General features: G+C 30.9%; 11 protein-coding genes and 2 long non-coding RNA genes across 20 annotated transcripts; 3 read left to right on the forward strand and 10 right to left on the reverse strand.

Moving 5' to 3' along the window:
- The first annotated feature begins 3,133 nt into the window (after positions 1-3,133).
- Positions 3,134-7,217, forward strand: LOC133680546 (leucine-rich repeat protein 1-like). The gene is made up of 6 exons (XM_062103554.1): positions 3,134-3,505; positions 4,768-4,839; positions 5,042-5,185; positions 5,457-5,528; positions 6,089-6,160; positions 6,846-7,217. Exons 1-6 carry the CDS (start codon positions 3,291-3,293, stop codon positions 6,916-6,918), a joined length of 648 nt encoding a protein of 215 aa, XP_061959538.1. The 5' UTR covers positions 3,134-3,290; the 3' UTR covers positions 6,919-7,217.
- A 3,853-nt stretch (positions 7,218-11,070) lies between these two features.
- LOC133679237 (vesicle-associated membrane protein 714-like) lies at positions 11,071-14,845 on the reverse strand. Its single transcript, XM_062101775.1, has 4 exons — positions 14,355-14,845; positions 13,967-14,157; positions 12,464-12,627; positions 11,071-11,523 (listed from the first exon to the last, which is right to left on the reverse strand). The coding sequence occupies exons 1-4, from the start codon at positions 14,569-14,571 to the stop codon at positions 11,433-11,435; spliced, it is 663 nt and encodes a 220-aa protein (XP_061957759.1). The 5' UTR covers positions 14,572-14,845; the 3' UTR covers positions 11,071-11,432.
- Positions 14,846-23,981: 9,136 nt separating this feature from the next.
- LOC133680319 (NAC domain-containing protein 90-like) lies at positions 23,982-25,262 on the reverse strand. The gene is made up of 3 exons (XM_062103183.1): positions 25,109-25,262; positions 24,707-24,996; positions 23,982-24,594 (listed from the first exon to the last, which is right to left on the reverse strand). The coding sequence occupies exons 1-3, from the start codon at positions 25,260-25,262 to the stop codon at positions 24,286-24,288; spliced, it is 753 nt and encodes a 250-aa protein (XP_061959167.1). The 3' UTR covers positions 23,982-24,285.
- On the forward strand, positions 24,483-25,831 carry LOC133680320 (uncharacterized). The gene is made up of 2 exons (XR_009836293.1): positions 24,483-24,622; positions 24,787-25,831. It is a non-coding gene; the product is annotated as an uncharacterized LOC133680320 (long non-coding RNA).
- An 18,650-nt stretch (positions 25,832-44,481) lies between these two features.
- On the reverse strand, positions 44,482-45,369 carry LOC133679804 (uncharacterized). Its single transcript, XM_062102501.1, has 2 exons — positions 45,210-45,369; positions 44,482-45,131 (listed from the first exon to the last, which is right to left on the reverse strand). The coding sequence occupies exons 1-2, from the start codon at positions 45,337-45,339 to the stop codon at positions 44,740-44,742; spliced, it is 522 nt and encodes a 173-aa protein (XP_061958485.1). The 5' UTR covers positions 45,340-45,369; the 3' UTR covers positions 44,482-44,739.
- A 19,349-nt stretch (positions 45,370-64,718) lies between these two features.
- On the forward strand, positions 64,719-67,096 carry LOC133679415 (small ribosomal subunit protein uS11z). The gene is made up of 6 exons (XM_062102007.1): positions 64,719-64,878; positions 65,294-65,413; positions 65,516-65,561; positions 66,102-66,187; positions 66,298-66,427; positions 66,800-67,096. The coding sequence occupies exons 1-6, from the start codon at positions 64,876-64,878 to the stop codon at positions 66,865-66,867; spliced, it is 453 nt and encodes a 150-aa protein (XP_061957991.1). The 5' UTR covers positions 64,719-64,875; the 3' UTR covers positions 66,868-67,096.
- A 743-nt stretch (positions 67,097-67,839) lies between these two features.
- LOC133680102 (probable peroxidase 61) lies at positions 67,840-68,540 on the reverse strand. Its single transcript, XM_062102926.1, has 3 exons — positions 68,429-68,540; positions 68,148-68,291; positions 67,840-68,039 (listed from the first exon to the last, which is right to left on the reverse strand). The coding sequence occupies exons 1-3, from the start codon at positions 68,538-68,540 to the stop codon at positions 67,840-67,842; spliced, it is 456 nt and encodes a 151-aa protein (XP_061958910.1).
- Positions 68,541-72,990: 4,450 nt separating this feature from the next.
- On the reverse strand, positions 72,991-73,871 carry LOC133679861 (NDR1/HIN1-like protein 1). Its single transcript, XM_062102577.1, has one exon. The coding sequence runs from the start codon at positions 73,704-73,706 to the stop codon at positions 73,077-73,079; it is 630 nt and encodes a 209-aa protein (XP_061958561.1). The 5' UTR covers positions 73,707-73,871; the 3' UTR covers positions 72,991-73,076.
- An 11,224-nt stretch (positions 73,872-85,095) lies between these two features.
- LOC133680103 (malonyl-CoA:anthocyanidin 5-O-glucoside-6''-O-malonyltransferase-like) lies at positions 85,096-86,544 on the reverse strand. The gene has a single exon (XM_062102927.1). It carries the CDS (start codon positions 86,542-86,544, stop codon positions 85,096-85,098), a length of 1,449 nt encoding a protein of 482 aa, XP_061958911.1.
- Positions 86,545-88,618: 2,074 nt separating this feature from the next.
- LOC133679589 (NDR1/HIN1-like protein 26) lies at positions 88,619-89,800 on the reverse strand. The gene has a single exon (XM_062102232.1). It carries the CDS (start codon positions 89,666-89,668, stop codon positions 88,928-88,930), a length of 741 nt encoding a protein of 246 aa, XP_061958216.1. The 5' UTR covers positions 89,669-89,800; the 3' UTR covers positions 88,619-88,927.
- Positions 89,801-100,250: 10,450 nt separating this feature from the next.
- Positions 100,251-110,003, reverse strand: LOC133679965 (serine/threonine-protein kinase Nek5-like). 8 transcript variants are annotated; one of them, XR_009836249.1, is made up of 16 exons: positions 109,445-110,003; positions 109,273-109,339; positions 109,123-109,188; positions 109,003-109,049; positions 108,860-108,905; positions 108,685-108,765; positions 108,546-108,588; positions 108,397-108,446; positions 107,295-107,376; positions 107,170-107,219; positions 106,266-106,339; positions 105,039-105,090; positions 104,297-104,953; positions 102,702-104,213; positions 100,693-101,370; positions 100,251-100,539 (listed from the first exon to the last, which is right to left on the reverse strand). XR_009836249.1 is itself a non-coding variant. In XM_062102711.1 (16 exons), the coding sequence occupies exons 2-15, from the start codon at positions 109,540-109,542 to the stop codon at positions 102,717-102,719; spliced, it is 2,910 nt and encodes a 969-aa protein (XP_061958695.1). In that variant the 5' UTR covers positions 109,543-109,682; positions 109,864-110,003; the 3' UTR covers positions 100,251-101,370; positions 102,702-102,716. The 8 variants fall into 8 exon arrangements, 7 of the variants coding, with proteins under 7 accessions (XP_061958695.1, XP_061958694.1, XP_061958696.1 ...); XM_062102711.1 differs by having other exon boundaries at positions 100,251-101,370; positions 109,445-109,682; positions 109,864-110,003; XM_062102710.1 differs by having other exon boundaries at positions 100,251-101,370; positions 109,445-109,771; positions 109,864-110,003.
- Positions 100,403-101,107, reverse strand: LOC133680104 (uncharacterized). Its single transcript, XM_062102928.1, has one exon. The coding sequence runs from the start codon at positions 101,105-101,107 to the stop codon at positions 100,403-100,405; it is 705 nt and encodes a 234-aa protein (XP_061958912.1).
- Positions 110,004-124,002: 13,999 nt separating the features above from the next.
- Positions 124,003-125,059, reverse strand: LOC133679625 (uncharacterized). The gene is made up of 3 exons (XR_009836183.1): positions 124,950-125,059; positions 124,836-124,863; positions 124,003-124,277 (listed from the first exon to the last, which is right to left on the reverse strand). It is a non-coding gene; the product is annotated as an uncharacterized LOC133679625 (long non-coding RNA).
- Between the last annotated feature and the right edge of the window lie 19,120 nt (positions 125,060-144,179).

Genomic DNA, 144,179 nt, shown 5'->3' on the forward strand with positions numbered 1-144,179 from the left:
TACCAGTAGTTTTGTCCTTTTTGGCACTTATTTGGGTCTTGTAAGAGCTTGATTTTTTGCCTTGAACATATGATTTGTGATGCTTTAAGTCGCATTGTGCAAAATGTATACATGAACAACTGGGCATGCTTTAAAATACGTTGGAATAGTACAAGATCAATCTCGAGGATGTGAGAGCTTTACATGAACTAAAATCGCAGAATAAGCTGATATTTATTTGAAGTGATTATTTTTGGTTCAGTTTTTATTAAAAATAGTAATTTAATCAAATTTTTTTTTAAAATACCGAAATCGATTCAAACCGACCAGTTTCGGTTTGTTTTTTAGGACAAAAATCAGTTCAAACCCGTTTGGCTCGGTTTTTTCAGTTTTGGCTCGGTTTTTTTCTGTTTTTTTCGGTTTAGATTCGGTTTATTTTTTTCGATTTCAGACTTATAAAACCAAAACTGAACTGGTCGGTTTTTTCAAAATTTTACAGTTTAGTTTTTTTATTATTTTTTTTCAGTTTTATCGGTTTAATCAATTTTTCAATTTTTTTACTCACTCATAATCTTCATATTTCAATTGTGAGTAAGAGATATCTAATTTGGCCTTGACTCAATATGAAGAAATAATTTCTCCATCTTCACTTGTGTATCCAATGTAATAACTTAAAAGGTTTTTTTTTTTTGTTTATCAAGAAAGGATTTGAATTCAAGATTTTTTTAAGAAGATGGAACAGTTAATTACATTAGACACATTCGGGCTGCCGGACAAACAAGTGAAAGACTAATTGTCCGAGAGGAGACAAACAACTTTCAACAACAATAGAAAGTTGTTGAACAGATAGGTTGAGTGAATAGAAGTTGATGAATATTGAAAAAGACATTGATGATCCTAATCTATATCAACATGCATACTGTGATATGATAAGGATAGAGATACAATTTTACTCTACACCTAACATGAATGAGTAAGAAATTCGAAGATAAAAAGTTGCTGGGTTTGAATATTAGTTTAGCCGACTTGAAACTGATATAAAATAAATAAATAATCTTAAAGTTCGAAAATATTATATGTATATCAAATTATGTACTAAATAGATTTAAATTATAGCTTTCAAGTTTAAATTTGGGTTATGAATACTTGAAACTCAATCAGGTTGGTTGAGAGGTATAAAAAAATTCATACCTTATTAGATTCAAGTTAAATTTAAATAATTATTTTAGATTTATATTTAGATATATCAAGTACAAAATCTGATTTATGCAATATCCATGGCTCTCTCCTAATAGCAAGTTTTACTTGCAAATTACCAAGATCTTTTTAAGGTAAAATGAGGTAACAAAAAATATCTTGTCTTGTGAAAACCAATAAGTTGATTTCCTAACCGAAGAAAAAACCATTCAGCATATGATTTTTACAATTGAGTATCAAATCTTTTTTTAAAACATGCACTTCCTTCCAATATTATACTTGAAAGGAGAATTATTGGAGACTCATTTTTCTCCGTTATAGACATCACCCAATCACTAGAAAAGAGCTTAAGAGATGGTCCTAACCTCAATGCAAAAGGCTACACGACAACATTGAAAAAGGTCATATGAGCTATTAGAGTAAAGACTCGAAAAGCAAACTAAATAAAATATCATTAAGTAAGCATCTGATACTTATATTTAATCAATTAATTTAATTTAATTAAATAAAAAATAAGGTTTCTTTAGAAAAATAAATTCAACAAAGAACGATAAATAAAAAGACCCGAGATAACTCGAGTTATTTTCAAAATACATGTTAAAGGATAAAACTGAAAAAAACATGAGCTTTAAAAAGAAAGAAAGAAAAGAGCAAAACCAGATAAATATCATAAATTTGGATTATTCTTCCAAACTCGGAACCTGTTCAATTCTAGACCCATACTCAATCAAGAATCTCAATTTTCAACTAATTTAATGTTAAATGATGAAACTAGAAAGGAAATATCAATTTAAAAAATTTACTAAAGTAAAAAATTAGAAATAAAAAAATAATGATCAAATATGGTAGGAAAAAAAACTAAAGGAGGATGGAATCATAAAAAAAATAATCCAATTTAACAATTATCTCAAATAAAATAAATAGTAATCAAAGAATAGGGATCAAATTTAACATAAAAAATTGAAAGATGATGAAATTAAAAAATTTTAATTTTATAAATTATTTAATATAAAACAAAAAATAATAAAAATAAGAGACCATTTCTAAAGAAAAAAAATAAAGGGTTGTTTTGAAAATTTGAGAGGTAAAATGTGAAAATCAAGATGGAGAGAGAGAAAAAAAAAATCATTGACATCAAATCGGATATCCATTGATCACATACATTATTATGAAGGGTTCGCTAAAATGATTTGAACGTTGCCTTGAAAGTTGGAGTTTGGATGTAATGGGTTGTAACATGCACCACTCGAAGAGTACAGTTAATACCTATGTGTTGATACATGTAATGCACATGTCAGCGACTTGTTTTAATATTATTTATGTTTATTAAATTACTAAATAATCCTTAAATAAATATGATTATAAAAGTTTTAATTTCAAGGGTATTTAGTTATTTAACTATGTTTTAAAAAGCAAAAATTCAAAAATATCTTAACGCAAGCTTTAATTTTTTCTACTTTCAGAGATAATTTAATTATTTTACAGCACTAATAAAATGTTAAAAAATTAATTTATCTCTAATTAATTTAATAATAATAAATATATTTCATAATTTTTTTATTATCCTAATAAAAAAATTAACTGATTTTATTTGAAAATGAAGAATAATTAATAAACTGTTTTGATCTAAAATGAAATAATTATAGGTCTGTTTGTTTTTAGTTTTAAAATCGTTTTTGAAAAGAATTGATTTTTTTTATTTATTTTTTATTTTAAATTAATATTTTTTTTATTTTTAAATTATTTTAATATGTTGATATCAAAAATAATTTTTTAAAAAATATTATTTTAATATATTTTTAAGTAAACAATATTTAAAAAAACAATCGATATCACACTCTCAAATATTTCAAATTTTTATTTTTTTTAATTTTAATTTTGTAAAAATTAAAAACTCATTTTATATATTAAAAAAAAACAGTAAAAGGTGAATTGAAAAAAGAAGAAAAGAGTAAGAAGCCGATTCCCCATGTTTTGCTCTGTTATTCCCAAAGCCGATCCTCCCTTTTCCACTGACACACACTCTCTCTCTCCCCCAACCAAACCCTAAAAACTTGATTCCTCTCTCTCGAAGAGCAGAGGAGCTGAAATCAAAATCACCACTATCTCCTACCATGGCTGCACAGGCATGGCTATGGACAAGTCTAACTGTTGCGTTGACTTTTATTTTGACAGTGGTCAATGGTAACTCAGAAGGAGATGCCTTGTTCACACTAAGAAAGAGCTTATCGGATCCGGATAATGTCCTCCAGAGCTGGGATCCGACTCTTGTTAACCCGTGTACTTGGTTTCACATCACTTGCAACCAGGATAATCGCGTCACTCGCCTGTAAGATCTGTTGTGCTCTTTAAGGATTTGTGTTTTCTTTTTTTTTTCTTTTTAGTTTTACGGTTTGTATTTGTTTTTCTTTTTTGATTCCTGGGGTTTTTTTAGGGCTTTTTGTTTGACAGTTCTACGTTTTGGTTAAGTTTTTGTGGGATTTTTGGAGGGTTTTTTTAAAAAAAAAAAAATCAAGAAGAAGATGTGTCCAAGTTGTTGAGAGTATGTTTACTTCATAGCTTTATAAATTTGCGTGGAATCTTCAGTAGTGTTGAAAATTGAAGAAAGTATTCTGTTTTATCGGGTGTGAGGTTATAGTCATAGTTTCCTTTCTTTGCTCTATGATAATTTGATCTTAATTTATAGGATAATTTTGCATAATATGTAGGTAAGATGACTTAGTTCAGGTCTTCGAAGATTGGCTTTGTGAATTTCATTTATGCTTTGAGTGACTAACTGCTAAGATGAGGGGGAAAAAATGTTAAAAAATTACTGATAGTGGCATATGTAAGTTTGAGAGAAGTGTTGGATCCTTCACGCCATGTTTAAAAGCACATGTATCTAATATGCAGAGCATGGGATTCTCTTATTGTGTATTGTGAAATAATTTTTTTCTTATGCTGTTTTGGTGGAAGGGAGAAATGCAACATTTGGTGCCACTTCACTCAAATATACGTGCTTAAGCAGTCAGAAATTATGGGATTTTTGTGGCTTCTATGCTGCATTTTTTTTATTTTTTTTTGTGCTTGTCATGTTAGGCTATTAATTTTACTTTCTGGTCTCTTTAATTTCCTAGTTGATCAGCTTTCATTTCCATTTCTATTGTTTTATTAAAGCAGTCATTTTATCATTCATGTCGTTTAACAGTTATTGACTTATTGATTGTTTCCTTTATAAAAAGAGCAAGAAATATTTTACACTTGAGTAATTGTTTTATTAAAGCACCTCTCTTTTAATGGTTACAATTACAATAAAAATTATCTCATTGTCTATATAAAGCATCACTGTATTGGGAGAACACCTTGTTCTATCCTGTCATATGTTTGTCATGTGTCAAATTCTGATTAGGATGCCATGTTTTCTGATTTACAGCCTTTGATGTAATCTGTTCTTTTGCTTTTTAGTGTTTTTTGGGCAATGATTACTCCATTATATAGAATTTCCTTAATTAGCATAAAATATGCTGTCTTTTTTCCTCATGTTTATTAATTATTTCAACCAGTCTTTAGAATTATTATGTAACATTCCTTTCATATCTCATGTTGCTACAGGGACTTGGGAAACTCAAATCTATCTGGACATCTAGTACCTGAACTTGGAAAGCTAGAGCATTTGCAATACCTGTATGTTGTCCCTCCTTTATCTTCTCCTTGATAGTATTTGCAAGTTATCAGAATGGGTTCTACTTTTGGTTTCTCTTTAATTTGGGACCAGTGGCCTCTGTTGGTCTACATGTGCATATTGTTCAAGGATGTGGAGTCACTTGCATTTGTTGTATGGGTTTTGCCTACTTACGGGAAACCTCTCTCATCATTCCTGGTGTAGGGAACTTTATAAAAACAACATTCAAGGAACTATCCCCAGTGAGCTAGGTAGCTTGAAGAGCCTTATTAGCTTGGACTTGTATAACAACAACATTTCAGGAACCATTCCTCCTTCCCTGGGGAGGTTGAAGTCTCTTGTCTTTCTGTGAGTATAAGGAACTCTAACATTATTTATGATTGAAATGCTTCAAGGATTTTCTTTTTCTCTATCTCCCTCTTGGTTTGAAAGTTTGGTACATTTGCTTTCCAAATTCACTAGTTTGTCCTGGATACTCTCTCTCTCTCTCTCTCTCTCTCTCTCTCTACACACACACAAACACAGAGTTTCACACATGTATACTTGCTCTGGTTCATAGTTTGTGGAATTGTAAGATACATTGTCCCTCATTTCTCTCATCATGGTTTTTGTTTGGCAGACGACTTAATGACAACCGATTAACTGGATCAATCCCCAGGGAACTTTCCAATATTGCAAGCCTCAAAGTTGTGTAAGGACTTCCCTCTTGTTTTGTTTTGGATAAAAGAAGGATTTCTTAGCATGAAGAGAAGATTTACTTTGATAATCAGCTAAGGAAATTAATCTTGAAAGGACTCTGTCTACTATCGTTTATTCCCTTGAGGAAAAATGTTCTTAGAAAACCCTAGCATTCATCTTCGTGCAACCACACCCATTAGTTGAAAAGAAATGAATTGCTTTTGTTAATTTTCTCTACTTACAAAATCCTCAAAAGAAGCCAATATCAGGACTGTCCATGATTCACCATACACTTAAGTGGGAAAAAAAAATCCCTGAGCCACATGCTCTGAGCTGTTGAACAGAGTAAGAAAAGATGTAATGTGAAAGTCATTACTGTGGTGGAACATAACAAAAATGTTAGGTGAAAAAGCTGAGTGGCTTCCTTATATTGAACAAGACCCATCCTATGTTATTTCATGAAAAATAAATGCTAACTAATTCCTAGATTTTTCTAGGATTTGTTTGCTTCTGGTAGTTAGGTGAAATGGTCAGAAGCTTAAAAGCAGTTAACTATCTTTCCTGTATCTCCAGGGATGTCTCAAACAATGATTTATGTGGAACAATTCCTACCAGTGGGCCTTTTGAACACATCCCTTTGAACAAGTAGGCTTTCTTACTTTTATTTGCTGTATTGACACTTTCTTATTTGGTCATTATTGCCCTTCTCTAAAGATGTAAATCTTGCTTTTCGTTCTGGGTTCCTCAACTTCATGATGCTTGATGTGTGTACTGGATATTCACTTGCATTTTCTGTTGTTTTCTGCTTAGGCACCGCCTTTTCTTTTTTCTCCGAAATAATAGAGAGTTTGATTTAGTAGAAAGCCCTGTGTTAAAACCTTGTTGGGCATCTCATTCTCTCTTGGTTGTAATGGTCCCTATGTGGTACTTATGGACCTTAGTGTGATGCTAGGTTCGTTCGTTCCTTATCTTTTCCTCAGGGTTTTAGATCTTATGAAAATAGTGCTTGATATTAAAAATCCAACAACAAAAACCAAGCCTTAATCCCAAACTAGTTGTGGTCAGCCATATGGAAGCAAGATAAGCACGATTCTCATATTCTGTTTTCTGCCTATATCTGTATTAGCACATGTCAGTTATAAGATGGAAGGGTGACTTGCATAAATTAACTGCTTTTAGCCTTGGATGTAATATTTATGTGAACAAGTGTGCATGCATTTGAACCCTGTATATTATATATGTCTGAACAAGTGAAGAAGCATGTATAAAGGAAGGAATTACAATTATTTTTCCTGTGGGTAAACGAAGTTATCCTTAATTTTGCTCGTAGCTTTGAGAATAATCCTCGACTGGAAGGTCCCGAGTTGCTTGGACTTGCGAGTTATGACACAAATTGCTCATGAAGAGAGAGACCAATGCTGCAGAATGCCAACTGTCTTGAATCAAAACTTCACAAAAATTGTAAGCGCATTATCTCACGCTCTCACAGTGTAAAGGGATTGGCAAAATGCAATCCCTCGTATAATTATCTGTAAATCTTATGTTACTGCTTAATATCGTAGCATTTGTAACTGCATTGTTGTGTGTTTTAAGGTCTTCAAAACAGGAATTTGTACTAATATAGTGGTAGTAAAGAGTACCTAATCTGTGTTAACTTATTTTTTATTTTGTTATAAAGGGGGTACTAATATTAGTTGGAGTATACACTCTTCATTTTTCAGCATGTGTGACTGCTTTATTTCGCCCCTTCTAAGATCCAATCCAAGCATGCAAATACTTAATTTAAGCATATAGCTAAGGCTTCTGGGTTTTTATTTTCTTTCCTTTTCTGTTTACATATGTCTCGAATGCAAATTCATACTATTTTACATAGAATTTTTTTCTTAATAGATTTAAAGGGTTCAAATTATTATAGTATTAGCAATTTTGACTTGGTTTGGACCTCTTTTCTTCTTATTCTATTATACAGAAAGAATGAGAGAACCCACCATCCTATACTCAATTCACTCAAATCAAGTCATGTAATTATTGACCTTCATATTAATAAATTTATATGATAGTTTAAAATAATACACAAAAACAGCATTGAAAATCATATCAAATTTAATATATGATTATCATTTAATAATATAATGAGCTATATGCTTAAATTAAGTAATATAATGTAAGATGCGATTCACTCACGTGAATGAAATAATGAGCTCTAAAAAGTTTAATAAATATTAATATTAAAATCTTATTGATTATAAGTAGTTTTTTATTTAATAATAGCGTACTTGATAGATGTATAATATAAGAGTCTATTAAGAAAACTGAACTGATCATCGCTATCTTCCCTATAAATATATGTTTTATTTTATCAAAAATTCATGTTAAAGAATCGACGGTAGAAAAGAAACATAATTTCCCCCCATCAAATCACATTCAAGATTTCAATCGCTCATATGACTTGCTACGGATACAAGATATTGTCTAATAATAATAATAATAATTAATCACACGCTTTGTTTTAATTAATTCTCATACTCGTTTTCCTTTTCTTTTTCTTTCTGTGAACGATCAATCTTCAGACCCTTCTTATCAATGGAAGAGGGCAACATGGGTGTTCCCTGGCAATTTTATTACCATTCTTATTGATTTGAATTTTATTAAGAATGCTTTATTTTAAGTAGCGAAAATAATTTATTTTTTATTTGAACTCAATTTTAAAATGTTACTTTTTATTATATGTTTTTGCGGTATATATATTTTGTTTGGGTATTTACTTGTTTTATAGTTTTTTTTAATAGAAATCTATTGTATAAATGTACGATATGTACATGTTAGGGTTTATATGAGATTTTATAAAATTGTATTTGTTTGTAAATTAATGAAATTTAATTTGAATTTGTGACTTCAATGTTTTGTGATGAAATAAATAAATAATAACTTATTTAACAAGTCCATTTTATATTTCATCAATTTTATTGTTGAGTTGAAATTTTTGATAAATATATAGAAATTTAAATTTATATAAATAATTGATAATAAATTAGTTATATTATTAAAATAGTTTGAATAAGTTTGAGTTAAATTAATGTTTTGTTATTTATTTTATAAAAATTTTAGGGATCCAATTTAAAACTAAAACAATATATTTAATTTTTTTTAAAAAAATAATATCTTTATCTTAGCTTCTCATCTTAATCTTTGATTAAAATCAACATATTTATTATTATTTATTAGAACATATAATTTTTAATTTATTTGATACATAAATTTTTTAGTTTGCAGTTAAAATTTTTCTTGAAAATAAAAAAACCTCAACACCACCCATAATTTTTTTTTAATGTTGAAAACAAAATTAATAAGAACTCTAAAAAGCGTAGGTTTTTCACTGTAGTGTTTTTTTTTTTGCTTTTGTTTTTTTTTCTGTAGCATTTTTTTTGGTTTTTGTTTCTTTTTTTTTTACATGTTTTTTTTTCCTTTTTTTTACCCAAAATTGACTTCTTTTTTTTTTCTTTCAAAATGTTTTTAAATATTGAGCTGATTGAAAATTTAACTATGTTGTTTTTTCTTTAAAACATTGTAAATTGCTATAATATTCTCATACATTGTTTTTTTTTATGATTTTTTTATTCTTTTTTTTCTCAAAATGATCTTTGTAGATTTTATTTTTTTAGATTAAGTTGGTTGAGAATTTAGCTTTGTAGTTTTTTTTTTTAAAAAATATGAATTGCTACAGTGTTTCCCCTACATAGTTTTTGTTTTGTTGAAGTGTTTCCCCACATATTTTTTTTAAAAAATTATCTTTATCGAATTTATTTTTTCAATATTGAGCTGGTTGAGAATCTAACTTTAACTTTCCCCACATTTTTTTTGTTTTTCTTTTTTTTTCAAAATTGTCATTTTTTACATATTTTTTTTTCAGAATTTTTTTTGTTCATTTTATTTTTTTACTATTGAGCTGGTTGAAAATTTAGTTTTTTTCTTTAAAACACTATAGCTTTCCCCACGTGTTTTTTTTCGCTTTTTTTTACATGTTTTTTTTCATTTCTTTTACCCAAAATGGACTTCTTCTTTTTTTTTGAAAATAGTCTTTGTCGGCTTTTTTTTTTTATATTGAGCTGGTTGAAAACTTAGTTTTGTAGCTTTTTTTAAAAAAAAAAAACACTATAGATTACTATAGTGTTTCCCTTACATGGTTTTTGTTTAACTGCAATGTTTCCCCCACATATTTTTTTTTAAATTATCTTTGTCAAATTTATTTTTTCAATATTGAGTTGGTTGAGAATTTAAATTTAGTTTTAGCTTTAGCTTTCCCCATGTTTGTTTTTTCATTTTTTTAATTTTTTCCAAAATTATCTTTCTTCTTTATATTTTCTTTTTTTTTCATAATTATTTTTGTTGATTTTTTTTTTACTATTAAACTGATTAAGAATTTAATTTTTTTCTTTAAAACACTAGATTGCTACAGCCTAGTTTAAAGGGTTAACCCAATTAATTAAATTTTTTTTCTTTATTAGTTTTTTCCTTCGTGTTGATTTGTTTTTTTTTTAATTAATCTATTTAATTATCACATTTTTATGACATGACCTTATAGCCAAACCCACATCCAATATTCTTGAGTCCGATGTTGCAGCCAGACTCATTTAAACTTGGATGATACAAATTTAATTTTATTATTAATATTATTCTTAGATTAGGTGTTACAACCAAACCTAAAATTTTTTGGTATAGCTTTGCAGAAAAACCCAAAATTTTTAAATTTTTAATTTTTTTAAATATTTTTTATATAAAAAAATAACCCGCGGCATCGTGCGGGTCATATATATCCAGTACTCTATCATGCGGCGTTGCATAAAGAATCAAACTAATTTTTTTTATAAAATACTTCAAGCAAAAGAAACACATTCTTAAACCCAACTTGATACTGGATTTCACATTCTCCCATTGTGCACTTGCAGAAGATAAAAGGAACAACAGGAGCTACTGACGTCATCCTCCTATTGTTAATTATCATTATCCTTATTATTTTTATTATTATTATTATGGGCTATGGTTTTATGCTGCTTATATTTACCATATGAAATTAATAGTATCTACCATGAATTTTGCAACTCTTGCTTGTTGGACCATAAGACCGAGCAGCATTTACGTGAAAAGGTATATGAACAGCAAAAGCTTCAATGCACTGCTCTAGAAAAGTTTGAAAAGAGGATGCTTGAATAGAAACGACGGGTTCAAATTGCTTGCATGTATACACCAACTCGAATTTCTCCCAAAAGTTTTTAGAACAAGACAGCTACTTTGGCCCAGTTGAAGTATATAAGCAAAAGCTGCATCAGCTCGATTATGAAACTATGCATGAAAAATAATGTCAAAATGGAACGAGGAAGAAAATGAGTCAGACAAGGTTTACAGACTGAAAAATGAAGACTACATAAATATTACAGCTCTTTGTGTTTGTGGTGCAACCTTGGGTGATCTGTATTTTATCCTAATCATATATTTAGAAGTGTTTAGTTGATTAACACACAGCATGATTCTCACTAAAAACTCTCTTGAAACACTGGTTAAAAAAACCCACCACAACCATAAAAGCTATTAGAATAACGGATGATGTTTCAAAACATGAACATGAAACGCAGCTATAAATAACACAATAACAAGAATAAAGGAATTTACAATGTACACAAATGACTAGTAACAACAAGAAGCATGACATCGGGCCTTTCTGTAATAAATATAACATACACCACATGCAATAACAGCATGGGAATCTACAGTGCTATTTCTGGCACCCGAGGTGATTTCAATTCTGCATACATACCAAAATTTCATAGTCCATTGGGGTTCCCCTTGAATGAAAGACACGTGTATGGATGTTGCAGAACCATACCTCAGAGGGTAAATTCAGCACCAGCGAAACAGTGTCTCAAGATCTGCATGAAGGTAGAGTGATGCCGCCACAACAAGCAGCAATTATTATGTACAGCAACAAGACAATCACACATGTCAGCAGGGCCCTGTCATGCAAACATAAAATTTCTGTCACTTTATGTACCAGTCAATTGCTAGTAATTTAAGCCATTTCTACAGCGCCATAAGAATTGATACTTGAAGATTTGGGTTTTATGCCCAATTCTACTTAAAAAATGAAGAAATAGGAAGATCACCTGCTTAAAAATCCATGCCAACCTTTACAATACGTAGAATAAGCAAATATAGCAACCATCTATTACTATTGATATGTAAGATGTTACTAAATCTACTTTGCATCCACCAACCAAGTTCTGACATGGTTCCCAGAAAAACTCTATCCAAAGGTTTTTGTTGGATGCTCTTAACAGTTCTAATCAAGTTAATTTAGACATCATGGCAACATCATCGAGATTTAAGTATTTAAATGTCAGCATCTTTCTTAGTAGACAAGCATGGAGTGGCAAACAGACATTGTAAATGAAAAATATACGAGTGCCTTATTTGAGTTTCTAAAATCTTGCATACCCATTAAAAAAAGGTCCTTTTTTTTAAATCTTCATCTTTAAAAGCATATGGATTTTTTGCATCTGGTGATGGAAACGAGCTAATGTTATCCCCAACTGAGGGGTCCTTCTACCATTTTCTACTTCTCACTTTTTCTAGCCTAAAACTGCCCTTTTCCCTAGAAAACTCCAGCGTACTCCTATTTAGAAATTTAAATATGATCTATGCAATTTCGAATCAAAGAAAAATCTTTTAGCATATGGCATGAGCTAATGTTTTACCCCATTGAGAGGTCCTTCCTTTTTCTACTTCTCACATTTTCTAGCCTAAAACTGCCCTTTTCCCTCGCAAATTCCAGATTACTCCTATTTAGAAATTTAAATATGCTCTATGCATTTCAAATCAAAATAAGAAATAACTTTAGCATCAATGAACCAAAAATTAAAAATTAAGTGGTGATAGAAAATCATAGGGTCTTACAAGAGCTTGGCATTTTTCATCCAAAGAGCTCTTCGTAGGCGCTTGGACTGTTTCTTGAAATGAAATGCACCATCTTGCATTGTAGCAGTTCTGTCAACGAGAAGCTCAATTCGGTCACCTCTTTCGAGTATTTTTTCAATGTTTTCTACCATGATAGTACGGATCTGCACACTTTTCCAGCACTTGTGAGTATAAAATGAATGAGGAAAAAAATATCCAAACCACCACCACTTCCCACTCACCCCCAAGAAAAAAAGTAAAAAGCAATTCTAACATTGCACAAGCCCAAGAAGCAAATGACATGGTCATTACCTTCAAGAGCCCTAAATAACCTTCTTTAATTTTTTTTTTCCCGAACAATCTCTAGATAAACTAAAAGGCTACAATCATCTGGAACAAAATATTGTGTGATGCATGAGCAAATTAGGAAAACCAAATGACAGCAAGTTTGCAATTAAGGCTGTTCATTTAAATATTTTTAAAACTATAAAATTAACTTCTATTTCTTAGCACATTTATTTGAAAAGAGAATACAACTCATAATTTGAAAGGTCAAATAAATCAAGGATAAAGGATGTTAATGAGAAGCAGTCCTGTAAGCAAAGTGGTTCAGGAAAAAATAACATGCAGCAGTGGAAGAGAATTCTTTATGTCAATCTCTTCTGAGAAATCATATGTATGTGATTGTTTTCATTTCCTTTTTTTATTTATTAGGATTAAGATAAGTTTAGCATCGTTCCATAGAAAATAGACCATCCTATGCCAGAGGCACAAGGCTGGAGAAAAAAAAACTCTTCCTTTATTGTATTTGGTTTGGTTCTAACTCTACTTGACGAATCTTAGAATTTCTTTTTAGACAGCTGAAAGCCTTTGACCTGGATCAAGTGCTCAAAGGCACAAACTTTAGCTTAACTTAAGCACATTGACTAGTGATAACAGTGCAATATTAAGAAAAATTGATGTTTCCATGATTTCTAAATGTTTTATAGATGATTGAATTTATTGCAAAAACAAACTGACTGTTGTGACGCTATTAAGTAACTACCAGTCTTTCAAATGAGTGCCCACAAACAGTCATTCTTTATTAGCCCCTATAACAACTATCCATCATTTAGCACTAGAAACTTCATAAATAACCTGAGAAGGTGCTTGACTTCAAAGTGAAATAGGTGATCATTTTGGTGCACTTGAAGAGTCGGCAATAGGTAGAGGGATATAAAAAAAGGCCAGCTTAATCATGCTGCCTTGCTGAATACGAGTTAAAAAAGATAATGCTCAACAAATGAGCAAGGAACGACTGTATTCTCCTCCTCTTCTGGGTTCAAGCCAGTTTCTTGGAGGATTGTTGTGCTTGATGTATTATCTTTAGATGCAATCACGAGAATGACATACTCTTTGCGGCAGTATTTCGTTAAAATGAATTGTTTGCCATGATATTTGGTAAAGAAGTTGAACAAGAAAAATAATAAAAGGTGAATTTGCGAAAGAAGAGAAGATACTTGCCTCGCCAACTTCACCTCTTACACGACTGAGAGTATCAGCACTAGGGTTGCTGGAGAAAAACTCCATTTGCTGATGCAAAACCCTAGAAAACTCATCATTCACTGCATAAGCAGGTGCATGGTGGGCAACTCGTCCATAATTTTTCATGAACCTCATCTGAATGTCCTCCAAGTAGGAAAATGGAATTCTCCCTGTGTCAACACACAAACTAACACATTATAACATAGCAAGATAATAATAATTTTCAATCAATCAATCAAATTCCCGCCTAAAGATAAAATCGGATTGCTTTCTTTACAACTAAAGCCAGCACAAAATTATTTCGTCTCCCTTCGCGATCCAGTAATTGGAACTAATATCGCCAGTAAATAACAAATAAAATACGTACTGCCGAAGGTGTCGTTGGCCATACAGAGATAAGTGAGGCCGTCGGATCTAAGTATGTGGAACATGTAACGATCTTGCGAGAAGCAAAGTCTTGAATCAGCTTCCGAAGGAAGCTTCTCCAGGATCCGTCTCGCCACCGCCCCTGAGTTTCCGGTCACAGCGCTGAACTCTGACAGCACCACCGTCCCCCGCGCCACAACCGCATAAATAATCGCCATCTCTCCGTCTGGGTATTTTCAATTCGATGGTGGTGGCATGGAAATTAGGTTTTATGATTTTTGGGGGGCTCGACTTTTAGAAGGGAGTTGGAGGATCAAAGGGTTGAGCCGGCGAGGTATGTAGTTATCATCACCGGCAAGTCTACGCGGGGATTTCTTTTGATTGGTGGGGTTTTATTTGGTCACAGACACAGCATACAGTGCCTCTGCTACTCCTTATACTGGTTTGGCAACCAACAGCTTTTCATTCTCCGCACTTTATTTATTTATTTTTGGATTAAATGAAGAATAATTAGACTAAACATATTATTACTTTTTTAATCTCTTATTTTACTTTTGAGATCCGAACCCTTGATAGGCTGGTGGGCTTCCTTGATCATGCTGGGTGGCTCAATGGTTCATCCACCGATTGACCCAAGACAGGAGAGGAAAACTTAATGATAAAGGAGAGAAATGTATTTTTTTTTTTTTTTATTATCGTGGGTGTCCGGGTCAGCTTACGCGCACCTCGACTAATCCCACAGGCCCTGAAGTTAACGACCATGTAAGCCTCCAGTGGCCATCATATGAGCAACCACAAGGTTCGAACCTGAGACCTAAGAGGGAGCAAACCCCTTAGTCCCAAACTTTTACCATTGGACCACCACCTAGATGGTTAGAGAAATGTATTTTTCTTAGCATTAGTGATTGCTTAAAAGCTTATAAAGTGTATAATTTTACCACCAAGAAATTTGTTATTAACAGTGATGTTATTTTTATGAAGCTAAATTCCAGACATGGAGCAATGATGGTATTAAATAAAATATTTTAGTAGATTTAAATGGTGATAATGATGAGAAGATTAAAAATCCTATGAATAATGCGCTACAATTAGTAGATGGTCAAAGTACACTTAATAATTAATGATCACAACACGTTAAAAAAAAAAACTACATGGATGAGTGATTATGAGATAATTGAAATTGATCAATCTGCTGATTCACTTATTTATTTTATTTTATTCTCATATCTTGTTCATGTGACTTTTAAAGATGTCATTAAATAAATAAAGTAGTAGAAGGATACGGATGATAAAATTAATGTCATTAAAAAAAATAACACTTGAGAGTTAAAAAAGCTTCCAAAAAGACAAAAGATCATTGGTGTGAAATTAGTGTATAAGACAAAGTTGAAGGAACATGGTGAAATTGACAAGTATAAAACATGCCTAATAGCTATAGGTTGTAAACACGAGGATGACATCAATTACAAAGAAGTTTTTACTTCGTTTGTCGGTCATGATATAATTAGATTGATTATTATTTTAACAACTTAAAGTTCATGGCCTATCTTCTAATTGGATGTGAAGTTAGCTTTTCTACATAGAGACCTTTAAAAACAAGTATTTGTTGATCAACCTTCTAGTTATGTAAAATTTGGTAATGATCAGAAGGTATATAGTTGAGAAAAACTCTATATAGGCTAAAACAAGCTCCAAAAGATTGATATTGTAATATAGATACTTGTTTCTTAAAGAAATGATTTAAAAGATGTTCATCTACGCATACATTTTTTAGTAAAACTAAAGATAATAGAGGAAATATGCTTTTTATATGATTACATGTAAATGATTTGATTTTATGATGCAACCATATTATTTGATAGTTTTACATATATTTACCTAATATTTTATTTATGTTTTATATATAAAATGCCTTGATAATATTTGTTTTATGTTTTGAAGGTATTTTTAGATGTAAGATTTGAAAAGGAGTAATTTGAAGATAAAATTTAGATCATGTTCCAACCCGTGTTGAATATTACAGATTTGATCTCTGATCGATGTTTTATGTAGAACTTGAATTGTAAAGGTCGAAATGAAGTGATTTCAATGACATTAGAAATCTAACATCCATACCTTTCTATACATATATGGCAAGAAAAATAAAAAAGAAAGGCATGAAAATCACCGCCTTCAAAGACAAGTCTTGCATTCTGCCAATTTTAATATTCGACCATTCAAACTTGAATATCTTGAGTTATAGAAGTTCATTGGATACAAACTCAATTTTGTTGGATTTTGGACTAAAATACCTATCAACTTACCAAATTTTAGCTGAAAAAAAGCTCATATGAGATAAATATGAGTTTTCTAAGACAATATATAAATTCTACCAGCAAACAGGTCTTGTAAAGAAATAAGTCCAACTTACTTAAATGTAAATTCTCTACTTTGAAAAGGACTATTTTTATTTTTTTTGGGAGGATACAAATGGATTTGAGGGATGTGGGGATTAATTTTTCCTATTAAATAAAAAGAAAGAGAGAAAAAGAGAGAGAAGGCGATCAAAAAGAAGAAGACAACTCCATCATTTTCTCCTATACCCGAAATTATGTTCTCATTTGTTCTCTTCATTAGTTTTGTGATAGACATGCAAAACTAAGTTATTTTTCTTGGTTGAAAGGATACAGAAACCTTCGAATTTCAAAAACCATGAGATCTATTCTATCTTTTCCTTTTAGTTTATATGATGAATATGAATGTTTTTCTATGCTTATTTCCTATGCTTGTTTAGAGCTGACTCTAAATTATTATTCTTAACCAATCTAATGCTAAGTTTACTATTAAAACTAGAGTTGCGATATTTAAACTTGTGAAACGACTAAGTTTAATAATTATGATGGATTTATGTTGTTAATCGTAGGAAAAACATTCAACTAAATCAAACATAGATTGCAAACAGTTATATTGTCTAGATTTATCAACTTATCTAGTTCTTAAGGTTGCCATTGAATTAAATTACTAATGTGGATACTGTAGTTGTTTAATTGTTAGGGTTAGTTACACTGCAGATCAATTAACTAAATAATGTTAAGGAAATATAGATATTCAGAATATAAATTGATGTATCGTTTCAATGATCAGTTTTGATTTTTGTAGGTTGACGTTTACTTAAGACCAAGTTTTTCTCTTGATAAGTTTCAGATTTATTTAATTTAGCTTGATTATTTTATTCTATTTACCATAGCATAATATAGATAACCTTAAAACCCCCTAACTTTGAATCATCTAACATAAAGATCTGAACTAGATCTTTCTCGTGGGATTAACTCATTACGTGCTCTATACTATCTTGTTTGTTTAAGTTAGAGTAATTAATTTGTATGATCGTGACATCGCAATAATTTACATTGGTAATGATGAGGTCATGTTTGCAAAATTTAAAAGATTTATGATGATTGAGTTTGATAGGTTTGAACTAAAGTTACATGACTTTCTCAAATTTAAAGTGGTTCAATCAAATGCCAGAATATTTATTTCTTAAAATAAATATGTTTGAGAAACATTAATAAAGTCTTAAACGAAGAATTGCAATTTTTGGTGCATACACCAACTGAGTTTAGTTTGAAACTAAATAAAGATCATAAATGAAAGAAGATTGATGATATTCTTTGCAAGTAGAATATAGGAAGTTTGATGTATTTGACATCAACAAAGTTAGATATAATATATTTAGTAATTCTTGTTAGTAGATACATGGAGAATCCAACATAAATTTATCTTCTGATTGCTAAAATGATTACTTCGGTATTTGAAAGGTATTATAAAGTATGGATTGTTCTATAAGAAAGGAGAAAAGTCCAATTTGATTGGTTTTAGTGATAACATTTATACAGGAGATCAAGATGATAGAAGAAGCACTTATGTGTATGTTTTTATACTTGGTTTATGAGCTATTTCATGGTATTCAAATATGCAATCAATTGTAATTTTTTTTTTTGGATTCGAGGAAACCCCACCCCCCGGAAAGCGCACTTTGTGGGCCCAGGTGAGTGAGTAAAACCCCGGCTGTCCCAGGCTCTTACAAGAGGTGCACGCCCTGACTCGAACTCGAGACCTGCTGTTTTATCAACTATGAAAACTGAATTTATGGTCGTGACTTCATACGCATGTCAAGCAATATGGTTGAAGAAAAATCTTGAAAAACCTAATTTCAAGAGACAATGGCTAGGTAATTTTTTGTGACAATAATTTAACAATAAAACTATTCAAAAATCTAGTTTTACATGGTAGAAGCAAACATATTGTTGTAAAATCTCACTTCTTAATAGTTCTAATAAAGGATGAAACAATTAATATTATCTATAGCAACAATGAAGAAAAAATGCAAATATTTTCATCAAGTCTTTTAGATGGAGTCATTTGCGAAGCTAAAAGATTATTTGATGTTTGCATTCAAGAAAAGTTTGTTTAAAGTAGAGACTATTATTGCTAAATTGTGTGTTTAAGAACATCAGTTTAAAAAACAAGGATTGAGGTAGAAGAAAAATTACTAATTGAGTTTTTTTTTCTAGATAAAAAAAAGATTTGGATTTAAAATCTTTGTTTAACTAGTATTCCGAAACCTTGTTGGAATAAAATAATTTGAGTTTATTTTATTTTTATTCCATAATCTCTATGTAAAAAGTTTATGTATTTTGAATCTTGTGTGTTAAATATTAATGAACAAACTGTTTGAAGATTAAAAGTGTTTTGGAGTTTTCAACAATTTTATTCCCTCAAGATTTTTCAAGAGTTATTATTTTCAAAAGCTTTTATGATACCATACAATTTTATGTTTCATTTTTTGGTATCCAGACAGCGACAACGGTGGCCAAGCCAGAGCGCGAGCCAAAAAGAAAATGACTGGGGTGGACTCTTACCTGTCTTTGCATGACAGTGATCGAGCTCTCTTCTAATGGTGGCAAATCAAAACCCAATAGCCAGCCAGGCCACCAAGCCCGCCTATATATACTGAATAGTCAATCACAGAAAGGGCGCCTAACTCAGTCCTCTCTCTCGTGGTTGGTTTGATTTGGTTGCAAGTCTGGTGACTCTCTTCTTCTTTCTTTATTTTTTTCTTTTGCAAAAGAAATGGCAAAACAATCTGTAAGGTATGTCTTCTCTTGTTCGTGTTGATTTTGAATTGTCAATGCCTTTTGGATCCTCCTGCTCCCCTTTTGCTGGCAATAAAGAAAGGTTCGATTATCATGTTTGTGATTCAACATTTTATTGATGTACCAAATCAATCTTAAGAGTGTTAATGTAATGCATGTGAGGTTTGGTTTGGTTGCTAGTTATATTACATTGAAGAGTTTTTAGATATAATAAGTAGGTTCGTTACTCGTTATACTACATGATTGATTGTTTTTGTTTTTGTGAATTTTCGCTGGCTTTCTGGTTTAACTTTCTGTTTCCTTCTTGAATTTTGGAGGAAGGACAATGCTTATTTTTGGTGAAGAGAAGTTGTCACAGAGCACTTTTTTTTTTCTTTTAATTATTCTATATGGGCAACCAAAAAGTTGGGAAAAATCAGAGAAATCATTGACAATTTCAATTCTTTCATACCAAAATGGAAACAAAAAGGCAGTTCTTGAATTCTATTGGATTTTGTTTTAAAGTTGAAAGGGGTTAGAAAGTTGATCATGAGATTCTATAATATGGGGGTTGGTACTCAGTTATTGTCGATGGAAGTGGTGTATGAACAAAAGTCAGCGACGGGAATATTGGGCTGACATAAAATTCAAATCTGGTTGAGTTTTAGTTTTCGAAAAGTTGAGTTTTTAATGGGGTTGACATTAAATCCATATTCCTCTTGTGAGTTTCTAATTGGTGAATGTTTTTTTTTTTTTTTTTTTTTTTAACATTTTGATGTTACATGACTGGCTCACTAGGCAAACAGGTTGATTTGGGTGCAAATGCTAATCCTTGCTTATGATTTTAGAATGATGACTCCATTGTAAATTTTAGGAAAGTTATGGACTTGGTTGTTATGCCATATCTGATGCAGGAACGGGTTAGATGGTGGGATAAATTACCTTTAATATGATACAATTTTCATTAAAATTAATGCTCCCATTTGAGTGCTTCTAAATATGAAGTTAATTGGCAGAAAAATGTTTCCATTATACCTGGCCAATAAGCAACAAGGAGTAACCTAAAAAACTGCTAAGAGTGTTTGTGTTGTGGGATTTTTTCCAATGCGTGACTGTATCATTGACCTTTCTTCACTCACACGAATGGAATGCAACCTAGGAATTTCTGGAAGCTCTCTCAAATATCCATGGTTTTTCTTTTCCCTTGGGTTCGCCTTTAATTTCTGCCAATGTGTTTATTTCTAGTGGACTGGCATCAAATGTCCTAGAAAAGGCTTTGCCTTCACCAAGATTTCCACTTTCACCAAGCTGTTGTATTGTGTTAAGGATCAACTACAAGATCAAAGCAAGTCTATTGTTAGATGATACCTTTTGTTGCATGATAATCTATCCCTATATCTCTGCAGTCTTGGTAGAAAAATAATTAGATGGTACATTAAATGGTTTAATGCATAAATATAAGCATGAGTTTCAAAATGTTGGCAAATAGTTTTCCTGGTAGTGAGAATCCACATGATAGGTGTAAAGCAAGTTCGGAGGTGCAAATAGTCTTCAGGAGGAAGCTGACAGCATGCTTCTTTGTGCTCTGATCTAAGAAATCACAAATATCCAAAATAGTCAGATTTATAATTGTCATTTGCTCTGAACTAGCTAGAAGGTGTCGATTGTGCACAACTCAGATACGATGTAGAGGTGATTCAGTTTAGGAAAGAGTGTGCAGAAATTGAACTTATTGCAGGTCATTTGTTTGAGCTAGGAATTCATATGACGACAATATTATTAGCAGAGGTTAGTTGATTGTGAGTTTTGCAAATAGGAGGTCCTCAACATATCAATATGTTTCCAAGAAATTTTTAGAAGGCTTACATTGGGTGACTCGTATTTCCTTAGAAAGATGGGAATGATGATATGTTAAGAACACATGTAAATTCAGTTAGGTGCATCAAACAGCTATCATATAGTGCATAGGCACATCACAAATATAGCTTAAGATCATGGGGCTGAATCATGTGAGCTATTGTATTGAATGCCCTGAGCCTATTGGAAAGAAAATTGTGTAGCTCCTGTTGCTGGAAAGCTCCACCCAATCAGCTGCTCTGCTTTCCAATTGGTCATGGATGAGAATTTAGCACCTTCAGACATACAAGCTACTACTTCACAAGCATACACATTCAAGCTGTACAGGGTTCGAGGGAAGAATGAAATCATGATCAAATAGCTTGAGATTACACCACTGCCAAAGTTGCCCACAGCTATGCCAAACCAAATGTCCCGTGAAATACCATTAGCAGCTACTTTTGTGCAATTAAGATTACACACAATCGATGTTTATTTGAGGTTCTTTTGATAAACAACATAAGCCTTGTTTGATTGGTTGGAATTCTCTTTGTCAACCAAAAGCTTGTGGAGGCCTAGGATTTCGGAATGTTGGAGATAATAATGAGGTTTTTCTTCTAAAACTTGTCTGGACTTTTTTCCCCAATAGTTCAGCTCTATGGGTTCGAGTTTTGCATGGAAATATAATCAAAAGTTGACCTCTCTTCCTTACACTCTCAATGGGACGAACGATTCAGAAATATGGAGAGGTATTGCTAGAGTTTGGCCTCAATTATTGCATGGGTTCTCTTGGTTGATTGATAATGCTGGTCCTCTTTATCTTTACTTGTGTACTCCAATTCCAGGTGTGTTTCAGAGAATCTACTATTGACAGCTATGTTACTCCTTTAGGTCAATGGTGATGGGAGGATTCTCCTCTTTTCTTCCTCTATTTATTTAAAGATAGCTAGTATTCAACTACCTTGAAGAGATTTGGATTGGGATGTCATATTAGGGAGTGTCAAAAAACTATCTCAATCTAAAAATCTAAGCTTTTAGGTGAGGTTTTAACAACAGTTTTATATTACTCTGTAACATAATCCTAATCCCTCAAGTGAGCCTTTTGGACTTGAAACTTTTATAAGACCACCACTATCTTATACTTGATTTTTATAATTTAATTAGATAGAATAGGGTGATGAGATTCAAATTCTTGACTGTCTGGTCATTAAGAATCTGACACCATGTTAAATAACCATCTTTCAGTAAAAGCTTAAGTTATAAGATAAGGCTCCAAGAATAATTTTGTATTACTCTCTAATAGGGTGCTACTAGCAATGGAAAATTCACAACTAAATTAGCCTACTGTCTTCTTCAGGAAGGTACTTGGAATCCAGCTAGTAAGGTTTGGGATTTAGCTTGGAGTTGGAATGGTCCCCAACACATTCATAGTTTTCTTTGGCTGATTCTTTGTGGTAAAATTTTAACAACGAACAGCATGTTAGGCGTCATATGACAAATGATGCTTCCTGTTTTCACTGTGGTTTTTGTCTTGAATCTGTTATCCATGTTTTGAGGGATTGCACTCTTGCTGATTTTGTGTGGAATGGCTGCAATGCTCCTGATTTTGTGTCAGATTTCTTGATGTCAGATTACTGCTCAGCTGCATAGCACAGGGCTCCAACAGTGCATATGGTGAAGTTAGGAGATGTCTAAATGCAGGTCTCCAAACATCAATCATGGATGGTTAGTCAAACAAGAAAAGGGTTAACCCTGGAGAGTATAGGTTATTTCCTGATAGAATCTATATGATTAAAACACACACTTGTGTGGAATCTCATTGGAGTGCAATTTGTGGCAGGAAGTCATTTCTCTCACTTGTGCAACTCTATGCTTTAGACTTGGTGATATCTATTTCATGACTGCTAATTATTACACTTATTTCTGCAAGCCCTTTATCATGAATAATACAAAACAATGGAGATATTGAAGTTGGTCTATTAGGCTTGACTAATTCTATGCTAGCGACTTGAGTCTTCTGCTTCAATCATGCCCGCCTTGAAGGTAGAGCATTTTACAAACATTCAAGTAGCTAGATATCACAAACTTCTTGATTAATGACTTGTTATATGTAGGAAGATTTTTGTGACCAGAACTGATCACTGTATGAATGTAAAATAATGGAAGTGAATTTTCTACCATGTTGCATTAACTATTAGGAAGTAAATCATCCTTTTTGTTGAACTTTAAATGTGAACCTGCTTATGATTTTTCAATGTGGCAAGAACACTATCATTCTTGATAGTATCAATAAAATGTCTTAGATACTGGTCTATATGTAGTTATCATTATGTTATAACTATTTATACTTGGTCGTGATTCTCTTGAAGTCATATTGGTTGATAAGTCAGACTTGCCAATTGCCAAATGCCAATGCCTTGACTTCTTGGTTCTCTATTTCTTTTCCATTTTAGAATTTTCAAGTCACATATGTATGCCATTCCTTTTCTTATCTTTTTTTTCTCGTCAAACTCGCCAGCTGTATCATATTATACATTTCTCTTTCCTATTGCTGTAGTTTCCTTGATTCCCAGCCTCCAAGTTATGCTTTTGGATTTAAAAATGCGGGGAATATTGGAGGCAATTAAGATGGTAACATCTTCAAACTGTACAAAGATAAATGACGCTATCATTCTAGGTTGAAAGCTGAAACTGGTTAGAGCCAGTGAATGATATTTTCTCCTACACTTGGTAATTCTCTTGGTTACTTTGAACATTTACATGCCTCAACTTAATTGTCAGACTGAATGCTCTCCTATTTCACATATCATGAGCATTTCCCTCTTTCTTTTACACCCCCCCCCCCCCCCCCTTTTTTTTTTCATTCCTTTTAACTTTCCTCCTATTAAATGAACAAAAACGAATTTACTACTTTTAAAGGTAAGGCTGGCTCATGCATGCCTATTCTGTCTTGGGACAAGTACCTAGTCTTATCGGACCAGGTTACAAATCTATCTGTGCTGGGCCAATCCAGTTGTTCCGGTCATTCCCATGCAGGATCAGCCCCCAGTTGGCACTTGCTGCAGTCCCTGGGTAATCAACATGGTCTCCTCCCGAGAATGAAGTTTCAGGTGAGCTTGTCATCTCCACAGTTATAGGGTCCTGAGCAGGTGTAGTTGCTGCATCACCAAGATGTGTCCCCCCAAGAAGATGTTGTGTCCCTCTTGTTACAGCTTCTAGAGGCCGTCTATCAAATGCCCGAAAGCTTCCTGATACCACATAGACACGGCACAAACTGAATTCATGCCTCAACTGCATTCAAGTGGACAGCCAAATAATGGTTAGTAATGTAAAATGATTGCACGTTGCATTATTAGTACATCTTTTTTAATTGCAAAAGCTAAAAGATGATGAACATGCACACCTTTGAAGTAGCATTTCTAGACGATTCATGAACTTCAATGGCTCTATACTCATTCATCTTCCATTTGGTTTTTCTTCCAGTCGGAGCTTTTCCTATATAGAACACCATGGTTTTCTTCAATCCAATCACTCGATTATCCGATGAGTAAACATAACCAGGTGAGCCTGTGGCCTTCCAGTACCCGGTTGCTGTAGTCCGATTAGGTCGCCCTCCCCTAGCTTCTCTCGCTTGCCTGGGTGTAAAGAAGAACCACTGCTCCGCGTTGCCTCGACATAATTCTCCTGAAAGCTCTGCAACATATTGCAAGAGACAAACTAAAGTTACTTGAAGCATTTTTAACAGTCCTGTGCCATGCTTATCAGTAGTTAAAAAAGAAAAGAAGTGGATGAAAAAGATTTTTACGTGGAAGATCCCCCGGCTCGATGTCGTATATGCTGATCTCTGGAATCACACGTTGCAGTTCTTGTCTCGTCCCTTCCAGCTTATTATGCAAGTAGAAGGAGACTAGCTCTTCTTCCGTTGGGTAGAAGCGGTAACCTAGAGGGAGTTCTTCCATTCTTGCACTTGTTGTTCTTGTGTTTTGATACTCCTTTTGTTTGCCCGAGCTGTGTATGCTTATATACACACACACAGAGAGACACTTTGTCGATGGAAAAAAGAAGAAGATGGATTTGCCGAGTGAAATGAGAAAAAAATGCAAAGTCTGTGATTGGTGGAAACTTCCACGCGGTTGCAAGGAGATGAAGTTTTTATCCTATGATGCTGATACACTTGTCTAAACATTATCTCTCGTCCAATGAAATCTCTTTTGAACAAGTCAGTGCACCTTTCCGCTTCTCCATTGCCTCTCTGTCAGACAGTTTTCAAGGGGTGGTGGGGCTTGTTTTTGCTGTGAGGAGCAGACAAGCTGGTCCTTGTCCTTGAGGGCTGTATTCGCTGTATTTTTGCACCAATGCCCTTTTCCTTGTTCAGTAATCAATACACGTGTTAAGGGCACTCCTGTTTCAATTTGATCACTGTATTAACACAAGCTGCGGTCTCTTTCGCTCTTACCTTGAATGCCAGGTGAGGTGACGCTAACGTGAGCTTTGCTGCTAATTAAGTGCGTTTTGCTGATTTTTTGAAGTTCTTTGGAGGACCTGATCATGGTCTAGTTGTTGTTTTTCCCCCCCGAGAGGGTTCAGCTTTGAAGTGCGTTTATGATATTTGAGGGATAAAGTGCTTCTTTTTAAACAATCGTCTTTTGAAGTGCAGTAATAGTTGTTGTTTTTTCTTTTACATATATCGAAATAATATTTTTATTAATTTTTAAAAATAATTTTTGATATTAACACATTAAAAAACATAAAAAATAATTTAAAGCAAATAAAAAAATAAATTTTAATATTTACAAAATATTTTTGAAACACAAAAACAAATGGGGTCTAAATTAAAAAAAAAATAGTGTCAAAAGATCCAATCCAATAATAATTATTCTACAACAATAAGAAACAAACATATAGACTAAATTATTCTTTTAAAAAGGAAGGATACAGAGCTCATTAATTATCATTATTGTTGTTATTATGATGATGCTGATGATGATCATTATTATATTAAGCAATGATATAAACAAAAATTAAAGATTTGAAGCATTGCTTCCTCGAAAAACAGATAACGAACCTCTACTGCGTGCTGAAGGGAATCAAGTGAAAGAGACAAGGGGAAGAGTTCAAATGACTTTTTTGAGATTATCTAGTTATCTACTTTTTTGAAAGACAAATCAAGTTCGATTATTGCTAGTACCCATACAAATTAGGGCAAACATGCGCAAGATGGAAGGCAAGTGAGTAAAAAAAAATAATAGAAAAAACTGAACCGTGAAAAAAATCAATTAAAATTTTTAAAAATTATTCGGTCTGGTTTGGTTTCGGTTTTATAAGCCTTGAATAAAAAAAACTGAACCGAACCGAAACCAGTCAATTTGAACCGGTTTCTGTTTTTTTTTATAAAATTCAATTTAGTTATTTTTTTTCCTATAAAAATTAAACCGAACCGAAAATAATACTCCCTAACATAAATTATAAATCATAACTTTTTTGATATCCAAGTTTTCATCGACGTGGAGGAGTTGCTTATGATTAAGATGGGAGATATTTAATGTTTTACCTCTTCATACGCTCTCTTATGTCAATTTCCTGTTCTAGCCACGAGGTCACCTCACGTGTTAACTTCAAATTATAGACTTTCTAGCTAGCTTGCTTCGACAACATTAACAAAGGGCAACAAACATGGGTGTTAATGTGAAATATAAACATATTTGTTTATAATAGATTTAAAATTTCTATTAAATCTAAAATAACCAACGAAGTAAATTTATTATATGATTTGTAACAAAATTTAGAATTTTTTTGTTACTATTATTATTAGATAGGTTTGATTAATTTTCTAATTTGTTTTGGTTGGAAACAAATGTGTCATTTACTTGAAGCAAAGGAGGAACTACATGGATTTAAAAGTGTTGTGAGCCTTTTATACAAACTATTTAAAAATCAAATATGTACTTGCAAGATAATATAAAAATATGAATAATTTATTAAACTAAAGATAAATACAAATATACAAAGTACTTATATATATAGAATTAATTTTTCTATTTGTTTTCATCTTTTTCTCAGAATAAAGCCCCTTCACCCAGAGGCTATGAATGTAGAATTAATTTAAAATTAATTAGAATTTATTCATAGCTATCCATTAAATTTGTAAAATCAATGAATATGAGAATATTAATTGGAACTGAATTAATTCCTAATAATTCATTGAATTTGCAGGATCAATGAATCTAACAAGATATAAAGAAACTGATTAATTAATTTTACATTCACTCTTAATGGTTTTAGAAAATATATAAATACAATGAAAAAAACCTTTTTATCAATAACCCCTCCCACAAATGAAAATTGGCTTGACCAATATACGAGAATACAAGGAATCGTAGAGATAAAGGAATTAGAAGATCACTATATCAGAATAGGTAGCTTTTGACTTTGAAACTTTTCTAGTGAAGTACTATCAAATTTACTTGGTTAATTAGTGAATGTAATGTCTCAAACTATTTAATTTTTTGTGTAAACTAGGACAATAGTACACATATAGTTTCCTTTCTAGAGTTTTTTTTTAGTTATCATAGTTGTATTCATTTTGGCCCTAAATAATATTTGGTTTCATGAGTACTTTAGAGAATACAGTCTTTTGGATTTTTTTTTTAAATAATCACGTTTCTCACTCATATAAGTGATCTCTCATTTAAACTATTCTACCATTCTCCACATGATAACCCAATATATGAGAATCATTAGGAGTACAATTTACCCTTATCATATTGTATTTATTACCTTTTTTCATCTAGGAACAATAATAAATTATTATTTTTTAGTGCTATTGAGAGTGTTATATGACTTAATTTTTTCTTTGAACCAACATTATAGGATTTATTGTCAGCTAGGTAGGGTTATTATCGCAAAATTATTTCATCTTCAAAGGCTTTAAGTATATTCTTTTCAATGAAGTATATACAAGCTCTTTTGTAAAGCATTTAGTAAATGGATTCGTAATATTTTTCTATGACTTTACATTGTTAACAAAATGTTTTAACAATATTATATCTATAATAAATATTTCTAGATTTACCGTTATATATACTATATTGTGCCCTTTCAATTGCTAACTAGGAGGCACATTGGACACAAAATACTAGCACTAGCTTTGATTAACATGAAATATCATCTAAGAAATTTCAAAACCATTTGACTTCCTCTCTAACGTTATCAAAAGTAATAAACTCTAATTCCATCAAAGATTTTGCGATGCATATTTTTTTACAGGACTTTCAAGACATAATTGCCTCTCTAAGCTTGAAAATATATTCACTAGTGGATTTTGAATCCTTAGTGTCATATATCCAATTGGCATTATTATAACCCTCAAGTACCACCAAGTACCTAATATAGTGTAGCCTATAATTCAAGATGTATATTAAATATTTAAGTAACTTATTTATTGCTTTCCAATTATCCATACATAGATTATTGGTAAATATACTTAATTTGCTAATCGAGTATGCAATATATAATCTTGTGCAGTTCATAACAAATATTAAGATTTCCATCATTCAAGATTATTTATTGTATAATAAAACTCAAATATTGATAACCCACAAGACAGGACCAACCTATTGGTGGGAAACACAAAAAAGTCTAGAGAATGATGTGTTTCAAGTTTGTTAATAGTTGCAATGACTATTAATATTTGTATTGAAGTTATTCTCTACACATGTGAGTATGTGTCAAAATATTTCACACCTTCTTGTTATTTAAATCATATAATAATAAATCTTGCTTTATATTTTTTTTAATGGTTTCATCAGCTTTTATCTTCCTTTTATGACCTAATGATTTATTTTTAGGTAAAAGATCCACTAGTTCGCATGGATGATTTTGGATAATAGACTCAATCTCATTATTGATTATCTCTTTTCAATAGAAAGTTTGGGAGTAGGAAATTGTCTTGAAGTAACTTCAAGCTTATTTTTTTAACAAGTTAGAAAATAAGGATCATATTTTTTTATATATAATTTTCGCCCTCTTACTCCTTGACTTAATTTCATCATCTTCTATTTGATGATGACCATTTAATCTTGTTTAATTTTTCCTTTTAAGTAAAAGAGTTTCTTGTGTTTTATTCAAAGAAAACACATCTTTAAAGAATGTAAATCTCTCGATTCCACTATTGCGTTGGGATTAATATCCTTAATACTTGACTTGTGTACAAGAAACTGATATGCACTACTATGATAAGTATATCTAATGAAGATATAATTTATAGTTTTATGTCATATCTTGGTCTTTTTTGAAACAAGTATCATCATTTTTGCAATACACTCCCAAACTTTAAGGTATTTGTAAAAGGTCTCATTTAGTTTGACAATTTATATGGTATCCTTTCCAACTTATTGTGAGTTACCTTATTAAGTATATAATTGGTTGTTATAATTTTCTTTCTTTACAAGTTCTAAAGTTTTTCCAAACTTATTAATATGACATTCATTATTTTTTAGAGTTTGGATTTTATATTCAATAATATCATTTTATTGAGGTGAATAAAGAGCCATAGTCTTAAGGATAATAATATTTTAAAAATAAAAGTCACCAAAAGGTGCCTTTTATTCTCCACCTTTATCACTTCTTATTATCTTTATCTTTTTATTACGTGGATTTTCAACTCCATTCTTATAATGTTTAAATATTTCAAGAGCCTAATCTTAGTTTATTAGCAAATAAATATAACAAAACCTTATACAATTATTTATAAAAGTAATGTAATCTTTTTTCTCACCACTAGTTTGCATAAATTTGAAATCACTAATACCAAGTAAATTAAATTTAGAGGTTGACTACTTTTAATTGTTTTAAAATAAATTGTTATGAATTTTGATTCTACATAAACTTCATATATAATTTTTTTCCCTAAAAAACCATAGTTAATTACAATTTAAGATTCATTAATATCTGTATAGAATTATAATTCACATTTCTATCATCCCGCATGTTATAAGACTTAAGCAAGTAAGTTGAGGAGGTGTTTTTATTCTTATTGTTATCATATTTAATTACAAAGGTCATTACATTCATTTTGAAAAGGTTATCACATTGATTTTGAAAAGGTCATCATAGAGATACTCATTTTTCAACAAACATACCCCTCTTTATGGTTATAAACTTATCATTTTCAAAAACAATTTTGAACTTATTTTTTTCTTAATAATGAGCTATACACTAAGGTCTTCCTAATGTCTGCAGTAGGGAGCATATTATTAAGGGTGATAAGCTTTTTAGAATCCATCTTCAGAATGACATTTCTAATACCTAGTATTTTTAAGGTTAGCAAATTCCCCCTGTATAAATGTTCACCATCTACTTCTTTATAAGTGGTGAGCATTCTTTTTTTGGTGTAGACATGGGCTTGAGCAATCCTTCCTCTCTTAGGGTTGCCTTATTGAGACCTATTTATATATTCTTAGACTTTCTGTCCAATCTTGTTATAAATAAAGCATTTGATAATGAATTTCTTAAAAATGCATTTGTTATTCAAAACAAACATCTTTTTTTTTATTGTGGGATTTTACCACTTGTTTAATCATATTTTCTCTACAGAACATTGAAGAAAAGTTGACTCTTTTCTTAGACAACTTATTATCTTCTTATATCCTCAACCTCATAATAAGATCTTTAACACTCATCTCCTTTCACTTATGTTTAAAGTACTTCTTGAAGTATTTTCAAGATGATGGTACTTTTTAATATTAGTTGCTATTTGAAAAGATTCACTTAGAACCATTTATTTAACATGAATTTCATGCAAAATGAGTTTAAACTATTAAACTTGACTTATTATTGTTTTTTGAATTGATCACTTTGAAGTTAAGAAATTTGTCAAAAAAGAATTTGTTTTCATGTTGACATCTTTAGCCTTGTACTTTTGATCTAAAGTTTCTCATAATGCCTTTCTTGATGGAACTATACACATCATAGAGTATATTGTCCAATCTATTCAGAATATAGTTTTTACGTACAAAATCACCGTGCATCCATGACGGTCATAATAATTGGATCAAATTCTCGTTTGATAGCTGTGATGCATCTTTAGTTAAGAACTGTATCAAGTTCAAAGTGTTGATATAGAACATCATCTTTTAATGTTGCCTTTTAAAGCACAGACCAATAACTTTTCAAGCTTCTTACCATGCACCATAAAAGATGATGGTGGAATCCTCCTTACTAAATTAATGTTTGTTGTAGCAACTTTGCAAAATCAACACCAATATTCTCTTGAGTAGAGTTAATATTTTTCTATCACAATAATAAAATTTTTATTATTTTAAGCAATCTAATTATTCCATTAACACATCATGCAAGAAAATATATAAATAAATTAAAAAAATTAAGATAAAAGTGGTTTAGCTTTAAGAGCATTGACAATTATTCAAAAAAAATCAATTATATATTTGCATCATTATATAAAAATATAAAAAAAATATGAAAGAAAAGATAAGTGCAAATATATAAAGTAATTGTAAAATTATAGAATTTCGGATAAAAATAATACAAGAAGAAAAAAAGTTATTGTTGAGGATTGTACCCTTTTTCCTTATGATCTAATTGCCCATCAATAGATGCAAACGATCTCAATGCAACTTGCTTTCTAGAATTTCAACAACAATATATTGAAAGAACACATTTCTAATCAAAGCCAATGAAATAGAAAATTTATTAATTTTCTCTCTCAATAATTAGCAGAACCTAAAATTAGAGGAAGTAAATCACATGAGTAAAGTAGGTAAAGAGAGAAAAAATCTTCTATTTAATTTTTTTCTTTTATTGGTAAATAAATTCTTCATCATGTATGTATATCTTTTGTCCCTCTCCGAAGAAAATCCTTCGGCTTCACCACAGAAAGCTCGCCTTAAGGTTAGGTTTGAAAAGGTGAAGATGCATTAGAGATATAAGAAAAAATAAATTGAAGGATGGAGTATTAAAATATTTAATTGGTGTGAAAAAAAATTACATAATAGTTCCAACTAGATAAATGGCATGCTCTATGTTGTGTGCTGGGTTAAATGTATACCAACGTAAAAAAAATATTCATGAAATATCAATGTTTTTAAAGGAGTAAGAAAAATCTAAGAATTTAGTAACCGAAAGAGGTCGCATGTGCCGTCAGAGCAATGACTCAAAAAGCAAATAAAAAAAAACATCATGAATCGAGCATCCCATGCTTACTCTAACACAATTAATTTAATTTAATTAAAAAATAGAATTCCCTTTGAAAAAGCTAGATTTGAGTTTACCGTTGTAACTTTCAAAATCATAGAAAAAATCCCATAAAAAGTGAAAAACAAATAACAACAAAATGTTGGTGGATGAAACCAAAAAAAAAAAAAAAACTTAAAAAAAGAAGAGAAAAACCAAGTCCGAGTGAACCTTGTAAATTCGAATTAATCTCTTGAACATGTAACTTATTAAATTGTAGACTTGGGATAAACTAATAAGCTTAACATCCATTACATTAAATGTCAGATGATGAAATCAATAAATTTAATTTGATTAAAAAACAAATTCCTTTTAAAAAAAAACTAAATTTAACAAAAATGAAAGAAAAAAAAATCCAAGGCAATCCTTGTTATTTTAAAAAGAAAGATAAATCTTATAGACAATGAATAAAAATAATGTTGAAGGATGAAATCATAGAAACAAAAACTGAAAAAAAGGAAAAAAAAAGTTTGAGTGAACATTGTAAACCCGGGTTAAACTTTCATACTCGTAATCTATTAAATTCCCGACCCAAACTCAACTCAGAAGCTCAATACCTAAAAAATTAAATATTAGAGGATGAGATCAATTAATTTAATTTAAAAATAAAATCACTTTAGAACAACTAAATTTAACAAAGAAAAAAAACCAAAACAACTCGTGTTATTTTTAAAACAAATGAAAAATTCCATAAAAAATTAATAAAAAAACAAAACAAACACTAGAGGATAAAAAAAACTTAAAAAAAAGAAAAAAAAACCCAAAGAAGCAGTTGTCAGCCTCGTAGATTGTAGGATTAATAGTGCTGGCTCTAAACAGTATCAAACTTAGAGGTGATTATTTTTTGTTCGGTTTGGTTTTTATCTAAAAAAATAACTAAACCAAATTAAAAAAACCAAAACCGGTTCAAACCGACCAGTTTTGGTTCGGTTCGATTATTTTAGAACAAAAACCAAAACTCAACCGACTAGTTTCGATTCGATTATTTTATATTAAAAATAAAAAACTATATTTTTTTGGGTTTTTTTTTTTAATTTCTAACAGGTTTGGTTTCGGTTTGGTTAGGTTTTTCTCAGTTTGGCTCATTTTTTTCCGGTTCGGTTTTTCAGTTTCAGACTTATAAAACCGAAACCAAATCAAATCGGTCGATTTTTGTCAGGTAACTATTGATAAAAGAATTTGTTAAATATGGTATTAATTTCTGAGATAAATTGCTTTATTAATTATAGGATAACTTCATTTTACCTCTATAAGTTTGTTAGTTTTCCATTTTTATCTCTATGATTTATAATTTTTTAATATTAGCCCTATAGCGTTAAAAAAGCTTTAATGTTACCCCTAACAATCGAATAATATATTTATAATTTGTTTTTTGGTTTCAAAGTGTTTTTGGGAGATATTAACAGGATGAGATGATATACAAAATGAGAGAAATATTAGAAAAAAATAAAAATACGAGAAAAGTCATTTATATTAGTTATTTAGCAGTGAAGGGTAAAGCTGAATTTTTCAAAAAATTATGAGGATAACTTCAGAAAACCCTAAACTACGAGGGTAGAAGTGAAACATCAATGAACTTCTTAGTATCATTTTAATGTGGCAAGATTTGCACTTCCTTTAGGCAATTTGTTCAAGGCTTCGGGTGTGTGTGTAGAGATTGAAACACGAAAAGCAATCTTGAAAACGAGGATTCATGAGGACTGGTGAAACGGTAGAGCCAGCCAATGCTTGGGTGTCGTATTGACCAGAAGATTAAGCTTGTAACGATCTATACGACGAAAAGCAGTCGAAAAGCTGGTCAGATTGCGTGGCTGTTTGGGAACGTGGCTGCAGGCGAGGTTCACCCGCAACCACCTTAATTAATGTTTGGCAACCCAAAAAAAGTTGTTTTTGGTGGGTAGGACACATATGAAACCGGAGTTTCATGAGAAGCAACATTTTTCTGCTTCTCATCTAACAGTGGAGCCATGCTCCACTGTAGCTGTTCACTATAAAGTGAGAAGTAGTGTTTTTTTTTAAATTTTTTTTGAAAAACCAGTGTGCTACATTGTTAAAAGTTTAGGTTTTTTTTTTAAAAAAAAAAATCAGTCCAATTAATTGATTTCACTCACACTATTCATGTGAACATGAATAATATTTTTTTTGTTAAAAAAATAGTTTAAGATGAATTAAATTTACTCGTACTGTAATTCCAATTTTATTCATGATAATATTTTACCTAATTTTATTGCATGCTTAAAAAATCATGAAAACTATAGTTCTTGTTGAATGAATTTTGTACGTAATGAAATTGGAAAGTTTTACTCGAAAAACTAGTATTTAATATTATTTAATAACACTACATAAATTAGAAGGATATCGCATAATGACATAGCATTTGTGGAATTTGATCGCAATTCTAATTATGTTCTTGCCGGGTCCGACTCAGTTAAAAAAATTCAGTTTTTATTTTTATTTTAATTGTGTTTTATTCAAAAAATTAGAAGAATATCGCTTGATGACGTAACAGAAAATTCAGTTTTTGTTGTTGCATGCTTAAGAAACCATGAAAAATATAGTCATTGTTGGGTAGATTTCGTATGTGATGACATTGCATATAGTTTAGTTGAATAATAAAAAATATTTGATATCAATATTATTTATTTCATGATGTAATAATAGTAGTTAAATCTACAATATTTAAATTAAAAATATTTTTAAATTATTTTATAACCTCAATTTAAAAAGTATTTTTTTAACCAAACACATTAAACAACTTTTTATTCAACCTCAATTTCAACCACAGTTTTAACCAAACATATATTTTTCCAAACCAACCTCAACTAAAAGTACTTTTTATAAAACAACTTTTTTAAAACCACAACCACAATAGCAACCGCAATACCAAACACACCCTGCAAGTATCAAACTAACTCGCAAATTATGCTATAAAGACTAAGGAGATCATGATGCATTCTATGAACTTGGCTGACTTTTGTAAAGGGTGTTTGGGAGTATGACAGCGGATGTTTTTTAAAGTGTTTTTTACTCGGAAATACATCAAAATAATATAATTTTTTTATTTTTTAAAATTAGTTTTGATATCAACACATCAAAATTATCTAATATAAAAATACAAAATAATTAAAACAAAGAAATAAATAAGATTAATTAATTTTTTTAAAAAATATTTTTAAAACACAAAACTATTATGGAATATCCCACCAAAATGAATAAATTAAGTGGACATTGACAAGGTTGCGATGACTCTCAAAGGTCTAATACAAGTCTTTGAAGTTGGATAGACAATGACAAGTAGGCCAAGAAGCAACAATCAGACCAAAATAGAGATGATTTTTCTATGTTAACCAAAAAGAATCCGTCAAAATACTAGATGATAATAGGGACGTCACTGGTTATTATTACACAGACAATTGTCAAGGAGTATTTGGGAAAGATTCCATGCACGCGCTTGCTAGGATTTTACTAAAATGGATTAAAATTATGTACGTGTACTAAATTGATTTTATTATATATATGTATATGTATATGTATGTATGTATATGTATATGTATATGTATGTATAAGGATTCCTTTCTCATCATTAGCCATATAACCGCCTTTCCATCCATGTGTAAGTTTGCAAAACATCATTGGTTAACTTAACATGAACCAATGCATGGATTATATGTAGTGATGCAGAAGTCCACTAACTTGAAAAATCAAGAATTGTTTTTTTTTTTTGAAAATAGAAATAATAATTAAGCAAATATACTTTGAAAATATTATTTCAATAATAATCTTTGTTTAATTATTTTTCTATTTTATAAAAAAAAATATTTTAAGTTAGTGGACTTGGATGTCACGTGTGGTCATCCATTCTTTGATTCATGTCAGATCAACTAACAATATTTGGTTGAACTAAAAACCCAATAGAGATGCACGAATGGATCAATTAGGTGGCATCTTGCTAATTAATCATATATTTTTCTGATTAATGTACTACTAGTTAATTGTTTCTACCTATTAAAAAGAAAAAATTACTCAATAAAAACTTAAATCATAAGAAGAGGTAGTTTGCAACCTCGTAAAATCAAGCGTTGTGTGGGGATCTAAAACTTTGAACCCTAAAAAAAGATCACATTCTCCAAGTTATGCCATACAAGGAAAATGAAATGTTACAAATAAGGAGAGAAAGATTACAAGAATTAAAGTGTTGAAAAATAAAGAAAAGTTTTAAAGAAAACAGTAAGAACCCTACGAGGAAGAAAATAAATAAAATTGTATTGAAATTGCATGTGTGAGATTAACCATTGTTCACAATAACTATGGGACCCTTTATATGATGGTACAAAGTTTGAATTATATCAAAACATACAAATTGTAATCCTATATAGATATTGGTATCAAGTAAGAAGAATTCCAATACAAACTAAACTTCATGTGTATTAATACCACATGAATTATAAGTTAATCTTGTGACTTTTGATTAGTTATTATGTTGAGGAATCCAGCTTTAAATAGAATTAAGCTTTCTTCTTCTTTGTGCATGTTCAAACCCTTATATTCAATCGTCTTTTTTTGGTTGATTATGATTCTTGTTTGCTTGGTTAACTAGTTGATCGCTTCTTCAAAAATCTTAATTAAATAGGACTCTTTTAGCATGGTCAATTCCACTACTTGATTGATTTCATCTCTATTCCCCTGATTTTTATAAACAATCATTATTCTCCTACATTTGACATATGGATGCTTATTTTTTTATATATGTAAACAATGCCCTCGTATTCCTTTAGTTTCTAAATGAAAAAATATTTCCGCAACATATTTATACTTAAAATAGATTGATCAAATATGATGTGATAAGTGATATTGTTTAGCTAAAATCATTGATCACGTTTTAAAACATGTTTGACATGCCAAACATTTCAACCAATCAATTTAACTGAAAAATAACACATGCTCTGGCTTTTAGATGAAATGTTTAGGTTTCTCAAATTTCTCTTAATTCTTCATTCTCTACATGAAAAATCCTTAATCACTCTTTCATAGTTTTAGAAATTTCTTTTGTTGAGATTCAATCAAAAACCCAAAACACTCTTCTTCCTCTATAAGACTAAAATGACAGCTTTAGGCTTTATTCCACCTAAATCTATAATCATCTAACATTATCACAACTTCATATACTACTTGTCCTTTATAAACAAGACTACCATCAATGTTTATAAGAATAATAACTATTTTATAAAAAAGTTATCTAAAGATGAAAAAGGCCAATACTTTGCCTTGGACATCAAGAAAGAACTTCCTTTCATGATGATCATGTAAATTTGAATACCTAAAAGAAAACCATTCCTTAATGATATCCAATGGTATTATCATTGAACATCTTAACGCAACACTATTTTGGCAACTAATGGAGGGTTTAATAGATTTATAATGTAATCCATTTATCTAAACTCTTTTCCAAACCTAACAACGAGCTTCTAGCCACCCTTTCTCTATTTTGGTTAAAGTCCAGCAAAGCTTTTGTATTTTGGTATGGACTGCAAACCATTACCACATATGATTTAGCCATAATGAGTAGCATTTACCTAACTAGTAAGGAACTTTATGCCTCCACAAAGATTGATAACAGTTCATTCAAAGATTTGGTAATAGGCACATTTGAATTTAGCATGCTTATTAAAAGAATGAGAGAAAAAACCAAGCTTTTCACCTTTAAAGTGCATGTACCTTTATGATATATTAGGTATGTGATACAGATATAACGGATGGTGAGAATCAACAAGCATTACTACATGATCCTTTAGAGTTATCAATTGGGTCAATTATAAGGTCAAGGGTCAAGAAGATTAAAAAAACATTAATTGGGTTAATTCAAGATATTTGGGTCAAGACAAGTGTTCAGTCTTCAACAAATAATGAACATACTTTAATCAATGTAATTAAGGAGATGGTAATAGGGCTTAAATAAAATTCGAAGTAAAAATAGAGAGACAACAAACACTATATTTTCTTGAGTTGTGGAGTCTTTATAGAGCCAAACATAAGGCTGACAACTTTTTTTTCAATGACACTTTTGGTTGCATGCTTACATTGAGTTTTAGGCTTTGTTATTTTAATTGTTATAAAATTTAATTTAATTTAATTTTGGTCTTAAGTTTAGACCATTAAATTTTAAGTCATTGGCATTATAAATACCTTTTTGAAAGGGAGTGTAAGGGTTCCAGACTTTGATGAATGAAATTTATGTGTTTATGATAATATTTTCTTGCTTTGGCTCTTTAAAGAATTGAATCAAATTATCAAAGAACAACTGTCTTCGTGGTGTCATCCTATACTTCTCATTCACAAATTGCTATTTGTTGGGTGAGAGTTTTAGATTCCAATAGTTTTAGTGTTTAGATTCAATGTAATCTTTATGTCACACTTTCAAACTTGATTTCTTAGCTTTCTAGGAGTTGTATCATTTGCGTGTGGGTTACGTGATCGCGTGATCATGGGTGTAAACCCCAGGATAAATAAAATAAAAATGATAATGATAAATAAATAAATAAATAATAAAATCATTGGAATCATAGTATAATGGTATGAAAAAAATAATGAAAAGAATAAATTAGGAAAATAAGTGTTACGAAGAGTGAAGAAGAAAAGTTTTTTTAGCAAAAAATATCAAATTTTCAAATAGCAAAAACGATCTAGCCATTTTGAGAAATGGCTTGACCGATTTGTTGAATCATTCAAACCATTTTTCAAAATGTTCAAATTGTTTTGATTTTTATCTTTGTAAAACTGATGTGCTGCTGTTTTGGGAGAAGAGATTATTTTTTATTTTCTTATATTATTACACCTTTAAATGCTAAAGAGTGAAATTAGGATTGAAAAGAGAGTGTTTTAAAATATAAAAACACATCCACTCTTGGAATTAAGAAAGATCAAAGAGAAAAAAGATTGAGTTAGAGAGAGAAGGTGATGAAAAAAAGGGAAAAAAAAGGGGAAAACATGGAATATTTTAAATGGTTAGGGTTTGAAGACTTAACTATCATTTAGTAAAAAGTTCTAAACTCAAACTAGTAATTTCATATGAAATGGATAGCAAACGAGGTTAAAATCATGAAATTGATCCTAGGGTTTTGGAGAAAATATAAATTGACTATGAATTGATCAATTAGGTTAAATTAAGTTGTGTTGGGTATTAATTTAGGTAAAAATAATGAAGAAAATCATTGGGTATTTAAGTGCCCAATGGCTGGCTAATAAAGGGTTACATTGCATGAAGTAGAATTATATGTAGTTAAGTGATATTGTAGTAGATTAATATATATATTATATAAAAAATGATTTTAATGGAGTTTCAGTACGTTACATAGATTGACTTAAGCGTTTATGTTGTTGAAATTTAGGGAGAATTATTGAATCTAAAGATGAATGTTATTATGAATGTGTTTGACTTCTCATGCAAATAAAGGATACATCAAAAATTTGATGAAAATGCAATAATGTTTGTGTGATATAATACATATATGACTATGATCATACAAATACAAAACTATAGATATTGATAACATTGTTATTGAGTTTTGTTAGAACTTTTTATATTTGTTAGGAAGACTATGTTAAGGAATAAATGAATTTTATATGCCTAATTGGAAGAAATTTATGTGCCTGGTTGCTTGTTTAATTGTAGTTGTTCTATGTGAGATTTAAATCAGAAATGATTATAAAAAAATATAGTTTGAGAAGATATGTGTGTTTATGAGTTATAAGTTTTTTTTTTTTTTTAGATTACTAAGAAAATGAATTTAAGGAAAAATGAAAATTCAATGAGGATTGAATAGGAAATGAAGGTTAAGATGAAAGAAATTGATTTAGAATATTAATATAGGGAATGTATATAGAATGAAAAATAATATGATATATTTGTTGATACAGTAGAAGCCATAGGAGCTATGCAGACGCGGAGAGGTAACACTAGAGCTTCTGCAGCAGGCAGGTGTCATGTACCTCAACCTTTTTTTCTTTACTTAGTTTATTACAATAGTTTTGATGATGTAATGATATTCTGTGATAAAACTCTAACTGAAATTGGAAGGAATTAGTTTCTAGTAATGTAATTAATGCCCGGTAAGGGGCAACAAAATTAGATTCCTGGAAGTGAGAATAATGCTAAGTAAATGGGTGAAGGAATTAGTTTTTGGTAATGGGTAACAAAATTAGATTCCTATATGTGGGAATAATGTCTAGTAAGGTAGCAAAACAATTAGTTTCTGGTAATTGGATTAATGTCAGGTAATGAGCAACAAAATTAGATTCCTAGAACTAAGAATAATTTCTGGTAAAAGGGAAATGAATTAGTTTCCGGTAATGAGACTAATGCTTGGTAATGGGCAACAAAATTAGATTCCCGGAAGTGGGAATAATGCCCGGTAAGGGGCGGCAAAATTAGTTTTTGGTATTGAAACTAATGCCCGGTAATGGGCAATAAAACTTAGATTTTAGTAAATGAGAATAATGTCGGTAAAGGGCAAAAGAATGGATGAATTTTATAGGCTAACATATGAATTCTATTGATTATTGAAAAGAAATTATTGATAATGTTGAGTAACAATTTAAATATACTATTACATTTGTTTTTCCTTGCTTGATAATTTTCATGATGTAATCTTAACTAGTATTAACTACAGGTACTTTACAATCATGAGCGGAATGATAGTTATATAGGACATCTTAAGATGATTTGTTTAACTTATATTAGATCCCTTTTTTGTAGTGTATTGGGATTTATAATTAAATATTAAATTGTCCTGAAGTTTATATAATTTTGAATTTGATCTAAACATGTAAAATTTATGATGCTTTATTAGTTTTTTTTATTGTATCTGAAATAATTAATGCGTAATTAAGCTCTTTAATTTTTATTTTTTTTAAGATTTGCATATTTTATATTGATAATTTTATGTATGTAGTGAACCATAATAACATGTGACAAATATGATGTGTCTTAGTTATGGTGTGATAAGTCCAGGGTGATTGGACAATGAATGAGATGTAAATTGGTTGAATATTAATGTGCAATAAGCTCTAGTCGATAACTTGGGATCTCTCAATATAGAAAAGATTCTGCTGAAATTTCAATAGATTTTCTATTAATAGGAAAGAAGAAGGTGCATCTTAGGATTAAAAAAAGAAACAGAGAATAAGGGATCTTATGTAAACATATAGTATAACATGAATACACTTTTAAAAGGATTGTCAACATTTAAGATTGTCTTTATAGTTGTTAGTGATATTATGGTAAAGATTATGTATATATAAAATTTGTAATTTTATGTTTGTTTATACAACTGAGAAAATGTTATAAAGATAAACCAATACAGATATGCTTACTATGTATGCTATCTTCTGTGAACTTTTACTGGTATATTTTTTTGACACCTCAATCATGATACCAGATATTTATTTACTTAGTTTTTGTACTAGGTAGACCTTTGTACAAGTTTGTTAATGATGTAGATTTACCATTTTTTAGAATTGATAAATTAAAAAGAAAAGCAAAATAAAAAAAATCTTTTGTGAGATGGATATTTATGCAATGATAAGGTTGCATCATAAAAGAAAATGAAAATAATTTTAAAATAGGATGGTAAAAACAATTCCCCTTTTTCAACGTACATGACAATCTTAAAGAAGAAAATCATATTAAATTATGATGTGTTACAAATTCAACTTAATTATAATAAAAAAAATCAAAATGAAAACACGATAAATCCCAAAAATGCTAGTTAAAATTTTTTTCCTTTTTAAGTGCAATGTAGTTATTTTATTGTGCTTAAAGAATTAAAAAGACTAAAACGTCACTGGAAGGTAGTTTAATATTTTTTTTCCTTTATAGGGTAACTAAGTTCTTTTACCTTGCTAAAAATATAAGAAGATATATTTGTCTTTAATCAATATGATAACAGATAATGGATCATATGGAAAAGACTGTTTTACTAAATTAATTATTTTAGTCCATAGTAAATTGTATGTTGTATAAAGTGAAAGATTGAGCTCTTTTATTTATTTATTTTTATTATTATGTCGTTAGCAATTGAAACAATTATTTTTTTCCATATTCTTTATTTGATATAAAATATCATGAATCCTTTTTGTTTGAGGAATCCCTTCTTAATTTTATCATATCTTGAAAGGTGGTCTTAAAGTTTTCTATGTAAACCTTTTAGTTGAAAGAGAAATAAATGAGATAAGACAACAACTCAGGATTCATATTAATGATTTGAAGACTTTTGATATAATTCCTTTTTTAACCTTTGTTTTCTAGTTTATTTTTGGAATCAAGATTGTCGATTCCGTTCTGTTTCGTCTAGAATAGCCGAAACATTTCATACCAATTCAAAAAACCGAACAAAACGAAACAATTATCATCTTATTTAAAATCTCGGTTCGTTTTGGATTTTTTGGTTAAATTTTGGCTGGAATGTTCCGGTTTCTTTACACATGTTCCGTTCCGGTCTTGAAAAGCCATTGAATCAAATTAAAGTTGGTTCCATTTAATTAATTAAACCACCCAAATATAAAAAGCTCTTTTTCATTACTATTTTCAATAACAATGATATTAATAATAATATTGATAATTATTATTACTATTTTCATTAACAATGATATTAATTTTTTAAAATTAGATTTATCACTAATATATATGGTTTATATTCATGTTGTTTTTTTCAAGTTTATACTTTGTAGGAATTTGAGCAAAACAAAGGATGCTTTAGATCAACTAGCATTGATCATAACATTGACCTAGCTTTATATTTAAAAACTTTGTGTTAAAAAATTTTATTTTCATAATATTTTGATATTTTATTTAAGTTGAATTACTTTAAATTTAAATTAAAGATCTATTTAATCTTAACTATTTAAAAATATTTTAAATTTTAAAATTATATTTATTTAATATTGTGTTTGTTTTGCATAATTTATAATTAATTTATCTTGAATTTGAATTATATTTGTTGAATATATATATATATATATATATATATATAAACAGTACAATTCCAAAACAGTACGCTGAAACATTTCAAAACTAAAACATTCTATTCTAATTAAAAAAACAAAATATATACCAAAAACAGAATTCACAACTTTGGTTAGAATTTTGTCTCTGAAAATAAAGTGTTAACAAGGTAACAAGGAGGTTAGCTACAAGCCTATAATTTATGAAGTTTTAGGAGGCTATCTAACAGGTAATAGGGGATTAGCGAGGATTTTATTTCTAGAAGCCTAATCCATGCTTGGAACGGTGATTACTTTGAAGCATTTTTAGCAAAAAAAAAAAAAAAAAACATATTGAAAATCACTCGTAAATACCTGGTTAGGCAGAATAGATGAGCTTACTTGCATTTAAGAATGAACACTACCTCAAACCTAAAATTTTAGACAAATGAGTTGTAGATTCATCTTGTATCGTTTTCTATTCCTTTTTAATGTGGAATAGTTATGGCTTACATGTACACCTAATTCTCCCCCCATATATTAGAACATAACTCTCCATTCAGCAAAAATATTTAACAATATGAATGTGGTATCCAGAGCATTGATGCATGGGCCTCCAGTTTGGGCTTGAATGCATGAGGGCTACACACAAGAAACATCGTCGTTTTCAACAAATAGTTACTACTAACATAAGCACCTAAGATATATATATATATATATATATATATATATATATATATATATATATATATATATATATATATATGTTGGTAGAGAAGCATACAGATAATAATATCACCACAAGATGAGCAAGTGCATGCTCATGTTATTGAGAGGAATCAACGTCTCTAGCTTACGGCTGAAGACGTTGATCGAAGTTCAAGAAGGCCACTAGTGTGTGTCTCTCTGTGTTTGAGAGATCAAATCAATATATACTCTAATTAAAAACAATTAGGTAGAAATAACATATATATAGAGAGAAAATAAAATACAAAAGTGGCATAAATTTAAAATGCTCCAACATCGTCCGAAGCATCAGCTCATGATACACACCTCTAGGAGAAATAATAAAAGCACACCTACAGTAGAAATATATAATAAAAGCACACCTGCATAAATGATCGATCTCCACACTTGTAGCCATAGGTAGCACACCTATAATTCCTTGTACATCACATTAAAGACGGAACTAAACAGCTAGAACAACAATCAAGGGATGCCGATGATGGGAATGAAAGGAAAATAGTAACTTGATGGTGCAAGGCCCCATTCCCTTGGCAGAGGCAGGTCAACTGTTTTGGATAGGCCAAACTGGTTTGAGACTCCACATTTTCCACCTCCTGCAGAACATGTAGAGGAGAAGGCAAGAGGAGTGGAGATGGTGTACGAGTTAGAATCATGGGTTTGAACAATCTTGGACACCATGTTTTGTCTTGAGACATAGAGCTGACTTGGACCACCGAGAAGCTTAGCTAGGCAAATCAGAGGAGTTGCTGCCGTTGAGGTGCCTGGAGGAAGCTTAACTTCAAAGGAACCATCGCTTTGTGTGGTTGTTGTGGCCAACTTTCTTACTTTGTCACACTTCACTCCAACCTTAATCTCTGAAAATTAATACAAGTAGGAAATCAAATCAGAAACATGGACTTGAAGAACATGAAAATGTTAGGGTTGGGACAGACCTGAGTAGTCATAATGGCCACCGCAGTCGAGGCAAGACACTTTGCCTTTAAGAACTTGACATGTTGAAAGCTGAATCCCTGAGAGAGCCAATGCAAGAAGCAATACTATAGTGAATGGATGAAACGCCATTGAAGAAAAATTATATGAGAAGATAGTGTGAATATTGGAGCCTATAAATAAACCAAGGGACAGGCAGCGGAAACCATATTCAATGAAGGGCCCCCAGGTCACAGTAAGTAGTTGGTGTTGATAAATTGTGCAATTTATTTCACTTCCCTACTTCCCGTGAAAAACTTACCACGGAAGGTCAAAAGATTCTTTGTATCTTACAATATCTGGTGGAAACAAGTTCTGACATTAATTTAAAGAACCAAAGACTACATTGTTAGTTTAATAATTGATGATGTTATAAAGTTAAGATTTTTGTTGTTGAATTGTTACACCCGGACATCGCGGCAATCGATTAAAAAATAATCTTGAGTGAAAAAAAAACAGATATATGACATCTTGTTTTTTTGTGTGGAAAAGATCTTGTTCAAGGAGTCGTCACCTAATATTACGGTCACTAGAAACCCTAACTAGTCAATAGAAATTCTATGGTATGGAACTGGTTACGCAAAAGAAAAGATGTTATCACCCTTTAAGCGTCCTACCTAAGGCAAGCTGCATTGCTGGTTTTGTTTAAAATTGCTAAAAAAAAAATTTTCTTTTTCCTCTTCTATTATTCTTTACATGTTCCAGACTCTGGCATCAGTGAACAATTCCTACGAATATTTCTAACTTTGGCATTGGAAAATATTGTGCAAATCCAAAAAAACAATACTTCTAACTTCTGGCGTCATTGAATATTTTCGCAAAAAATGATTTTGAAGAAGAAATTTGCTATGTCATTTTTCTTATTTATCCTTTATTATTATTGGCCCTTTTTAGACGGAAATATATATAAAAAAAAACGTTGCATGATATATTTGCATTTAACAGTGATAGTCCACAGATTGAGCACATAGCTAAAAAATAAAAACAAAACTCAAAGAAAAAAATCAACGTGCGAGGGGCCCACAAATAAATCAACGAAGATCTCCAAATATTTTTGGAATTTTATGATATCAAAATAGGGATTGTTTGACCAAATATCAAATTAGAATGGGTATAAAAATTATGGTCAAGGCATAAGAGTGTGTTTTGCCAAATACACCCTTAGTAAACACAATTTGGGTCGGATGAGCCTAAAGCCCAGACCCGGCCCCTTTTTTTTTTTTACTTTTTTTGGGGGGGCTGGGTCTAGCAAAACGTATAGGTTGGACTAAACCCAACTACCGACCCGGTTACTGGTTCAAACCAGTAACCCAACCGGTTTCATACAATCCACACTATATATATATATATATATATATATATATATATATATATATATATATATATATATATATATATATATCCTACGAGTAAGTTCAATATGAACATAGCCCACATATCATATCATAAAATTTAAAAGAAAAAGGAATACTAACATGCAAAGAAAGCATTACAACATAATAAGTGTTCTTAAACATTTCAAAAGGGTTAATTACAGTATAACTAAAGTACTACATGTTAAGCTGAACTTTTATAAATACATCAAGGTTTAAACAAAAGCATACTACATAAACGCGTTAATTCCCTTTTGTTTAAGTTAAATATTTACATAAGCTTGATAAAATAGAGTCCTAAACTAATGATCTCCCTGGATATTTGATGGACCTGTTACATAAATAAACATATTATTATATTGATAAAAGAAATCTACATATGCTCATGTAATGTAGATGAAAGTAGTATTAATTTTCTATCGGATCCATAAGAATTCTAACAGACAACTTATATTTTGCTTGTAAATCTTTTAAACCTAATTAACACACATTTGTATATTCTTAATTTGAATACTCTTATTTACTTGCATGAATCGGGTGACCTTGCAAAGACAAATCTTGTGATTCATTTCCCAACAATCATATCACAGATGCCATTAGCCGAAGCTAATCTTGTAATCTATTTCCCGGCAATCCTATCATATATGCCATTAGCCGAAGCTAATCTTGTAATTCGTCTCCCGGCAATCCTTTCATGGATGCCATTAGTCGAAGCTAATCTTGTAATTCGTCTCCCGGCAATTCTTTCACGGATGCCATTAGCCGAAGCAAATCTTGTAATTCATTTCCCGACAATCCTATCATGAATGCCATTACCCGAAGCTAATCTTGTAATTCATCTCCCGACATTTCTATCATAGATGCCATTAGTCAAAGCTAATCTTGTAATTCATCTCCCGGCAATCCTTTCACGGATGCCATTAGCTGAAACTAATATTGTAAATACGCTAGATTTTATTTACATTGAACATGATATTTATTGTAATTGCATTCACCAAAAGAATTTTAAATTGTATGAGTGCAAAAAGAAGGGAAAATCACACACCTGCTCCGTCTGTCTCGTGACCTCCCCTAACAGAAGATCCAATCCTAGTTGCTCCTCCTGAATCATAAGAAAGTTTTTTGTTATTGTTCCTTCAAGCCAATATTATAGAGAATCCATAGTCATTAATTACTCATATGTTACTTTCTATGCATGTTCATTTCCTCAAAATAACAAGCATACATATACCATGTACATTTTCAAAGTTAGTATTTCAATGTGCAAGTGTTTGTATGACTCAATTATTCTTTTATATTCTTACATATAATATTCACGTAAAAGTCTATTGTTATTGTCTAACTTTGAATTGTTATTGTCTAACTGTCCAACTGTTGTTGTCCAACCGTTGTTGTCTAGACATTGAACTGTTACTGTCCAACTGTTACTATCCAATCGTTACCGTCCAACCGTTGTTGTTTAGCCATTGAACTGTTACTGTCCAACTGTTGCTGTCGAATTGTTATTGTCTGAACACTCATCAGATTGTTAACTATATCTAGAGTTTTAGAACTCCATTTTAAGTTAGATTAATCTCGTTGGAAAGCTAAGACACGAGGTTACAAGTTCTTTGAAGGAAGGAGAATCCAGTTCTGCCTTCAAGATAGTCAAAATTGCTCATCAATTAATCAGTCCTACTGCCCTACATAATCAGTCACGACTCAGTCTCGGTTGGTAACCCATAACTGGAGTTCTACTTCTCCAAATTGAGCAAAACCAGTTTTTTTGGTTAGCTAACATCCAAATCTACAATTTCTATAAAGGAACCCGACTCTAATTCCCTCATCCTCCTACCCGATATCTCACTGAAAGTCAGGAGACAAGTTTGTTCAGATTCATCACCCCCTTCCTTTCACACAATACTTTCATAAATGACATACCACACATGAATTAACTTAATTTTAACAATAAGTATTTTTCCCCCAATTCATGTCTAGGAACCATAACCTATAATTCAATATCAAGGCATTAATTCATTATTGAATTAAAAATGAATTTTTAAGATCATGTTAGAACACCTTACCCGGTACGAATTAAGATTTTGATCTTCAACCAGTTGAAGATTTTCAACTCCCTCCTTTCTTTTCTTCTTATTCAATTTCTTGTTAATCCCTTGCTCACAAGTGTTTATCTCATCTATAAACCCCTTAATCTTGGATGAGTTCTTGAAATTTTAGTGTTTCTCTCTTGATTTTGCAAGAATGGGTATAAAACTCCCTATTTTCTCTTCTTATGGTTCCTGCAGATTTTTGGTGAGGAGAGAGTATTTATACTCTTTATTTTCTCTTATTTGCATCCAGGCCCCATTTCCTATAAATTTATGAATTCCTGTATTTTATTTAACCATAAGCATGAATTTCTTCACTTTTATTTCTCATGTAGTTAGTTTTCAATTTAAGCAACCTTTATTTATTTTTATTTTTATTTTTATTTTTATTTTTATTTTTCTGGGGTTTACAAAAAATCTCGAGAGGGCCGCATGGGGTCTGATGTTCCCAAAATAGGCCCATAAAAGTTGCATGGGCCCATGGGCATTAGGCCCAGACACGTTGCATATGCTCATAATTTTTTAGATCTTCGGGGGTTTTTATCCTTAAATTAGGCTCAGAACAATAAAGAATTTTGTTTTGAAAACTACTGATAAATCTTGATCCATTACTAATCAAAGAAAATTTAACCCAATTTTTAAAAAAGAAATAAATAAAACTAAATTTATTTAATTAAAGTTTAATTGTTAAATCTAAGTTTTAGATCAAATAACAAATTATAAACTATAAAAAGTAAAATGAGCATTGATAAAAAGTAACATATAAAAAAACTAAACTAGTATGCCAACAAAAATCCTTTTTGTCAAAGTCACCATTTAAGAAAGCTCTTTTTACATCCATTTAATGCATTTCAAGCTTGTTAATAATTGAGATGACTATCTATATTTGTTTTGAAGTAATTCTAGAGAGAGATGAATATATGTCAAAATAATCCGCTTCTATTTATTGTTTGAATCCCTTAAGAATAAGTCTTGTTTTATTTAATAGTCCGATTAGCTTTTATCCTCTTCTTGAAGATCCATGTATGATATAATGGGTTACTTCTTGGTGAAAGATTCATTAGTTCTCATATATGATTATGTATAATGGATTTAATTTTACTATTGACTACCTCTTTCCAATATAAAGCTTCAAGATAGAATATTGTCTCGATTAGTTTTAAGGTTCATTTTCTAATAAGTATAATAGAAAATCGAGACCAAATATTTTATCACTTTCCCCTTCTTACTCATTCTTGGCTTAACTTTATCATCTTCTAATTGAAGATGGCTATTTGAGCTAACTTTATTTGTCCTCTTAAATGAATGAATTTCATGTGCTTTCTTAAATAAAAATATATTTTCAAATAATATAGCATTTCTTGATTCCATCATTATATTAAAATAAATATTTTCAATGCTTGATAAATAATCAATATCTTCAATGCTTAACATTGTATTCAAATCTATCAAATACACAATCTATAATTTTAGGTCCTATCTTGACCTTTTTTGGATTAGGTAATCTCATTTTTTACAGGACATCTTCACACTTTGAAGTATTTGTGAGAAGATCTTCTATCTTTTCAAAGCTTATATGGTATTTTTCTAACTTTTTATAAGGTACTTTATTAAGTATATAGTTGACATTTAAAATTTCCCCATACAAGCTCTAAGGTGCTCCTAAACTTACTAAAATAATATTCATAATTTATTTTAGAGTCCAGTTCTTAAGATCTGTAATGTTATTTTATTAAAGTGAGTTTGAAGCAGTAGTTTAATGGATAATACCATTTTGAGAGCCAAATTTATCAAAAAGTATCTTATATTCACCACCTATATCATTTTTTATTTCTTTTATATTTTTATTGAGTTGATTATTAACTTCATTTTTATAAAGCTTAAACATTTCAAAAGCCTCATCTTTACTTTTAGCAAATAGATATAACAATATCTGGTGCAATCATTTATATTTTCCCCTATCTTTAGTTTACACAAATTATAAATCATCAATATTAAAGTGAATTAAATCTAGAAACTCACTACTTCTTTTAATTATCTAAAATAAACCCTTTGTAATTTTTTATTCTATATAAATTTCAACTTATGATTTTTCTAAAAAACATATTTGGTAATAACTCAAGTTTTATATTTTTATTTAGTTAATTATTAATTTTCTTCTTATAATGCTTAAATATCTCAAGAGTCTTATCTTTGCTTCTTAGCAAAAAGATATAATAATATCTTGTGCAATCATCTAGACTATTTTCTATCTTTAGTTTAAACAAATTATAAATCATCAATGTTAAAGTGATTAAACCTAAAGATTCACTACTTGTTTTTAATTGTTTGAAACAAAGACTTTGTAATTTTTTTATTCTATATAAATTTCACATTTTTTATTTTTCTAAAAAACATAGTTGGTGATAACTCAAATTTTTACCAATCTTTACGTATAATTATAATTCACATGTTCTAATTTTTCATGCCACATGTTATTGACTCAAGCAAATAAAAAGAAGCAATAATTTTATTATAATTCTCACATCTAATTTATCATCACATTCATCTTAAAAAAAACCACCACACATATACCTCTTATCTATAAATATCTCACTCTTTATGAGTACAAATTTTATCAAAGATCATTTTTAAACCATGTTTGCTTAATAATAAGTCAAGCAATAAATTCTTTACAATGTCACAAGCATGAAATATATTGTTGAGGGCAAGAAATTTTCTAGAAGTCATCTTTAAAATGACCTTCTTAATGTTCATCACTTTTTAGGTTGATAAATTTCTTATGTACAAATATTCATCATCCAATTCTTTATAAGTTGATAAAATCCTTTTAATGACGCAAACATATCATGTAGCACCAATATCAGTCAACTACCACTAAAGATTATTGATCAGTTTGACTTTGAAGACAATAAGCTCATTTACAAAACTTTATTTGATATGTTTTGAACCTCCATGACATTGTATTGAGCAACCATTCCTCTCTCAAGGTTGTTTGTTGAGTTCTATTTCTATAATCATTGGCTTGATGTCTAGTTTTATTATAGATTAAACACTTACTATTGAATGTTTTTAGTAATACTCTGTACCTTCACAACTAGCTTTTTCTTTTGGTTTTTATTATGGTTTCTCACCACTTTTCAGCAATATTACTTTGAGGACCATAGAGGAAGTATTGGCTACTCTTTCAAACTTATTATTCTTTTTATATGAATGTTATGCAAGATGAATTGAAACTCTTGTATTAGCTTATTATTATCTTTGAATTTACCATTTTAAAATCCAAAACTTTATCGACTATGAGCTTTTTCATGACAACATCTTTAGTCTTGTATATGTTTGATCCACTCATAAGGCCTTTGCAATATTGATTGAACTATACATATCATGTAATATGTTTTCTAAACCATTTAAAATGTTGTTCTTACATGTGAAATTATTATGTATCCATGCATCCATAACTGCCACAATGGTGAGATTAGATTCATCATCTGACAGCTATGGTGCATCTTCAATAAAGATCTTCACTCAACTCAAGGTTGTGAGACAGAAGAACATCTTCTGTTTCCACCTTTTAGAATTCACATAATTGAACCTCTCAAGTTTCTCATCATGCACCACATAAAGTGAAGGACAAATCCTCCTTACCAACATGATATTCTCAAGTTTATGGTGCAGAATCCTTTATACCAAAGCAATGCTTTCTAAAACAACATTACAACATTTAATATTACTAAAGTGATATTTTTTAAAAAAAAACTAGAAGCTACTCAGGCCGATTGACTAGTCTTGCTTTTACCAATTTTTTAATTTCCCATTTTATTTTATTTTTTGAAGTGAGAAAGTAACATCTCACAAACTTTTTTTTCATTTGATTATAACAAAATAATAAAATCATCTTGTATAGTTTTATAACATATAACCAATAAATAATGTTAAACTAAATTAAAATCTTGGAGCAATATAAGCAATAAGTGTAGTAGTTTTTTTTCTTTTTCTCAATCAAATAATTTAAGAATTATTTGACTAATAAACAAACAATAATAAAAGCAATATATATAAAATAATAATTACACAAATAAAATATTCTTTAATTAATTTTTCATAAATTATTAACTTAACTAGCTTTTAAAATAATTAAATGTAAAATTTGTCTTAAGTTTGTTGGATTTAATAAATAAAAAGTTTAATCTATTTTCACAAAGATAAATAAAAGTAAATTTATTTAACTAAATTTGATCTATTATTAAATCTAAATTTTAGATAATATAACAAATTAAAAACTATAAAGAATAAAATGGGAAAGCATACAAAGCAATATAAAAAAAATATTAAACTAGAATGCCAACAAAAAAAAATAAAAACTTAAATTATTAACCAATTAAATCACACTTGTTTAAGCCCATATTATACGATACAACAAAAGAAGGTGATTGTTGCAAAAGTTATACCCTTTTGTCCTTAAGATAAATTTGGTTTGTCAATTAGTACAAGCAGTAGATGCAAATTGCCTACCACGATCCAAGAATCATATACTTAGTGTTGATGTGCATCAACATGAAGACTATGAAAACTAAAAAAAAAAAAAAAAGATCGATACGTCTTTTCATCTACATGAAAACTAGAAAAACCATAAAAGATATAAGTAAACAAAGATATTTAAAAAATAATATTTTTTTGTTAATTTTTCATATAAGATCAATTTCACTCACACACGAAAACTATAATAGCCATGGCTTTTTGGAAGAGAGGAAGAATTTTTAGTTTTAGTTTTATTTATCCAATTTGGAATAATGTTTTATGGTTAAGATCAATTTAAAATCAATTTCTTATTTATCTAAATATGATTTTAGGTTTTATAATATTTCATATTATAGTATGTTAATGTTTTCCAACAAAGTTTTAACAAAAGCAAATGCCTAAACACCATATATAAAAGCCATAAATAGAAGTTCTGAGAATTAATATAATGAATATTTTTTATTAAATGAACATGATTTATTATTAAAAATTAATCATAATGGATTTTGAGAATATAGTCTATCATATGTTAGTTTTTTTGTATTTAACTCAATAATTTTCAAAGATTTTAATTGATTAATCTAGTTGTTTGAATTTATAAACATGTTGGAATTCATGGAGAATTTTTTTCTTTTCAAAACCTTTCGACGGATATTTAGTCATTGTTCCTAGTTTATAGTTTAATTTAGATAATCATGCAATTTTTTGCAATCAAGTTAATCTAATAAAAGATATCAAAGTAAAAAACCTAACATGCATACTAAGCTTATAATTGAACACTTTAACCATAAAAAATTATAGCACATACATACCATCACATACAGAGTCAATATTATAATTAAGTTAAAAATAGTGTAATATACTTACTTGCTAGAGACCTTAGAATCAAAATCAGAAAGTAGTTTATTGTTGTCAATGATTAATCATTTGTTTTTAAAGTTTTATTATTCCTCACATTGTGCAAACAGGATGTATATAATTATTCTCTTATGATTCTAACAATTTCTTCATATTTATATATATACTTATAATTAAGATCCACAAACTCAAGGAAATATAAATCGGTATCTCTCTACAATAATAGAACATAAGCTCTAGAGTTTGAGAAAAACTCAAAGAAACAAAGCTTATAACAGAGGAAGATAATATGAAAATTGAGGTGGAAAGGTGTCTAGAATCTATGTAAAACAGTTTTTCTTTTCAACTTCTTTTTATAATGGATTTTAAAACAAAAAATGATGCAGAATTAATTTTGATAATTATCATAATTAACTCACATCTACCATAAAAAGAATAAAAACCTGATAGTTTTTTTTTCCCTTTAAAAACCAAATGTTTTTCTTTGAAAAGGTTGTTAAAAAAGAAGAAGAAAATTGTTTAGACTCTTTATTCATAAGCTAGATATAGAAATGGGTTGGTAAAAAAGTCTTTATTAGTCAAAAACACTCAAACATGAGTCTAAGGCTCGTGGCCAGTGACTCATGGCCTAAGCTCATGTTCATGCTGATGCTTGAGCCAAGTGAAGCATGTATATCTGAGTGAGACTCAAACTATTTTGTTAAGACTTATTTATGACTTTTTAATTTTTTAATATAAAAATTATAAGATAATCTTGTATTTTTTTAATATAGAATAAAAAATTAAATTTTATAAAAACATGCCTACCAATGATTTTTTAAAATAAGTTTTTTATTTATCAATTTATTTTAATCATACTAATGTCAGATATTAAAAATTTTTTTGTTAAATTTTAATTTTCAACACAATTTTAAATATAAAATAAGTGGATTCCACTTTAAATTTGACTGAATATATATCTATTAACTATGTTTTTTTACAACAAAGTCCATTGTCGGTAATATGTTTCTCATAACAAATGCAATTTCTTGGAGTAATGGAAGCTTATACGAAACTCTAGAGCTATCACTTCAAAAGGATGTGTTGCTTTATTTGGATACATGTGACGAAAAGGTGAAAGCAAATGTTCATATAAATGTAGTACAACATTTAATAAGACGTGAGGTGCGACATATGTAAATCATGAAAATATGCGTACATCACTTAAAGATACAATTTCTTTTCATGGCCTCAATTCTTGGTGCAGATTACAAGTATAAAACTTATCAGGAGTGAAAAAAAAAAGTAAAAAAACAATTAAATTGAGAAAACAAAAAAAAATAATTGAAAAAACCAAACCGTGAAAAAAAAACTGATTAAACAGATTAAAATTTTAAAAAAACCGACCGGTTCGGTTCTGGTTTGATAAGTTTGAAACCGAAAAAACCAAATCGAACCCAAACTGAAAAAAACCGGAAAAAAATCGAGCCAAACCAAAACAACAAGTTAAACCGGTTTTTGTCCTAAAAAACCAAACCAAACCGAAACCGGTCGGTTTGAACCGGTTTCGGTTCGATTTCGATTTTTTTAAAAAAAAATTCAGTTTGATTACTTATTTTTAATAAAAACCGAACCGAATAAAAAATAAGCGCCTGTAAAACTTATTATCATTACAATTAAAATATTTGAGATGAAATCACCCCTAAAACTTATTATCATTACAGTTAAAATATTTGAGATGAAAAACACTGTTTATATAAACAATCAACCACCTTCATGTTTTTTTTTATTCAAGCTCTTTTTTAGAGGATATTTTTTTCTTTTAAGTCTTTTTTGTTTTTTATCTTTTGCTTCCCAGTTAACAAACCGCAACCCTTTTTTTTTCATTCACTACTTTTATTTTATTAAGTCCTTTTATTTTTTATTTAACAAATATAATGCGGTTTAAATCATAAAATAATATTTAAAATCATGAACACACAAGACAATATAAGATAAAAAAATATTAAAAAAATAGTGAAGATGCTACACAAGAGAAAGACATGGTCCACTATAAGTTGCAGTTAATTTTTATTTTTTAATGATTTTTTGTTGCTTGATTTTTTTTTATTCTCAATTTAATCCTTTCACATAAAATTAATTTATGATTGGGTTTGATATTTTGTGTTGATTGATTTTATATAAGGCTCTCACAATGTTTAGAATAAATTTTGACGTTGCATTCATACTTAATTTGACAAAATAAAATTTAAGTTTATTTATTCAAACCAATTAAAACTTTTGGACCCAATTTCAAACTAAAATAAATATTCAATTATTTTCTCAACAAAATAATATCGTTATCTCAGCTTCCCAGTTTAATCTTTAATGATAATTAATAAATTTTTTATTAATTTTAGAACATATAATTCTTGATTTATTTTATTAAATAACATATAAATTTTTTTGTTTATAGTAAAATTTTTCATAATAATAAAAACATTTACCACAAAAAATGCTCAATCTCTCAGCGTAGCATGGGGGAATCGAACTAGTTCAATATTTAGAGTTTTTAGGTTTGTTTTTTTTAAGAAGATTATAATTTATCTATATTTAAGGATTTGATTCATATTATAAAGAAAATATTTATTACAACCATCTAGGTGGTGGCCTAATGATAAAAAGCTTGGGACTAAGGGGTTTGCTCCCTCTTAGATCTCAGGTTCAAACCCTATGGCTGCTCATATGATAGCCACTGGAGGCTTACATGGTCGTTAACTTCAGGGCCCGTGGGATTAGTCGAGGTGCGCGCAAGCTGGCCGGACACCCACAATAATAATAATAAAAAAATATTTATTACATAAAGAAAAATCGAAATATCTATATCCAACTTGCAAAAGCACTATAAACTTCATTCTCATGTGTAGGTGTCGTGACAACTAGTGCCTGCCATGCATTGATGCTGGACTGTGAGGCATTTGTGGTACTATTGCCGCAGGATACAAGATTTTCGAATAAGGAAATTTATCCACTTGCCACTGTGTTTGAAAATGTTTTTAAAAAAAATTAAATTTTTTATTTTATTTTAAATTAATATATTTTTATATTTTTATATCATAAATATTAAAAATAATTTTTGAAAAATAAAAAACTATTATTTTAAAGTGTTTTGAAATTAAAAACACTTTGAAAAGTAACCGCCAGTACACTTCCCAACACTACTAGATATGTTTGGAAACGTAGTTGAAACCACATTCCCTTAAAATTTTTTAAAAAATTATTAAAAATTAATTTTTTATGTTTTCAGATCGTTTTGATGTGTTGATCTGAAAAATACTTTTTAAAAAATAAAAACTTATTATTTAAATATATTTCTAAATAAAAAACATTTTAAACTATAACTACTACCGTAATTCTATTTATATCTTGCAGTAAACCGGTGAGATGTGGTCGGTAGAGATTCATTAGTTGGCTGAGCCCCAGCTTCCAACCATAAAGAAAGACTCATGGAAGCTTTTAAAGCACAGGGAGCCACGCCACGACCACGGCCAGTAGTCATGGATCCCTCTCTCCTTAGTGCACCAGTTCATCAACACACACACACAGACATGATTTCCTCTTGGTCTCAGAATGAGCTGACATGAATTACAGGAGGATTCGCTCCTCAATTATGAGCTGTATGTTTTCGTGCATGATTTCCTGGAAAAATTAACTGGTGAACCTCCAGCAATTTGAGCAAGATGATTCTTCAATGAGTGAGCAATATTGTAAGAGGTGCATTCCATTGACAATAATGTCATGTTCGTTGGCAAGTAATCAAGCGGTTAGTTAAAACAACGCTAATGTTTCGAGCAGTATTCTCCTTCGACATTACACTAACACAACTATCCTCAACTATGAGGGTGTTTGAGAATATGGATTTAAAGTGTTTTTTTACTTAGAAATATATCAAAATATATATTTTTTTATTTTTAGAAGTTATTTTTAACATCAGCACATCAAAACGAGCTAAAAATATATAAAAAATTAATTTTAAATAAAAAAAATACAATTTTAACTGTTTTTTCAAACACGGCCCAAGTGGTCAAGTAACTAAGAATTTAAGGGGAATATTTTTTTATTATTAACATGAATGTCCGTGTCAGCTTGCGTGCACCTCAACTAATCCCACGAGCCCTGAAGTTAACGACCATGTAAGCCTCCAATAGCCCTGAGATTAATGACTATATAAGTCTTCAATGGCCTTGAGGTTTGTGGGACTCGAATTGGTGACCTCTAGAGAACAAACCTAGAGTCTAACCAGTTGAACTAGGAGTCAGAAATTTTCCTCCCCTAGGCTATTAAATAAATATATAATTTTTTTAAAAGATTAATTATTAACTCATGTACATGAATTCTTGAAGTTAATAATAAAGTTTTAATTCAAATACACTATCCAAAATATTAAAAAATAAATTTGAAAGTACAAAAATTAAAGTGAAAGTAAAAATAAACTCACTATTGAAGTTATATCATTCGATGTTTTGTGGAATATAATTCATTTATAATCAAATCTGAATCGATATTGTGACAACTCATCAACTGGGATAAAATGGCAATCTCACATCAATTGAAAAACAAAGTAATTAATTTTTTTTTCTCTCTCTCAATTCCTCTTTCCTTCACTTGATTCTTTCTTAGATTAGTGTTTTATAAGTTGGACTTTGTAAGTTTACAAGGTTATTCTCTCACTTTTTTTTTATTTTTTTCCTTAGATTTTTTTTTTATGTTTTTCCCTTAATTTTCTCTCTTTCTCTCTTGACTTTTCTTTTCTTTCTTTTTCTATTCTGCTCAGTCGGTAACATATAAAAAGAAGGAAGAGCTTATTTGTTTAATTTTTTAATAGCAAATAATCATTTTACTCTTAATGAGTCGTTTTGTTTTTATTTGACGGTTTTTTTTATTAGCACTATCAAGTTCCGTTCATCCTAAAATTTTAACTAGATTTTATTCAATATATTTTAAGATCTCTCATAAAATTTCAGTTTAATCTGATAGTCAGATTGAAAATTATGTCCAATAACGTAAAACTGGTAAAATTATGATTTTTTATCAAATTTATGAATTTCTCCAAAAATTTTAAAATTTTAACCCAAGCTAAAGTATCATATTAGAAGGCTCCACATAAATTTTTAGAATTTTTTTAATATTTCAATCAAGAATTATAATTTTTTTTACATAAAACTAGTCAAAAATATTAATAAAATCTTGACTTGAGTTATAACACATCCAAACCTTTAACATGCCTATGCCCTTGACTACACCCCCTCATAATTAAAATTTAAGAGGAATATTGAACAGCTGAGTTATTACCCTATTTTATTGACAATTTTGAATTGATTTTTCTTCTCTAATTTAAACTCTTGACATCTATACATTGATAGATAACATGTGAGCTTTTCTTATCAAATGTCAAGAAATCTTCAAAATTGAAACATCATTAATAAACCCATCAACATTATATGTGTGTGTGTGTGTGTGTATATATATATATATATATATATATAGAGAGAGAGAGAGAGACACACACACACACACACACACACACAAAGTTTCAATCTTCATTCCATACGCCATACGATCCACCTGTGTGGTCTACCTATTTAATATTGGGATTCTAAAAACAGTAAGAGAAATACACTGCTTTTATTCAAGATTTCAATATATAGCTTATAAAATATAATTTAGGAAAAAGAGTAATATTGAGATTCTAAAAATAGTAAGAGAAATACACTGCTTTTATTCAAGATTTCAATATATAGCTTATAAAATATAATTTAGGAAAAAGAGGAGGTGCGGGACATGAACCTAACTTAGAGGCCCATAAACACACCCTTTGGCCACAGTCCTTGCCCCTTCGTCTTCAGCAGGGACACATGCCTGGAGTCCCCAGAAGACGAATTGATCATTAGAATCTGCTAGCTTTTGTTCTTGTTTACAGCAACACAATATATAGCAAGCGCTTTCTCGCATTCGGATCTTTAATGTCCTTGATAATTAGGTAATGTCTATTTGATGTCCTTGATAATTAGGTTATGGCCACCTTATCTAGTAATGCACAAACGAGTCCTCACCTGCATATACATGCTTTGCCAGTTTTGGAAAGATTAAAATCCTTGATTGAGGTGTTGATTTCATGCATGCAGCCTTTTCTTGTTGTAAGAGAGAATGAGTTATTTTTTAAAATATTTTTGAAACGTAAATATAATCGGGTTTTTAATTTATTCTTAGTTTAGTTCTATGATGGTGTTTTACAAGATTTAGGACTTGTTATTTAGCATCGCAATCTTGTTTTAAGTACGATTTTTCTGATCATTTATTTTGAGTTAATTAGATTGAATTTACTAGTACTTATACAAAAACATCTTGAAAAAAACACTAATAATGTTTTTGTGTACAAATTAGCTTCACAATCACTACGTGGATGGATGGTAGGTTAGTTTTTTTTTATATTTGGTGTTGTCAAATGCTCATTCATATCATGGTTGGAGTAGGCATTTAATTTTTGTTTGTACAAGGCATTTAGTTTTCTTTATGGTGGGTTCATTTACAGAGGAGGTATTAGGGATTTATTTTTATGGTTTGACCTTTAGCTACAAGATAGCACATTGAGATCAGAAGTAGCCGTGATACACATTATTGATTTAGATTTTAAAGTTTCAGATTTGTGGTATGGTGGAAAATAAAACTTTTGTGTACTAACTACACATATTCAAGATTTAGTAAAACAGAAAATTAAGACGATACCAATTCCATCTTGTCCAAGGCCACCGGATTGCATTGTGTGGTCTACCAACATGAATGGTATGTATACTTCTAATTCAGCTTATTCTTGGCTTCTATTCGAAGGTAGAAATCTTTTTTCAGATACGAGGTGGACTTGGATTTGGAAATTAAAGGCTAAAAAAAAATCAAAATGTTCATTTGGCAATTATTTTATAATAGTCTTCCCACTAATTTATTAAAGTTTAAACGTAATATTTTTTTCATCTCCAATCTGTGGTGGGTGTAACTAGAAGGACGAGGATATTTTACATTGTATTAGAGATTGTGTGTTTGCCAAGAGTATTTGGCTTAGACTAGGTCTCACAAACCAACAAAAGTTCTATTGTTATGATGTGGTAGACTGGGTTCAAAGATTCTCTAGGTTTTATTTGAGAGTTCTATTGTTCTGATGTGGTGGTTGTTATATGAGAGGTTCTATATAATCTAGTATCTTGGGGTATAATGTTTGTTATTCTTGAAATGATTATTTTTATTATATTACTCCCTTAATTATTAAGATTTTTTATGTTTTAGAAGTTTGAATTGAGTCCAACATTATCTCATAAAAATAAATATAAATTTTTTTATCAAATTAAACTAATATTTTGTCAAATCATTTTAAAAACCCAATTCTATAAATTAAACTCGGAAGCTATTGTCTCATAAATTTTTTATTTTCCTGGTTATTTTTGTTTTTTTTTCTATTTAGATTATAACCTATAATTTAATTAAAATTTTACTAATTAAAATTTTTTTCTTGTATTTAATTAATAGTCTTGTAAGCTATCTATTCAATAAATTAAAAAATTTTCTTATTCAAAAAAGAATTTATAAATTATAAACTTTTCAGAACATATCAAAGTTTTTTCTAAAACCTAAGCTAAGACCATGGAAATTTCTGTCTTTTTAATAGCCACATGAGCTCAAATTCGTGAAAAAATAGTTAATATCCTCATAGATTTCATAGTGATTTAAGAAAATGGGTGATAATGGTAGGGAGAATTCATATCCTTCAAGGGGAAAAGGTAAAATTCAAACTTGCTGGAAACAAAACTCTCTCATGGTGTCTGATACCTTTTCTTTCGACGAGGAAAAAGGCAACAGAACCTGACGACGGAGTTCTCAATGTGTTGATTATGGGCGGACAGTTTCAGGCGATTATAAAGTTCTTGGTCCCTCTCTACTCTCTAGTCTTTTGCTGGGAATACGATAATAAAATGCTGGTTATGCGCTGAAATTTCATGCATTTTTAATCATAAAAAGAAGCAAAGATGGATTTTAGACCCTAGATTTTAAAGTGACTGTTAAGTAACGTTTGGTTATTATTTTGGGACACAATAAATAAAAATACTAAGAATAAAAATATATTTAGATTAAAAAAATATAAAAATAAATCTTGCCTCTAAGATAATTTTAAAGTAAATTTATATATTTTTAAAATAGAAGGTATAGAAAGGTTATGTTTATAGAGACTATTTTTTATTTTTTATTCCTAAAATATAATTGAGAAAAACTCTCAATTTCAGAATTGTCCAACCAAGATATATTGGGATAAAAATTATTATTATCATAGTTTTAAAATTTAATTTGAGGGTCGATATGAGACAAAGCTCAGGTCATGGATCGGATTGATCCAAGTCAGTATAAGAATAAAAGTAGTTGTTATCATAGTTTTAAAATCTGATTGGGGTCGATTTGGTATAAGGCCTAGGTCACGAGTGGAGTTGACCGTTGACTCTCTTAATGTGTTGAAAATTTCATGTATTTTTTTTCAAAAAAAAAAAATCCTAAATGGATTTTAGACCCAGGCTAGTAAAGTCACAATCGACACATTTAAATAAAAAATCCAAGGTATTATATATCACTAGCTCCGAAAATTGCCAAATTATAAACAACTACAACCCTTATTTTAGCTAATTTACTGGTTACGTCAAATGGCTTGGGTCATGTGCAATGAGAGAGTCTTGGATTCAAATTCTCTTATTGATTATATATATATATATATATATATATATATATATATATATATATATATATGTGTGTGTGTGTGTGTGTGTGTGTGTGTGTGTGTGTGTGTGTGTGAATAGCCTCATTTACAGAAGTGTCTTAATTTTTTACTGTGATACATGTGTGGTGAAGTATTTGTACATAAATTTTTATGAATGTTAAGCACATGATTATTAAACTCGATTCCGCTTTTGAATTGGGTTAGGAATTACCCTGATCGAGCCTGAATGATATAATACATTAATTCATAACTTAGTTGACCCATCAAAATCTTAATGAAACACGATAATTTAATTTCAAATATTATTTTTTTACATCTAATTTAAAATGATATAATTTTTTTAGATAACTTTTTATTCTAATATAACTTTATTCCATTAAAAAAAACTTGAAACAATATTATTTTAAAAGTAGACTTACAATTTAACCCAACCAACACTGACCTAAGTCAAATCAGGTTCTATAACAATGGTTAAAGATATAATATTCTTTGTATATATAGCACATGTCTGGAAACACGGTGCAAACGACGTTTCCAAAAAAATTATAATTTTTTTTTGCTAAAATTTAATATGATTTGTACGTTTTGGATCATTTTAATGTGCTGATATCAAAAATAATTTTTAAAAAATAAAAAAACATCATTGTAATGCAATTTAACATAAAAAATTATTTAAAAAGTAACCATTATCACACTACCAAACACTAAATAATGTGCCAATTTATGTTTCCTTTGAAGTCCCACACATTGATTGTTCACCAACTCGATCTCAGATGTTCATCGTACTAAACATTTTAAAAGATTTTTACAGACCTTTTCTTCGCTCATGGACCAGAAAAGGAGAGGAGAGAGCGGTAGACTCGCTCTGGCATTATCGTTTTTAAGAAGGCAAGCACAATAATAATAGACCAACTCCAAATATTTATTAAAATTTCTTTTGGTAGGTTTTGTTGGTATATTATTTACATGGTATAATTTTCATTAAATTTATTAGAAAAACTTGAAAAACATTACAATTTTAATGTATTTTTGAAAAAAAAACCCTATACATAGAACTTTGGAAAATAATGAAATGGGAACAACGTCACCAATAATTTTTCAGTCAAAATGATATATTTTATTTTTTGATTTTTTAGGTTTAAATTTTAAGATCATCTTAAGGGGATTAGTGTGTGTTTTTAGAATTTTTAAAAACAAAATTTAATATTGATTGACATCCTAATTAACTCAATAATATTTTTTATCATCAAATAAAAAAATAAACTCCATTTTAATTTGAATACTTACTAAAATCAATATGTTTAGTTTGCCAATTTTAAAAATCAAACCAAATGAAACTGAATTCTCACTAAAATAACAAACCAAATATTGTTTAAAACAAATTATATCTCAAATCTATAAATTACTAATTCTTTAAGAAAATTGTTTATAATAAATTTTTTAAAAATTTGAATCAGCTCGGTCAAATTAAAAAAAAACTCAAATAATTTTGTGAAAAAATTTAATTGATCTGGACAAAACCCAACTATTAACTAGGTAATATTTTTTTTTAACAAAATATGATTTTTTTTCTAAATCAAGTTTAGTTTTTAAAATTATGTCTTAAAATAATTTAAAAATATTAAAAAATATTAATTTGAATAAAAAATAAATTTAAATTTTTTTTAAAACAATTTTAAAACAAAAAAATAATCTTCACCTTAAAATCACAAATCGCATTCAAGAAGTTCACAAAGCATGGTAAGACTCCATAGCCCATATAAATAAACCAAGACTACAAATCAGATTTGGAGCTAAGAGAAAAGCCCAGCTCAATATGCAGTCCCAATAAGAATAAAAGGAAAATCCAAGGACCTTCAAGCAAATACATATGATATTGCTCCGCTCCTAAAACCCTAGCCACTTTCCCTCATATAAATTCCCCTAGTTTAGCCCCTTTCCGTTGTCTGTTGCAACTTACAAGCTCGGCCATCAACCCTATTAGCATCCTTCGGCTTCTAGACCTACTCAGCTTTTAGCCATGGTAAGTGAAATCTCTATCACGTCCTTAAATCTCTTCGTTATACTCTTAGCCCCCACCTTTTTTTTTGCTGTTTTTGTTAATGTTGGTGTATCTGATTTGGAGGACTGAAGAAATGGAAATTTGTTTCTGTTGTCTGTTTTTTTTTCCAAGAAAATAAACAAGAAAGACAAAGGGAAGTGGGTTTTTGCTGTTGTTTCGGATTTTGAACTTGCATATGTTTTAGGCTGAGAATGTTTGGAAATCGTAGGAAAAATATATTGTGCTTTGTTTTGATCGTTCATCACTGTGCTAGGGTATCGAGTAGTGGGGTTTTATTTTAATCATGCCTCGGAGGCGGTATTTGTTTATCAGATTTAGATTTTGTTTCTTCTTAGTGAATTTTTGTTCTGATACAGTTTTGTTTATGATTTTATAGTCGAGGAGAAAGACAAGAGAGCCAAAGGAAGAGAATGTTACACTTGGCCCAACTGTAAGGGAGGGAGAGCATGTTTTCGGGGTGGCTCACATTTTTGCTTCATTTAATGATACCTTTATTGTGAGTATTCGTTCATATTAGCTAGAATGGAGTATAAATATTTTCATTATTGTCTGGTTTATTTCATCTGTAAGTGATTTTGCTTGATTGAAATAATTGCAGCATGTGACTGATTTGTCTGGGAGGGAAACCCTGGTCCGCATTACTGGTATGTTTTTTATAATGGCGTATTTTTCTTAATAATTGGTTTGAATCTGAGTAAGACATGAAAAATATATACGCTCTGCTTACTGCTCTATTTGCATTTTCCATTTCAATTCCCTGTTTTGACCAGCATGATTGAGTATTCTTCTTTGTCGCCCGGACTTCTGTCTGTATTATATATGCATGGGTGTGTTCGGGCTCAATTAGGTCATTACCCTGATTTCAGGGGTAGTGTTTACCTGTGTCTGTGTATTCGCATTTGACACGTGTACTTAGGTGTGCAGTGGAAATCTTTTAATTATCTGAAAACACGATTTCTTAGTGAATTCAGCATTTAGTTCCTATATTGTTCAAGTATTCACTGTAGTGCCACCTTTGATGGTTTCAATGTTGTGAGCTGTCATATAATTGCGTAGTTTGCTTTATTTTGGTTCTGCACTCATTCATGGCACTGTTGCTCTGGCATATGGCTTCAGGCCAGGCATCAGGCCATCGTCTCTGCAATTAATGTAACTTTATATCTCCTTGAACCTAACATGTACAGGTGGTATGAAGGTTAAAGCTGACAGGGATGAATCTTCACCATATGCTGCTATGCTTGCTGCACAGGATGTTTCACAGAGATGCAAGGTTTTTGTTCTCTACATAATACAATGATTTTAGAAAATTCTTTTTCTAATTTATAAGCTGTTTATTCGCTAGTCCTTTCATCAAGACTAACCTGGTTTCGAAACTAACAGGAACTTGGCATTACTGCTCTTCACATCAAGCTGCGTGCTACAGGAGGTAACAAAACTAAGACCCCTGGTCCAGGTGCTCAGTCTGCTCTGAGGGCATTGGCTCGTTCTGGAATGAAAATTGGTCGCATTGGTAAGATATTGATTAGAAATAAAGTTCTAAAACCATTGATTGAAATTAGGAGTTGAAGATGCGGGTGTTACTTGATTTGAACTGTTGTTGGGGATGATTGAGGATTAAGCTTCAAGCTTTGGTGCACTATTTTGTGTTTTCTGTCGAACACTGTAAGCACTTGGTTGCCCGTAGTTTCTTAAGGTTTCCGGAGCTTGACATTTTAAATTTGTTACATGACATTTAACAAATGTGAATTGTTTGTGTTCTGTGTTTTGAGTGATAAGTATTTAGCTCATTCAGTAATTGAACTAGAGAAGCATCTGTCTGAATCATCCACTGGCAGTAAATTTCATTTTTATTTTATTTTGTTGATGTCTTGTTTGTTTTCAGAGGACGTCACACCAATTCCTACTGACAGCACCCGCAGAAAGGGTGGAAGAAGGGGTAGAAGGCTGTAAGCTGTCTCTCATCATAGCAGTTCCATTATGGGTGGTGGTGCTTTGATTGCTTGGCGACCGTTCTTTTCAATCCGGGATGTTTTTGTAGTTTTTATTATCCTATCAGGAGTTGTTGACTTTGAATTTATATTTAAGCTTTGTAGAAACATAAAGATATGATGGAGTTTTGCTTGTGACTTTGATGTTCTAAATGAGGTCATTACTTGTATTGAAGTAATATTTTTTTTGATATGCCATTGCAAAGATAGTCATTTGCTCGAAATTATCTATAAGTTATCCCCTGTTACATTATTTTTGAATCTGGTGTTTCATTCTCAGACTGTAAGTAGCCTTCGCACCAAGCATTCCACCTGAATCTCACAGGCACTGGTTATTCCCTTTCGGTTAGCCATTCAGAAAGTGTCCTTTCATGATCGATCTTGGGGTGATGTTATTTTGTTCTCGCTCTAGCCGTCTGTACGTTTGTTTGTAGCAAATGGTAAAACCTAGGAAACATTAGACGGCCTCTTTCATGATTTCATCAGAGCTTCTAGCCCTCAGGTTATCTCACATTTTTCATGCAGTCTGACGAGATTACTAGAAAACAATGCAACTACATTCTTAGGTTCAGAAATAATCATCAACCTTTTAGAACTCTATTCCTTTCTTAATTTAGCACGAGTAACTTTAAATGCTCTGGATAATTTTGTGTATCATTATCTGCATCATGACATCTTTCGGTTGATTCGGAATATACATACATCAAACCTTTCCCTGAAGGTTCAATGATGGATTATGGAGAGAATAATTATTACCAATATAAAACAAGTTAAGATAAATGGTATACGATTAAGCAAGAATAAATATGCCCCCAAGAGGAGATTATTTAATAAAACTCAAAAAAAGGAAAAAAAAAAAAGGAGGAAAGTTAGAGATGGCAGAAGATCACCAAGGAACAAGAAGAAATGATGGTAACTATTAATGAATCTATCCTTATGGTGTGGGTGCAAGACCAGAACTTAGACCTAGAATGGTGGCAACACCAGCCTTGAAGTTCTTAGCCAGGATGTTATCATCAATGCCAGCGGCGAAAAGGGTGGTGGGAAGTGATACGGTCCCCGCACTAGTACTCACGAAGGCAGAAATTGCCAAAGCTGGCTCTTGAATGTGGTATTTGGGTCCAGTGCCAGTTGCTGATCAACTCTGAGAAGCCCATTACCTTACCGTATTTGCTCGTTAGTAAGATTTGTGAACTACAGAAGAACCACGGGGATTCTGGAGGAGGTTAGCGGAGTTGCTACCGCCAGAATTTCGTGGACAAAGAGTTTGTAGGGTTTTCAGTAATGTTGTATTCATGGTTGGGTCAGGTTTGCCAGTGTTCTGGAAATCATAAAGACGATTTTCGAATGCAACACAAGGTGGTATCCCAACACTGTGACCACCTCCTATACATCATCAAAAGATCCAAAGGATGAAATTAGAAATGGAAGGAGTTTGGAAATGTCATATCAGAAGTTGTTTTAACATGCTTGAAGAAAAGAAAGGAACCAAAATATAGGAAATGGAAGCATTGATCACATACCAGGAAGATAAACCATGTCTGTAGCATTCAGTCCTTTATTTTTAAATGCTTGAACAGCCTTATCAAGTGGGATATCTGGAGACGGAAGATATAATTTCTTCGTCACAATCATCTTCAGTCTTTATTAATATTAATGGTTTAATGGCGTGACTTAGCTAGATCAAGCCCGGTCAACTAGGTCTATAGTTATTAAACCCGATATAGGGGTTGATCTGACTAAGAAGCCGGATCCCGGATTTTATGGGTCAACCCGAAAAAATTTTAAAAATATATTTAAAATTTTAATATTTCATATGAAAAAATTAAGAAAAAATCCATGTAAATATAGACTATACATATTGTAAATAATAAAGTTTAAAAGAATATTTTTTAAAAAATTATCCCACATTAACTATATATACTAATGAGTTTTAAATCCCACATTGAAAAAACAAGTTTTTTCTTGGGAACATAGATTATATATACTAATGAGTTTTAAATCCTACATTGAAAAAACATAACTTTTTTTTTGTAAACATATATATACGAAAGGACTTCAAATCCTATATTGAAAAGATATTATGTTATCCTTTTAAATTGAAGTATTTAAATCAAAAGTTTTTTTTATCCCACATTGAAAAAACATGATTTTTTTCTTATGAACATAGAGTATATATACTAATAGGTTTCAAATCTTACATTGAAAAAACATAATTTTTTTCTTGTAAACATAGAGTATATATACAAAAAGGCTTCAAATCCGACATTGAAAAGATACTATGTTATCCTTTTAAGTTAAAGTATTTAAACCAAAAGATTTTTTATCCCATATTGAAAAAAGTATAACTTTTTTCTTGGGAATATAGAATAGATATACTAATAGATTTTAAATCTCACATTGAAAAAACATAATTTTTTTCTTAAAAACATATAGTATACGAAAGGGTTTCAAATCTCACATTGAAAAGACACTATGTTATCTTTTTAAGTTGAAATATTTAAATCAAAAAGTTTTTTATCCCACATTAAAAAAACTTAACTTTTTTTTTGGAACATAGTATATATACTAATGGGTTTCAAATCTCACATTGAAAAAACATAACTTTTTTCTTGGAAACATAGAGTATACAAATCCCATATTTGAAAAAAAAAAACGGGTCTCGCCTAGGTCTTACCCGGGTCACGGGCTGACCCGTCGGGTTGACCGGGTTTCGCTGGATCGTTGTACCAGCCGATCTTTTAGGAAACCTAGACTGGTCCAGCCTCTGAATCAATTGGATCCCGGGATGACCCGTTGGGTCGGTCTGAATTTAATAACTATAACTAAATTACTAGTTAATCAAAGTTTTACTTTTTTTTTCTTTTCAATTTTGTCTTTAGCATAAATTAATCTAGATCATTAGGGGCTCAATCCAAATATCTATAGAATTATAGATAGATTCCGCTCATTGTAAAGTACCCCCAAGCAAATATAAAATCCCAAATAATTATGTTACAAGTAAGCTTAATAAATATATAGTATTAACTATTTAGGTGGTGGCCAAATAGTAAGAGTTTGGAACCAAGAGGTTTGCTCTTTTTATGGTATTAGGTTCGAGCCGAGCCCTGTGGTTGCTCATATAATAGCCACTGGAGACTTACATGGTCGTTAACTTTAGGGTCTGTAGGATTAGTCAAGGTACGCGCAAGCTGGCCCGGATACCCACGTTAAATTAAAAAAAAATATAGCACTAGAATTACAAAAATGAAATTGTGCTAATTGAAAAGAATTAAGCTTAAAAGCAGACTAAAGGACTAAATAATTAAGTTACAAGCAATCTAAAATAAAAGGGGTGCATTAATATTTTTTTTGACACAAAAAATATTTTTAAATAGCTATAATTACAGTCCGATCATCACTAAAATAGATTATGATATACATGTATGTTAAAAAAAAACATATACATATATAGAAAAATCCTTCACGTAAAACATAGACCGATTTTTGTTAGTTTTCCTACAAATACTAATAATAATTGAACCTAAAATTAAAATCTACAATTATTAAAAGAAATTCTACATCTGAAATAAAACATTGTATTCTGTTTTTTTTGGGTCATTAAACGGGGCCCAAACTACAAAAGAGAACATTGTATTCTGATTCATAAACCTGGTTTTTTTTTTAACCATTGAAATTTTTTATTATCTCCCGTAAATAGTTGATCAAACTCTATCGGTAGTTGTCGCTGCAGCTAGCTTTTGGCAAAACCAACCTTTTGCATGTTTTTTTTTTTAATAAAAATAAATCAGCTAGAAAATAAAACTTGAGTTAATTACTTAATTATAATTAATTCTATAAAAATTCCACACATCACTTGCCTTCAATACAAAACAATAAAAATAAAAAGGTTATATGAAGTTTGCTATCAGAGATTACCAGTTTGAGTATTGTAAACATCAAGGTCACTGGAAGTTTACATAGTTACTAACTTCAGGATCTCGAGAGATTAGTCGAGATATACGTAAACTTATTCGAACACCATAGTTATATAAAAAAAAAGTTATGAAGTTGTTACATATTATTTAAGCAAGTAAAAGCTATTAATTGGAACTGCAGGAAATTAATGTGAAAAGATCCATCAATTGGGGTATAATGCAACACACAACAAATCTTGCCGACAAAAATGTTACCACTTGGAAAATGAAAGCATAGTTACAAATCCCTAGCCGGTAATTAATTTGAAGTAAGATCGGATTCATGGATCAGGAATGTTATTTTAAAAAATTAATAAATTGAGGATCGGTTTTTTACTGAGTTAAACGACACAAATTAACCAGATTTTTAACCCGGACTAGTCCATATAATAAATAACCCTGGTTTACTTGCTAAGGATTTTAGACAAGGAATGAAAGTAGGTGAAGAAGGTAACCACCCCAGTTCTGGAAATGTTAAGTAGCTCAACTTTTATAAAAGTAGAAGTAAAGATACATTAACGATTTCCCTTTTTGCAGACTCTTTTTTAATGTTTCATGACCTTACATCTTAACAAGATGAACTTTCATGATTTCATTCATGTTGTCATCAAGCTTTTCATTTTCACCTAACATGATAAATGACAAAAGCCAATTCTCTAGCTTTTTTATTTTTTATTTTATTTATTTATAGATTAACATGGGTGTTCAAATCAACTTGTACGCATCTCGACTAATCCCACCAACCCTGAAGTTAACAACAATGTAGACCCTCCAGTAATCCCGATATTTATAAGACTCGAACTAGTGACTTCTAGAGAGCAAATTTAGAACATAACCAGTTGAGTTACACATAGTTAATTTTATTTATTTATTTTTGGGATGAGGTGTTGAAATGAATGTATACATCTTGTATGTGATTCTATTGAGCAGAAATGAACCGACAGGATTCAAGATTGAGCTTGACCAAGTATGAAGAAGAAGAAGAAGAAGAAGCAATGCATTTATTATTACGATATCACAAATTACAACGAGGCAAAGCATGGAATTCTGATTGCAATATATTAATTAATATGGAAAAAATAATTAGCTTGACTGAGGCGCTGAATGTAATTCTAGAGAACGTAAATTAAGTGACATGGTGTTCTGTTTCTATGTAGCAAGATCCAAAAATTATGCTATTAAAGATATTCTTTTCGATAGCAGTGGCTAAAACTATATAATAAAAAACTACAATGTTTTATCTCCCAATGTACCCATTGACACCTTAATTAGCTAGAAAGAAACTTTAATGTGTATTAATTACGGCTGAAAAAAACTAAAATTATCCCAAATCATTATAACATTAGTTAATATTCTGAAATAAATAAAGGTAATGAAAATAAAAATATAATTGGTTTAAATAACAAAAATATAAAAATAAAAATAATTTATTTTTAACATAGTTTTAAAATAAATTTCTATACTTATAAAATAAAAGATAAAAAATAATTTATCTTTATATACATTTTTTATTTTTATCATCTCTGTTTTCTCGGTCTCGATAATCGTATATTATATAATGGCCGGCATTGTGCTTAATATATCAAAATAACAAGATTATTAAAGGATTATTTAATTTTACATTTCAAAAATGCTTTTAAAAAAGTTTAATTTTTTTTATTTTTTTCTTTGCTTCAATTAATATTTTTTTATTGTTTTTAGATCATTTTGATGCGCTGATTTTAAAATTAATTTTTTAAAAATAAAAAAATATTATTTTGATATATTTCTAACTAAAAAACACTTTAAAAAACAATCAAAACTACACTTCCAAGCATGCTGTTAAATAAGCAAGAATCATATTCACTTAACTTGGTTATACTTAAATCATTTATCAGTAATGGTAAGATATAAAACATGACTGGTTATATTAAAAAAAAAACATATGAAAAATAATTAAATTCATTTAAATTTAAACGGATAATCAATAAAAAAAAACTCACAATCAAGTACCCTCCCATATATAAAACACAAGTACTAATTAATAACATGTTTCATATTTGAAAAATATTTCTAACATTGACTAAACTCAAATATTAATACCAATAGAATCCATATATATATGCAACCATCAAAAAAAAGAGAAAAAGAAAAAAAAAAGCCCTTCATTGGAGGTGGAGAAAAATAAAAGAAATAACATATGGATAGTGCTAGCTAGAAGCGCACTCTCCTTCGCTTAAACATCCACATGACAATGCTGTACAATCTGATACTTGATCCCTGCTCCGACATTGATTCCATTACTCCGGCTGCCGAGAGTTATATAAGCTGGACAATTCACAAATATTCTGTACCTGCCAGACAACCAAGAGCCAACCTTCCATTTTAGCTTCCCGTTGATCTTGATATTAAAGAGCAGAACCCCAGCATTCACGTCTTGGTTAATTGAAACAGCAAGATATGGAGACACAGGCACCGCATCACCATACAGAAATGGAGACCATACTGAGACGTCATTGTGGCCTTGGTAGGTCGGAGGCAGTTCAGTTGCCAAGGTTATCTGTTGGTTATGGTAAGAAGCATAGATGTCAAGCTTTTCATAGTATATACCAATCTTGTCGTTGGGGTTTTTGGTGGATATGGTAACTTGCATGTTAGAAGAAAGGAAATTCGGGTCTGAAAGATTCAAGCCATAGATGGTAGTGTCTTGAAGGATGAACCTAGGCTTGTGGGGCTGTAAAACCATCCATACAAGGAAGATTACCACCAGAATGGTGATGATGACGGCAAGAATGCCTATGAATATGTGGCGGTGGTGCTTGTTCTCGGCGTCGTGGTGGCCACAGTCTTCCACTTCCTTGGACATGGTTGTCAAATCAAGTTTGGGGGCGTCTAAAGAGAAAGATATTGCAAAGAAGGATTAAATAATATTACAGACAAAGGAAACTCATAAAAATAATGCGAAGAAGGATTGATGGATGAAGAGACTAGAGAGTGTCCATTGTGTGCTATATATAGAGGAATTGAAGTGATTTATGTAATTAACTAGAAACTATATAGGGTCAAGTGATGCATCGTCAGTACTTCAATATATTATATGGCGTCCGTGACTTATAATGTATGATAATAGTGACTTTAAGCTAAAATCAAATGCAGAGTGGTGTTTTTTTTTTTTAATAAGTGTGTTTTATTAGAGTTAAACCCACAAATATGGGACTTGAATTTTAAATCATACATCATGAATATCAAAAAATTATAAATTCATTAGTTTCTTAGGTCAATTTTTATATTTAAAGATTGAAGTTTCATTTGTTTATACCATAGTTTTGAAACCCGGCCCAGCCCGGCGGGTCGAATCGGGGCTAGAACCGGGCCGGGTTGAAGAAAAAATATAAGAAGGAAAAACTTAGTGTGATCCGACAAGACCCGATAAAAAACCATGTTGCAACTCGTTGATTTTTTTTTTGTTTTTACTAAAACGATATCATTTTGATTTAAAAAAAAGAATTGACCCGGGCGACCTGGTCAAAACCCAGAACCCAGACCTTAGATCGAGCCGGGTCTGAAAACTATGGTTTATATAATTAAACGTATTTTAAATTACGGTTAATCATATAAAAAATATTAAAAATTAATGTTTTTTTTTTATAGATAAACACAGTTTAACACTTAGTATTGTTAATGTTAAAAGAAAAAAAAAGAGAATTCCAACATAAAACGAAAGGTCTTTTGCATGTTTAAAAAAAGTGTTACAATTTTATTACATCTATGATCAGTCTTTGAAAATGAAGATTAAGTCCATATATGTATTATTTTTTTCCAGTAAAATTTATTTGAGAATAGAGTCTTGATCAGCAAGATCTGGTGAATCATGAGGCCAACCACCAGCAAGTGTAGAAGGGGAGTGAAGCATAATACTTATCTCATGATACCATCATCCATATGTGCATCAATGGCGAAGAACGTACGGAGACAGTAGGAATTGTGGGTCTGTTAAGTTCTTCTATATATATATATATATATATATATATATATATATATATATATATATATATATATATGGAGACAAATTGAAACAGGCCACAAAAACGATCATATGTAGGACCAATCACGTAGGCTATCAAACTCCTTTTGTTTTTTTCTATGTGATTTGCAAATCTATATATATATATAAAAGGATAAATAATGTTAAAATGATTTCATTTCTAATCAATTTATAATTTTTCAAATTGGCCGGTAATTAATTGATATTACAAGCAGCATTTATAAGCTCTCATGTGCTGTCTTGTTGGAGTGGATTGATCATGTTGACCTAGCTAGTTTCTTGGAGTTGTGGACATTAATATGATCTTATTATGTACAGCCAGCATTTCTATGCACAGCTAAGTAATTAAATGGGAGAAACATTTATGGTTCTAGCTATAGGCCAATTCAACAAACATATAGTATTTCTTTTTTCTATTTTAAAAAAACAAACCATTAAGTCTCCATTTCTTGTAAGGTTTCAGTACCTGCTTCCCTAGGCTTAATTTGTTGTCTTCGTTGTTATTTTAATTAACTTGAAAAATCAAGTGTGGTGCTAGTTAATTTAGTTCATAAAATTAATCACATAATAGCTTTGATAATGTAGTTCTACGGTGCTAATGTTTTTGTAATTATACATTAATGATAACCATATAGATTATTGAATTCAATATGCAACCATAAAACTATCAAACCATAAAACGTATGAAGAAAATTGTATTTGTTTGTCATTTGATAAAATTGAATTTGATTTTATAACTTATGTGTTTTCTAATAAAATAAATAATGAGTTATTTAATGGGTACATTTTATATTTTATCAATTATATTGTTAAGTTCAAAATTTAATTAAATTTGGAGGAATTTGGATTTTTTTTGGGAGAAAATTGATAATCATTAAAGAATAATATTAAAATAGATTGAATAATTCTGACTTCACCAATGATAGCTAATTAACTAGGTACTAATAATTTATTTAGTTCACATTATCAATTAATATATGGTGTCATCAATATTCTATATAGGTTTCATATAAGTAATAGATAATTATTCTTGGATGTATCAAGTTTCACCTGCAGGGTTGCGCACGATGGATTACTATAATGGAGCTGAGGGTCTTATTAATTACGCACTAACTAATCCAAAAAAAATTAGTGGAGATGATATTAGATGTCCATGTAAGAGGTGTAAAAATAAAAAGTTTCTCAATTCAGATGTTGCAAAAATAGTTTATGAAAAAAATACTTGTGTTAGTTTGCATACGGAGAACCCTATGTTCCATACAAGATCATGTTAGAAAGGATGGTTAAGCCAACTTCTAGTTCTAGCAGCTTGAATGGAGTTGTAGATGATAACAATAATTGTTATCAGAATACGGTTATGGATATAATAAGAACGAATCATAGTTATGCAAGTGAATATTCAATTGTAGATGAAGAACCAAATGCAGTCGCAACTAGGTTTTTAAAACTTTTGAAAGATTCTGACGAACCATCATGAGATAGGTGCACAAATCATAGTAAATTATTGCTCGTTACATGGATGTTCACCATCAAGTCAAATCATGGGCTGAATGAAGCTAGTTACAATATAATTATTGAATGGACAAGAAGCATTCTACCTGAAAACAATATATTGAAAAATAACATCTATATTGCTAAATCTACTATGAAACCCCTTGGCCTAAGATGTTAGAAAATTGACATGTGTACAAACTTCAACATGTTGTACTATCGTGAAAATGTAGATTTGACTGGGTATAGAACCTATAAGCATGCTCAGTATATACCTAAAACTTGCAAGGAATGACTCTTTTCGTACATAGAAAATTAAGATATTTTTCAGTCACTCCTGGACTATAAAAGTTATTATGTCTTTAAAGATTGTTGAGCACATGACATGACATCATTCACATGATATGGTGGATGGAGTCATGGTGTACCCTTCCGATGGTGATACATGGAAGTAGTTTAACAGGATGCATTCTTATTTTTCAATGAAACCATGAAATGTACATGTTGGATTATATTGAAATGAATTTAATCCATTCGATTCATTTATTGTATTCTTTTCTTGTTGAACGATGATATTCACGATTTAAAACTATAAAAATGTTAAACCCAAACCATCGGAATCCAACGGATGCTTAAAATATAGGAATTTTATACTTTTTCCCTATAGTTTAAATTAAGATGAGTCAACTGTCGAGATCGAAAATAATGTTTGAAGAACATGGCCAGCAATTCTGATGTAGCATCTTCTTTTTCTAACAACTGGATTAAGAAAACAATATTAGTTAAACGACGACAACAGATTTAGACACATCTATCGCTCTCAACCCAGCTGAGATTAATTTAGGTCAAGATTGATTGGATCAGAAGTTTCCACACATCATTCCATGGGACCACATAAATCTATGTTTATTAATTAATCATACGGAGACAATTGCAGCAAACGGGTGGCCTCATAATTATTAAATCAAGAAATCGATTTCGAATGGTTGTTGCGAGGAGGTGATTGACGAGCATGCAAGTGATTGACGACAACTACAAATTAATATCATGTTTGCCTTGCTTTGAAGAGAAACATGTATGGAGGACATTAAGCTCCCTCTTATATTTGTAAGAGAATAATTAAAGGGCCCTCGCTATACTTTTCCTCCCTTGGTCCCTTCTAGCTATTATTAACAATTAACACCAAAAAAAAAAAAAAAAAAACAAAGGTTTTACTGTGCATGAAAACTTGTGCACAATATCATTGTTCATTAATTGTGTATTTTAGTTTTTACATTTTAGTACATGTGGTTTGCAGTTTGCACAGCTTATGATTCGATCATTAAACTTTATTTTTTTTTTTATTTAAAGTTATATTTTCATGGTTTTGTGTGTTGAAATCTATTTTAAGTTATTTTCTCTTACTTGCCTAATGAATTGATAAATGCTCCAATATTAAGTTAATGGTTAATTTTATGAAATAGAGTCTTAAGTTTTTGTTAAAAAATCGAGAGATTAAGAATTGAAATTAATATAAAGGAAGAAACATAGCCCTTTTCTACAAAAGGTATGTAAAAATTGCATTTGATCCCTTAAGTTTCCATTTTTGTATATTCCATTTCTTTTTTTTTTAGGTTATTACATATTGGTCCTAAATTTTATTTTTGTCGTGTTTTAGTTCTTAAAGATTGAAAGAAGATAGAGAAAGTTATCAGAAAACCTAAAAAGAAAGAAAGCTCTTGAGTGACCGAATTTCCACCAACGATAACTTTAATTTTGATGTATATAGATTCAACTATATAAGAAAACTTAATAAAGGGATTTTTATCTTCAATGATGTTGTAAAAAGTAGATTGAATCTAAAAAATAATTATTTGATATGATTTTAAGCTTTTACACCAATTAAAATATGTTTTATTGTTTTAAATGGATTATTAGAGGCGATGAGATGTTCATTTTGGTGAAAGAAAAACATTACAAGAGGGCGATGAGATGTTCATTTAAAAAAATAAAATAAGAGTAGACAACATGTAATCTGTTTGTTATATAAAGAAAAAAGGAAAACAAGCACTCTTTGGTTTGTATGTGTGATCATAGTCCTTCAAACTTGTTTTTTGTTTATTTTTCTTATATTTTATAATAATATTCTTTTTAAGTAAATTTAGTAAAATGATATTCAAGTAATTGTTTGATAATGACATTGTTTTAAAATAATATTAGGATGATATTAGCAATTGTGTTCAGAATAATTATATATGAACCTATTACGCATAATTTTTTAAAACATTTACTCATGAATTTTCAATACAAATAACATGTCTATTTTATTGTAATTATTTTATATATTGTTTCTCAAATTTTTCTTATCTTTTGTAATACATAGGCATCAAAATTATCAATATATATATAAGCATTAGCTTTTAAATACAATACTTCTAATACAAAAAAAAAAAAACATATTTTTATCAAAATTGAGAGAAAAGGAATGCTTAAATAAGGGAATGAGGTTTTGATTAAGAGATTTTTTTTCTCCTTATTTCAAAATATAAAAACAAAAATTTAGACATTTATTTTTAATGCCTTCAGTTTATATGCAATAAACCACATATCTAAAAATATTTTTTTTTGTTAAAAAAATTAATAGAAAAAAAAAGAGCATTAAGACTAAAAAATTACATTTTTTTTACAAAATTTAAATCATTACTTTTTCATAGATTTGTTTTATTGTTATATAATTAAATTAAGAATACCCCACGGCACGATCCAAATTATCTTTCCATCCCTACAATAAAAATCTGCATTCTACTTTAGACTTTAATTAATGTTACAATATTTTTATGATCTATTAATTTATATATTTTTAATATATTTTATTAAACATAACTTTCTAATTCTCAGTACACGATTACAATGTCTGCATATTATTCTATTATATTAAAAATTAACTTGAAATCACATTCCTTATCCATGCTACCAGGTGAATTGACTGTTTATTGACAGTAGCATTTTCTCATCTTATCGATACATCATATTGAACTAAATTATTTATGGTAATCTTTTTTTTTATAAAAACTAAAAAATAAAAATAAAATGCCTCATTGAAGATATAAGAATTATTTTTTATCCAATATCTTACAGAATAATAAATAAATAAATAATTTTTTATGATACATCAGATTGAACTCAATTATTTATCCCATTTGTAAGAATTTATTCTTTTTTAGAACACCACATCTCTCTATAGAGTGAACTAGTTTCGGTATCTGTGCCTGTACTCTGTTGTAAGCTGAATTAAAAGCCAACTCTAAGTGAAAAACAAACAAATCATATAGTAATTGTTTCTTGCTAAAAGTTTGAAATTAAAAAATTTATTTTTTTTATAGTTTTTATTACTAATATGATGAATACTGAAGATTTACATGGTCTTTAATTTTAAAGTCTATAAAATTAATCGAGGTATGTGTAAATTGATCCAGATATCTATATTAAAAAGAAGAAAGCTTGTGAGAGTCGTTATTTTTTCTTTAAATGTCAACATTGAAATGCGATTTGAAAAATTCACCTGTCAAATCAATAAAATTAATAAATTATTATGTGTGTTAATAAATACTCGAGAGTCTTTAAAGATAAACAAAAACTGAAATGGGAAAATTGACCAATCAAATTAATAAAATTAATAAATTATCATGTTTGTTAATAAATACGTGAGAGTCATTAAAGATAAACAAAAACTGAAATGGGATGATAAGCGATAGACATAAATAAAGAACTTCACTTTTTATTGATATGACTTTGATATAAAGAACTTTGTATATTCTAAATTTAAAATTAAACTGTGTTAAAATTAATTTGGTAGAGTTTATTTAATTTAGGGGGCTCATATACGACCGGTCACTATATTCAAAATCCGATGACTTAAATATTTTTAAATCATTGTCATTTTAAATTTTTTTTTAAAATTAGAAACAACATTTTTTAAAATCTAAATTAACCCATCAAAATTGTCACATAAATTATATACCCGAGCAATTCAACAACCTTTTTTTATATATAAATAAATTTTTTTTTTATCTAATATGATATCAAAAACAAACACGTAAAGGAAGAGCAACCCGTGTTTTTAAAAGTTTTAATTTTTTTATTAAAAATTAATTTTTTTATTAAAAATTAATTTTTTTAATATGTTTTAGATCGTTTTGATGCGCTGATTTTAAAAATAATTTTAAAAAAATAAAAAAATATATTATTTTAATATATTTGAACATGAAAAATAATTTAAAAAACAAACACAGCTATGTTTTAACTCATTAAAAGTGACATTCCAACCACATATTTACAAAAAGCAATTGTTGGATGCTATTTACTGAGGTGCAATATCAGTTTTGCCTCTTTGACAACTCAATCTAGAAAAAAGAATTGTTGTTTCTTATAGTTACCAAAATACCCCCTCATCTTCCCATCCCCTTTTTGTCACCTTCACCAGCTCTTGTCCTCCCTACCTCGTCATTTTGCTTTACACGTAAAGGATACACATTTCAACAACATTTCAGGTCTTGAAAATTCATAATGATAGGTTACATATTAAAATGTAGTGAAGCTGTTATTTTTGTGCTGAAACGTTAATGCTCAATGGGGTTTTATTAATGATAACAAACTAACTAAAATTCTATTAATGTTAAAAATAAAATAAAAATACTTTGTGTTTTCTTTGATCATTTAATTTACCATATCAATTTCAATCACAGTTTTAATTAATTATTTTTTAACATGTTCTTGGTTGAATAACAATTTCAACCACAATGGTAACCGAACTTCTATTTAAATCAAACCAACCACAACTAAAAGTTATTTTTCTAAACATACTTTTTTAAAATCTTAACTACAAAATCTACCATAAAAGCAAACACACTAGTTAGTTATATTAAGAACATCATGTTTTGGATTGAAACTAGCCAGCATAGCACATCTTCAAAACCTGTAATTCAAGTTATGACTTTACTCATGTTTAATATTTTTTTTAGAACAAACCTCTTATTTAATCATAAGAAAAAATAAGAATTCTAAGAAAATGACAAAGTAAAACTAAAAATTAAATAAATCTAAATCTAAAAAGATAAAAAAAAAAAAAAAAAAACCAAACACATATGCCTAGATGAGCTAGCATTCTTGGTCCAAGGAAATAAAAAGCCACACAAGCATAAACAAAAGCAGGTTCCTGCAAAAAGTTTTTTCAAGCAACAAAAACCTTCTTTTTTTTTTTTCATATAAAGAGCATAGACCAAATATTAGAGTGTGTTATCATCACCTCGAGCACCTCACAGTAAGCCAATTAAAATAATTTCTTAGACTAGACTCAAACATGAAAACATGAAATAACAAATTGTACTAGGATAAAATTATATAAAAAAAAAACACAAAGGCTTAAGGGAAAAAATATATTATTGTGGTCTATAATGTTTTGTGAGTATGTCTACAATAAAAATATGATGTCTTTTAGTTTTTTCTTAATATCTATCATTTCTTCATCCAATCTTTTTAATTTTAAATAATATAACATCACAATTTTGTTAGATAATTACAAAATATACTAAAAGGGTTAGGCAACAAACCACAATACCATAGTTTTTTAAAAATTTCATCCTCAGATTTATTTTCCTTTTAATTGTAGCTTTCTATGACCCAATTAATGGCCAATTTCTAAAAATATATTAAGGAAAGAAAAATTCCATCAAAAAAGAATCAAAGTGTAAAATAATAAGAAATCACATAGCCAGTTTCAAACACATGCAAAAATAAAAAGAAGAAAAGACCAAGTACTCAAGCTTAACCCGAGCTTGACCTAACAAGCTCGAACGCGTGGCCTTTTCTATTAAGATGAGAGGTGTTGGGTCATCTAGACTTAGCTAATTACTCTTTTTTTAGCTTTGATTTTTCTTTTTTTATTTAAATATAAATTAATTAAAGTATGGTGCTAAACCTAGTGCATATTCCGCTTCAATTGAAATTATTTAAAATAAATAAATTAATTAAAATTTTAGGATTTGTTTAATAGAATATAGTTTAGTTTTAATTAGTTTTTGGACAAGATTGCAATATTTGTTTTACATTATTAGTCCTAGCTCAATTTTTTATTTTTATTTTATTTACTTATTTTCTTGTGTATGTCTTTTTATCATCTTTTTATAAAATAATTTGTTTTTCAAGAAACAAAGTTATTAAATATAACCGGTTTTATAGCTCATGTTTCAATACCAAATATCTAGATCCATGAACTATCTTTTAGCTTTTCATTTTAATCCTTGATTAAATAGTGTTTAGTTTTTTCTTTGTTTTCATATAAGATAATAACAATTTGTTTTTAATATTAGTGGGTATTCTTTTTGTGCAACCTTCCATAATATTTATTTTTTGTTGGGTTTTATTAAATAACTTTTATTTAGATGTCTATTTTTATTATTGTTTGATTAAATAAAAAAATAAATTCTAAGAAATAAAGTTGTTAAACACAACCGAGTCTATAGTCTTTGTTGTGAAATTAAATATTTTAATTTATATCTATCTTTTAATTTTCTAGTTTAGTTTTTTTATTGATCTACATGCATTAACTTTTTAATTTACAATTAGAATTTTTTCATAGGGTAAGAAAATATGTTGGAAAAACCTGCAAATTCTTTTTTTCTTTTTTTTTCATTGAAAGAAGTTTCCATTTTTTATCTGCTGCGAGGCGCTGACTGTTATGCAGAGCCTTAATGCTTCTCTGGATCATTGTGTCAGAAAGTATTAGTAAAGCCTTATGCAACTTGTAGCTCACGGCTAAACCCAGGATCCAATTTTCTCATGGATCGGGCTCTGGATTCTTGCATATAGATTATCTCAACATTAAAAAAAAATAATAAAAAATGGATAAATATCTCAATATGTTTTTATACATTTAATTGGATATTTAATGTATTCTTGTATTTTTTAATTATATTTATTATATCGTTGTATTTCTTAATATGTCATTCCGTCAAAAGAAATTTATCGAGATTGACAAAATTATATTTGTAGAAATATTCTTCAGTTACTTAAATAATTAAAGTATTTTAAGAAATAAAAAATTCCTATATTACTCAACAAATAAGATTTTAAGAAATATTTTATTTTTCAAAACAATTAAAATCTAAAATTGGTTTAGTCTAGAATGATTATTCTTATTTAGTTAGAGTTTCATACATAACATTAATAAAATAAATGTAACCCTAGATTTGGGAGTATATATAGATAAACAAATTCAGAAAAAGAGTACACCTAATTAGATAAAAACACTTTGTGCTCACTTCACATATAATTTATCAGCTTGTTTTATTTACAATATATCGGTACAAGTTGTCTTTTTCCCTCGTGTAAAAAAGTTCAGATACCAATAATTTATATTTTTACTTAAATATGACTGAAAAATTTCAAATTCAAGCATCAAATCATAAATAAATAACTTAATAAATTCAAAACACACATTACTAGAAAATTGATAAATATAAACAGAAACATTGATAAAAATTTTCTATCAATATATTGCGATGACTTATATCGATAGAATTTTTCATTCTTGTATCCATTAATAAACACTGATAGAAAAATTATTTCGGTGTATACCAAGAAAATTGCAGTGAAAAAAAAAAAAAGTCAATCAGTAAGACGACATGTAATTTTTACAGACGGTATTACTGACAGAATTAACTTGACAGTAAACTATGTCTGTAAATTTACCGACTAAACAATTTCTTCGGTATATACTGAGGGAATTACGGATAGTATTATAGTGGGATTAAAAAAAAAACAAATCATATGATGACGTGATATTTTTACCAATAGAATGACTTACAAAGTTACCGATAAAAGAATTATGTCGGTAATATCATCAGTAATATTTAATTTATGACCTGACGATCGACTCTTATCTCCTCCTATCTCATTTCTCATTCTTCATTATGTATTTTTTTATGCAACAAACATCTCCCCCAATCTTAATACAATTCAACTTCCAATAACAAATCTAGTCACCACAACACTTAATTTATCAGCATTCGTATTCTGATTCCAATTATATTGAGGTTTCTCTATTTTAAGTAAGTGAATCTATTCTTTTTTTTATTTGAACTTTTTCTTTTGCAATTTTTTTTTGTATATGTATTTTATTTGGGTGTTTACTTGTTTTATAGTTTTTCCTTATACAAATTTGTTATATGGATTTATGATATGTATATATTAGGGTTTGTTTTAAATTTTGTAAAATTATATTTGTTTATAATTGATGAAACTTGAGTCGATTTTTTGACTTAGATATTTTATGATAAAATAAATAATAACTTATTTAACGAGTTCATTTTATATTTTATTAATTTTATTACTGAGTTGAAATTTTTAGTAAATATATAGAAATTTAAATTTATATAAATAATTGATAATAAATTAAGAGTACAATAAAATTTATTTAATTAAAATAGAAGTAATGGATGATATTTCATTATTTTATTTACATGTATATAAGAACACAAAAGGATGAAAAAAGAAAAAAGAAATTCAGATCAATTGTTATTGTTGTTACATGCATCTTCTTTCTGGGGAGAGAGATTTTGGATGAAACCCAGGATACTTTCTTCATGTTGCGAATCATTTAGTTTGAGTGCTTCAAAATTGGCATAACTTTCCCTCAACCAGAAAGTCGAGCAATTCTTTAGTTTTGCCTACCTTTGCAGCTCTAGTGTTCTCCACTAACAATCTGGCCTTGGTTTAAGACAAGACCATCGACAAATAGAGAATTGAAAATCTCCATTTCATGCTTTAATAAAACTAAGCCAATCTCAATTCCTCCCCTTCCATCTGCATTCTCCTGCATGGATATTGATCCTGTCTTGTCAATGGAAGGAGTCTCCACCTTCCTAGGCACACCCCAGCCAAAATCAGCTTTATAAACCTGGAATTGAGGCGACCCAGAAACCGTAACCATTAGCGTGCCAGGCCTGATAGTCATAAATTCTGCAAACTTTTCTTTGGCTCCATCAAGAACTCCTTTATTTATCCTGGCGATAATCTCACTCAGTCTTTCTATAACATTAAGGAAACCATTTTCTTGAACAACAGTTTCTGGACGTATGTGTACAAAAAAGGGCATCACACAACACCCAAAATAGTTCTCAGGTATGCCTAAACGGGCTCTACAATCTGCTGTGAGTCCAAGAACAACCTTGTCATCGCGTTCTAGCCCTTTTGCCTTGAATACACAAACGAATACGTATGCATAAGCTAGCACGAAACTGGATAAATGCATTGGTCTTGTTTCCGTATCTAGGTGGAGTTTCTCAATCTGACAGAGAACCCTTTCCCTCAGATTCTTTATGTCTTCGCGAGACAACCTGACCAAGGCCCGAACTTTGCTGTAAGGATCTGTTATAGCTTGCTTGAAAGGCTTCAAGCTTCTATGATTGGTGTCCAAACCTGGCAGGTTGAGTCCCAACCAGCTGTTCAAGTACAACATGTCAATCCCATCTGGATCTTCGATAATTGTTCGAGCAAGAAAAGGGGTTAGTTCGGGTGGCAAAGTGATCTGATTGGCATTTTCGTTTTCGCTAAATTGTTTGTGTACATGAGCCCATGCTCTAATAAACATGGCTACGTTTTTAGCGTCAAGAACTCCATGGTGTACAGTGGCACCAATGGAAACGCCTTGATTAGGAAATAATGTTATTTGCAGAGCTAAAACTGATGTTCTTGAGTCAGTTATTATAGGTAATTGGGGTACGTAAGGATGTGACCCAGTTATTTCACAGACATCAGTTCCCGAAAGATGATCAAAGTCAGCATTGGACTGTGCAATTGTGAGTGAGACACCATCATTAGGAGTGTAAAGGATGACGGGTTTGGTGCTTTGTGCAGGCCAGATGAGGTTGCCTGCAACAGGGAGGAAGCGGAGGAGAGTATGAGAAAGAGAGAGTTTGAGTTTTGGAAGGATCACTGAGTTAAAATAATCCGGTGTTGCCTCGGTGAGTTTGTAGAAGAACAAGCGTTCAGCTGGAGTGACTTTCAAGAACAGGATATCAAAAAAGGAGAGCGGAAAAGATAACTCGGTGGGTGGGTCAAGTGAGTTCAAGGACGGGGTGACTTGACACACCTCAAGTATCTTTACCTGTACTGGATGAGTTGAAGCCATGACAAAAAGCAGAGGAAGAAGAGAGAAGCTGTAATGGTTAGGTTTTATATGTTTGATTTAACGTTGAAAACAATATTTGCTTATAATTTTTGTTCCTCTTTTATTTCCTTCTGCATTAATCATAACTCATCACAAAATTTATATCTCTTTAATTATTTGCAAACGGTAAAGATAACTCATCCACTCTTTAATTAGTTTCTATAATTAATTTATTCGGTTTCATGTATCCTATTATTTTAGAAACATTTTTTTTTAATTTTTATTTATCATGTTAAAGGCACTATACAAAATTTGGAAAACAATTTTCACTAATAAGTTAGATGTCATTTATTTATTTTTAAATTTTCTGCACCCTCACTGTTCATAGATGTCGGCATGCGGTTTTTTTCTAGTTCCAACCTAATGTCTTACCATCTCAATAGTTTCTTTGATTTATTGGCAAATTCGACATGCAGAGGATTTTGTCTTTTTGACATGAATGATAACCATATTTAAACCTTGAAGGACACATAACAAAACAAGCTAGAAGACTTCCATGGCCTCTTGATTGCTTGGATTTTCTGGGTTTGCAGGTTATGATCCTAACTTACTTCTAGAGCTCCTCGCCTTGGAGTATGGCCTCTTGATTGCTTGGAACCAGGGTTATAAACACATCCTTTGTAATTCAGACTCTATAAAAACTTTTCGGCTGATTAAAAATTATGACATTAATTTTCATCATTATGGATATTTGTTCTCTCCTCTCTAGGGAATGAGAAGTTCAGCTTAGTTATACTCTAAAGAGAAGACAATTGTTGTGTGGATTTTCTTGCCAAATTAGGAGTTAAATATCGGAGGGAGCTTCGTATTTAGGTTAATCTCCTTAGGGTTATCCTCTCCTCTGACTTGATCCTCTCCTCTGCTTGCTGACTCCATGGACACTTGTTTATGCAAAGATTTTTAGTTTCTACTTTTTATTTCCTTTGTATATATAAAAAAAATAAGCTTTTTGATGAACAAAAGAACATGATTTCTTCATTTACATGCAAGAGAAATAGATTTAGATATTCACACGAGCAGTAATATAGTTCTATCACATTAGATTAGAATTAAAGAAAAAAAAAACCAAAGGTTTTGAAAAACAAATTCAATATACACAAGGTCTATGACCCATTTAATTAGTTTGGCAAATTAATCCATCTAAAACAATGTCGGCTCAATTTGTTTTTTTAAAAATCAAAGTTAAAACAACAATGTCTTTAAAAAAATATTAATCTAATCAGATTTTAACTTGGTTATATAATGAACTTATGCCTAATTTTCTTTAGAAAAATAATCAGCTCAAAAGGGTGTCACTAACACTTTGGAATCTGTCTGTACCGGCAGCAGAGCACGGCGACGGAGCTGGTGAGTTTGTAAATAGAAAAGCCTTCTTTACAGAAAAAAAAGAGGGTAGTTTTATAGGTATTCCAACTTTGATTTCTTGTAATGGAAGAAATCAAAGTTGGATACCAATCTTGCCACCATTGAGAGAAACAGACAAATTTTCGACAACGATTCATGAGCATCAAACCCTAAAACTGCCCAACTAGCCTCAACAAAGCCATAAAAAACGACATTCTTGTGATGGAAATGGCATAATACAAGCAATGCATGTGATCAAAGGAAGATGAAAGACAAAATAATTCTTTACTCAACCCTCCCAAAAAGAAAAAGGAAACTTAAAAACATCTGATTGCAAGAAAAAAATGCAGATTTTGAAAAAAACTCTGGTTTCATCAGAATTTAACCAATAATATGAGCTTTGAAAGTGACTATTCCAGCAAAACAAATACTTGTGAATTTGATCCAGGAAACAGACTACTTCAAGAGAACAAGCACTGATGGAACACTACCAAACATATACGACAGAGGAGCTAAAACAACGAATCGAAGGAAACAAAACCAAGAGCTGTGCATCCATGTCAGTTTTGCAGAATTATCTGATATATAATTTAAATCCACACCAACCTTACCTTCACCTATAGCAATTTAGCATGGCAAGAATCAATACGAAAGCAACGGATAAACCAGCACTTAGCAACCAAACAAAGACTTCACCAATAACATTCACCTCTACATTCCATTGATTTCAAGAATCATTTCCTTCCTCTACTTATATTTCAATTTCACAGCAAAAGAAAAGGAAAAAAAACTCTAAATCCTCGTATAAAAAAACTAAAAAAGAAATAGCAAAATTAACCGTGCATCAAATTAGCATGTATTTCAAAGCACTATACAAATCCACAAAAACCTACCTCAGTGTACCCTGCTAACGACACCATAAAAAAAAATACCATACTCTCCTTTCTCCGAATCTCAATACAAATTACTGCTCATCATCAAGAACCCACAATCCCTCCGCTCAGGAATAAACTTTACATCGCCTAGCACCACCAGTCAAGTTCCCAGATCCACCATTCCCGGAAAACCCAACAGCCAAATCATCACAAAAAACCCTAAGCAACCTCCTTCTTGCCCTAAACCCACCAACCCTATACACCGCATCAGCAACAATCTTCAAATTAAAACTCACCGATCCACGCCCTTTATCCCCATTAATCTGATTCACCGCCCGCCCCGCAATATAAGAACCCATCGCCCCATATTCCGCATTGATATCAGTAACATTCTTTTTGGCCTGTTTGAACGGAGGAATCCTCGTCTGGGACAAGAACTCAGATTTATAGTAAATCGAACTCTGTATATCACCGTACGAGATTTTCAACTTGTTCGGATTATAAACCTGAAACCTGGCGTTCCAGTTACCAGACACACTGGAGGAAGAAGAGGATACATTGAAGCTGGAGACAGAGAGGGAAGTGACGCGGAATTCGGGGAGGTGGGGTCGGATAACAAGCCAGACAATGAAGAGAATAGTGAAGAAAATGACTGTGACGATGATTAGAGCAGCGATTAAGCGGCGGAGGAGGGTGGCGCGTTGGTTAGGGTAGGGTTGGTTGGTGTTGTAGTAGTAAGGGTTAGCGGGTTGTGGTGGTGGGGCTTGGTAAGGATAGGCGGTGCCAGGTGGCGGTGGCGGGTAGTGGATGCCGTTTGGGACAAAAGGGTAGCCGGTCGCGGGTCTAGAAGGATCAGATGATGCCATCTCGTTTAGATTTTTTAGATTTTTGGAGTCTGAAGAGAGACTTTCTGTTTCTAAGCTAAGCTTGGAATCTCGACTCTTTGATCGAGAGGGAGAGAGATTTTTTGATGTATTTGTGTTTCGGGGGAAGATAGCGATGGGCTGGGCTGATATTTATATCAGGAGGATTAGAGGAGTAGTTTTAGGTGCTTAATAACTTCTTACAATAAACAAATTATTTGTTTAACATTATTTAAAAAAAATCACTTATGGCTTGCTTGTCCATCCTAACGTCTTCAATACTGCCTATCATCAACTACGACTTTCAACCCAATTCTATAAAATGATAAATTCAACATGTCAAATTGATTGTGTCATGAAATTTCAGAATATAAAATAAATAATTTGTAAATTTATAAGATTAATCATCTAATTCAAGCTTTTTATAGTTTCTAACATTATTCATCAAGGCTCAAGATCAATTGAAATTAGTGAAGATCACAATCAATTTTGATGATAAACTAGCACTTTGCATTATTGCTAGATATTGTTTTAAAGAAAAAACCTTCAAAATAGATTGGGTATATAAAAAGTAATTCGGAACCAACAATAAAGATAAAAATAACTAGTATGTGTCGTGTCACCTTGAAACAAACCTTATATTTTAATGCATTACACCTCAGCCAATCCAAAATATATAAACTATAATTATTAGGATCATCATAATCATTTATCAAATACCACTCAATCTTGTTTTTGCTCTCCATGCTATTTTTCTCTTGTAAATGTTTTTTTAAATTAGAAAGTCAAGATATTTGACATATCATCTACTGTTATGCCATAAACACTCATATTTTGTTGAGATCGACTAACACTAACATTGTGCAAATTTTCCTTATCTCATCAACTTTCAAATAATGTTCATACATCCTTGTCAAAGTATCTTTCACCTTTCTTATCAGCTTATTTATTTTGTCAACATCATACATATGATTAAAATAGAATTTCACATATTTTAGATCTAAGAAAATAGCTATATATAATAAAAAAAATTATGATTATCTTGATTTCTCTAATATTTGTAGCAGATGATATCTTGGCAAACTATATTTAAAAATGATAAAAAAATAAAAATAAATCGTCATCTAGTTTTAAGGTAACCAAGAAACATAATTGGTCTTCAAAAGTTCTAAATAAAGGGCTAATAATACTAGGAGAAGATTAAAATCATCATAAAACATCTTACCTAAAGTAAAATGGATTGTATTTGTTTTTAGTGATAAATATATCTATTGTGTATGCATGTTAAGATTTTGTTTAAACTGGTAAATAGATTTTGGTTATTGAAGGTTTGAGACTACTAAAGCTCAGGGTAATGATTTGGGACCTGAGTCTAGTAATAAGGTTCGATCCTCACTTTATGAATATAGGCTTTGGACCCGAGAGAATGTTTATAGTTTATTAGGCTTTGGTCTATTTTCTAGTGTCATGTTCAAAATTATTAATTAAGCTCTGGTATCTCCTTTAATTATGTTCAAAATGGACCCTTGGACAACCATTCACCCTTAGTGTGCCTATAAAGGATCATGTTGATCCAGCCTAAACTCACTAGACATGTCAAAAGAACAAGATCATAAAACAAGATTCACGCACATCAATTTGCTTACCCTTAATGCGACATTCGAGAAAAACACTTTATTAAGATTTACAATTACTTGGTTGCTTTTGAGTTAAAAAAATACAAAACAACGAAAGACGCATGAATACAAAAACAAAAATAGCGACAATGATATTTACATGCTGATGATAAATGAAAAAACTACATATATGCTTTATATAATGTACACACCTTCATAAATATCTTTATAAATATCCTAGATATTTATATTAAATATCTTATAACTTAGATATTTATATAAAATATCTTAGATATTTCTTAAAATATTTATCTTTAAAAAATCTATATAAATAGAGCTTCATCTTTATAGATAAAAGGTTTGTCAAAGCTCATATCTAGACTTTATCTCTCTAGACTACATATGTCTACAAAAACATAAGTTTGATACAAGATTTAAATAAGGTTTAAAGAACATTCAAGTCTAAAGAATATTTATTCTCCACAACATCTAAACAAACACTATACTAACTTAAGCTTCAGAGTGTTTTTCTTGTAGGTGTCGTCGAGCTCACCAAGTCCTCCGAGTCTAGTTTTATCAGCCCTTGGAAAGCGTCCCCAATCTTTCCACTAAGGATTTTTCCAGCCTTGCCAATTGGTGTCATCTATGGGAACTAATCGAAAAGTCAATTCATTCTTGTTTCTAAAAAGTTCTTTCCATGACTTACGAAACCCTGATGCAACGGTAGCTATGCTAGCTTCTATGTCTATTGTTATGCCAACGACACGCCAATGTGTAAGCCATCAGTTATGCCTAGGCTATGATAAAGGTTACGTCCAAGGCTATGCCAGCAGCTATACGCTGCTACACCCACGACTATGCTTATGATTATGCCCACAATACTTAGGTCACTTGTGTGGCTCACCCCAATCATCGTTGATGACATTTTTTGGTGTCGTTTGATTTGTCTTGTCAAGATTTTTTCAACAATACTTGTGATGTCAAGATCTGAGTTTCGATGTGTTTCCAGAGTGTTTCTTTTCTTTATTTTTCTCTCTCCTCTCTTTCTATTAAATCTTGTGTTTAGCAATTTTATAATTTGAAAGAATTCGCATATGACACTTGCAACTAGCGAATCATAAATATCATTAGTGATTTTTAAAATTGTGTTCCTTTTCTAAATATTTTTAAAATTATTCGAAATAACATGTTTAAAATTATTAATCAAAGTTGAACAATCACTAACATGTTTGAAATTATTCGAAATAAATGATTAAGCGCGTTAGGGGTTTGAAAAAACCTTCAAAAAGCTACTGGAAGTGACCAGAACACTATTGGAAACAGATTGGGCAGGGATGACGCGTGGCTATCACGCGGCTATGTGTCTAGTTGGATCGGAGAGTAGCAGCAACGCCTGTATCTCGCGCGCGGTAGATTGAACCTGCAAAAGAAGAAACAGAACCAATTGGTGAAGAAGGGTTGTGATTTCTGTGGATCTTATGAATGACAGAAAGTATCGCCCTACAAATTGTATTTGATGTTGGTTGGAGCACATGTCCAGTGCAATTTTTCTAGCTTGATTTGCAGATGCGATTCCGACCTACTATTGTGCAGGGGATTGATTTGGAGATGCGATTCCGGCCTACCATTGTGCAGGGATTGATTTGGTAAAAACCCTTCGTATAGCCCCAAAGAAAAACATGGAGCGATTGATGATGTAGCTTCGAGGATGAGGAGGTCATGAGATTGTACGAAGAGAAATTTATAGATTTGCTGTAATTTCAGAGTATGGTATTTAGGGGCGGAGCCAAAATGATTTAGTTAGGGGCCAAATTAAAAATATTTTCTTGGGGGGGCTAAAACTATAAATTGTTAGATGGCTGGAAAAAAACAAATTTCTTGGGGGTCTCCACCACTACTGGTATTTGACTTACGAGTTCGATAAAGCATATGCAAAACGCATGAAGAACATTGTAAGGGATGATGATAATTTACTATGAATTTGATAGATTCTCATCTCAATCAGCACGAATGGGTAGCTTTTTAGACCATCTTATTAGATAGATAATGAATATGAATGGAGTATTAGATAGTGTGAATCTCAATCTCAACATATATATATATATATATATATATATATATATATATATTTTCAAGTAATGAATATTTAAAAGATGATAAATATCTAAATATTTTATCTAATAAATAAAAGGTAAAATATGAAAATAATAAAAACTCGATCCGTGGTGAACCATTGTTATTCCTAAACTAAACATTATTAAGGATTGCATTTGTTTGCCATAATTGGGAAGATGTTTCCTTTGTAAATTAAGTATTATGATCAATATTATTAAACTTAATCTGACTTGACAAGTAAACTCATTGACTCTAGACATGATCTAGGCAAGGTTTCAAATTAAACTACGTGAAAATTAACATGATTAAATTTGATAGATTTAGCGGGTCAACCCGTAAACTATTCAACCCTATTAAAATTCTGTTTGACTTAAAAATATTATTTACAAAACAATGTTTTTATTTTTTTTCAAAAAATTCTTAAAACACATTATTCTAAACTTACTCAAGTTAACTCATCTATCCCATGAAACTAGTCGGATTAATAGAGTCCTTTTGGTTTCTAGCACAATAACAAAAAATAATAAAATAACATAACGCAAAAAATATTTAGAAAAATAACATAATTTAGATAGTCACAGATAACATCTACGATTCGTGAGTCGCAAGGTCATATGTGAACTCTCTCAAATTATAAAATTGCTAAACACAAGATTCGATAAAGAGAGAGAGGAGAGAGAAAAAGGAAAGAAAGAAAGAAAAAGATCTTGGAGGCACATCGAAACTCCAATAATGACACCACTAGTATCATTAAAAAGATCTCGATGGACAAATCCAACGACACCAAGGCAGGTCACCAACGACGACCGAAGTAGACCACACGAGCAGCTCGAAAGACAAATCATCATTGGAGTTTCATTGTGTCTTCGAGATCTATTTTTTTTTCTTTCTTTGTTCTCTCTCTCTCTCTCTCTCTCTCTCTCTCTCTCTCTCTCTCCCCTTGTAATTTGTGAAGAGAGAGGGGAGAGAAAAAAAAGAAAAAAGATAGTCTTAGAAGCACACCGAAACTTTGATGACGACACCACCAGTAATGTTGAAAAGATCTCGACAAAACAAGTTAAACGATACAAAATAAAGTTATAAACGTTGAATAGAGTGAACCACACAAGTCATCCAAAGGTGTTGGGGTTCAATTATCTTTGGGCAGCTTGTTGCCATTGTTTTGTTCATTTTTACATTGTGTTATTTTATAATTTTTTTTACTGTGCTAAAAACCAAAAAGACTGGGATTAATAACTTAATTTGATTATGATTAGCTTTGTACAATATGTAGCAGGCTGTCAGGCTCATGTAATACTCCTTCGAAGTCGGATGATGAGCTCACCAGACCAGATCTTTGGTACTATGCAACAGTGCAACTGGCTAGTGGTTAATTTGAAAGGCAATCTATCCCGAATTAACAAAAGAGGAAAGAAATGCTGGGGGAGCTCATGAGATTCAGAATGCTAGGAGTCTTGGATAATTAGAGAATGCAATTAATGATTGGATATATGTTTGAGAGGGAAATAATGAAGGCATATCAGCAGCTGCTGCTCATTGCTCAATTCATTAATTGCACTAATAAATAAGATTACCAATCGGCATGCATATCCTTGGAAGTGAAAATCACATTTCCATGTTAATTTCCCTTACCATATGCTTGTAATGATCAAACCCAGAAAATGGACTCTGGAGATTCTTCACAGAATTACTAGAATGGCTAAAAAGAGGAGAATATACAAGTAATTGCAGGAAATTAATAAGCATGCAATGGCTCTTCAAAAAACTAACGAAAAGATCAATCAGCGAAAGCCCTGTACACTATCAAGAACGCGTAGAAGCTTGCTATTGATGAAATCAAACGATAGAAAAGACTAATTACAGGGCTAATCTTGATCAAATGATCAGCAAATACAGACAGACCCTAAAGTGAAACAAACAAAATGAACAAAACAATGGCAACAACATAAATGTAATTCCAAAATAATCTGCTGCATTTAGTCACAATTCTTTTCCACTGCCCATTGACATCACATTCACTAGAACCAAACACCAACGTTGTCACCTTTGAAGGAAACTCTACCTTCGCATTCTCTTCACACGTTGCCTTCATCAAATCCTTGTTTGCAGGCCACGTCCACCTTCCATACTTTGCCATAGCATGCAACTTCATTGTCAAATTCACTCTACCACCACTAGAATAATTGTCATTAACCTGGAGAAAGAAGCTAGGAAACACAGTTAGTAATGTTTTTTGGGTTTTCCCAGGTTGGTGAAAGGGTGGAAGAGTAATGCTAGAGAGACTTTCATCCCCATCGAGCACCAACGCAGTGATTTTGTCATAGGACATGGTTTCGCTATTTGGGTTTTTCATGGAGAAGGTAACGTTAAGGTTTGCGGTTATGGTGTTAGAGGAGACATTAAGGACTGTTAGCGAGGATGAACTGACATTGAATTGAGGGATTTGAGGTTGAAGAGAGATTATGCAAAGAGTTATCACAGGAACAGAAACAATTAGTATGGTTGCTACTGTGATGAAGAGAAGGAACACGAAGCAGTCATGTGCTTTGGCTTTTGCAGCGTCAGATTTGGTGGTGGTGGTGGTGGGGAGATAGCTTGGTTGAGACATGGGAGGTTTTTGGTGGGGAGTGGGGGGTCGATTTTCTTGGAGTAGTGAATTTATCACGTTGTTGGGTTCCTTTTGTTTCGAGGAGAATTCACAACGTGATGCGGAGAAATTTTCTGCAAGCAAAAAAAAATAAAAATGAAGTTTTTATGAGCCCACATTATCAATGGAATGGGCCAAGTATGGGCTCATATTTGCTTCTTCTTTTTTTTCCATTTTTTTTGAAGAACAGAAAAAGAATTCATCAAATTATGCATTCCAATCCATTAGACCCCGGCCCTTTCCTGGTGGTATTGTTTCTATTATCCTAATACAAATTCAGCCAGCCCATTGCTCGACGACTACAGGAAACCTTCCTCTTGTTCTTCTTTTTCTTATTCAATGGCTTCTCATACTCAGATTCTCCTCACTTCGCTCATTATCATCCTCATGGCTTCAGGCATAAACTAATTAAACTTGCCTTTGCTTTGCTTATTATTATATTTTAGATTTTAAATGGTACAGGACAACGTTTATCGCGTTACTACTTTTGATAATTTTATTCCTATATAGGTGTCCTGTGCCAGTTCCATTCTCCTGGAACTCTCGTCCCCAAGACTGCCTGTTCATGCTCATCTACTGTACTGCCTGTTCATGCTCTGTTCAGTATATTATTATTGAAAAATAATATAACTCTCCATTCCAATCCATTAGATTGAATTTACGAACTGTTTTTCTTTAAAATAAATAAATTAAACCTCGAGATTAACCAAATAAAATCAAGATGATTCCTCTGGTTTGTCTTCTAGGTGGAGGAACCATCTGGGTAACGAGAAGGACCCTTCTCTACTTTGTCTTCTAGGCGGAGGAACCATCTGGGCATCACCGTCACTCATTTACAGGAAGGGAAAACAAGAGCACATTTTCCTTCCCTTGTCATCTGACCCGTCAACATTATTATTCATAAACGAATCTCGACAACCAAATTTCTTAAATCCCCCATTTTTTCTCCCTCAAAAGTAAGAGTCATCCTGGAAAGGGAGATAGGCCCCATGTAATCGTTTCAGACAACATTTTTGACCAACTCAAAAGATTTGAGTTTTTTCATTTGAATAATTGGTTTGTAATTTTATTTTGTTTTTTTTTAAAAGCCAGAGGTTTCTGATGTGCCATAATTTATTAGAATTTTTTTAAAATAATTTTTTGGATGGTCCAAAGTCTGTTTTAACGACAATCCAAGTCCTCAAGGATCTCCCAAAAAATAAATTCAGGCTTCGACAGTGAATCTGTACTTGAACTCCAATCATGCCTCAGCGTTCTTGATGCCTGGCATCTTTAAGACTAAGCATGTGCTTGATATTTCTTGGGTTCAAGCTATGCGTTTAGCTCAATACAAATCCTAGTACCTCATTGGATTAAGATTGGACTGAAAGAAAGAATAGGAAGGCAGGCATCGTGGATACCGCACTGAACCAAGCAATCCCTTTCCTTCACTCATGACCTTCCCTGTAAACTAGAAATTCAAAAGCTACCGTCGATTCTTTTTTTCTCCGAACTTAAGGAATCATCCTAGAAAGAGAGATAGGCCCCATGCAGTTGTTTCACACAAATTTCCGTAAGGAATCATCCTAGAAAGAGAGATAGGCCCCATGCAGTTGTTTCACACAAAGTTCCGTTGAGTATCTTCGTCGACGCAGGCAAAGCATGAGGCCGGCACCCATTCAAAAGATTTGACAGTCATCAATGTAAACAGTGAGTTATTAAGTCCCTGTGGTTTTATGATTTTACAATTCAGTCTTTTTGTTTTTTAAAATCATAATAAGTTAGTATTTTGACCAATGTTGACTTTGAACATTGTTCAAAATGTCCCAAGTATCCTCTTAAAAGGTCCTCTTGGTTTTCTTTTGGTAGGCAAGGTTGTAAATTTTGATTGAACAAAAAAAAAATGGAGAGAAATTTTATGAGAACAAATAATTAAATTGTAATGGATAATTTAATTTAATATTATTATTTATTATTATTAACAAAAACTAAATGGGGAAAACACTTTTATTTGGAACAATGCTTCTTTTTTTGTAATTTAGTTTTTTATCTTTTAATTTTATCATTTAATATTTGGTTTATTGGGGATTTAATTTCATAATTTGTTTTTTCTTTTCTTTTTATGTGATTATCTTGGTCTAATGAATTGCGAAATTTTATGTATTTTTTTTAAAATTGATTTTTTTTTTCAATTTCATCCTTTAACATTGGATTGGTTGGGAATCAAGATTCATAATTTATTTTGATTTTTTTCTATGGAGTTATCATCGTTTTTTGTTCTAAGTCGTGGATTTGACAAGTTAACCATCAATTGAATATATTGTTGTCTCATTGTATTTTAGAAAGCATCATCTTGAATTTTTTTTAGTCAAACTATGATTTTATCAATTATCCGAGTTGACTTTGAACTTGTCAAGTCAACCAATTCATATCAGATCAACCCCCACATTAACATTGCATGGATATTTTTTTTTACATTAAAAAAAATAAAATAATTCACCCTCCAACATAGCGTGAGTCAATGATCTATTACTATTAACTAAAAGAGATGACAATTTTACTATAGCGAGCATTGTTTATCAAGGCACAAAACATTATGGATTGCATTCTTCCCCTCCAATGCAATCTTTAAAAGCTCAATTTAATCCTTGATGTTTTCATAAAAGTATTTATATTTTTATATTTTTGGTCCCTATAATTTTATATGTTTAATTATGTTTTAGTACTAAAACTTTAATTTCCTCACATTTCAGTCCTCGAGTATTAAAGGATGAGAGAGAAAGTCACTAAAAAAAAGAAAGAGAACATAGAAAGACTTTGACTAACTATAAAAAAAAAGGGTGATTTTTTGTGTTAGTGAGTTCCTCTTGAATATGGGAGTTCAATGAAAGTGGTATTGCTTTTTAACCATGTTGAAAAAGTAGATAAGGGTTTATTAAAGTTTTTTATTTTAATTTATTTTTTATTTTTAGACTAAAAATGAGAGTATTTTAAAGTTCATAAAAATATTTCTATTTTTTTTTATATGAAAACAAGTTAAAATTTAAGTTTCACGAGTAAAAATTCTCAAATCTTTCGAGAGGTGATTGAAATATATTCTAGCAAACAAGTCATAAATTATATGTTTAATAAAACTTTCATGGATGACATGTCATTTAGTTATTTTAAAAAAGGCCCTTAATTTTTTTATATAAATTTTAAAATAAAATTCTCTTTAAATAAATAATTATAATAATATTTAAAATATCATATGACTATGCATAATTACTTTATGAATAGTTATACATAAATCTAATATGCATTTGTTTTATAAAAAATACACATGAATATTCAATGAGAATAACATATTTAGTTTGTTATTTCTTATTATTAATTTTTATATAGTTTTCATGAATTAATTATTTTTTTATTTTTTTATACAAGCATATAAATTTATGAAGACATGGTTTTTTTTTGTTGAAACTTTATTATGATAAGTTTTTATTTAAAAAAATGCTCCTAGAAAAAAAGATTTTTTGTCAAAATAAATAAATAAATAGGGAAAAGGGGAATTTGACTCAAGAAATCCATTTTTTTTCATGAATTTAAATTATTATAATTATTATGAATATTTATTTTAATAGCCTTAAGTTTTTGTTGAGAAAACCATGTTATTAATAAAAAAAAATGTTTTCTGAAAACAAGAAAAAAAACTATATTTTTTCCTTTAGGATTTAAATCCAATATTTATTTTAATTGTTATAGGATTTCATCATGATACCAGATAAACACATAACTTCGGTGTCTTTTTCTCTTCTTTAAAAACTAACTTAGAATCTTGTGTGCAACATTTGTTAAAAAATAATAAAAGATTAACTAATTATTTTTCCAAAAAAAAGGGAACAAAATATAGTTTACACTAATTTAACAATTCCATTGCTTCATAAATCTTTATTAGTTTTTTCTTAGAAAAAAAAAGATTAATAACTTGCACATCTATATATTGAACATTGGATTTCTCAATTATATACATAGTGAAAAATAAAAATAAAACAGCATGATTTGCCTCCAAGAAAAAATAAAATAAAAAGACTAATGACTCCGCCCGTCCTCATAATAAAATAATTATTTAATATGTTTTTATATGAGCTGATTTTATTTTTGAATATAAGGTATGTAAGTTAATTATTATAAGATTTTCCAGTCAAACCATCAAAAATAGTAATGTAAATCACGTGACTAATTTCAATGGTTTAATCTAAAAACCTTATCATAAAAATAAATTAAAATGTAACTTATATTCAAAGATAAATCAGCTCAATAATAAAGTGAAAAATCACATTATTATGTAAAGAACAGGCGGCGCTACTAATTGGATCGGAAGGAAGAGGTAGGAAGACATCAGGCATGACGCAAGCAATCCTTCCCTCCGCTCATGAGCTTCCCTGTCCCCTTTGTAGAGAAGAATTCAACAGTTAAATTCATGCACTGAAACTCCATGATTCTTTGCTTGGTTGGCAGAACACCAATTTCAAATCCTGCAGTCATAGACAATTTGACATTGAAATTTACCATCTTTTTGCTCCACTCATCACTTATATCCTTAAAAACCCTATCCTTCAACGAACAAACCGCGTCCCTTCCCAACTCAACCCTCAACCTTGCCTCACTCATCTTTCCAAGATACTCACCTTTTCCAAGAATCTGAGTACTGGAAAGGAGGCCCTTTCTATAATTCACGATGACTTCGACTTGGTCGACGAACAAGTTGACCTTCTTGTTAGTGTTATTCACAGTGAATTCGATGTCGTACTTTGCAGCAAATTGAGGATTAGAGACTGTGATGTTGGAGACAGATAGGGAATTGAGTCGAATAGCAGGATCAAGAGGGTGTATGACAAGCCATGCAATGAAGATGATCAAGCATAGTATGAAGAAAAACATCACCACCATCAACGTTAACCGGGGAACAAAGGAAGGACGTCTCTTCGTTGACCCAACAGGCCGAGTGGCATTGGAGGGGGAGGAGTACTGAATTTGAAAGGACTGCTGGGTTGGCAGCTGATCGGAAGTTGTACGATTGTTGTAGTTATTAGTATGCTCCATGAGGATATTCTGGCTTGGCTTTGTGTTTGGGAAGAGTCACAGAGAAGCTGTGGTTAGAGAGAAATATTCAACTGTTGGGTAAGTTTATTAGGAAAATAAAAAGACCAAGACGCGTGATTCTTTTTAAGGAAAATTCCTAGTAATATTATAGGAGTGTAGTATTTAGCCGTCCCTGTCCGAAGAGAGGAAACTTCATGAAGTCGACTTCAGATTCTTCCAAGCTGCTTCTTGCCTCCGCCGCGTCACTAAACGGAACAGAATTCCTAGTAATTCAAAAACATAATCATGATCAGTGTCTTGCAATGTAAAGTATGGAGATTCAAAATTAAAAGCATGACAACAGTAGTGAAAGTTTCTATCCATCCATAGAAATAAAGGAGCACCACTGCGAGACAACAATAGTGAAAGACTCATATTATATACTTTTTCTTTCTTTCTTTCTTTCTTTTACTTGTTTGTTTTGGAGTGCACAGCCATCATGAACCACACATGTGGAGAGGGAGTGTGATGATAGTTTGGTATATTTTCATGTTGAGTTGATCATTTTGGCACCCACCAACATATTTTTGCAATATATCCTACTACACCACAATACTGGCAGGTTTCTTCTCGGTATAATTCTCGTTCTGCAAGTGTTATGTGATGTTCACCAGGTGAGGAGGGCGTTTCTGTATCTTTGGATTGTTGAGCATGGAGGCCTCTCCCAATCGATATAAACTTGTGTTTGTTGCCATAATTTCTTGAAGGAAACTATTGAGGACGCTGTTGTTTTTGCCCATAAAATACTAGTTGTGGGGTGAAAGAGTTTTGAGCTATTCAAATGATTAGTAAACCAATTACATCTTTGATCAAGACTTTGTAGTTATGAGACTTGTATTGAGGGTCAAGACTAGTGAGGAAAGAAAAAAAAAAAAGAAACTCTTTCTTTGTCAAAGACAGGTTTCTCAATAGCTGCAAGATTGTCAAAGGTACAAATGTGTCCACCAATGGTTTTGTCATCTTCTTTGCGGAGATACGTAACCTGTTGTCTGAGAGTGAATTCATGCTCTTGTAAATCTTATGCATATTCATTATTGAGAGCATTCTTGACAGCATAGGTTATATCTAAATCCACATCAAGGAAGAGTGTTTCTTCTAAAAGCGTCGACGATCTGCCTTCCGCTAGACAACGTATTCTTCGGTTAGTTTTGGTGCAGAGATCTACATCTATAGTGTTGTTTGAGTATAGTATGATGTACTCAATGGGGGAAAAAGTTTGACATTTTTTTCAATCTATTCTGAAAATGAATTGTCACCGTTGACGGAAAAAACCAAGAGCAGCATAGCCAAATGGAAAAGCTTCAATGCCAAAACTTATATTTAACAATTACCACAGCATATCCATGCGTTTGTCTTGGAGACAAAGGTAATCAATTGTATGGTTACCACGTAAAATGACAAAGTGGATAGAAAGAATTAAAAATAAAATAAAAGACAAGACCATACCTGGCTGTTCTCTGTAAAAATCCAATTGAACTTGAATGTGTGGAAATCATAACAGAAGGCTAAAATCACTAGACAAATGTCAAACGCGCATTGACATAGAGCAACTTACAACGGATATCATGATTCATGAACTCCGTCCACTGTCCTCGGCCATCATTCCTTTCAGACTCTTAGCTAACCAGATAGCTGTCTCCCTTGGAGAGACTTTATCTTTCCCGAAAGGTTTTAAAACAACCGCAAGCTCTTCTAACCTGCTTTGCTGAAGCAAGTCAGCAGACAATTCTAGAAGTCCTTCAAGTGCCTCTGCCCTTTGCCTGAAAGATTTAACATCCAAAGTTTCCCTTGCTGCTGCTTCCTCTTCAGTGACGGGGGAGTTGGATTTTGGTAGCTCCGATAAATCAAATTGTGGAACCAGAGGGCTGATGTTTCTCAAATCAATTTCTTTAATGCTGAAATGATCTGAAAGACTTGATTTCAAACTCACAGCTTCAGAGCAATTTGATGATTTTAGAGCCATCGGCGTACTCACATTTCTCATTTCGAGTTCATCTCCTACTACATTTAATAGCTTTCCCACATCCACATTTTGAATCCCCATCTCCACAGTTTCCATAGCTGGCTGCTCAGTCCCAACACGGAAACTACTGTGCCGTATAACATGTATTACATCATCAAAAGCAGGAGACAGATGGGCAGCAGTGGGTTTTTCAACAGTTGAATTTTGTAAAATGGCAGCTTTTTCTGACTGCAAATTCTTTTGGCTCGTTGACATTGGTGAGGTAATGGAAGGAGTGGTTTCTGAAACTGGTGATAGAAGTTCTCTTACTGTGAACTTGTCGTCACCACCAGATGCAGATATAAGATTTGATTGGGGCACCATATCAGGGCCAGTACTTGGCCTGCTTAATTGGGTATTAGTATCTTTACAAATAAATCTCTCTTCAAAACTTGAGACTGTCAGATTCAGAGCACTACTTGCACCCTCTCTCCCATCACCAACAGTTTTCTTGTGAAGATCTGTGACAACATTTGAGGTTTCCGCTGAGCATAGTATGGATTTATGAGCACATCCAGCACATGCACTGTTTTCCCTAGACAAATTTTCAGACATGCCAGAATGCGAAGTGGTAGCAGAAGAACAACCAGGTGGATGATTTTCTAAGCTTTCCGTGCAGATGACTGCCTCGTGATTAGGAAGTGTCTGTTCAGGCATGGCAACAAATGGAGTTGTTGCATCATCACAAAGCTCAAAAGATTGAATTGACATTGAAGATGAGACAGAATTACTGCTTTCTGCCTGCTTTCCTTTGCAGGCTCTGAATAGAGCTTTTTGAGACTCTTGCGATACCTCCTTGGAAAAAGAAGGGCGACCATCAGGAACTTGATACGTATTTTCAGGTTCTTGGTTTTTCTTAGTTGGACTCAACTTCATGTTTCCATTTGGAACATCAGCTCCTGTTTGTCTTGTCCTTCCAGGAAATGAGGATCGCCTAAATAGACTAGGTGTTCTTTGCCTTGGCTTCATGGCAAGTCCATCATCATCAACATGTTTAATTGGAACAGGTGGAGGAGTCCCATCATGTCTGAGTTTAGTCTTCAGTGAGGACTCAATTATAGGCACCTGCAAAAGTAATTTGGAAAGCAAATGATTATTTCAGCACATCTATCAAACTAGGGAAAAAGTATGGTCAGTTCTGATTATACCAGGTGTTTCAAAGGATGTGATCCCTGGACCCGCTTTGCAGAATCCAAGGCTGCTTTTGCTGGTGCAACAGTTGGTGTATCTGCATTAGACTTTAAACCAGATGCAAGGGCATTAGGTACAAGAGCTTTTGGTGATGCTTCTATGTTACTTCTTTGTGTTGGTGCACTTCCAGACTTTGTATGATTTCCTCTCGACGAGGAACTATTTTCTCTAGGTTTTCCTTCTTTTAAGGCCATCATAATAATACCTTTGATAGTTTTTGGTTGCTTTGGTTCGACATTGCATCCATGTTCATTATGAGAAGGTTTCATCACCCTCTGCTCATTCATTTTGACAATGCAAACATTGGGACTTTTTTCTTCTTCGCTTGGCATGGGCTCCTTGGTCCCATCTTCATCACCAACAGAAGCTAAATCTGTATCAGTGGCTTTATTGTCACAATTTGAGACCACTGCTGGGATATTCCGATCACTTGGAGGCAAACTATCCTTATCACTACTAGAACTATTACTGGTCTGGCTTTCATCCATACTTCTTCGAGATTCACGACTTCTAGGAATAGGTTTCTCAGGAGAGCAGGATGTGGGAGGACTGAAGGATGGACGGTAGTGATCGACATATGTCTGCAAGTATGGGTGCTTCAAAATCTCGGATGCCTGACCAAAGGAAATGCAGATTGCTAAGATGAAGTCCTGTAATGACAAACTGTTGAAGTTGGCACATAAATTTTAAGAGTCTTACATTTGGACGATGCTCAGGATTCTTTCTCAGCATGCCTTTAATGAGTGTTTTCCTGCAGGCACAGACATTTAATATTAGAGCTAAGCAGTGACTCAAAGGTGGATCGCCATCAACATAGCACAGGACAGAAACAAAACAAAAACAGCAAAGCTATCCATTTTCATAGAGGTAAGGTGGTTAAATTGCCAGGACTCAAATGGGATCCATTATATGATCTTCAAAAATCTAGTCTTCTGTTCATCATCAAGCCTTGAGGAGTAGTAAGAAGGAAAAAATGACACATAGAAAAGATGAAGCTACTTCTCATTGCAAATTTATTCAATACAAAAATTTAGAATGAAGGTGTTCTCAGCTTGCCCGTGATGCACGTGAAATCAATTATCAGGTGTCCCCATTTAAACCTAACAACAAAAGGTATAAACATGAGAGAAAAGTAACAGTTGCTTGATGCCAGGGACATCGTGTAATAAAATCTTAATCTATTATATAATTGAATATATTGTGTCCATTAATGTTCTCTAATGAAATTTGGGGTAAGTGAATTTTAATCCTCTTTAACTTTTTCAAAACTTCTAATTCAATCTTTCAACTCCAACTTTTCTTGTTCGAATATCTTAACTATTTAACAATCCCTAATCAGGTACATTGTTTCACAAATACCCTTATGTAGATATTTAAACTAATTGTCATGTTATTGATAAAGAGGGTATTTGTTCAAAATGAACTTTATTGGAAGTCTGTACACAGTTTAGGTATTCAAACAGGAAGAGTTAAATTTCAGAGACATAAATAGATATCACACTAAAGTTGCAAGTAAAAATGCTATTATCCCACCAAGATAGAGACTGCATGTCCACACTGTTGTTACAAGCAATGATTGAAGAGCATATTAGATCATTAACGTAATTTATAAAGAGGAATGTCACAATTCATCTTTAATACTCGTATCAACAAAAAAAACCAACAAGATAATTAACATGCAGAAATCAATTCGAATAATCACACTTGCAGCAATAAATGATAGGAACCTTGTCAATCAATTAAAATTTCATATGGTTCCAGTTTTCTGCCATAACTGCATAGATTGTTTTGGTAGCCTGTATGGCTACAAATAGTAATTGCCTAGTCAACTCCTAAGTACAGTACCATAGTAGGCAATGTGAGATGGATGTTGTTTATTATCAAATACACAAGCAATAAGCTTTACGACAGTCCATGGAGACTTACAAAGACGGAGAATAGCAGGAAGGCAACGGGCCAATAGAAGAACGATTTATCTTGCTAATCAATCCTGCCATGTCCTGCAAATTTGACATCTTGATGCAATTAGGGAGTGAAAATAAAGAAACTTGTACAATTAGATGTAGATGAAGTCAATCAAGGAAACAATGCCTTCATGAGAAGCTTGACATTAAACCCTACATATTTAGCATGCCAAATTGAACTCTGAAATGTTGGTGCAGGAATAAAGGCAAATAGAACATAAGTTGGTTCCTGATTTCTGAAAATATATTATGCTGAAATTACATAGCATCCATGCTCTGTCAAATTGTTGGCAGGTCATGGGTGCTAGTTAGCTTAGCAGGTAAAGTCACTTGGCATCACATCAAGCAATCTGGGATCAAATCCAGCTCACACCTAGGATAGAAACAATTTAGGGAGGTCTGGGGCTACCCCCTATTGTGAAGCTCAAAGAACCTACTGATGAACCAAAAAACAGGTACAGTAAGTCAGCTGGTACTGGTATTACACTTATTTCATCTCCGCAACATAACAATCAAGCAAAAGCCATGAATGGGTCATTACAGTATTCCAAATGCTTTAGAATTTCAAGTGACTATCAAACTCCAGGAACTACTTACAAACGTTCTGTTGCTTTACATAAAAAATAAAAAATAAATAAACAGATTGATAATAAAGATACAAGTGAATTTCAAGTTCTCATTTTACAGTGTCATGAAAGATATTATTATACAGACAAGCGATTCAAGTAATAAATTACACAACTTGTCATAAAACATTAATCAAGATATCACAATCTATGTATTAAGCAAGTTGTAGGGGCCAAAGAGCTTCAACAAATTTCCAACGATAAGATATGTAATGTGAAAAGAACCATGGGAAATCTTACAAAAGCTTTAAAGGCAGGACGACGAGCAGCCATCTCATACATACAGCACCCTATTCAACAGAGGGACGTTTTAGAAAGGCACTACAAGTAACAAAAATCTCAGATATGACCTAGAAAGCACATACCCAAGGACCAAATATCTGATTTGAAACCATAAGGAATATCTGCAAGTAGTTCAGGGCACATGTAATTAGGAGTTCCAACCACCTGCACAAAAGATAAAAAAAACAACTTTTAGTTTCAAGGTTGATAATTGGAAATGCCAGTAGTTATTATGTCTCTTCAATTATAGTATACGGTACTCGGTAATTTCCTTGGTGTCTAGGGAAATTAACTTCATCATAAAGGAACAATCATGTTTACAAGTTTCATATATTCTTGCAGTTTGGATTTAGATCTATCTCCAACTAAGTATTCAGACTAGTTTGCTCGACTTTGCAACTACAGATGATTTTAGTTTGACAGTGTACATACAAGTGAGAAATAATTAACCCTGGACATCCTACATACTATTTAGTAGTAAAGTTTAGATGATATACAAGTATTCTTTTTTGGTATTTAAGGAAACTACATAGTAGTTGGAAAAGGAATTTGACCATATAAATTTAGAAATATTAAAGCCTGGACATCCTACATATTATTTTGTACCAAATTTTAGCTGTTCTGAAGTTTTTTGTTTTTGGTAGATAAAGAAACTACATTAGTTGGCAAAGCAATTTGATGATTTAAATTTAGATTTACAAAAAAGAAAAAAAATAGTGTTATTAAAATATACAATCCAGCATCTTCTCATAAACAACATGGATTTCAATCAACGCAAGATTTGTCGATGAGAATACAAATGAATCCCAATGGAGTTTGACTATAAAGTTTAATACCTTAGTAAACAATTAATATAACAAAACTTTAGCCATCAGACATTATATGCACTTAGTAAATAAAAAAATGCAGCATTTCTACTAGCATAATTCATAGATACACATATCACAGTACATTACAATCCATCTGGCTTGATAGCAAAGATTTTAAAATGAGTCCTGGATTCAAAATGAGATGGTTTCACAAGCTCATGCTTCACATATATTCTATTTCTGAGAAAAAATATACCAGTGTAAAAAAAAGAAAACATCTTGAAGGGGAAGCAAATGCAGAACAAACTCTTCTCTGTGCTCAATAAACAAACGACCCAAAAACAATAAAAAATTAAAGAAAAAGCAAAGCACATACTGAGGAAGCCAAGTCATCTGCTTTCAGAGTCTTAGCAAGTCCAAAATCCCCTAAATATTACCAAGAAAAAGAAAAGCAAAATCAAGACATAAACATAAAAAAAAATCCAATGATAGAACAACTAAATGTTGATAAAAAGAGCAACTCACCAAGGCGAACATCCTGTTCTTTGGTAAGAAAGATGTTGGAACACTGCAAAGAGAGTGCTTCATAGGTTCAATCCATTACACCTCCAAAAGCAATAGAGAAATTCAAATTCCTAATCCAAATACTGATTATTCTTCTTACTTTCAGGTCCCGATGTAGAACAAAATTGCCATGCAGATATTCCACCGCTAACAGTAGTTGAGTGAACCACTTGCAGAGTTTCTGAACAATTTTCAATATCATCAACAATACGACAAGTCAAAACAAAACCCAAAAAAAAAAAAAACACAACAAACAAGCAATTGTGTTTACTTACCTCTTCAGGAAAATACACCCCATTTGATTTTTTCATCAATTCAGCCCTGTTACCAAATCCCAAAACCAAAAAACACAATCGAGTCTCGTAAATTACCAAAACCTTGTAAGCCAAAACTTGATTACTTAAAAAACAACACTCACATATCTCCACCTTCACAATATCCGGTAACAATACAAACATAGCAACCCTACAACGCCAATGCACACAACAAATTAGCTCAATTTCATAAATATAAATCGTAAATCAAAGGAAAGTCTCACCTTCTCAACCCATGCTTCTTTAAATTCCACAATGTACGGATGCTGAATTCGCGCAATCAGCGCCATCTACATTAAATATAATTCTCAATATCTCCATATAAAACAAAACCTAAATATTCGTTGAAGAATATGAAAAATACTGAGACTTACTTCTTGATGAGCAGATCTCCGGCATCTCTCAGTTTGTCTCGCAAGCCTGATCTTCTTCAACACATACCTAACCATTTCTCAAAATAAAATAAAATAATCAATACATTGCAAAAAAAAAAAAAAAAAACTGGTACTAAAATACATAAACAGTAGAATAGAGGAGAGAGATTACTTCTTCCTCTCGGATTTATGATGAACAAGAATAGCAGCACCAAAAGCACCACGACCGATCTGCTCCATGATTTCATACTGATCCATTCGTGACTCCATTTCTCTCTCGATCTCCTCTTCTCTTCTCTTATGTCCGTTAAAATCACAATCACATTTTCTTCAATTCAAAATGCATTATCTGAATCTCCACCACCGACGAGTCTTCTTCTTCATGCATCTCAAACCGCAATTCCTTTGAACTGTTTTCAATTAAGATTTCATTAAACTTGAATCCAATCCACTTCCTTCCTTTCTCTCGCTTACTTCACTCTCTTTCAACTTCCAACTACTACTTTTGAGTAAAACTTAGATTAAAAAAAAATGTATGGTCTTCTTTTTAATGAGTTAATTAGCTAATGAGCATTTAATACACACACTTACACTTCTATTAATACTTGCTTTAATTAATTTTCAAGTATACGCTTCCTCCTCACTGTCTTTGAGTGGAAACCAGAGGAGTCATGGGTATGGGTGAGCTTCAGTCTACGCCGACATTAACAGCTACTTTCTCTGTGAGTCAGTTACATTCTTTCAATTTAAACTTAATTAACGAATAAGATCACAATAAATTTATATTACCTTCGTCATCTTTATTTTAAAATTTCTAGATAAAAAATGGGTTAATAAATATTTTAAAAAATGTTAATATTAATTTAATTCATAGTTTCAAATATAAGATTTTATTAAAATCCTCCAGATTAATAGTTAGAAAAATTAAATAAATTTATAGTATTAGTGATATCCTATTAATTATTTTCTAGATTTATTTTAAATAAATAAATAAATAAAATATCAACCTATTACTTACTCTTTATCACTCACTCTGAAAAAATAAATACATAAAAAAAAGATCATAAATTTTATTTTTTCAACTTTTTTTCTTAAAAATAAAATTAATAAATAACTAATACAATACTACCAATCACCTTATATATATTATTAGATAATGTTTGATATGCTAGACAATAATATTTTAACTGGATCAAAAAAGATTAGACTGAATAAATAATTGTTTTTGTCATGTACTTGATGTATTTTGCATTGGACTGAACAATTTACCTTATTTTTTATTTGGTAGACACTAGAAAAGACTCGATTGACCCGAGGTCTGGACCAGAATGGGTTTAACAAAAAATAAAAGAATGATTAATTCGATTTGATCTAATAAAAAACTCAAGTCAACCTTCAACTAAGTCGACTCAAGATATATCATGACCCATGACTTGAGCCTTGTCTCAAGTCGATCGCTAAGTAAGATTTAAAAACTTTAATAATAATAGTTTTTATCTTTACATTGACTCAAGTCAATGGTTAACCCGAGTCTGACTCTAGGTTGATCCCTGAATCGGATTTTAAAACTATGATAATAATTATTTTTATCCTTATGTTGACCTGGATCAATACTTAACCTAACCCGTGACTTAGATCTAGCTCCAGGTTGACCCTTAAATCGGATTTTAAAACTATGATAATTTTTATTTTTATATTTTTGTTGACTTGGGTTAACGGTTAACGCAGCATGTGACCCGGGCTTGTCCCCGGATTAACCTTCAAATTAGATTTTAAAACTATAACAATAATTATTTTTATTTTTATATTAAGCCAAATTAACTAGATTAATCTTTGTGCATAGAATTTGACAAATTTATCCTACCCATGAGAAAAAATAAAAAAATTTATCCACTAAAACAACCTTGGGCAAGACACAAATTAATTTTTATACTATCTCAGGAGTACATCAAACAACTCCAAAAAAAAAATTATCTTATCTAATCCATCCAATATACCTAACACTACCCGAAATGTTCCATGCAGACTATTGGTCAAGGATGAAATGCCATTACTCTCATTTATATTTTAACTAAAATTAATTAATGATATAAAATGACGTGATTTTGTTTGAGATATTTAGACTTAAAAACCATTCACTTAAAATAAATATAAATTATATTTTAAAATTTTATTGATGAATTAAATTTTATTTAGCTGGAATGATTTTTATCTGAAAGCATGTGAAAAGAGCATAAGCTTTTTAGGTTTTAATTGATTAAATTAATATAGATAATCATGACAGATGGCAACACATTATTATAACACTGAAGCTCACATGAGCAAAAGAAATCATTTTCTTTAGACGGAGCGAGTAGGTGAGAATTGTTTAATGGGTTAATTATACTAGCATCACGAGGTTTACTTCTTTTTTTTTTTTTTACTTTGCTTTTATTTTTTAAAAATCATAGTTTATATCTTATAATTTATAAATAATGCAATACTCTATGTTCTCACCTATGTATATATATAAAATAAAATAAAAGTTTTAATTATTTACAAAATTATCATTATATTTTAATTAATGACTAAAAAGTTTTTAAATCAAAGATTATAATTTTATTATCAAATTTTAAAAAAAACCCCTCTAACCATCATCTCAATCTTTTCTTCTCTTGGAAAGCCTATTTGTTTTTGTTTTTTAAAAGAGTTTTTAAAATTATCTGAATTGTTTTTATTTTTTTTTTAAATTAATATTTTTTAGTATTTTTAGATTATTTTAATGCATTGATGTTAAAAATAATTTTAAAAAAATAAAAAATATATATTATTTTAATATATTTCAAAATAAAAAATATTTTAAAAAATAACTATAATCAAACTTGAAATCCACCACCTATATCCATCAAACCAAAATAACGATTTGCTGGAACTCAAATCCGCTACAAAAGAGAGTATTTGCTATTATTTTTCATTTCTAAAGATTTGCATCTCTTTTATTTATCAATTTTGAAAATCTATTTGAACTGTGTAACCTAAGGTCTTTTCTCCAAAACACAGTACATTAGGGAAATTTTTTAGAGCACTTGAAGTCTATTGAAGAGTACGAAAATACAATGGATGCAAAAAGATTTGTCTAAATCATATGGTTTAATAAAACCCGACTCAAAATTTAATCAAGTTAAAATATTAAAGATCAGGTTTTACATCAACTCGAAAAAATTAAAAAATATATATATTTGAGATTTTAATATTTCATATAAAAAAATTAAAAAATAATTCATATAAATATAAATTAAACATATTGTAAATAATGAAATTTAACATATTATTTTAAAATATTTTTTTATCCCATATTAGAAATATATTATTTTCTTCTTTTAAGTTAAAATATTTAAACCAAAAAAATTTCTTATTCTACATTAAAAAAAACATAATTTTATTATTGTAAACATAAAATATATATACTAATGAGTTTTTAATTTCACATTAAAATATACATTTTTTTCTAGTATTTATATAGTAAATTTTAAAATAAATTAATAATTAATAAAAAAATAATAAACTCATATGTATAAAATTAGATCGATTAAAAACAACTTCTAATTGTCCCCCTCTATATGCAAAAGGGAATGCCCATGCTTTATTGACCTTCCCTTTTATCTTTATTTATAATTTGTTCTTGTCCCTCTTTTAACTCTTTTAACTGAAACTTTATTTTTTTTTTGTCCCTACTTTTGGTTCCATGTCATGTTCATGGACATGCTTTCAAAAAATATAATTAGATCAAAGATTAAATTTTTTAGTTTGTCGCACAAATGTAAGGTTTTGTTGGATCATGTGTTAACCTAGCAGGTCAGACAGAATTTATTGAATCATTACATACTTGTTTTTACTTTTTCAAATTTAACTAGAATTCTAAATTAACCTATTAGATGAGACCAGATCTTCTAACTATTGTGTAAACTAGCAGGATTCCTTTTTCCTTACTCCTCTTCTGCCTTACCAAGAAACCATCATAAAATTAATAACATGTGCCAGATTGGTTATGATAATGGTTATTTTTTAAATGTATTAAAATAATATTATTTTTATATTGGTATATCATTCAAAAATATATAAAAAAGTTTTAAACACAAAAAAATCAAAATTTAATAAAAAACCGTTTAGAATATAGTTCCAAACAACCTTTGAATTGTATGTCTTCCAAACTTTTTTTTTTATATATAACTCAATCAACTTGGGTATATCATTTCATTTCTAACTTCTCTTTTAAGCTAGATGACCTTTCAACTCTTGCTCTACTACTGCCTTTAAATTTTTTTGTGATGCTTAAAGAATAATTAGTGGTATCCTATTAGTTATTTTGTATCTCTACCTTGAAGAAAAATTAGACACTAAAAGAAGAGAAAAAATAAAATTCATGACCAATAAAAAATAATAAGAATATCTCTACCTCCAATTTCTCTGTTTTACTTATCCAGGGTAACTAATAAAATACTACTAGTTACTTACTAAGCATTGTAAAATTTCTTTCCTACCTCCTTAGCCAAACAAGCCAGAAAGGATTTGTTTAAAAGTGTAGTTGTAATTGTTTTTCAAAATGTTTTTTATTCTGAAATACATCAAAATAATATTTTTTTTATTTTTTAAAAAATATTTTTGAGATCAACATATCAAAACATAAAATAAATTAATTTTTAATAAAAAACAAATTTAAATTTTTAAAATACACGAGTTGACCCGTATTTCTAAATGAAAATCCTCTCCACCAACCTCGAAAGATGATGCTACTCACATTTTAAAAACGTCATCTCTTGATTTGCGAGGATGTATGATATAAACTCTATAGTCGATAAACATAACTAATTTCTCACCGCTGGCAAAAAAAAACTTAAGACTTGTTTAGGCAAAGATCTTGTGAATTTTACTGGTAAACAAATAATTGTTTTATCAATGGTGAATTTGCATGCAAATTTTGTTTTTTGGTTGAAATAAACTACTTTATTTATTTATTTATTGAGACAGAAGAGATAAAGAGAGAAAAATGAAGAAGGGAGAGAAAGAAAATGGAAAAGGAAACTCATATGCGGTTTGTGTGTTTGTGTTATATTATTTATAAGAATAAATTCATATTTTTATCTTTCTTTGAATTTTATTGACAAAAAAATTAAATTAGACAAAGTGAAAAAAATACTAAACTATAGAAAATTATCCCTTGTTTATTTAAGATTTTGAGAATGAATAAATCTGATTTATCTCCGATGAATAATTAATATTGCGCACAAGCTGTCTTAAAGTTTAGTCAGTCAACATTTCCATTTGTTTTAACTAAATTATTATCCATTAAAAAAAAAAGAAATGATAAATTATACACAGTAACCCCCCAAAAATAAATAAATAAATAAATAAATACATAAATAAAATACATACCGCCAACTGTTAAAATGTAATCTCTCTACTCCATTATTATATATTTTAGCTAATTAATTTACTCTTGTATGCTCCAACTACAATCATCTATTATTTTTTATGTTTGATACTATACAAGGGATTATGTTTTTTTAGTAATGTGAGTATTCAGGCTACTTTACGTGCATCTCGATTAATTCTACGAGTCTTGAAGTTAACGACCATACAAGCTTCTAATGATCATCATATTAACAATCCCATGACTCGAACCTAACATTCACATGGGAATACTGATCTTATGTCAAAGAATTCACATGTATTTCATTAAAATAAAAAAGAATTTACATACTTATTTTTAGCATAATATATAAATACAAAAAGAAGTTACACACACACGTATATAAAAGTGACGTCGAACTCATTCTGGGTATATTATTAGCATATATATGACAATAACATCAATCAATTGATACGAATTCCATGGACTCTTGACCGGTGGATATAATTGTTTCTTTTTCAATCATAGTTTTGTGATGTTGCCAAAATTATTTTTCAAAAAAAACAAAATGCGGACAAATTAGACGATGCCATGTCTCGACTTGAGCTGCTCCTCCCACCAAATCCAACGCAAGAACTCGAATATAAAAGGGAGAAGAGTTAGAAAGATGATTAGGTAGGAGAATCTTACCATATTAGCCACGAGAGAAAATTCACCTGGGATTGGTCATGGAGAGTTGAATGTTGGTGAAGAAAAGAAAAGGGTAGAATCTCGATTTCAGTAACAATTCTTTGACTGTGTTTAATGCGTGATTATGCTGTAATTTGTCATTTTCATGAAGATATCCAACTAATTGCTAAACAGTAGTATAATAATTAGCCCATTTTCAGTGTCTTGAGAGGTTTTTCTAATTGATTTAACAGAAGATTAAGCTATATGATATTATATTAATGGTGCAACAACTCTCCATTGCATTTAAATGTAAAGGGATACAATATATATAGGAGGAGTCATGAAGGTTACCTATTTTGCCATCCTATCCTATAGTAGTTGATAAGATCAATGCCTTTAATTAATTAAGGGGTAGTTGGCATGCTTTGCATTTGAATATGCCTTCCTTCCTTTCCCTCCCGCCAAAGGGAGAAAGGGTTGGGGGAAAACCTAGGAAATGAATAATAATTGAATTTTATGTGTATATTTGTTTGTTGAAACCTACCAATATTATTGTTTCAATCTAACTGGAAATTAAAGCTTTGGTAGGAGGAAAGTAAAGACTCCAAACTATAAATTGTAAAGAATAGGAGACCTTCTAATAGCCAAATTAACTAAGAGAAAAATAGTCCAAATTGAACTTCAAATGGCTTAGATCTAGACAAAAGAGATGATTGGTATACATATGGAAAATGACTAGACATGAAACTAACATGGCTGCTTAGGTGGTTACACACATGTCAGATGACACGGCAAACAGTTGGGTCGCGTATCAACGATGCGGCTGTTAACTTGACTGACAACTTGATTGCCGAGTCGGGCAGGTCGGTTTCAGGTTATCGAGTCAATTAGGTCAATGCTATTAAGTGAAAAAGAAGAGTTGGCTTGTGAACAAAATTAAAAGAGGCACATGGGGGCATGTGTAGGAAGCTTCGATATGAGTTTTGAATGTGATTTTCACCTTTGTACTCGTCTTAATGTTCAACACTTTCAATTCTAAGCAAAGATCAAGACACACTATTTTCCTCATAGATTCTTTACACACCCTTTTCAATTTAGGCCAATAAAAGTGTTCATACAATACATTTAAAATCTTTGCCGCACTAAAATATCCCATTATACCACCCACATGTGTTTCACAAACAAACAATTCACGCATATGACTCATAGGCACACACAATGCATTCTCTTTAAATAGATATCCATCAAGTTTATAGAATTTACCAAAAGTCAAATTCTCTCACACATGATATACATTATTGAAATCACTATCATTCACATACTTAAATCCCGACATTTTAACATTCAAAGAAGATTAAAGAACATACCTTCACGATAATGTATTAGTCATAATGCTTTTTTTTTTTTACTTTGCTTGTATTTGATCACGCATGGTAAAGTTTCAATGAATTCCATCTACTTGGCATGTCATTGATTTAGCTTACCTTGTCTTTTCAAATGCTTTAATGATTTATGATTCGAATGAATTATGAATTTATTTGAACATAGGTAATATTACCACACCTTCAAAGCCCTCACCAATGCATAAAGCTCTTTATCATATGCGGGGTAGTTCAAAGTGGCCTAATTAGCTTTTCATTGAAAAAGTAATGGGTATTTTATCTTGCATTAAAACAACTACAATAACTATTCCTAATGCGTCACAATTAATCTCAAAAACTTCTGTAAAGTCATGTGAAGAACATAAAATTGAGTGTAGAGCATAGTTTTTCTTTCAACAAACTAAATGCATTATCCTATTCAATTTTCCATTTAAAACCAATTGACTTTTTCATAATTTTTGTTAAAGACATGATTAGTGTGCTAAAACCTTTAACAAAACACATATAGAAACTAGACAAACCATGAAAACTTCTTATCTTAGTGAACGATTTAGGTGTAGGCCATTCTCGGATAACCTATCTATTTTAATACCCTAAGCACTTGTAACATAACCAAGAAACATAATTTTCTTCATGCAAAAGGTAAACTTTCTCAAATTAGCTTACAATTATCTTTTACGAAACATTTTAAGTACATTATAGAAATATTCAACATGCTCAATCAAGTTTTTACTATATATTAGAATATCATCAAAGTACACAAATATGAATCTTCCTATGAATACATGCAACACATGATTCATTAATCTCATAAATGTACTAGATGCATTTGTAAGTCTAAAAAGCATGACAAAGTATTCATATGAACCATACTTAGTTTTAAACATAGTTTTTCATTCATTATTTTCTTTCAACTTAATCCGATGATATCCATTTTTAAATCAAATATTAAAAATACACATGATCCATACAACTCATTTAACATACATCAAGCATAGGGATAAGATGTTTATACTTTATAGTTATGTTGTTAATGACACAACAATCAACACACACCTTTCAAGTTCTATCCTTTTTAAACATAAGTAAGACCAAAACAACATGTTGACTCATACTCTTATGTTTATACCATTTTGACATCAATTATTCCACTTTTTTGGGATTACTTCGGTACGTTGGTCGATTAGAAATTGTAGCTTTTGGTACAAGGTCTATTTGATGTTCAATTCTTTTTTTTTTTATGTGGTAAACCACTTGGAATATCTTTAGGAAACACATCTTTAATAAAATTTGACTTTCTTTACTCACCATGTTCCTCACTTGAATTTAATATGATCATTATACATTTGTTTGGGTGATAATGGTATAAGGATGATGATTTTACCATATTTTACAATAGTATACTTATTCCTAAACCCATCATGCATTGTCTTTTTATCAAATTACCAAGGACGACTCAATAATAAGTGACTCGCATACAGAGGAACCATATCACATAATTCCTCATTGGAATATCTCCCAATCAAAAACAAAATCAAGACCTTTTTAGTCACTTTAATTTCACCATATTCATTCAACCATGCCAATCTATAAGGTTTATGATGTTTTACAGTACTCAAATTCAACTTCTAACAAGAGCTATACTAGCTACATTTGCACAACTACCTTCGTTAATGATCATACTACATATCTTATTTTGGATATAACTTTACTTATGAAAGATGTTCTCTATTCACTGCTCCATACCATCTTTCTTAACCTAAACATGTAGTGTATGCCTTATAACTAAGGCCTCCCTCTCAACCAAGTATTCAACCCTTTCATAACTACAATCCTCAAATGGTGGTATCTTATCATTTTGAGATTCATCATTTTCAGACTCATCCTCACTATGATCCTTTAAAATCATCACCCTATTATTTAGACACTAAAAAACAACATATTTAATCCTCAAACACTTGAAACATTTGATATTATGGTTACAAATAGGTTGGGTTTCTAATTTACCTATGGAATTTGTAGTGATCTTTTTCTTAGCTTTAGGTGGTTTAGATTTAGCACTTACAACACAACTTGGATTGGACAATCTCCTGTATCCTTAAATTTGGCCTTCATTATGACAAAGAACCCAAATTACATACATGATGTGTATTGCCCTTCCTTTTAAGTCTTCTCTCTACCTTTGTAGCCGTATGTATCATGTTCTCTAACTCTATATATTTGCTATATCTCTATTCATTCCATTAAGAAATCTTGCCATAGTGGTCTCTTTATCCTCCACTATATTAGCCCAAATCATAGCAATCTTGATACGATTCAAATAAGGTTAGATTCAGATTTTGGTGTAAAATTTTTTATTGTCCACTTTAATGTTATTGAGCATAACTCCAAATCCAACCATTGGATCTAGCGGAAATTTGACATTAAGATTCCAGATGTATTGATCTATGTTGGGGTAAAGATTCAGATGAATCAGAGTTCAGGAAGAACATGCGATATAAGTCAGAACAGATTGTATGAATTTTATTATTTACTTCCTTTTGACTTATGGACTTCCTATTTGGCAATGATTCTTTTTCCTACAAGGATGTGGCAACTTGTTTTGGGAATCTCCTAGTTCTACAAAGATCTTTAATGGGTTGCAACATAGTTTTCAAGTGTGGCAAGGTTTCATAGATGTTTCAGAATCCTTTTCATACAAGGATTCCTTATTCATCATAACTACAATAACGAAAGAAGATTTCAAAATTAATTCTACCTTCAAATCAGATTTCCTAGTCTATTTGAGACTTCTTAATGGTGAAAAATCTGATTCTAGTATATTTAGGATAATAATTTTTGGATTTTTATTATTTTCATCTTAGTCTTTGGGTTATTATTACTTATTTGGGTCAATTTTAAGGGGGTTCAATAGAGTTTATTTAAGTCTAGAGTCAGTATAAATAAGGGCATAACTAGGCATGTAAGTTAGACAATTCAGATTAATAAAACTTCTTATTTGTCGCACTTATTGTGCGTTGGTGGAATAATCTTATTTTCTTGGTTCTCTAAAGAACTAAAAAATGACTTATCAAAGAAAAACTGACTTCGTAACATCATCCTTATACTTCTCGTTCACGAATCAATATTCATTAGGTGGAGGTTTCTGTTTCCAATAGTGTTGGTGCCTAGGTACAAGTTATTTTTGTGTCACAATCCTATCAAACCTGATTTAATTGGCTTTTCGGGAATTTGGTGTCTTTGCGTTGGGTTGTGTGATCACGAGGTTCGCATCAAATCTTCATCTCTTTATGGTAATCCTTCATACTTTTATACCCCTGATTCAAACCTTATAGTTTCTAAAATTGTTCCTTATAATAGTGGCTGAGAACAAACTGTTTTTTCTTTTTTTTTTATTATTATTATAGCCTTCTTTTCATCTCAAGTATTAATAGGTCTCTCTTAGTTCCTCCTTCTATTTAACAAAAGTTGATCCTATTATATTATTGTATAATATGTAAACTCATTGATTGCAAGTTTCATCATTTTTTATTCCAAATAGTTATGATAAAAAAAACCCATTCTATCTTTTTTTTCCCACTTTAAATATGCTTCAAGATTTTTTTTCCTTGAAAAGTGGAGATTTTTTTTATCTTAAATGGTGCCCAAATCTCCATCAATGTCATCACGATTCCTACTCTTTTGGTTGAATTGACTATGATGCCTAAACCCATCATCTCTTTGACCTTTATATAATTGAAATATATCTCCATGCCCTGCAAACACATCATCAAATTCATCATCTTTCATATTTACATTATCATTAACAAAGTCATCAAAGTTGTTGTTAACACGTCTTTTGGACCTGTTAACATGGTTTCCCCTTCGATTAGCCTTATTTCTTAGTCCATCACTTTCATTATCATATTTTCCCCTTATCTCTATCATATCATCTTGTAAGTCTATCATCACTATCTCCATCTTATCCATTTGTTGTGCCAAGGCTTACATTTGAATATTCTGATTGTTACCCTCCATTAGAGGTGTCGTATTGCTCTTTTCATACATCTTTAAATATGTAAAGTTTTGTTAGTGTCAAGAAAAAATATATCCTCATACTTCTCATGAAATCCAAATATGTATAATGACTTGAGAAAAAATAACCATATGAAAATAAACAAATACAAAACTATAATTATGTTTTCGCGAATAGTAAACGAATTTATACGAAATATGGATGTTTCAAAGACATGAAATAAATCTGATGCAAAACTAATAAAAATAACTTTGTTAACAACTATATATCCAAATATAACTTTAGTATATTGAATAGGTTGATTTCAATAGTGGCAAAACATGTTTCATAAGTTGACGCAAATCAAACCTATTTACGCAATCTAATACCTGTATTTGAAACGCAAACCAAACAAAGTCTAAATGATCTCAAATTTAATATTCAATGTTATTGTACCTAAAAACCCTAGAATATCATTTTTTAAGTGATTCTGAAGTGGTTTGATTTAATCTCCTTTGTATTAGTGTTTTCATGACAAAACTGAATCTTTAGTTTTTTAGAGTGTTTTTTTTTAAATTTAGTGTAAGTGATAATGGATAGTTAAAAAAACAAGAACCCCCCCCCCCACACACACACACATATAATGAAAGATGTTATAAGAAAAAGACAGGGTAGAAGATTGACATCAAAGAGAAATTTAAATGCATAATATAAAAAATGAAAATTTCAGAAAGAGATACCTGAACACGGGAAGCACAAAGACAATCACAAAAAAAAGAAGATTTGTTGAGCAAAAATAGCTGCAAGCTTGAACTCTAAAATCAAAATTTTATTTCTCTAAAAATAAGTATAATAATTAAAGTCTGCCTTTTAAAGAGGTTTGCAATGTCCTTAAATAAGCTAGAAAACCAGCCTATACTAGGTAATATAATCAAAATCCTAAAACATAAAGGGAAATAACATGAAAACATGAAATAAAACAAGAAATTGAGGAAAAATCACCAAACTATGATGTTAGTTGGCAATGGCAAGAGAATTAAGTTTTGGCTTGATGACTGGACAAATAATGGGAGTTTGGCAGAATAATTTCCTGCATTATTTCGGTTATCCAATGATAAAGAAGCAAGCAAGCCTTGATAAAATGGGAATGTGGGATGGTCATGCATGGTGTTGGTTATTCTCTTGGACTAGACCTTTGTGAGGAAGAAACTAGTCTACTAGAACAATGAGTACTATTCTCTTGAGAGTGCAATTGCACAAAGAAGCAAAGGATAGACATGTCTGGAAAGACAACACTACAGGAAAATTCTCGGTTAAGTCTCTTTGCAGGCTCTTAAATCACAATCCCTCAATGGATGCTATTTTCTCCTTTATTGGGATTTGAAGAGGAATCGTCCCCCCTAAAGTCGAGGTCTTTTGCTGGATGGCTATCGTCAACAAAATCAACACAGTAGCATGTTGGTCAAAAAGGCATTTTGAATACCTCAGATGCTAACTGCCCTATATGCTTAGTTGAGGAAGAATCGATTGATCATATCCTTATCCATTTCCACAAGCATTAGATTATTTGGTCCAAAATCATCAACTGGTGGGGTTTAGTGTGGTGTTGCCCAAAGAACTTGGTAGCCCTTTTCTCATAGTGGGACTCTTTGGTCTATGGCAAATTTCAGAAAAAAAACATGCTTGATGTTGTTCTTCTCAGTGGCTTGGTCTCTGTTGCTTCTCCGTAATGATGTTATCTTTAAGAAGAAGATCCCGGACTATGATACTCTGTTCTTTCTTATTATTACTCAGCTTTGTTTATGGATAAAGGCTACAGACCCTGATTTCCCTTACTCGACTTCATATCTATTAAGATCTGCAGAAGGATTGATTCGATGAACTAATACGCAAAAACTGAGGACTGGTGTTATGTGGTTTCCTCATATGGCTAATAGCTTCAAATGGAATGTGAACGGATCTTCTCTTGGAAAACCTGGCCCTTAGGTATAGGTGGTGTTTTGCGGAATTACAATGAAATTCTTCTTAGTATTTTCTCTCTACTGGTTGGGATTTTAGATTTCAATGTAGCAGAGCTGAGAGCAGTTATCAAAGTTTTTGAACTATCAGCCTCTAATTGCCTCCTGCATCATAAACATATTATTATTGAATCTGATTCTGCCAATATCATTAACTGGAGGCCTTGGCTTCATCATAAACTATTCTCCTCAGTTAAGAGACTAGCTTCATGTTTTGGTTCAATCACCTTCTCTCACTCTTTTCATGAGAGTAACCACATGACAGCAACCTAGCTAAACATGGAGTGGACATAATATCTGATTTTGCTGCTTGGCTCTTTATCAGTCAGATGATCTGCGGGTGCTCTGTAGTCTACTACAGAGTGGGGCAGTGATAAGTTTCTCAGGCAGGGATCCGGCTCAGTTAGTTTTTGCTTGCAAAATTCAAGTTACTGTTTCTGTGTGTAGTCATCTGGCTTCTGGAGGGAAGGATCAGAAATGTAATCGCTACAGAATTTATGCCATGAATACTATCTTATCATGATACTTCGCGCGAGTTGCCCTGCAAAATGCTTGTTCACGTCCAGAAGATGAAGGGTGGTAAGAAACGACCCTGATTGGTGTGATAGAATAATTTGTTTTTTGGGGAGGATCATCTCAGCAGAGGCGATCCGAGTTTGTCTGTCCATTGTCCTGTTCTTACAATTTTCATAGCAGACTCTGATGTTTCATAGCATTTCATGGAGTTTGGGAATCTCCGGTTCAGACAGCTTATTGTTTCAGCTTATCTCCCTGTGTGCTCTTATGTTAAGATCTCATGTGATGACAGAACAAGCTTATGCTTGATTAATTATATCAGCTTCTTTAAAAAAAAAACAGAACTTCATCTTTCTCGTCTGATTTTCTCTCTGTCTCATATGTTTCTATCATTTCTATCTTAAGACAATAACCAAATACTATTAATTTATGGATGGATTTCAATTCCAAAAAAAAAAAAAACGTTATGACCTCATGAATTTCTTGTAATCTTTAACCATTAATGTTTACTTACAGTAATCTTTATCATTCTGACCTCAAGGAAAAAAAAGAGAGCATAAGCACTAGTTCTACAACTTGGTTTCGCTATTGTTCGATCCATGTGTTCAATTTTAGGTTTGCTTGTCCATTCAATGCTATCAGTTCAAATTTTGAGATGAGCTTAATCTCGAGATAATTGATCCCAAACCAACAATAACAAAGCAAGGAGCCCATACCAACTCTCTGTTTTTTTTTTTTTTTTTGCTTCTAACCACCTGCTACAATTAACAACAATGCTTAATTACTCAGAGTAAACAATCAGGCTTGTATTACAATATTTGTCGATCATCAAATTGGTGCATCAACTTACACAAGGATGCATCGAACAACAAGAAAGCTAGAGCCATACGGCTTGCTTTTCACAGATGAATTGAAACGAGCAACAAGATGTAAGAGCTCACTACCGTGACCAAACATGATGACCCTCTCGACTTGACACTAAAATGGTCTGAATGAAGCAGCAAGCAAGAACCTTACATGGAGATGCCTTGTGCCTGTTTCAATCCAAAATCATCACAGTGAACATCCAAATAACAAGTGCTTTCAATGCAAGTAGAATTGCTAATCCTCCATTGGTTTTTAGTTCCTTGAACATCGTAACGTCACTTTCCATCTAATACAGATATTAATTTCTACACAACCCTCCATCGACAGGACACCTCTCCACATAAAAGTTGTGAACGCATTCACCATGATAAATTGTGTGGGTGACGGTCAAGTGTGTGTTTGGTATTGTTGTAGTTTCTGCAGTTATGGTTTGAGAAAAGGAGGTTCAAGAAAAGTTACAAACCATAGCTTTTCTCAAACCTAAGCTTTTACTATAATTTAAGATAAAAAGCAGATTTAAACAATGAAAACTAAACAATTTTTAACGTTATGATCAATCTAAAAAAATCTTCAACCACACCTTAGCACAATGTCAAACGGAGACTAGCTCTGCCAAAGCAACTTTGCAAATGTTTTGATTAAATTGGCAAGTAGGCGTACAAAATCCCATAAACCACAATTCTGAAAATCTCCAAGGAAAGAAAAGAACCCTCTTTTGGGCGTACCTGAGTTCAGCAATGGTATCCAGGAGTCCTGTCATCAAAATACAATCTAGCATCATGACTAAACAAATGAAAACATATCATCAGAAACGACTCTATCATACAATTAAGATGAACCTTTTGTTTGTATTATCCTCACTGATTTCAATGTCAAAAGCTCTGCAAACTCTACAAGCTGTAAGATCATGAAGCAAGGTTCCCTCTTCCTTAAGATCATGAAGCAATTTCTTCAACTCTGCAAACATGCTATGTCATTCGGTCTGATTGACTAGAATGGCAGCTATCATGAAGAAGGTTCCGATTTTTCTTTTTCTTTTTTTAAAAAAAAAGAGAAAAAGAAAAAGAAAAAACCTTTCCTGTATAAAAAGAAAACTATAAAGCTAAAATAACTTTCATGTATAAAAAGGTCAAATTTCCTATTCTATTCTTATTAAAGGTAAAATCTCTTATACTACTTTGTACGTGACTCCTTATATATGAAATCTTTCTAGTATTAAAACTTCCTCTATGCATTTATTATTCATTAATTTATTTCCCATATAATATCGGCTCTTTGTCTGCCAAATTTTCGGCTCAACTCAGCCTGCTGTTTTTCTTTAACTCTTAAATCTTTATTCATGAAAGAAACACAACTTTTATTTTGTCAAGTGTTTTCTCTTTTTCTATAACCTATTTAGCTAACAAGCTCCTTTTTTTTTTTTATATACTTCGCAAGCAAAACCTCCAGCTTGAAGACCGAACAACAAAGATGGACATGATGTTTGGTATCTTAATCTTAGTTGCTATAATCCTAGTTTTCACACTTCTTTTTTGAGAGTGTAACCATCGAAGGGATACCATCACCAGCTTACTGCCTCTCATCCCATGGATACAAAGCACTAATAGGTCCTAGTTAATTAATATCTTGAATATTTAGTTGCAATGAAGTCATTACCTGTTTAAGTTGTGACGATAGGGCTTTTCTTTGTTTCCCTAAATTTTCATCAGAACTTTTGCATTAAATCAAGTTGACTATATCAAATAAGATCGAGTGATTTAATAATTTGATTTAGACCGTAGGCAATGATAGCAAACGAACTATAAAAAAATAATATTTGGCAATAATTATCCAAAAAAATAAGCCATCGATATCATGCCCGAAAGGAGAAGAAAGAAAAAATCACTTGAGACTCACCATCACTCCACTGTGGACATCGCCCACCATCAAAAGAGTTTGATGAGATGGTTTAAACTGTTAAGTTTAAAGGTCACGATCTTTTCTAAGATTGTACATGCCTTTACGTGATTTATGAGGTTGAGTTTTACTAATTAGTGCCTCCTAAGTGCTTGTAATGTCCTAATTTTAGGCATTTTTAGCTAACAATTCCAAGTACTTTATTGCTTCATTGGGGTCTTTATCTTTAAAAGTTTCATTGCATATCAATTCTATCATTTTTCTATTTTTAGTTGTTAAACATTCATAGAAGTGTGAAGCTAATCTCCTTGTTTCAAAACCATGGTAAGGACAATTATTAAGCAAGTCTTTATACTTATTCCAATACTAATAAAATGTTTCTCCTTATTTTTTTAGTGAAGTTGGTGGTTTGTTTTTTAAAAGAGTTTGTTCATTGAGAAGAAAAAAAACTTCTTTAAAAATAGTTGTTGCATTTCATCCTAGACATGAATAAATCTTGACCTAACTGAATTGAAGAAGAAGAAGAAGAAGAAGAAGAAATGGGAGGGGAAGAGAGAATTGTTAGGTTTTAATTCCTTTTCAAATCATCGACTAACATTCTATCAGTAATTTTATTGGTAATTTGACATGTTAAAAATACAGATGAAATTTTGGATGAAATTTTTTTATTCAGTTGCAGTTTCCATCGAAACTTTTCTGTCGATAAATAATGACAAAATATTTTTTGTTAGTAATTTTGTTTTTTGTTTAATTTTCTGGTAGTGTTTGTATTTTTCTTATATACACACACATCACAGGAACAATGATTTTTTCTTCTTTTGTAGAAAATCAGAACCTTCTTTTATGTTCTTTACCATTCTAGTCTATCATGCCAAACAATATAGCATTGCAGCTTCTAGAGTTGAAGAAATTGCTTCATGTTCTGAAAGAAGAGAGAACTTTCTGGTCACAATGATGACGGGGATAGAATTAATTGGAAAAGGTGAAGAACAGGATCCATTAGGTTTTATGCATATTTTAGATACTTTGAAAGCCCTGTATATGAACTAGCAGCTTCCCAGTTTGAAGTCCAAATGTTGCTGTGAAGTGATAATGATTGCATTTGCATATCCCACGGGTCTTCGTAGAACTTAACGAGATATAGCTAATAATTAAACTTTATTTGGAAGAGCTAGCTTCATCCGCATAGATAATCATGGTGAAGGTTAATTAAATAAATTATGAGGGAATGATAAATTATTTTCAAAAAACTCTTAGTTTGTTTAGATTTAATTTTTAATTTATGATTGTTAATTAAATGTTAATAATTGTGGGAATTAATTTTTATTAATTATTCAACCTTTTAGTTTTTAAAATTCACTATGAAAAAAAAAGTGAAGAAAGAGTTCCTAACTTGAATTTTTAAGATTTTTACACTTTTTCTCACTTTATTTTTAGTATTTATTTTTCTTTTTATGCTTTGAGAGCCTAGGTTCATCTTATTTAGATAATTATTTGAGTTATATAATCTTTAGTTCAAAGACTTTGTTTTACAAGTGTATCTAACTAAGATGATGTTGTTGGAATCTTAAGAGGCGTATTGCAAATATTTTAATTGCAAAAGTAAAGATCAATAAAGTCTTAAAGTACTTTAAAATTCATTACTTTAAAGTGCTTTAAAAAATAAATTCTCTTATTGTTTTAATTTAAAAATAATTAATTTTTATTATAATTTAAAAATAATTAATTTTTATTATTAATATGCTTGCTAGGTTTTTTTTAATATATATATCAGTTATAAATTTCAATATATGCTTAGTATACATTCTAGAGTTCTATTATTATTTTTTGTATTGAAAGCATGCTTGTTATTATTTATATTTTTGCATACTTATAGATTTATACTTGTATGAATTTTAGGTTTTTCTTGAAAACTTTTTTTTATATTTAACATGTCTTGTTATGATAAATTAAACATTATTACTTACTAGTCTAATATATATCTATAAACTATGATCTACAAAAGTTACTATGCGTTTAACACTTTTCCATAAAAAAAAGCATGATGTTGGACGAAGGGTTAAGTATTTGCATTACATCGATAGTGATGCTACGTAGTCCAAGTAACTACAAACCATTAGAGGATTAGCTGCTAGTTGTATTTAAATCACTTTTTATTTGGATGTTTATTACGAAGAAGAGGGAGTAATGCGAAACCTTATAAGACATGTTAAAATCAGATTTGAATGTTTGCAACTTGACTTGATAAAAACTTGTTTTAAAAAACTAAAGTTATATGCTATGATCACCTCTACCTTACGTCTATAAATAAACGTGAACAAGTAGTATAAAATCACAACGAAGTGATTAATTCTTCAAAGAGTTTGTAAATTTAATCAGGAATTTAGTATGAGAATCACTCATCCATCCATACAACAGATAGCAAGAATATTGATTTTTTTTTATTAAAAATAATCTAACCTCTAAAAGTCTCTATAAAAAAATAGTTATACTAGGAAGATTCCTAAATCTAATAGGATATTCCTAATGGATATGGATAATAATAATAATAATAATAATAATAATAATAATTATCCAATCAACTTAAATTTAAATAAAAGCCCTAATATTGTTAAAAGGCATAATAATAACTAAAAAATAAATGAAATAATAGTCCAATTAATTTAAATAAAACTAAAGTCATTTTTGTAATCTGTTGAGAGAATCGAAGCCCAAATTAAAATGCATGGTTATCTCTTGTCTTGATGAATTAGAAAACATGTTATATATCACTAGAAATCTACGGATATCTACTTTTCAATGTAACTGGAATCGCATTAAAATTCCTTATGTTTATGACCTAAACAATAGAGAATATTAAAATTGGCAAATTTGAATCTCTTTATTTCAATATTTTTATAATGTATGAATGTCTATCAACAAGCCCTTCTTGAACATGAATTAAATTAATTAATATTAGTTCTTCATTATTTAATATCTTCTTAAAGTCTACTTTAATCCATATATCTTGAAGAAGTCCAATAAAAATCTCTTTGAACTTCTTAGCTTTAAATCTTGTCACTAGACCAATTAAAATCTCTAAATAATCTTTTAGTGTTGCTTGAATCACATCAAGGAATTTATGTAAGGTTCTTGCTTGTTGCTTCATTCAGACCAGTTTAGTTTTGAGTCGAAAGATAGGTCATGTTTGGTCAAGTTTATATCTCTTTACTCGTTTTAATTCACCTACGGAAAGCAAGATGTATGGCTCTATTATTTGATTTTATTTTTTTGTGTACTGACAAATTTTGTAAGAGAAACCTGATTGTCTAATGTGAGTAATGAAGACTACTAGAAATTCTTTATGTCAGAACCCCCCCCCCCCCCCCCCCTCCTCGAGTGGCCTATCTGCAATTTGATTTAATACTGGCTGACAATTTGTTGATTATGCAATTCTGATGAAAATCATCTATTACGTAGATGTAAATGTTAGGGTTATGGTGTTTGATGATAGTTTACAAAGTACGTAGATAGCCAATGGGTACTCTTGGGAGGCAATTCCTTCATTAATGATATATTATTCTGCTATTAATTCATGTTTTTGTATAATCTTTTTGGATAGTTTACAAAGTACGTATAATCTTTTTGGAGTGGAAATCCAGCCATTATTCTGCTATTCATTCATGTTTTTGTATTAAAATCAGCAGGTTTTAATGATATATTAATTAATTCTTGTCCAACAATTCCTTCATCAGAGTAATTGGTTGATATAAATAAAATATAAAGATCCAAAAAAAAATTAGGAACCAGGAAATTTTTCTTTAGCCAAAAAGTAATCATTAATGGCTTTCCTTTAGCCACAACCTTATTGTAGATAAATAATTGCAATATAATAATTGAAATAAAACACTCAAACAAAAACAATGGACTAAATATTAGAAAAAAACACCAAAATCTTGATGAAAATTGAGGAACCAAACAAAAGCTCCATAGTCACAACTTAAACAGTAGTGACGCAACTAAATATTAAAGATAATAATTAATTAAGACTTGTTAGTGCTATGAATCCATGAGATGAGAGGCACTAAGCTGGCTTTGGTGTTCCTTCAATGGTTACACTGGTGAGTCTTGAGCCGTGAGATCCTTAACACCTTCTGCTATTTTGTTTGCTGCTTTCTTGGGTTCTTCAAGGAAGGGCCGGCACAGCCAAAACAGAAGTATGGTAACCACGATCATAGCTGTTCCAATTACAATAACAATTACAATGTTCATCTTCTTTGTTGTGGTGGTGGAGGGTCCTGCTGGCAAGGTAAGGAAAAAAAAGGTTATTTAGCTGAAGAGGTGATAGAACAATTGGAACATTGAAGAGAGAAAAACATTCTCTCTCCTTTTAGAATAAAAACTAAGTAATTAAAGAACAAGAATCGTTATCAAAGTGGATTCTTAACATACAAAAGAGATATTAATCATAAATTGCATGCATTCCAGCTTGCTAAATATTAAGAGCTAGGAGGAGAGAATAGCTGAGCCAAAATATTAGCAGAAAAAGATTTGAGAATTGAACCTACGTACCCTTACCAATGCAGTAGAGAAATCAACTTGATGAAAGTAACAAGCTTGTAAAAGAACTCTAACCCTCGATGATATATTTATACTTGACCGTAATCATTAGGAACAGGGGTGGAGCTGGTAATATTTAATAGGAGAGATCAAAATTAATATAACAAAATAATTAAAAAGTCTATTTATTTAAAATAAAAAAATATTATACTATTTCATATTTAAATACTAAATAAAAAAAATTAAATGTTTTCTAGGAGCCGGCCCTGCTTGCCTCCCTCTAATTTTGCCCCTGATTAAGAAAGTATTATAAAAGAAATAAACTATTGAATAATAAATACGTATAAACAGGAAATTCTAATACATATGTATAGGAAAGGCTTCTCGACATATTTTATAAGAATAGAAAAGGAAATTCGATCTTTCTATACAGGAAAGGTGATTTTAGCTTCATAAGTATTTTTTTTAATTAATAATGCATTAAATATTCAAATATTTCTCTTTTTTATATAGGGAAAGTGATTTTAGATTTTTTCCTTCTTGGAGGAAGAAGCATTCTGCTGCTACCTCTACATAAAAAAAAAGTATTTGAGAATATTATAATGATTGTTTTTTAAAATTTAATTTTTTAAAAGTTTATTTTTGACATTAATATTGCAATTTGAAAATATATAAAAAAATAATTTCAAATAAAAAATAAAATTTAACCTCCTTTTATTTGGGCTGCGATCCCAACAGAGGCGAAATGAAATACTCCTACAACGGTGGTAATGCTGCTCCTCATTTGAAGTCATGGATGGAGCTACCATGATAAAGAAACTTGTCAGTCAGTGTAGTAAAATATCCCAATCCAACTTCATTTCTGAAGTGTGAATCAATTATGCTTTGACCTTACCAAATATGGTCCTTTTGGGTCTCAACATTTTATGCTAATGTCAGTGTTGATCCATTCTTTCGACAGGGTTGGGCTACTCGAAGCTGCAGGCAGATCAAATGGTGGAAGATGTTCCTTTAATTTATAGCAATATTCGATGTTTTAAAATGTGTGAAATTGATAAGTGATGTCTATTAAGATATTGAAGTTGTTTTGCAGATTGAAAAAATTATATCCCTTTTTTTAATTAATTAAGAAGGGAATTAAAAGGGTATAAATGCAAAATCGTTTCCTTCAGAAAATTTGGAATGCAAATGAGCATCACAATGTTATTTTTTATGCTTATTTTAGATGCTCCCTGAAACCCTATATGTGCACAATTAGCTTTCCAATTTTGAAGCTCGTGATTGAATTAGTAAATCATACAAGTCTTTGCAGAGCAGAAGGACCCTTGTGAAGTTGCTTTGATGGCTTCACCCACCTGGTGAAGGTTGTTGTGGCTTCACCCACGCAGGTTATATGGTTTGATGGAGGACTATGCAGAACTATTTGTTGTTAGAATTTGTTTTAATAAGGTATGATTAATAGGTATATCTGAAGCTAAATTTAAAGTGGAGTCCACTTATTTTTATAATTAAAATTTTATTGAAAATTATTTTTAACAAAAACTCATTAAGAAATAAAAAACCATTATGGAGACTGAAACAAAACTAAAGCTAAAGTGTCCAAGGTTAGACAATAAAGATGAATATATTGATGGAGGCTTTAAGAAGTATTGTGTTGCTAATGATATCTGGATGGAGAAGACTATTTCAAGCATACAACAACATGATGGTGTTGCTAAGCACATGAATGAACCATCAATGAATGATTTAGAAGCATGAGATTTCATTTTGGTTTATCTCAAATCCTGTAGTCTAAAATACTTAAAACTATAGTCTATTTGATCAATTAAGGACCTTTTGTTCCTTTGAATTTTTAAATTCTAGAAGAGGTCTCGACAGGAAAGGAGATAAATCTTTCATATTTGAAAGTATTTGGTTGTGTTGTTTATGATCTTCTAGACTTTGAAGCCAGAAGGAAGCTTGATCCAAAGTCTAGAAAATGTATATTTATTGGATATGATACTGATGAGTTTGGATATCAATTTTGAAAAGAAGAAAATAAAAAAAAAATCATTGGAAGTAAAAATGTCATTTTCAATTAGAAGGTGATGTACAAGAGTAAGAATGCTGCAAATTCTAGTAGGTTTATACTACAAGCAAAGGCAATCAAAGTAGTTGATGTGTATGATATTACGAAGAGGATTGTCCATAACAGTGATCATGACAAAGAAAATATAGATTCACAAGTGAAACCATATACACCAGCAATAATTGTGAGATCTTATCGGATTATTAGACGTCAATAGTGTTTCTCACATCACTAAAACACATCCTATTGATAGATAATAGTGAGCCAAAGAGTTTTAATGAAGCCTTGCGAGATGAAGAGTGAAGTGAGAGTTGAATATGAGATATGAGATGAGTTCTTAATTTATTAGGTAATCAAACAAGGGAGCTAACTAAACTACTTACAAGAAAGTAGGATTTGCACAACAAGTGGGTTTCAAAGTGAAGACTGAATATAATGGTAGTATGAGATTCAAGGTTAAACTTGCTAAAAAAGGATTTCGGCAAAAAGAAAGAATCAATTACACATATCTTTTCTTTAATGGTGAAGCTAACAACAATCAGATTTGTATTAGGAATTATAACTATAGAATATTTGCATCTTAAACATTTAGTTATAAAGACTACTTTCCTTTATAGAGATTTGAAGAAAGATATCTATATTAAGCAATCGCAAGGATTCTTAATAAAGGGAAATGAGAATCTAGTTTGCAAACTGAAAAATAATCTTGTATGGCTTGAAACAAGCTCTTAGATTATGGTATAAGAAGTTTGATAATTTTATGTCCAACAATGGATTCATAAGACTACAGGCAAATCATTACTGCTATGTGAAGAATGTTGACAACTCTTACATCATCTTATTATTGTATGTAGATGTATGCTCATTGTAGGATCTAAGACAAAGAAAAAATTAAATTAAAGTAGTTGTCAAAATGTCTTAAAATGAAAGATTTGGGAGCTGTAAAATAAATACTTAGTATGAAAATCATCAGAGATAAAAGGAATAGTTACCTAAAGCTTTCACAAGAATAGTATGTGAAAAGGGAGCATCACAAACTCAACATAGATAATGCAAAGCCAATAAACAACTTTTGGCTAGTCATTTGAGACTAACTAAGGAACGATCATGAAAGACAAAAAATGAAAGGATCTATATGAGTAAAGTTCTTTAATGTATCAACAATCATATATACCATGGTCTGTATAAAACCAGACATTGTATATGCAGTGGGAGTTTTAAGCATAAACATGAGTAATCCGAGAAAACAACATTAAGAAATAGTCAAGTGGATTTTGAGATATTTGAATGATTTAACTTGCACATTAAGTCCGTGCCTTATAACCGAAACCTCCACCTCAATCGGGTATGCAATCTTAACATCACTACAATCCTTTAAAGGTGGCACCTCATCATCATTATATCTATCACTTTTAGACTCTATCTCTCCATGGTCTTTCAAAATCATAAATCTTTTATTTAGATACTGAGAAACATTGTTTTCAACTCCTAAACATCTAAAACATTTTATATCACAGATATGAGTACGTCGAGTTTTGAGTTTACCTTTAGCATCCATAGGAGTCTCTTTTCTAGCCTTAGATGGTTCGACCTTAACAAGCACAAAGAGCTTAGATTGGGCAACCCTTTCTCTCTTCATATTCAGCCTTTAATTAGAGGAAGATAACGCCAAATTGAATTATAGCTATGAGCTACCCTTCTTCTTAATTTGTTTCTCCACCTTCCTTGTTATATGAACCATGTCCTCTAACTTCATATAATATTGTAACTCTATTATATTACTATATCAGCCTGAATCATCACTATCTTTATCTCTTTATGGTAATCCTTCATAAACTTAGAACTTTAACTCAAACCCTTTAGTTTTTGATAAAACTCCCTATAATAATGATTAGAAACAAATGGATTTCTCATCAAAGCCTTTATATCACCTCATGTATCAATAGGTCTCTCTTTATTCCTCCTCCTAGAAGTCATAATTTGATTCTACCAAATAATCATATAATCAACAAATCCAATCACCATAAGTTTCACCTTTTTCTACTCAAAATAACTATAGCAATCAAAAATCCAATTCAACTTCTTTCCCCACTCCAAATAATCCTTAGGATTATTTTTTACCTAGAAAACTAAGAATTTCCACATCTTCGCGTTTTCTATAGTTTTGAAAATCCCTTCTGTGGTTAAATAGGCCCCTATCTCTAAACTCTTCATCCCTTCAGCTCCTAAACTGCTAAAAATTATCCCCATGACCTATGATCATATGCTCAAAATCATAATCTCTCATAACATCATCCTCATCTTTAAAATCATCCAAGTTATGGTTTACACTTTACATGTTGTATGGGTCTCTTGTCATGGTTACCCTTTTGATTAACCCCATTTCTTTATCCATCATAATTTTTATATTTTATCTCTTCTCTATCCAACAATCCTTGCATATTACTAAGCATTAAGTCAAAAATCTTCAACAACTATGCTAGACCTTGAATCTGAAGTTTGATATTCTTCATAGAAAATGGTGTATATCTTTTTTCTTAAGACATTTTAAATCTACAAAACAATTTTTAGTAGCAAAAATATCCTCACACCTCTCATGTTTCATACAAATAATAGGTTTTACTTTAATATTCTTGATACGTTTTTTTTCCTCTCGCCTCACCTTCTTTTTTACTTTTGTGGAACTGAAATCAACACAACCAAAAAGAACAACATAATAGCATCTTCCAAATAAAACTAATTGACTCAATAAGTAATAAATATATAAAAACAAGCAAAGACAAGACTATAATTATAATTTCATGACTAACAAGCAAATTCATACGAGATATGGATGTTTTTTAAAACATGAAAAAAATCAGAAGAATATATTTTAAAAATTACTTGATTAACACTAAAATATCCCAAATAACATTTTATTATATTGCCCAAATCTATTTCAATAGTACCAAAGCAAGTTTCAATGGTTGATGCAAATCAAACTTGTTTCGTATAAACTAAACATAAATCTGGAATATACAAAACATGTTTGATTTGTGTCAATTTATAGTGTGTATGATTAGACTCCAAATAACCAGAATATAAATTTTTAAGTAATTTTTAACTAAATAATACAAACCTTATGGTCACATGATTATGTAACCCACATGCAAGAACAACAAATCCTAGAACACCAAACAATCAAGTTTGATAAGAGAGTGACGTAAAGATTACATAAACCAAAGCACCAATGCTATTGGAATGAACCTCAACCCAATAAATATCAATCCATGAACAAAAAATGTATAAGATAGACATTACGAAGATAGTTATTCCTTGATAAGTTGAATAAGTTCTTTAGAGAACCAAAAAATGAGAGAATACTTCACACACACAAGCAATATTATTCTGAAATTAAAGCCTATAAAGAAAACCTAATACAGGCTAAATAATCCTATCTATAATAGGTAAAAAAAAATATCCTAAACAAGTTTTAAAAAATAATAAAACAATACTAGTCCAAATAAGAAAAATAATTTTAAATCAAGTAGGAAAATAATGTGATACACTCACAATAGCTTATGGACCTCTTACAAGGCTTTTTTTATGTCTGATTGGTCTAAGATTCTATCTTAATATAAAAAATGATCTCCGAAAACTTCAAGTAAATTTTAGATTGATCTAATGGTTAGATTTAAAATTATACTTGTTAACATAAAATTATGAATTAGAAAAAATTAGCCTAAAACCAACTTTAACCACCTAAACAAGCATGTATATCTTTTCAATAGCACATGCCCTTTTGTTTCCTTGTAGAATATGGAAACTCCTAAAATATTCTGCTAGAATATCTTTGTAATGTTATGATTAATTGTTCAAAACAATGTTGTCATCATGATGTCAACCCTAAACTCGTGTTGTGGAAGAATTGAGTCCTTCTTGCACTTGGATTAAGTTGATTATAAGACGACTCATGTGTTATAGCCTCTTTGAAGTCATCCTTGGCCCAAATATGTTGAAAAATCTCATTCAGTGCCTCTTTTAACGTAATATCCCTTAACCTAGTGATTGACCCAATTAGCACCTCTAGTGGATCAATCATTTATGTTGGTGGGCTAGTTCGTATCAAAAAGCTTGTGAAAAATTTGGATTGATCTTCAATATTACTAACATGCAAAAAAGTAGAGAAGATTCTAGAGATAGAAGGGGCTATAAAAATACTTGATTGATCTTCAAAACTTCACTTTAATCTAGATTTTTAAATTTTGTATCTTCAAATCATTTTCATTTTATCCCTTTTTGGAAAGTTCTTCACCCATTTAACCTTCATGACATCCTCTCAAGTAGGAAAGCATTCCTCACATTCCTTTACCAAAGCTTCCAGTACTTGTTTACCACCAGTAAACATAATACATGTAGGTGGATAATCTTTACCACCGAACCAAATGTTTTATCAAAATCTAATTTGTGTTGTTGTATGAACTCTTAAACTAATAGAAGATCCTTGTATTTTTCTATCAACTTTTCTAATTGTTCTTTAACCTTATATTCCTATTTACAAATATCATGAGGTTACTCTTCTAACTTTCCTATCTCGCAATGCTTCAATGTGAGAAATTCTTCTTTTATCACTTCTTGTCACTCGATACTTCTCGATACCTCCTCACATATCATTGACTTCATTTCTTGCTTTTCTTTGACAAAGACTTGTAAATTCAATGCATCTTCCATAATAGTTATTATTTCTTCATGAGCTTCATATTTCTCACCAGTTTGTAAAATACATTTTTCCTCCAACTCCTTCCTAGTTGGGCATGTGTAGTTCTCCATTATCTTTGAATCAAATGGATTAATTTTCACCAATTTTTTTTACTTCTAATAACTCATTTTCTTCTTCAATTACCTCTATATTGAACCATTCAATACTTTTTGGTGAACATTATGATAAAAATCCTTTATCAACTAATATCATTGTCGCACCCTCGCGGCGGAGCACGGTGTTGTGGCGATTCTCGATTGATTTCGGGGTCTTTGTGTTTCGTGAATAAGAGAGTCGCCACCTAGTATTATGGTCACTAGGAAACCTAACTAGTCTTTCAGAGATTTTAAGGCAAGAGACTGGTTGCGTAAAGGAAGGTGTTAACACCCCTAGGACGCCCTACCTAAGGTAAGCTGCTTGGTGTTTGGTTTGTCTTATAATTGCTATGGTGTTGGTGTTTTCTAATCCCATCAGTTTTTTCTCGGTTTGATTCTCACTAAATTTATTAAGATAGAAATCCAAGGACATTCCATGTGCTTTACAAGCTGATTTTTCCCTTGGTATTTTAAGAGTTTGCGACTCGTAAATCGCAAGGAGGAGGGACAAAAATTTAGAAATCTAGGGTGCTTTAATTTTTTTTTTGTCTTAGTGTTTTATACTCTCACAGCTCGTGAACCGTGGAGTAAAAAATTGAAATGTCCTCGATTATAATCAAGGCTTCTTTCAAGGATGTGTGCGATTTATTATTCTCAGAAAATTATTTTGGATATTTACCACTCCGGGTTTCTTTATCCAAATATTAACAGTGAATAATAACCAATTATTCCCAATAATATTTTGGATATTCATCCTTTAAGGATTTCTTTATCCAAACATTAGCAGTGAATAATAGATGAATTCCCCCCCCCCCAAAATAAGATTTTTATATTTTTTAGAATATTAGCCAATACCCTTTGGAGTTTTACAAACATGTTGTAAAATCCAGAAATGCAAGAAAATAATTTTTTGTTGTGTTTAAGAAATCCATGCGAAAACACATTTTTTTTTAAAACTTCCAATATTTTTTGTATATAAAAAAACATTCAAAACATCTTAGGGTATTGGCCGTATGCAACACACAAGAAAACATTTTTTTTATATTTATTTTTTTGTCAAAACACAAACATCACAATTAGACGTAAACACCAAAATGGAAAGTAGCAAGCCATGATTCATATTATAAGAACTACGAGAAACTTGAAACAATTCGTAACAAAAAATCGTTCAAAGCCAAATCAACTTAAAATGTTGTACACTGGAAAGGACTAAACCCGTATGCATGAGGGAGCCAAAGTTTTGAAACTGAAATTTTTAAATCAAAATCCTACTGCATGTGACCATGACTCATGACCTATTTTCTTTTTAATAAGCCGGGAGAAAAAACTGCCATGCTAGTTTCATACCAAAAAAAAAAAAGAGCTTGGGATGACATGCTTTTATAACACATATATATCATGGACTAGAAACCAAAGCAAGACCTGGCTGGCTCTTTCAATAAAAAAAAATGGAAGGACACGAACAGAAAAGGGAGCTGTTGATGAAGAAAACAACAGCCCCCTTCCCCGGTTCCTTAATTATGAACCAGCGAAAGAAAGGAGATAAAAAAAAGAACACCAGTGGCTAGCCAAATCTTAACATAGTCACCCATCCAAAACTCAAAACTACGGCAGGAACAACACAAAGCAAGTGGGCATTGTACAGTCTAAAATTGAAAACTAATGTGCAAAACAAAAACAAAACAGGTACAAAAGATTTAAAGGCAGCAAAGGAGGGGAAAGTTAAGACTTACCTGCAGGTCTCACTGTGTTCTTTTCTGCAGAAGATGAAATAAAACCAAGCAAACGTTGCTGTCAAGGTTTTAGCAGCAAAGCTCCCTCTCCGTCTTGTATTATTTCTCTCCTCTTTCCTCACAATAACACCAGAATGCAAGAGAGAAAGCTCCCTCTATTTGCTGCGTTTTTTACTCTGCCTATCTTACATTTTTCTTGTCTGTCTTTGGCTGTTTCTTTGGCTGCTCTTTTCTCTCCATTTTTTCTCTTATTTTTCTGCTCTCGTCCCCCCCCTGGCTTTAGGTCATTAAAAGGGCTTGTATATAGTCTAGAATATCTCTATTTAGGAAAGATTTAATGCATTAATTCTAGGATGTAAATCCCTACTGATTTGAAGTAAAAAAAACGCAAAAGGAAGCTGTAATATTCTGATTTTGTGCTGGTGCTTTACGTCTGATTTCTTTCCAGTTTTAGAGGAGGGTGTGGCTATTTTCTTTCCTTCCATAGGGCCAACTGCTCCCTTTGAAATGAGGCAAGAGAAAACATGATTGCAGCTCCAAAATTCAGGCATGATGATAAAGGAAAAACAGCAGGAATTTGCAGCGAAAAAAGGAAAGAAATCAAATGGAGGGTGCAGCTGCAAAGTCTCATTTTTCTTATTCGTTGTGGAAAAAATCCTGTCATTTAAGATGATCCAGCCCCCTCTCCAACTTTCAATATCCTTCTTTAATTCAATCCCTTATTTTAACAATTTTCGATTCAGTCCTTGGTCCAAAAAAAAAATCCTTCGAATCAGCCCCGCGAACTTGGGCTATATCCTTCCCGCGGCAGAATTTTCTGCCCTCACGTTAGATATTCAAATGGAAATATCTTGAGCTTCTAATATCAAAATCAAGTGATTTAAAAGCCCAAATTCATCTACGCGTCGAGGACTAAAACTTTGATGAAGAAGTAGAAGTGAGATAAAATCTTTTTACAGAACAAAATCTAGTAGTAATTTGGTTGGTCGAAAGGGATCTCCGGGTCTAACTCAAAAACTGACGAATACCGAGAATTCTAATATGACTGAGAGTATGAACTAAGAACAAAAATCACAAAAACTAGGCCAAAAATAGAGTTTTTTTTTTTAGTGCAGACTCGGGTCAATATCCTTCTCGCGGCAGAATTCTCTACCTTCACATTAAATATTCAAACGGGAACATCTTAGGCCTCTGATATCGAAATCAAGTGATTCAAAAGCTCAAATTCATCTACGCGTCTAGGACTACAACTTTGATGAAGGAGTCGAAGTGAGAAAAAATCTTTTTACAAAACAGAAACTGACAGTAATCTAATTGGTCAAAAGGTTCTTGATCTGACAATACTGAGCATCCAAATCTGACTGAGAATCTGCTCTAAGAAAAATGATCCCTAAGACCTAATAAAGGTGTACATCAATTTTTCAACATGTAATGAGTGACAGGATATACTTAGGATGGTCAGATATCGTGCGAAACTGAGTCAGAATCAGAGCCTAAGTTGGAACCAAAAAATTGCGACAACAGCAGAACTATTTTTTTAGTGCAAATTCTGAGGGATTTATTCAACCTTAAAGACCAGATAAAAAAGAATGAATTTAGCATTATGAAGACTCCTGATCAACCTAATAAAACCTGATGATTTTGGTAGTAAAGGGGAATGATAAAAAGAGCAGAAAACAGCTCAAACAAGGTTTCAAAAAACAAAATATTTCTGTCCTTTTGTCAATTTTGTGGCGAATATGAGCTAAACTCCTACACTCTGTTCAAAAGAGGTATACACCATCTCCAGCATGTGGGGTCCAAAATTGAGTAACAACAATCATTAATGCATATGATATTTTAATATCCTATTCTTATTCATTATTGATTTCCTAAGTTAGCTTATATGATGATGCTATGTTTCCTTCCATATGTCTTTTCTTTACACCACAGTCTCAAGTATAATGACCTTGTTTACCGCAATTGAAACATTTATCATGGCATTGAATCAGTCTACCATATCACTCTTTATGTAAGTTGCCTTTATTTTGATGAGTTATTCTTAGCCTTGGATTGCTACCTTGTTGATTTGTTGAATTATCATCTTTTATGTTTTCTTTAAAATTTTTAAAGTATTGACCTCTTGGCAGATCTCTTATGTAATTACTAAAGATAGTTGTTTCATCTCCTTTTAGTGAAATTCCACCCATTTGTTTGACTAGAGTTTCCTAATAAATTTTCTAAATATTTAATAGAAGGTTGAACTATCTATCCTCTAATTATGGTGGTGAAACCACAAAACTCAGGTCTTAGACCATAATAATTATTTTTCTCATTCTATCTTCACTTATCTTAGATTGTGGATCTAACTCAAAAATTTCACAACAAATGGATTTTACTTTTGTCAATTATTGATTAATTATCAAGTCATTTTGTTTGACTGACATCAATTCTCTTTATAGATTTTATAGAAGAATTTTATTTTTCTTAAAGAACAAAGTGACAAAAGTATCCCAATAAGTTTTAGGTGCAGTGGCATTCTTGATGTGTTCCAACATATCTTCCTCTATTGAAACTTTAATAATAAACATTATTTTTCATGTTTGAACCTTTCATTTCTTTAGTGATTGATCATTTGTTTCATAAGGTGGTGTGGTATTGCTACCTTGGTGATCTCCCAAAGATTATGGCATTCCAAGTAAGATAGTATCCAAGTTAACCTTGTGCTATAGTTGTGGTTGTTTAACTTCTTAATGATGCCCATTAAAATGTCCATGACTATTTGATACTTTTATAATATTCTATCAAGCAATTTGATCCCAGACCAAAAACACTTTTGTAGTCCCTAACTTCAAACAAGCAAAGCCTTTTTTAATAATTCTTCAATAATTTTGATCCTTATCAGAAAAATAGAATGACGGTCTATGACCGCAAGCTCTAATAGGTCCCTGACCTATGAACTCCACAATCTCTAATTATACACTTTAGCTAGCAACTTTAACGTGGCCTGTGACCACCAACTTTAAGAGTCCCTGACTTATGAACATCACAATATCTAATTGTGAGTAACCCCAAATATCTGCTCAAATTAATATATTTTTTTCCATATAAACAACTTATAAACCATCATTTCAACCACTAATTACAACTTTTATTTTCTAAGAGAAACAGTCAACCCACCTCCACCCAAAACAAGCTTTCATTTCTGCCTATTTTTTCATGTTTGGTGTTGGAGTGTAAAGCACATGCACCACAATCCTTCAACATAGTCCATACACTAAGACATGATTCCCACAAGCCATCGTTACCCAATCTAGTTCTAGTTGATTTTTTACCAACTCCAGTAACTTTCAAAGATTTTTTTAATCCCTAACACAATTTATTATTTATCTCGGATAAGCTTTAACATGTCATTGATTTTTATATGTATTGTGATAAGATACTTGAAGTGTTAGGGTCCGTATCATTGTATGGCAACCCTAGTGTATGAAGTCGCGAGGAATTTATTTTTCAAAATGGAATAAAGATTGAATCAATATCTCACTATAGGGTTAGGAGGATAGTTTGCAATGGATTTATCAGATGCATAATTGTTTGGTTTTATTGAAAATTTTATGGGTTAACTGTGTATATATTTTTCTTTTACTTAGAGAATGATTTGGTTTTGTTGCATATTAAAGGTTTTATTATCATAAATCAACTCAGGGTAAATGAACTGTCATTGGACATTATCCTTAGATGTTGACCGAGTAGATAATGATTTTAGTTAGCACATAACTTTAATATGCACAAAATATTTTCAAACCATCATATTTTCCTAGCAATTTGACCATGTATTTGTTGTTTTTATGATCCATAGACCAACCTATGATAATTGAACAGTCACTAGGCATTATCCTTAGATGTTGTTGAGTAGATAATATAATCATTTAGTGGTTGGTCATTTATTTTTTGAGGTGGTGCGGTATCACTACCTTAGTGATCTCTCAAAGAGATGGCCTTCCAAGTAAAATTGTATGCAAGTCGACCATGTGTTATAGTTATAGTTGTTCAACTTATTAACGATGCCAATCAAAATGTCCATGAATACTTGATACTTTTATAAGATTTTGTCAAGCAATTTGATCTCGAACCAAAAATACTTTTATAGTCTCTAACTGCAAACAAGCAAAGCCTTCTTTAATAATTATTCAATAATTTTGATCCATGATCGGAAAAATAAAAAGATGGTCCTTAACTGCAAACTCTGATAGGCTCCTAACCTATAAACTTCACAATCCTTAATTATGCACTTCCGCTAGCAATTCTAACATGGTCCCTAACCAATAGCTCTGACGCGTGTCCCTTGACTATTAGGCTCTAAGACCATCAAGTTATAATACCAATTTTTAGGTGTGAATACTAGATAATAACTCTGATACCAATTGTTGTACCTTTAGGACATCAGGGTAGCTAAACAAAACACACTAGACTTTTATTAATTAGTGATACATGTACAACACACATAATTAACGATGTTTCACAATCACACACAATACAATTTTTTAATAACATGTCTCACACCACTCAATATATCTCTTTTTTTCTCACCCACTCTTATAGAACACACTCTTATTTTCTATTTTTAGTTACACTTAAACACACGCCATTCTTTTCTACACCCATACTTCTTTTTCTCTTGTTGGACACTCTATAACAAAACTAGCCCCTAGTATTTATTGGCTTGTTATATCGGTGAAACAAGTCTAGATTCTTCTTTTTCTATGACCAAATTCTTTTTCTAAGAAAACTCTAGAATTAGCTAGGTAAAATTTAGCATAGACCTTTATGGATATTTCCTAGAACAAGATCGCTTGGAAAGTATGTGAAAATTCTGGATTGATCTTCAATATTAATAACGTGTAGAGTAGTGCAGAAGATTCTAGAAATAGAAGGTGCTCTAAAGAGATCTAGATTAATCTTCAACACAAATTTGATATGGGAAGAAAAGGAATGAAGTTATTATTGCTGATATTCTAAGT

This window comes from Populus nigra, chromosome 19 (genome assembly GCF_951802175.1).
Source record: "Populus nigra chromosome 19, ddPopNigr1.1, whole genome shotgun sequence".
Classification (NCBI taxonomy): Eukaryota; Viridiplantae; Streptophyta; class Magnoliopsida; order Malpighiales; family Salicaceae; genus Populus; species Populus nigra.

Bases quoted from the DNA above. Each gene is read 5' to 3' on its own strand.
- LOC133680546 (XM_062103554.1), top strand. From the start codon at position 3,291: ATGGCTGCACAGGCATGGCTATGGACAAGTCTAACTGTTGCGTTGACT. The intron at 5,529-6,088 runs GTAAGGACTTCC...CTGTATCTCCAG, and splicing joins ATTGCAAGCCTCAAAGTTGT to GGATGTCTCAAACAATGATT. The intron at 6,161-6,845 runs GTAGGCTTTCTT...TTTTGCTCGTAG, and splicing joins GAACACATCCCTTTGAACAA to CTTTGAGAATAATCCTCGAC.
- LOC133679237 (XM_062101775.1), bottom strand. From the start codon at position 14,571: ATGGCGATTATTTATGCGGTTGTGGCGCGGGGGACGGTGGTGCTGTCA. The intron at 12,628-13,966 runs GCAAGTATCTTC...AAAAGTGTGCAG, and splicing joins TAAGAGGTGAAGTTGGCGAG to ATCCGTACTATCATGGTAGA. The intron at 11,524-12,463 runs GTAAGACCCTAT...TTTGCATGACAG, and splicing joins ATGAAAAATGCCAAGCTCTT to GGCCCTGCTGACATGTGTGA.
- LOC133680319 (XM_062103183.1), bottom strand. From the start codon at position 25,262: ATGGAAGAACTCCCTCTAGGTTACCGCTTCTACCCAACGGAAGAAGAG. The intron at 24,997-25,108 runs GTAAAAATCTTT...AATATGTTGCAG, and splicing joins CGAGCCGGGGGATCTTCCAC to AGCTTTCAGGAGAATTATGT. The intron at 24,595-24,706 runs GTGTGCATGTTC...ACTTGAATGCAG, and splicing joins CTAGAAATGCTACTTCAAAG to TTGAGGCATGAATTCAGTTT.
- LOC133679804 (XM_062102501.1), bottom strand. From the start codon at position 45,339: ATGGCGTTTCATCCATTCACTATAGTATTGCTTCTTGCATTGGCTCTC. The intron at 45,132-45,209 runs GTCTGTCCCAAC...ATTAATTTTCAG, and splicing joins TGGCCATTATGACTACTCAG to AGATTAAGGTTGGAGTGAAG.
- LOC133679415 (XM_062102007.1), top strand. The intron at 66,188-66,297 runs GTTTTTGTTCTC...CGAAACTAACAG, and splicing joins ATGTTTCACAGAGATGCAAG to GAACTTGGCATTACTGCTCT. The intron at 66,428-66,799 runs GTAAGATATTGA...GTTTGTTTTCAG, and splicing joins AATGAAAATTGGTCGCATTG to AGGACGTCACACCAATTCCT.
- LOC133680102 (XM_062102926.1), bottom strand. From the start codon at position 68,540: ATGATTGTGACGAAGAAATTATATCTTCCGTCTCCAGATATCCCACTT. The intron at 68,292-68,428 runs GTATGTGATCAA...GATGATGTATAG, and splicing joins AGACATGGTTTATCTTCCTG to GAGGTGGTCACAGTGTTGGG. The intron at 68,040-68,147 runs GTAGCAACTCCG...AGAGTTGATCAG, and splicing joins TTGTCCACGAAATTCTGGCG to CAACTGGCACTGGACCCAAA.
- LOC133679861 (XM_062102577.1), bottom strand. From the start codon at position 73,706: ATGTCCAAGGAAGTGGAAGACTGTGGCCACCACGACGCCGAGAACAAG.
- LOC133680103 (XM_062102927.1), bottom strand. From the start codon at position 86,544: ATGGCTTCAACTCATCCAGTACAGGTAAAGATACTTGAGGTGTGTCAA.
- LOC133679589 (XM_062102232.1), bottom strand. From the start codon at position 89,668: ATGGCATCATCTGATCCTTCTAGACCCGCGACCGGCTACCCTTTTGTC.
- LOC133680104 (XM_062102928.1), bottom strand. From the start codon at position 101,107: ATGGAGCATACTAATAACTACAACAATCGTACAACTTCCGATCAGCTG.
- LOC133679965 (XM_062102711.1), bottom strand. From the start codon at position 109,542: ATGGAGTCACGAATGGATCAGTATGAAATCATGGAGCAGATCGGTCGT. The intron at 105,091-106,265 runs GTAAGTCTCCAT...CTGTGCCTGCAG, and splicing joins TCCTGCTATTCTCCGTCTTT to GAAAACACTCATTAAAGGCA. The intron at 104,954-105,038 runs GTAAGACTCTTA...TCCTTTGGTCAG, and splicing joins ATCCTGAGCATCGTCCAAAT to GCATCCGAGATTTTGAAGCA.